General features: G+C 40.8%; 3 protein-coding genes across 5 annotated transcripts; 2 read left to right on the forward strand and 1 right to left on the reverse strand.

The window, feature by feature from the left end:
- The first annotated feature begins 3558 nt into the window (after nt 1-3558).
- actb2 (actin, beta 2) lies at nt 3559-7882 on the forward strand. The gene is made up of 6 exons (XM_030140320.1): nt 3559-3691; nt 5119-5248; nt 5536-5775; nt 6199-6637; nt 6744-6925; nt 7025-7882. The coding sequence occupies exons 2-6, from the start codon at nt 5126-5128 to the stop codon at nt 7166-7168; spliced, it is 1128 nt and encodes a 375-aa protein (XP_029996180.1). The 5' UTR covers nt 3559-3691; nt 5119-5125; the 3' UTR covers nt 7169-7882.
- Nucleotides 7883-15748: 7866 nt separating this feature from the next.
- Nucleotides 15749-69684, forward strand: tnrc18 (trinucleotide repeat containing 18). Of its 2 annotated transcripts, none has more exons than XM_030142300.1 (30): nt 15749-15929; nt 17603-17946; nt 30553-30693; nt 35245-35349; nt 35813-37642; nt 40516-40603; nt 43024-43253; nt 44543-44689; nt 45001-45200; nt 46876-47290; nt 47577-48563; nt 49139-49284; nt 49382-49515; nt 49686-49799; nt 49899-50082; nt 50166-50481; nt 51743-51955; nt 54760-54936; nt 55393-55889; nt 56341-56478; nt 57241-57382; nt 57470-57587; nt 58992-59067; nt 59738-59846; nt 60229-60345; nt 60795-60947; nt 61978-63731; nt 63815-64051; nt 64145-64219; nt 65747-69684. In XM_030142300.1, exons 2-30 carry the CDS (start codon nt 17739-17741, stop codon nt 65951-65953), a joined length of 9258 nt encoding a protein of 3085 aa, XP_029998160.1. In that variant the 5' UTR covers nt 15749-15929; nt 17603-17738; the 3' UTR covers nt 65954-69684. The 2 variants fall into 2 exon arrangements, with proteins under 2 accessions (XP_029998160.1, XP_029998161.1); XM_030142301.1 differs by having other exon boundaries at nt 54763-54936; nt 65747-65953.
- A 12534-nt stretch (nt 69685-82218) lies between these two features.
- slc29a4a (solute carrier family 29 member 4a) lies at nt 82219-107339 on the reverse strand. 2 transcript variants are annotated; one of them, XM_030142303.1, is made up of 12 exons: nt 107128-107339; nt 104447-104464; nt 104053-104311; nt 101681-101812; nt 101410-101523; nt 100565-100693; nt 97544-97618; nt 97135-97403; nt 90914-91034; nt 90628-90815; nt 89692-89932; nt 82219-85698 (listed from the first exon to the last, which is right to left on the reverse strand). In XM_030142303.1, exons 3-12 carry the CDS (start codon nt 104285-104287, stop codon nt 85553-85555), a joined length of 1650 nt encoding a protein of 549 aa, XP_029998163.1. In that variant the 5' UTR covers nt 104288-104311; nt 104447-104464; nt 107128-107339; the 3' UTR covers nt 82219-85552. The 2 variants fall into 2 exon arrangements, with proteins under 2 accessions (XP_029998163.1, XP_029998162.1); XM_030142302.1 differs by having other exon boundaries at nt 97144-97403; nt 104053-104464; nt 107128-107227.
- Nucleotides 107340-120985: the final 13646 nt, after the last annotated feature.

A 120985-nucleotide genomic window follows, 5' to 3' on the forward strand; every position in this document is an offset into this window, starting at 1 on the left:
TCTCGATTCATCTTCAAGTTTCATTGGGGCAGCTGTGGATCAGGAAGTACATGTCCATAAACTGCAAAGTTGGTGGTTCACTCCACAGATCCTCCTGTTAATATATTGAACTGTCTTTGAGAGGTGAATGACAGTAGATGGAACATGGACTCAGCTGTGAAGTGTTTGGCTGCATTTTTCAGTAGGGGATACATTCATGGTTAGATTTATTCAGTGATAATCAGGTCATGTTTGAAGGCCTGGAGACAGTACATGTACTTCTTGAACAAGTACTGTCAAACAAGAAAGAACAAGCTCCATGATTTGAATAAGCTAGTGAATCATTATATTGCTATGGTTGTGTTGTTGTCAAGTACACTTTGTGTACTTACAGTGCTACCAACACCTGTTTGTGCAGTGAGCCTTCAAATGTGAAAGTCACAAAAGAAGCCTCACAGACTGGAATATGAACCACTTTCATTGCATACATTTAACCCATGTCAGTACTATTTTTATTCTGTGATTTTCACCCCATAAATTAAAAAAGTGGGTGGTAACATTTAGTACTAAAAGGCTGATAGCTTAACAATTCAATTGACTAAAACATGTTTGACACCGCAAGTATCCCCTCACTTGAACTACTAAATGTCCTGTCACTGATGTACCCAGTGCACAGATAAAGTGTTTTTGTCAAAGTGGACAGTTTTTTTGTGACTAAATTACAGTCATTTTCAGAAGCTGTAACAGTGACCCTCCCTAATTCTCCCTGACTCTAAATGGCAGGTTTAAACTTCTAGTTTCCACTTGTTGCTCTCCTTAAAGTGTCACTTACTTTGACAAATGGTCTATTTAGACCACCACTACTCATAGTAACAGTCATTATACACAACACCTTAAGTAGCTATGTATAAACTTCTGTCTACATGAAAAATCCTCAGCAAAATTCATGTGGTGGTTTTATTGCTCTAAGGGCCTTGGCAAGAAGGCCGTAGTTCAACTTGCATTGCGCTGGCACCCAGGTTGTAAACACACACACACTGTTATGATACGTGAGAGGAGTCTTCCCAGGACAGTATTCCAAGCACTTGGCTTGTAGAAATTCCTACTACAGAGTGTTGACAACAAACCACTTACCCAGAGACCTCTCACTTTCACTCAGCCATACACATAAACACATGTATATACACAGTCCTGCTAATCTAAGCCACCAACACATTTACACAGTGAGACAAAACAAACCTGACTTCTTTTCCCACTTAGATGTCTTGATTCAAACTTCTTTAAGAGGGAATTAAAGGATGACAGAATGTGTCACACCATTACATTTTTCGTCTTTCGCCCTGAGGTAAAACAATGAATCACTTCCTCACACACGCACTATCAACCTGAACCGTCCAGAGGCACTCCCTCAAAACCAGTTTAAACATTTTCTAACCAATCCCTGTTTACGCCATCAAAGCATCAGTATGAAGAAACAATCCTCTAGTTTCAGTTCAAAACTCATGTCTGGAGTTTACTACCAGTTATAAAAGAATTCAGGCTGATATATGTTGGGGCAGGATAATCTCGGTTTAGGATTTGACCCTGACTGTGATTTAACGCCTGTAAATCAATACGTGGGCCCATTAGACCTTTGATCCACCATCACTCTTCCTTCCCTAAGCAAATGCTGTATGCGTTGACTCGGTAAAAAGCCTTTCACAATGTAGTCCCAGCTCTGACTCAACATGATTAGATGTATGAGTCTTGACTGAATGGTTGGCATGTTATTTTATGGTTTTAGTCACTGAATAATGGTTTGTGTACAAGAGCAAAGCCAGAGAGTTAAAAATGCATGTAACAGAACAAACCCCTTGGAATCTGTAGGGGTTAGGGGGCAGTCACATAAGCCATTGTTATGTTTTCATGTATTAAAGGTTATAATTTTTTCAGAGATAGTACAAATTTAAAGGGATTATATGAGCATGTGACAACACTATTAAAGTCCATTTAAAGTCCACTAGTAGCATGAATAGAGATACGGAAGTGATGAAAATGTGAAAAAACAGATGTGGAGGAGTTGATTCAAGAGAAGGGGGAAAGGAAGTGGCAAAGGAGGAAGAGATGAAGTTGCAGCTTTTCTCACTGAAGAATAGGGCACCACCGCTACCACAGTTCGAGATTTACATGGCTTTAAATGAGATTTAAAAGTAAGCTGGTGTATACACTCATGGTGTAAGAATGCACAAGACTACAACATGTGTTATATATTATGAAGACATTAAAGAGTAGTGGGGGGCAGGAATGAATGGAGTATAGATGAGTAAGATAAAGATGGGGGAAACAGAGAAATGGGAAATAAACAGAGATGGAAAAGGGAAGAAGCTGAAAAGTAGGCATACAAGTCATAGTTCATGATGACACTAGTTAGGTGTCTTATGAATCCTTTATGTGGTTAAAAGAAAAAAATCAACAATAGAAACTTTACTGGCATGCAAGCCCAGACAAATTCTAAAAGATATGTAATTTGGGCTGCATTAAAGATGATGTGAATGACAGTAAAGAACAAACACACCAGAGCATGATTAATAATGAAGAAAAAATAGCAAACCAAAGAATATTTCTCGTTCAAACTGGAGGTCAAAGATGATTATTAGTTTATCTCCAGAAATTATAGTGTTTTATATTTTGCTTGAGAGTGGGACAAAGTTCCGCCTATCTTACACTACTGAAATAGTGTAGGCTGAAACAGGAGTGTAAAGCTTGCAATCTGTTTTCATTGTATATATTTTACTTTTTATCACAATACATTTTCTCTGGTCAAGGCCTGTTTAAGTCTCAGGTTTTAATGTTTCATTGAATGCCAGCTAGTCATCTCCCCTCTAAAACACCACCTGTGTCTAAAGAAAACAAGAGGAAAAAAGTTCAACAACCAGCTAGAGCCCCAGTAGTCAAAAACCACAGTCAGACCAATACTTGGATTATCAGGGAACACTGGGAAGGGGGTGGCCTACATTAAGTGGTCATTCCCCAGCCTGTGGCAGGGCAGCTCCACCACCCTGCTTGTGTTATGTGTGTCATGTGTTTGAACTGGTGATGCAGTGACTGTGACTCCCGCTGAGCTTACAGCTGGTTTTCAACACGGACAGCACAGCAACATGCATAGGCTTGAATCGAAGACAAACGGTCATGACTCTAGACAAATGTGGGCATGAAGTGTATTCGAATGGAAGTCTTGGGCCTAATCTGGGAGGAGTCCTGGCTGGTGCTATGGCCTTCCAGTTACTGAAACATATATGTCCGGTTGCACCGATGAGGCCCACTGAAGGTATAATCAAACATAAAAGTTTATATAAGGCTTTTAACCTGTATATAAAACACTTTGTCAAGGGATTAAGCTTGCTAGCCCTCACAACATCAATCCCTTCCCTTTTATTTTCTCCAATCCTTTGCTATTATCGCCTCCCTCTCTCTCTCTCTCTGTCCCTCAAATCGCGAGCGGTCAGTGCACCACAGCGTGCACGCGACGTGCCCCAGTGTATGACGCTGGACCAATCAGAGGGCGCAATTCCGAAAGTTTACCTTTTATGGCTAGAGCCGGGCAGCTGACGCGGTATAAAAAACAAGCGCCCACAGATAACGGATTCACTCTGAGCGCCGTCACACACAGCCTGTGCGGGATATCATTTGCCTGAAACCGATTCCCTTAAAGCGAAAAGCCCCCCACCCAAAGGTAAGAATGGCTAAATCTTTACTAACAGAAGACTCATATTAGCATAATTTATTAAGTAACAACTAGTATAATTGTTGTTTCTGATTACTGCTTCTGAAATGTATTATATTCAATTCAGTATATGGCATTGACCACGAGGTTCTTTGTCCTGTCATGCCTATGTGCTGCTAAATGAACAAATTTGAATAAACTCGACAAAATGGGCACTGGTATCTGAATCTTGCATGTACTCTTCAAGTGCATATCGTGGTGATGGTGGTTGGAGATCGATAAACCAATCTCACAGGTGCTTTTAGATTCTGTAGCCGGCTTATGGTTAAATATTACCTTTTACGTTAACGATCGTACTCCAACTATGTTTGTCCTTCTCCAGTTGTGTAACAGCATCGGGTTTTCAATCTGGGCTTGCGTCTCTTTACCGGCAAAGTAGGAAAGAGGAGGCTTTTGAGTTGAGGTCGTCTGGACCCGGCTGCTCCCTTTGTGCGCTCGATGCGGCGGGGTGTGACCTACTTTAGCATATTAGCATAGCCACACCATGCTAGCATCCTCTTTAGTTGGGAATAATTTTTAATAATTCTCTTATGGGGGTATTTAGTACCTGCATGGGCGTGCCCACTCTTTAAATTATCTTAGTAACTGCTTTTATTAACGTTACTCTAAATGTAAATGAAAATCAAGAATACCGGGCCTGCTTAAAGCATAAATTGACAAGTGGCTTTCTTTCAGAGGACCTTTCTTTACAGGAAATCGTGGCTTTTCAGCCTGAACGCAGAAAAGTGGTCAAAGGCGAATGAAAAACCAGTCTCAGAAAAGGCGTGGCTTTCAAGAAATGGAACAACTGTCAAGGACTTATGGCCTTTTTCATGAGTCAACATAAGTTCATTATGCAACTACAGATATATATTTTTTGTACTCGCCCAGCAGTCAGACTAAAAGTTGAAAATGGTGGTAATGATGTGAGCAATTGGTGGTGATGCCGGTGTGCAATGAATGAAGTGGCTGAGGCTAACCGTGACGCAGTGACATTAAAGTAAATGTTGGTTAAAAGTATAGTAGAGCGGTTTAATGTGCGCCGCTGGGAGTGTCGGTCGATGGAGGACCTGTAGTGGCCCATAGGGAGTGGTCGCGCGGCACCGGGTCTGATAATGTCGAATGTTCTCCTCTGTGCTCTGGCCGCGCGCCATGGCGCCAGTAGCCGCAAAGCTGCTCAAAACCCAACCATGTCCTTATATGGTAATAACAGAATGCAGCGCACTTCCTTTTGTCTGGCTGGGTCGGAATGTGGGGCGCGAGCTCCACCCAGCGGCTAAGCTTGTAAACTGCTGCAGTGAGTTAACAGGAAGTGAGGTTTTAAGTCGCACGGTCGCTGTTGTACAGATGTGTGCGGATGTGAGACTAATATTAACGCATTTTTCTTTCCTCAATAGTTCAGCCATGGAAGATGAAATCGCCGCACTCGTTGTTGACAACGGATCCGGTATGTGCAAAGCCGGATTCGCCGGAGACGACGCCCCACGTGCTGTCTTCCCCTCCATCGTCGGTCGCCCCAGGCATCAGGTGGGTGATGCCCTTAACTTTCATTAGTCACATTCTTATACTGTACTAATTTAAAAATTTAAACGACTTAAAATTATACCTGAAATTCTTAAATTTAATTTCCAAAATCTGTTACTTGAACCTGCTAAAAGGACATTCAGTTCTATTGAACTATTAAAGTTCTGAAATTTATGGTAACCCTCTATGCAAGGGTTGATGGTTAGGTTTACAGAGCTATGCACTTCTAATATGTAAATTCCATTCTAATGTATGTAGATTAACACTTTTTTTTTGCTATCTTTGTCTAGGGAGTGATGGTGGGTATGGGCCAGAAAGACAGCTACGTTGGTGATGAAGCCCAGAGCAAGAGAGGTATCCTGACTCTGAAGTACCCCATTGAGCACGGTATTGTCACCAACTGGGATGACATGGAGAAGATCTGGCATCACACCTTCTACAATGAGCTGAGAGTTGCCCCTGAGGAGCACCCAGTCCTGCTCACAGAAGCCCCTCTGAACCCTAAAGCCAACAGGGAGAAGATGACCCAGGTACAACCCATTCTAAACATTTTTAGCTGAACTCATAGGTTTAGGCAAACAGTATAAATTGGTATTGATCTAACAATGGTTACCTCATTTCCTCTTGGGTTTCCTTCTCAATTCTATTCTCACATGCTCCTTCCTCCTCCTCTTCTCCAGGACCTCTCTCCTATAAGATGATCTATCATCAACAGGTCTCTTGACTGTGTGCATATCTAAACTTGTGTCTAAATGTTTACAAAGTCAATAGATAAGCATCTAATGACACCTGACATGCACAAGTGTGAAGGAATGTTGACTTTTCTGCACCTTTTTTCTACTAACGTTCCCTCTGAGCCTCACTCTAACGCATGTAGTGAGTGCAGTGACCACAGCTGCTTAATGCCCTTTGATATGAGTGACTATACTAAACTGTTGTTTCGTCTTTTGCAGATCATGTTTGAGACCTTCAACACCCCCGCCATGTACGTTGCCATCCAGGCTGTGCTGTCCCTGTATGCCTCTGGTCGTACCACCGGTATTGTCATGGACTCCGGTGATGGTGTGACCCACACAGTGCCCATCTATGAGGGCTACGCCCTGCCCCACGCCATCCTGCGTCTGGACTTGGCCGGTCGCGACCTCACAGACTACCTCATGAAGATCCTGACAGAGCGTGGCTACTCCTTCACTACCACAGCTGAGAGGGAAATCGTGCGTGACATCAAGGAGAAGCTGTGCTACGTCGCCCTGGACTTCGAGCAGGAGATGGGCACTGCTGCCTCCTCCTCCTCCCTGGAGAAGAGCTATGAGCTGCCCGACGGTCAGGTCATCACCATTGGCAATGAGAGGTTCCGTTGCCCAGAGGCCCTCTTCCAGCCTTCCTTCCTCGGTATGTTTCCCAGCATAGTGTGTGTATATATAGTCTTATCAATCTTGAATACCCTAAACCTCTGTGTGGCCACTTCTCCTGCTAACAAATATGTATCTGTACTCAGGTATGGAGTCCTGCGGAATCCACGAGACCACCTACAACAGCATCATGAAGTGCGACGTCGACATCCGTAAGGATCTGTACGCCAACACTGTGCTTTCTGGAGGTACCACCATGTACCCCGGCATTGCTGACAGGATGCAGAAGGAGATCACAGCCCTGGCCCCATCCACCATGAAGATCAAGGTGAGCTGAGTTGCAGCACATTGGATCCTGTAAAATGTTTAGCATTTGAGCAATTCTTGGTCTCTAAATGCATATTTTTTTTGCCTCTTCTGCCTACAGATCATTGCCCCACCAGAGCGTAAATACTCTGTCTGGATCGGAGGCTCCATCCTGGCCTCTCTTTCCACCTTCCAGCAGATGTGGATCAGCAAGCAGGAGTACGATGAGTCTGGCCCCTCCATCGTCCACCGCAAATGCTTCTAAACAGACTTTTCCTCCTCCCCCTCCCCAACCAAATGCCCAACAACTTCAGCTCTGTGCAAAACAACCACACACCACACATTTCTCATACACACTCAGGCGCAGAGCCTAGATGACCAACTCATTGGCATGGCTTCAGTTATTTTTGGCGCTTGACTCAGGATTTTAAAAACTGGAAGTGAAGGATACAGTAATTGAGAATACAGTAACTGAAGGTAACAGTAATTGAAGGATACAGTAATGTTTTGGCTAGGTTTAAAAATGCACCCCAAGCTACTGCAGTTGCATCTGGGGACTTAAAAAAATGTACATTTTGTGTTATTTTTTTTTCTTTGAGTCATTCCAAATGTTTGTTAACTGCATTGTTCAGACACATGATTCCAAATGTTAACTGCATTGTTCAGACACGTATTCGCCTCTGTGAAGGCTGCCCAGTGGTTGGCGCATACTTAAACATGGTTGTAGTATCGCTTGTATGTAAATTATGTCTGGGTTTTTTGTACTTTCAGCCTTAAAAATATCTTGGTCCTGTTAATTTTTTTGTTTTTGTTATGCAAAACCCAATCGTGACCTCTTCTTCCCCCTATTGGAGGTTTCATCCCCGGGGTGGTGGGGCAGGGGTCTCGAAGTGATGGGATAACATGGGGTGCCAGACCGGTGGGGCCAACCTGTACACTGACTAAACAATCCCAATAAAAGTGCACATGTGTTCCGACATCACTGTTGTTTGTCTTTAATATCAGTGTTTATCAGACTGTACCTTTTGAGGTTATTAAACTCAGAAAATGCAACAGGTTGACTATGGTATGACAACTTAATCAACTGACTTGTCTCATATGGCTTTTCCTCACTTAATATCACTGAGCTACCTGTTGAATTGACTAGATTGAACTCTACAAGAGCTCGGATGAGAATAAAGAGACCAGTTACTGCTAAAATAGTCATGTAAACCACTCAAATTACTGATTTTTGGATGCATAAACTTTCAGTGTTGAGATCAAGTTAAATGCATTTCTCTGCAGCACTAAATGTGACTGCATAGTCTCAGGCCTAGTTTCATTCATGGCAGTTAAGTCTTCTACCATGACTGCCATCTTTTTGCTAAAGGTGGGCTTTTTTTCCTCAAACTGTTCAGAAGTCAGTTCTGAGTGCATGTTTACTACTGCAGGGGTTCTTTTCAAACATGCAGGTCCATTCAGTGAACTGGTTAAAAGGTCTTAATCTACAAATTAAGCAAAATCTGAACCCTGAAGTGTGAGGGTTAAAGTACACTTACAATGTGTTCAATTTGAGGTGAATATGGCAGCCAGAAGATGAGCTCATGAGTTACAGGGGATTATGATAGAACTCGTGACAAACAGCCAAGAAAAGGTTCTGTTTTTACTTGGAACAGACTTGTTATGAGCATACTAAATCTAATCAGAGCTTATTTTTCCTTTATTCACTAACACAGTTCACATACTCTGCATCTTATGATGTGATGATTTCATATTTAGGACAAATTAAACACCATTAATAGAATTTAATAATCTAATCTTCTTTAAGGGCTCCTCATCTAATCTTACAACTGAGGTCTTGAGGTTGTGGGTTATTTTTCTACATATCCTCCTCTGAGGGCCCCTCGAGTCATCTACATTAATCTTCCTCATATAGAGGTTTTCATCTAAAGAGTAGAAATACTCCTTGATGATAGATTATGCCTCATTTCAATATTTCTTTTTAGCCACATGTTTTGTAATGTAGGAGTACCATACCCCGATGTGGAAACCATATCAGCATGAATCTGCTCTGGAGGTAAACCCCTCTTCTGCTACCACCTGGTCTTTTTTTTTGTTTTTTTGTTTTTTTTTTTGTTTTTCAATATTTAAACATCAGCTCGAACCTCAGAATAAAATGAGTTATACAAAGAGTAAATTAAAAGCATAGCTAGATCTGATGTTCAACTGTCATAGCTCATTCAAAGCTTATTCCGATTAAATTGTGCTTCTATGCCTTTTTTAAAAATTTGAACTGGCTTCAAAAGCAATTCACGTACGCTGTGTGCACATGTCTGCTTCCATATGAAACATCTCAGTAAGTCCTATCTGTTTACATTTATCTGTGTCTGTGTGCTTCAGGGTTTATGGTGACCTATTTGCAGCAGTGTTACCTGATTCAGCTGACAGGGTGTAAAATAATGAACTAAAAGGTCAGGAATGTCAAAGGATACAGAAGGAGCTCAGCTCAGGCACTTATTGTAACATTACTACGAAAAGCTTTTTTTTTTGTTTTTTTGGTCTTCGGGTATCTCAGGAACTGCAATCACACTTTCTTGATGGAATCATAAGTTCACAGACTGTTTGTGAAATGGTTGGTGTATGGTGAAATATAACTTAACAAAGAAAAGTCATAAAAATCTTGTGTCTGTGGAGAAAGTTTTTATGTGTATATGAATTCGAGTCCATTCTGTTTGACTCAAACACTCCCAAAAGAACAATAAGACTGTATATAACATATATAAAACAACACACACATTAAAATGTACAAACAGACCAACACATTACAACGCAAAATAAACATTTTGAATAATTACACATAAAGTGTAGTTAGTGGAAGTACTATTAGCCTTCCAAACGTCACTGTAGTATGCCTGCAGTTGTACAGTTTAAACAGCAGATGGAGCTAAAGCTCTATTTCATAACTGAGTGTTATGGCTGCTAAAAACTGAGGTGTGTCTCCTGAATGTTCACATGGCCATCCTTTTTACATGTTCATTTGTATGAACACGGTGCATGCCGGGTATTTATCTTGTGTTACTGAGCTACTTGAAAGATAAACTAGACAGAATGTAGGACATTTAGAAGGATTATGTCTAACTGTAGCAAAAACATACGAATATATATGAAAAACACTGTTGATGTTTCTCTCTCCTAGAATGGTGACAGTGTTCTCTGCCATATCCTGTCCTTTTCAGAAGCTGCATTTGCATATCCAGCAGATGAAAGGGGATAAGATAGATGGCCCAGCCCCACCCTTGACGTCCTATGCAGCCTATCGTGTTTCTGTGTATGACACCACACAACAGATCACGCTAACCAAAGTCATTCCGTGTCCATTAGTCCGACCGCCCCAGTTTCGTGCAACATTCTGGTCTGCACAGTGGCACCTGATGATATATGATGAGCCTGTAGAGCACACAAGGCCTGTGCATACCCAAGCATGCGTTTGCACACCATATGAATTCATATATGCATCCATTAAGCCAGGCTGCATTCTGACAGCCTGCTGCATTCACATACACGCTGAAGATCAAGTGTGTTTGGTATTGGAAATTTATTCCATCTCACTGCAGCTCCCCTGTGATTCTGCTGAGACTGCTTCCCTCTGATATCCTTTTACTGCCACGCCAGCAAAACACTCACTGGCAGGAAAACTGTGTGTGTGTGTGTGTGTGTGTGTGTGTGTGTGTGTGTGTGTGTGTGTGTGTATACAGGGCTGGTAATGTACTGAACCGTGTGTGTGAGTGATCAAGTGTGCATGCAGCGACGTTCATTTTTTCTGTGCTTGTCGAGGTTACCGTGCACTTGAGTGTATGTTGACTGTGCACGCCTGCAGGTGTGAGCACTGCAGGTGTTTGTGAATGAGGCACTCCGACTCCTCCGTCTAAAAATGTCTGTTACAGCACAATGTCTTCCCCTGAGAGACGACGCAGAGGGGGACCAATTTGTCAGAAAATGAGGCTTACAGCGTTCCTCCATTTACTACAGCTGTGCCGCTTTGCAGCAGCTCCATTGCTCAGGTCACTCTGTCGACCCCTGACTGCAGTTCTTATCTTCTTCCAACAGATGGGGCCGCTGGACTAACTGAGTCTTTTTGGCTTCTAAACTAGGTGAAAGGCAAATAGAAGGCTACCACAGCTGACAGAAGGAGGCCAGCAGAAAAGAATAGATCATATTCAAAGATAGTAAGTCCTCTTCTTTGTAGGCCTCACAGGGATTTGCCTCCAACTGAGGGCGACATGTTCAGTGAAGGTAACACAGCCCTTCTGCACAATAGTGAATATTATTTATTTGACTGACCGACACAAGATACAGGCTGATGTTTCTGTCAGTCAATACTGTGAAAGCTGATCTGTTGGGTCATTTTTAATCTGGGTCATGTGTTTCTTGTCAGTCAAATGAAATACACTGCACACCTAAGACTGACAAATAGACTAGAGGAACAGAAGACAACATTGTGAAACACAAGACACAAGGAAGACAAGGATATTCTTTAGATTTTAGTATCACTCTGAGAAGCCAACACACCACTGCATCAAGAGTTGTGTGTTACATCAGTGTTCCCTTACAGCTGTGGCCAGGTCGCACAGCATTTCTTGCAAAAACCTCATGATTTCTCAGAGCTCTTAAACCACGCAACCCAGGCACAGGAACACACACCCAAAATACACATTCATCGCATGCACCGCTTGCTTTCTGGTGCACCCTGCATGCACAGTTGTCAACCCCACACACAGACACACACACACATACCCATCCCCCATCTTGGTCAGAAGAACTGGCAGATGGGAATCACTTTGCTCTGACATGCAGGCGTGTCCTTGTCTTGCTTCCATTCATATAAACATGTTTGTGTTTTATGTATTTGACTCAAAATTATATTCAGTGCCTTTTATTTAGTAGATGTTTCCTCATATCTACCTAATGGTCTCCATGTGGGTGGTTCCTTGCTGTATCACTCACTTACTTTAGCATATGTATGGGAAGCTCTACTTTGACAGCTCATATGTAATTACATATAAATGTCCACACCCTGACACCCACATGCCACAGAGAAATACCCACAAATAAACACCAACATCATCCATGTTTACATTTCCTTTGTGCATCAGTTCTATCTGTCAGCATTGAGCTTGGCGTGTGGCCGCTTGTACCCCCCCTTCCTCTCTCTTTCTGTCTCTCACCCCTCCAGTGGTTCTCCATAAAACCCTGCAAGGCACTGTCTGATGATTGGCAGGTACCCCATGAGAGTATGTGCATGTGCTTCAAAAGGACTGCTGGTGTGTGTGTGTGTGTGTGTGTGTGTGTGTGTGTGTGTGTGTGTGTGTGTGTGTGTGTGTGTGTGTGTGTGTGTGTGGTGAAGTCAGTCAGTCATCTCTTCTCAGATTCTTCCACATTCATGCATGTTTATCTCTGAAAATATGACACTGCAATTAACCTCCTTCACAATCAACTACCTGATTTTGTCTTGGTGCATTGCAGCAGCATTCACTTCAGTAACAGTACAGTACTTGTGTAGAGCATTGAGATAAGGTATGATGGATGATTTAGCCCCGTGGGCATGCAGGGGCTCTGTGAATGTGGGTGTGATTGTGTTGGGAGGAGGAAATGGGGGGGGTGGGTCACATAAAATTTCTGCACTTTTGTTATTTATTGCTGCAGCTCATATATCCTTTTATGGATTATTGTGGAGAATACATGTGTTCATATGTTCACATGTGGCCATACATTGTTATGGTGACACTTTATTAGCACTTCAGCATGTGAGATACAGTGGCTGTTGTAAAAAAGGGTAGATGCTTATGTGGAAGGACGTGTTTCTGTGTTTATTTATTTATGTATGTCTTTCCCAGAGACGAGCGAAGGAGCCCCAGCTGAATTAATCAATGCTGTCTCTGAGCTCTGTCCCCTGTGGGTTAATGCAGCCACACGCACTGAGAAAATCAGATAGTCTGGCCGCCAAATCAGATTATTTATCTGATCCTTCGACTGATAGGACAGAATTAAACCCAAACCCCAACAATACAATGATATTTGGACAGTCACACGACCAGGGGTTAGTTTGAGATATGGTGTTCAGACAAAAACAACAGGGGGAGGAAAGAAAAACACAGTTGATCTAAAACGTCAACGAAAAAAAAAGTTGTCTGTAATTTTTGGACCACACAATAAAAAAAAAACAAGTCCGGGAATGGTGTTATTGTTATGAATAATTGGCTGTGGTATTATATTGACTCAGCAGCATTTTAGGCTATAAATCATGGTTTTCAGTACTTTTCCACTGCAGCCTCATACAGGGGACAAGTCTGGAGCTTTAAATTGGACTCTCTTCAAATAACTGGGTTGGTGTACAGACTATAAAAAACATAATTTACCAAATGGTCCCATCTGCTCCTTCAGTAACACAGCCCTGTGAGAAATCTAAATAGGCAGTAGCTATCCGTGTTATTGCCATCTAAGGTGAGAACCTGGACATAAACCACATATTGTCCTACAAATTACTTTTCCCTGTTATTTGTTTACTTGTTATTAAGGAGTGAATTTAGAAGGGGCACTTACTGGATTATTTGGGTAAACAGTTGATGTGACTGTGGGGCAGGCCAGAGAAAGGCACTGAAATATTAATTTATCATGAGGAGGAATAAAGCTTCAGGACTCTCTGTTGTAAATGACTCCAGCCCAGGCTGTAAAGACATTAAATTCTGCAGTATAGGTGTTTTTACTGGTGCGTAAAGCGTGCGTAAAACCCGATCCATTTGTTGAGACAAGACAGATATCAGAAACGTATAAATTGTAATATTTTATTGAAATATTGATGTATGCCCGTGGTCGGCATGTATATAAATCAGTAGTTGTGTACACAAGGCTCGGACTTGAATATACCCACCTCAAAGTGGAGATAACCCCCCACGAATGCCGCTGTATTTGACAAGAAAAACAACGGGAAGATGAAACCTGCCTCCTGCTTGCGGGGTGAAAAGAGAGCAACAATAGGGGCCTAATCTGAAGGCATTGTCTGAATTCCCAGTCGGAGGGATATGGAGAACAAAAGCCGGCTTGGTCCCCTCGGACGGGACATCACTCTGATCTCTGCCTGGTAATTCCCTCCCCGGGTCCCGTCAGGGTGACAGGCGATGCGAGCACACGGCTCAGCGAACGGACGGCCTCTTCCTCCTTCCAGCTCGGCTCGGAGATAATGTTGATTTCCGATTAAGTAAATATCACACACACGGGGTCGGGACCACAACGTACCGGGCCCGTTTCTCCGCTACTGCTGCTCGGATGTGTCCGTAGCCGGTGCTGTTGTTCGGATGCGCCGCCTCTGTGCTCTGTCTTCTCGGTGAGCGCTCTGCGCGTCGGTCTGGGCTGGAGCGCTTCCTTTCCTCCCATCGGAGGGATGCCTTGAAACCGATGAACTGAGAGGAGGAGGGACTGTGGAGAAGCGGAGGGGAGGGGTGACATGGGTAGCTTGAAACCGCATCAGATTTTTTTAATCAACATTTTTTGCAACTATGTAACACAGAATGGTTTACTTCAAAGAAAACTTATAGATCATAAAAATCCTACTGTACTACGCGTGCGCGGGGGATGTGGAAGTGGGGGGTAGGAAGGTCATGTGAGAGGGCTTTAGAGTTGCAATTCACACCAAAGGTCGACCCCCCCTCCTCTGAATTTTACCATGCCTGTAATTGCACTAAATGAGGACGTTCACTTTTTCCTCCTCTTTTAATGCAGATCTATGCGCTTTTGCGGTCACAGTCTTGCTTTGCTTAAAGTTTGTTGTTCGTTTGGGGGCCGTTTGCATATAATGAAGCATCATTCCTCGATCTGAAATGGTGTGGGGAAATTAACATTTTAGACGTTGTGATAGCGAGGGCAGGTTCTGTGCAAGTAAGATGAACCTGCACACAACTGTTCACACAACTGCAGACTGCAACTCCCATGATTTAAAAGCCATAGGCTACTTCATCTTTTCTGCGTGACTGAAAATCCATTTGTGAGTTCGTGTTCAGGCAACGTTAACTGAAGTGCCAACACTATCTAAGTAGCATTTAATTACTGTCACTGTGTGACTGTATTTCAGCTTTGACAGGCGCATGGTATGACTTGCGAGTTACCAGGTTTGCTTCGGCCAATCATTGTTGTAACAAAGGCCTATTAATTATTAAAAAGAGGATTCTGCTGTAAACCCATGCGTCTACAAAGTAGTCTTATTAGGCTATAGCTTCTCTGAGTCCAGTCTGTGGGGGTGCAGTTATCTAAATGACCTGAATAATGAATTAGTGGAATAGTATTCAGAGATGTTTAGATCTTCTGCCTGTTGGGGAGGTGGAATTTGTTCCTATAAAGAAACAAACTGAGACAGACATTAGCTTCCATTAAAAGTCATATTTCCAAAGCTAACAACGCTCCCACACTTTCCACTTCCCAATCTTTGCGCGTCTTCTTTAATCAGCGTGGAAATGGGTGCGGTGGGGGTGAGTGGGGGGCGGAGGAGAGGGAAGGTCGCCTTGAAACCATGCTCCAAGCTGCCCCCCACCCTCTAAACCCACCGTCACCACCACCCCCTCTAAAAAAAACCTTGTTTTGATCACTCAGTCTTGAAGGGAGAGGGGACCTTGAAACGGCTCAACCTCCTTGCTCCATAATTGGTTTTATAGTGCTGGCGAACGGCCAGAGTGTTTTTTCTCTGCTTTTTTTTCTTAACGCTGTGGACTTTGATTGACACCTTGTGCAGGCAATCAGACATGCGCAGGCTGAGACGTATGGGGCTGGGCTGAGGTTCGGTGGGAGCGAGGCAGTGGGCGGGGCTTCCTGAACAATGCTGTGTTTCATTGCTGAGGAGTTTACGGACGCGTCAGGGGTTTTCTCTCCCCCAGTTATCCCCCAGTTTACCTTCGGACGAGCCTGTAATGGACTACTCTAGTTCTCCCAGCAACCTGGACGTATTTTGAGAAACGTTTGGATTTTTTTTTAGCTCCATCCCCACATTTCCCCCCATTCAAGTAAGCGGGCATGTTTTTTTCCTCTTTTGCTCTTTCTTTTTTCCATCTAAAGTGTCAGAGTCCTCGGTTTTACAATTATATTTTTGGTTTGCAAATGTTAGCGAAAAAGGCGCGGAGGTGCTTACACGCGAGGCTTTGCTTTTGCGTGGATGTCTGTGATAGAAACACACTTTCTCGACGTTTTCAACCGAGAAAGTTTCGTGTGCCGTTAATGGAACCGTGAAAAGTTTGAAACGTGGCTGATACGCCGTGCGCCTCCGCTGCCCGTGCCGCATGGACCTCAACCGGGGAGGATACAGTGTGTGTTTACCCCCATGGTCCGTGTCTAAAGGCTTACAGGCTACATTTACGCCTTGTGTGTTTAAGTTTAGGGTAAAATGGTTTATTGTGGTTTCTGAAGGAGCCATTCTTCAGATCCCGCCCGCCTGGATATCACGAGTCATCGCTGTTATGTGTTTGCTTCCAGCCTTTGAAGGTTAACTCGACTTTCGCTTTGTTTTTAACTAAGATTTCCAACAGTTCAAGTTATAATCTTCACATTTTGGTAAATTTCAGGTGATAGAGTAAATAAAAAAGAACGCCAGAAAAATACCGTTTTTTTAGGAGTGGATTTTTCACCTGCAGTATCTACGAATAAAGTCGCAGAGTTATTCTATCTAAAGTTACTCCAGCTTTAATCCCTCTGGTCATTCATGTTTTCCTTTAGTAGTATTACTCACGGTAATATATGTGAAGATAATATGGATTTTTTTTCGGGTTTTCACGCGCATTTAAATCGACCTTTCGCAGTTTCAAGACGCATTCTTGAGTTGATACAGATTATACTGAATTATTCGCCTAATGATGTAAAACACACTATTGAATGTTAGTTTTAATTTTTAACTGAGGCGTAGATGGTAAACCGTCGATAAGCCGGGCATCAGATAGGCTTTTTAGTTTTCAAACAGCGGGCTGAAGTGTTTACGGGTTAGGTTTTGATTTCTTTCCTTGGGCAGCACCCATGTCCAATTGCGAAGTAGTCCCGGACTAAATTCGCATCTGTGGGCAACAAAACACCGCTAAGTCGCTGATTAACGATGCAGCCTTTTGCACCCTTATTTATTTTTAACCCGTTTGAAATTTATATTTGATGCGCCTTCAGTATTTATGGTGTATTGGTTTACATGACTCGGCTGATAGCCTACATTGCTGGTTTACGGTTTAGGAAAACAGCTGGGTAATCGGAAAAGGTAGAATAGCTTATTAAAATTTGACGGTATGCGTCTCCATCACACGGTGTTTTCATGGCCGGGGCAGAGCGGATGACCGCCCCTCTCCTGCTTGTGTTTCCCCGGGAAGCGAAGCTCCGGAGCGGCTGCCTGTTCGCTGTGCAATGGGGGGTGGAGTGCTGCTAGTCCGCTACGCATTTGATCAGTATTTTGTAGATATAAGTTAAATCTGCACTAAGTCTCGCATTAAGGATACATCGACAGATACCCGGGTAGTCTTACTGGCGACTGGTTAACATTAAGCGTCTAGTTTTTGAAGTGTTTTTCCAAACTGCGTCACTGCACATATGGGCCGCCTGTTCGCTGCAAACAGCAGAAATCCTAAAACTACCACTTCCCAGCAGTTTGTTCAGCCTGCCTTTTAGATTATATGTCAAGCGATTTGTTTCCTCTTGTGTTTTATAGGTCAGCAGCATGGCTGAAAAGGAGCACGTATCGCCTGGAAAACTAAAGACATTATTATAGCCAGCTTTGGCTTTTTCGGAATAGGGGGCCTATCCGAAAGGACAATTTTTTTTCACAACTTTCCCTCCTGTGGATAATGGATGGCAGAGATTTTGGACCTCCCCGATCCGTCCACGTACCACCTCCGTTGTTGGCGGGGCTCGCCATGGAGCCTCACCGACTCGGAGCAGCCGCAGCAGCCGGGAGGATCCCTCCCTCGCCCGGTCACTTGGGCGCGAGTCATCCGCCGCCTCTCCACTCCGGAAAATTCCTGCCATCGGCCATTAACCTACATCCACACCACAGTAAGTATATGCTGTTAGGTTGTAGCAGCTGTAACGTGACTCCCCTGATAAACACAACCCCAAAATGATCAAATATTAACTTGAAATTGTGCTGCGCAGAAATGCGCACAGTTAGTGGTGCGGTCATCGCTGATGTTCGATGGGAAATAAACTCCGATGTAGATTTGATGAGGAGGAGTGGCTGTTATAAAGCGGTGACAAGTTTCAGATGCTAAAGTGCGGTGTAATGTTTTAAGGATTTCCAGTTTTTTGCGATGGGCAGCGCTTTAGCGGAAAATTTCATGGCAGTTTGCAATGCAATACACATATGTATACACCGTCCGGACACAAGGCACGAAACACAGCCGACTGTAGAGGATTGTGATGTAGGTGTTGCAGCAATGTGCAGGTCAGGGTGCAATGGTCTTGGATTGCATGTGGTCCATTACACCGTCGTTGCCGTGAGAGCAGATGCAGTGTGTGCGTGTGTTTGCGAGTGGGGGTGGTAAAGTTGTGACCTTAGAGGGTTGACAGACCACTTCTTACTCTGTTGGTGGAAATTGCTTGAATGACTGTGGTTAAGTCTGTTGTATTTAGAGTAAAAAGCCACTGTTGTCGCGTATTTGGTAAATAAACGATGCTGCATGTACGTGTGTGTGTACACTATTTCTATACATCACCGGCTGCAAAATCATGAAACCTGCAATGGGGATCCATGTGAGGAAAAACAAGAGACACTGTGTGTGTGCTTAAATAAGATCACATGTGAGGTCCCTATTTAGCTGATAAAGAAAAAACAGAGGCCCCTTGTGTTTGTTTACATCTCTACCTGTTCTGTGTGTGAGTGGGTGGGTGTGTGCGAATGTGTTGTGTATTAACTGCATGTAGTCCGCAGATCATCTACAGTATATGTTACTCCCTGCTGAGCTAGTTATTTTCCCTTTACTTTAACTGCCTGTGCAGTGATTTCTGTTTTTGCTATTAGTAATGGAAGCCTTGAAAGCACACTATGCTAAAAAGATAACATTGCGTGTTTGCATACAGTTTTGTGGTCTGTCAAACAGAAAGGCAGAGCGCGGCCATCTAGGCTCAAACCATATGTTGTGTTTAGGAAAGATACGTCTGCTGCTCTGTCTTTTGGAAAATGGAAAGTATGACAAATGCTCTCATCGAGTTACTTACATCCCCCTGAAGTCATGTAGCTGCAGACGCCGATACAATTACAGTTTCTCTGGTTTCTTTACAGAGGTAAACCCCAGAGATAATAATATTCCATTTTTTAGCTGTGCTCCTTGTCCTTATCACTGAGTGTTGGGTTCAGTGCAGCACTTGTCATTTGGAGCACAAGGTACTAGAGGTGTAGTAAAGAGAGGCACTGCTAGCAGGGCATGGCTCTGATGAAGCATTAATGTGACACACCGGTAGAGCCTACACACTCAACTCCACACACAAGCACATGAAAAGCTGTCAAAGATGAAATCAACTCACAGCATGGAGCGTTAGAATGATTGATGGGTGTATCGTGGCAAAGAGATGAGCCAGGGTGCAGTTTATTGCTGGTGATCTGTAGTTGGAGCTGACTTTGAAGCTGTGGAGTAATACAGAAATATTTTCACATGAAAATATCAGACCTGTGGATTTACAGTAAACCGTCCAAATGCCTTTTTGTGGCAGTACTTCATTTCAGAGCATCGGTTGGGATCTTGTGGCTCAGAAACGAGCTGAAAACTGCTTGTGGTGTGTGTGTGCTTGCATGTGCGGAACAACTTGATGTGTAGCCAGGGGGTTTGTGAAGTGGAATTGACCCAACCACTGTTCCAGCCCAGATTGGCAGTTTAAACACTCCTTTAAAACGGGATACATTTTATTCTGCCCACATGCTGGCCTTCGCACTCTCTGACTCTCATCTCCCCTGCACACACTTGCAGCCTCCACCCACTAAAACACACCACTGTACGATGCAGGTCATTTAGCTTTATGGCACTCTTCAATATCAAATCCCCACACATTACATTAACCAAACCCAACTGAGATCTGAATCCCATGCTTGTAATAACACTATGCAGTCTGTTACATGATAATTACCCTGTAATTGCAAATCTTCATAATGTTCCCCTTTAATTGCAATGAGCAGCATGAGTCCGGAGCTCAAGGACCCACTGTGTAATCAGAAGAGCTGAGGCTGCCCCACTACTGTTTTTGTTTACATGTGTTTTATGAAATTCTCAATGTATTTTGCACTCCAGGTAGAATGGTTGACTCTTATAGCTGCCACCTGCAGCTGGCAGTACGGTCAAAAATTACTGGAAAAAAATGTTTGTAGATGTTGATAAATGTCAAAATAAAAGTTAAATCATCATATTTCTTTCAAGTTTTAAGACTGATTTTAGTCCTGAATGGATGCTCTAAAAGCCACATGGTTAGTTGTGGTTTTAAATTATTCATAGAAGATGTAAGAAGATAAAAATGACTTAAGATTATGCAAGAAAAAAAATGACATAACAAGATGAAATAGAGCTAGAAGAAAAAAGCTAAAAGCATTGTAACAAGAATAGTGACATAAAAGATGAAACAAGGAGAAACAAAGGAACAAAATGCAAACTATGTCAAGGACAAAACAAGATGGAAATTATGGAGATGAAACAAGACAAAAACAATGTGATGAGATACAAACTGTTAAAGAAAGAAGCACTGTGAAAATAACACAGAAGATGGATAAAAAGTATAAGACAAAACAAAATCAAAACAACATAACAAGACAAACTATGTAAAAAAGAACTGAGAGGAAAACAGTGTACAAGACAAAACAAGACGTAAACTATGTAAACGGGACAGCAAGAGGAAAGTGGTATATAAGACAAAACAAAAGAAAAAAAGATGGATATTTGGCCTTTATTCCATATTGTTAAAATACTTGCCAAGCAGCAGACCTTTTCAGAAATCTTTAGGTAGAACATTCAAAACTATTACAATGAAAACCTCTAAAATATATGCATAAGTAAAATTCAGTAAAACAGCAGCATCGAAACATAAGCATTTTATCTGTGAATATAAACAAATGCTATATCATTATTACTGTGCAGTAAATATCCTTTTATTTTACCGCCAACACATCCATATTTGCCAGGCATTTCCTTATTTAGTTCATTTTAATAGGATTTGCACCTGACTTAATGAAGTAGAATATTTCCTCGCCTGTGTTTGGCAGGTGTGTGTATACATGTGACACAGAGACAGTTTGCCATTTGTTTTTTTAATGTGCTGTGAAGCTCTACTCATTGCCATTTGTGCTACTTGTGCACTTTGCAGCAGAAGGAGACCCCTGTAATGAGTATACAGACATCGTTTCCCGTCACATTTCTACCCCGCTGCAGCACCTATCCCTGTTTATTCATGCAGGTTATATCAAAACAGGATTAGGTGTTAGTCACTGTTTATAGATGTAAAACGGCTGTAAATGGTCCTCTGTCTACTGGAGGTCTGCCGGAGCCTGCATCACCAGATTGAGGCCATCTGTCCTCTTCCTCCTCCTTTCCCTCCCTCTTTGCATCCGAGAGCAGCGAAGGTAGGACCTGATGACACGGAACCGCAACAAAGAGGAGATGATTTATAGTCATTTGATCAAGATTCGTTAAACCAGGGCTGATCAACAAAACTGTAAAGATTTTAGTATAGTTTTATACCACACTCATTTATGTACATTTTTCTTTAGTATCTCTAGTGTTTGTTTTGTTTATGTTCGCCACTAAAACAACTATATTACTTAATTTTACTCATGTTCTGACCATAAGGAGGCATTTGATAAAAAGTCTGTGTTGTTTTCATCTCTTTGAAGAGGAGCTCAGATTGCAAGCTTTTTCTGTGTTTTCATTTAATGTAAAAAATGACCAAAATATACACTATCATGAAGTCATAGACTACAGGTGTGTTTTTGTATTATACCTTATGTCATTTATGTCTTGGTAGGATTCTTGCATTGTTTTCATCTTGTAAAGTCTTTTATGCCTCCCATCTGCAGCTTTTTCTCAGGATCAAAAATCTTCTTTTAAACTTGAAAGAAACAATTTGACTTTTATGAACATTTTTATCATACAGTCTTTGGCCTTACCGCACTGTGATAAATGCACTTTTGCACTTCATTTCCCAGAGATCACACGTTTGTGGTACCTTTTTCCTATTTTTCTTTTTCTACTTATAAGCAAACAGACATGTTTTTGCAGCTGAGGGAAACATAAAGCACATCACTTTTTGTGCCTGCAGCTTTTTCCGGGCGTTGAGAGCAGAAATTGAAGAAGCACACATAAACTGCGTGTCAGTTGAATCGTTGTTGTGTTATATCAGTCGACTATTGTTGTACATGATTAGTTTAACTGTATAGAATGACCTTACAAGTACAGTTTGGAACAAATGTAAGCTTAATGAGGCGAAAATGCCGTTGAGGGCGGTGTCCCTCCTCTCTGAAGGGTAACTTGTCTGAACCAGCAACTTTTATTTTGTCTCTGCGCACACACCTTGTTTTTTTTGTGTGTGTTCATATGGGAGTGAGATGCAGTGGCAAATGTGGGTGTCGGAGTGCAGAGAAGGAAGGTCAATAGACAGATGAAAACAGCTCAAGACAAATGGGAAAGTAGACCTAAATGGGTGCAATCCCTAAGGTGGGAAGCAGTGTTTTTGTTTTTACGGAGGATAAGAGCTTTGCTGGTTGTTTGGGTGTTTGTGAGAGAAACAAATGAGAGGATTGAGAGCTCTTGTGTATGGGAATAGGAGCATGTGATTGTGCTTAGTGCAGTTAGGACCCGGGGTTTCCCCCTGGGACTCTGTGCAGAGAGAAACGGGGAGATTTATCCTCACCACAACACATTCATACACTGGTAGATAAATGTGTTAGCCCTTCAAATGTTCTCCCCTCTCTCTTATACACACACAGTCACATGTGTAAGTATAATTCATGCGGCTTGCGGGGCAGGCCAGGGTTGTCTCGGTCCGATACCAATTTGTCTTCCACACTGCATGGTTTGTGTGTCTGTTTATGTTAAAATTAATGTGGTGAGCGTGTGTTTATATGTATTCAAGACACAGGCCCCTACAGAGTGTGTGTGTGTGAAAAGATGTTGCTCGGACACGTCCACCTCTCAGATTAATTGAATCCTTCAGGAGAGAAAACAGGCTCCTTAAAAGAAAGCACAAGGCACTGCTGCCCTGCTACAATAAACCTGTCAGAGGCAGACAAACGGCACACACACATGCACACGCACAGATACGACACATACACACACACAGCTGTCAGACATAAGAGTGATAGGTGTGTGTGTGTGTGTGTGTTAGAATCAATCGTGCCGTGGCATGTCGAAATACCCAAAGCATTAGCTAACTCGTTCACTCTGCCAGAACCCTTCCTTTAACTCAAACAACAGCCTCAAGCACACAAAGGTCACACACTGCATTATGTCTGTCTGTTTGACTCTATGTTGAATCTCTGTGTGTCCTATTACATAAGATTGTGCATTTATAATGGGGCTCCCAGGACACTTGAGAAAAAAATGCACTGTGTAGAAGCCTTAAAGAGATGCAGAGAACAAATATGATAGGAGAAAAGTAGACTTGAACTGTTGGTGTCAGTGACTTAAGGGTACAGGTGGGGGTTTTAGGTTCATTTCACAAGGTAATGTTGAGTTTTTCAGTTTAAGATCATATTTATCACATTATTGTGGACTAATATTATTACAGAATCTGCATACAAAATTTGGAAAAGCAAGAATAAATCAATATACAACACCCACAAAGTTTTTAACATGCACCTGGTTACAGGGAACCCAGGTTACAGTTGAGTCATTTGTTTTTAACTGATTTAGATGAAGCTGTATTTAGGCACATGCTAAACACAGAAACTAGAAGATGTTCCCCTTCAAATGAAACCTAATGCATACATACATTTTTACCTTTCACTTGTATTTTAACCCTTGTCCCAAGTGAAGGTTCAGAGAGAAGAGTGGATATTAAAAAGTTCAACTACTATGTCTTTGAAAAATTGTTTGATCAGTTTTCTCTCTACATTGGTTTTACATTAATTTGACTTGGTTGCTGCATCTACTACAACAAAACCTGTGCATACAGGTAGCACCTCTGAGGATGTTTATATGTAAATAAGTAATATCACACCAAACACCATCCAAAACAGCATGACGTGTATAGACAGTAGTTGTCATGTTTTTCTGCATGTTCTTCAATGCATGCATATTACATCTGAGTGAGTGCACAACTGTCGTACAGGCCATTCAGTCTGTATGAGAAACTATGTGTGTGTATGCAATGCATGTGCCTGTTGTGAGCGTGTTCCCATTTGTTGCTGTAAAAGAGTGTGTCAAAACAACACCTGCCATCTTCACAGGAGATTTCAGAGCGCAGCAGCCAGGCAAACGTCGCCAGGCTCCAAATACACATGAGGTGTGTTTCCATCCAACTGTCAGAGCACAAAGTTTTGGTGATGCACGAGAAACAAAACACTATGTCGATGTGTTTTGGTTGAAGGGAATAAATTGGTCTCCTGAGTATGAGACAAAACACATTTGTGGCCAAATGTTCCTCTAATACCTTGGTTTCAGTTCATGTTTTTTTTTTTTATTTGTCAGTTTTTGAAGAGCTGATTAAGAATGTGTAAACCTGTACAGCATTTCAAAGCGACAGAACCACCTTAAACTACTTGGAAAGTCACTCAAAGACAATGATAAAGAAGCAAGTTTAATTCATGCACTGTTATCACAGCTACTGCTACTGTTTGGCAGAGAGCACAAGATATTTAAGATTGGGAAGGAAGCAGTTCAGAACATGTAGGCTGCTACTGTATCATTTCTTTTCTTTTTTCCAAATGAATTGGGTAATTCTCATTTCTCATTAAATAGGGCTACAGAGATCATTATTGCAAGTTAACACTTTTCATTGCAGTTCGCCAAAAAAAAGTTCACAAGTTGTAACCTGAGCATGTTGTAGAACAAAGAGATTTTTAGGTGAAGTTGAGAAACAGTTTGTGTTCAGCCTGAGCTCAAAAACATACAAACAAAAAGCTGCTCCTCCGTGTTTTAACCAGAAAAACCAGACACACATGTACATTTTGAAGTGATTAACACACACAAAACCACATGCTCACAGTCTGAATGAACACACATAAACTGTGTGTGTTGCCAGACGTGCAATTCACGCACACCCCTGGGTTGTGTGTGTGTATGGACCTCCTTTCCGCAGTACTGGGAGGTTTAATGGTTACCAGTGTCAGGGTGCCAGTCTGCTGCACTATCCGTCTCTGCCACAGCTGAGTTTTACTGTTAGAATGTTTTTCTTGCAGGGAATGAAAACCTGAGATCAATAGAGATTCCCCTCCAGCTAACCCTGCTCTGAGTACCACTGATGGATAACAGATGGGTTTACAGAGTGTGTGTGCATTTGTGACCGACATTTATATCAGAGGCTTTTCCTCTGATATTTTTTGTACTTTAGTACAACATCCAGTTTTGTTTTTTGTTTTTTTGTTTTCTCCTGGATTGTGCAGTGCATCGACCTGTGATCAGGATTCTTGTTTCTGAGTTTGATTTCTGATTTTCCATGTAGGTTTGTATGTGACATTTATAGCAGAGTCTCTATCAGTATTAATCTCCAGCAGGCCGTCCCTTCTCTGATGGTAGAGATACTTTTCTTTATGAGGATCTGAAAATGGAGGCTCAGAACATGTTGGGAGTCAGAGAGCATGTTTCTTGGCATCTTGCTTATTCCAATATGGCAAACTAACTGTCTTGTGAAGTGGGAGCCAAATGGTGTGTGTGTGTGTATGTGTCAGGGGTGGGAACGCGGGATGGAGTTGTGAAGAGAGCGAGCGAGGAAGGAAGGAAAGGGCAGCGGGAGAGAGAGCGGGAGGTAATGAAAGAGTAATTCCAAAACATTTAAAGAAACATTTTCCTCTCAGCTACCATTTGGATGTTGTTTCTGGAACGAGGAGTGCAAATGTTTTCCCTCACTCTACCCCTCCCTCTTTTTCCTCCCGTAGACTATTCAGGAAGGGAAAGGGGAATTGGGATTAGATTTTTTTCCCCTTAAACATTGGCACAAAGCGTGAATGTAGATGGTGCGTAGCTGTGTGTGTATGCTGCACAAATGGATAAAGGGCCTGTAGGCGGCTGAGATGCTGAGATTGATCCATACTCCGGAGGGGCATCTGCACCTCTTGATGCATGTGTGTGTATGTGTGTGTTGGAGAGACCCTGGTGTTTAGCCTGAAGGAATGGAAACTGCTGACATGCTACGAGGACCCTCACATCCTTGACAGGTGGTGGTTGTGGAGATATTCTGGTCTGGGAGTGTGTGTTCGAGTGGCTAGGTCTCCTTTTTGTTCTTCACAAACACACCAGGTAACAATTAGAAAGTGGGTTATTGGTGGGAATAATTTGTTAGGTCAACATTTCTGGCACGTATCCTGACACACACCAGAGTGACAGATGAAAAGATGATGGTAAAAAGGTGCTTATATGTCGGGCTGCCCCCTAATAGCCAACTAAATTGTTAGGCCATGAGAAGAGTCTTAGTCGACCGAGAGGGTGAGGAAACGCAGCATAACATTAGCGATTTACATGGCTTCATGTTGTATAGACTAGATAAATATTCTGTGCTTGACACTGATTGTCTGACTGTTAATTCAACTCATTTTTAGCTTACCGGTTGATAAGCAAGGAGCTATTGTCAAGGCGTTGTGTCAGTCTTCATCGTTGCCTTTGTTGGGAATTTCTTCACACATCTTCTCTGACAAAACTGCTGGTCAGATGCATTTCAAATTTTATATGTACCTTCTTTGGGACAATGTCTACAAAGTTTGTTCAGTTTTCAGAAATTTAGATTTTTGAATTTTTTATGAATTTTCTAAATATTAAACATTTGTCTATACTTATAATGGGCCATACTTTGATGGCTTATACCATGGAGGTGCTTACAGATATCAATATAGTTACTATTGAGAACCGATAGGAAGTCATATTTGGACATTAATTTGTTGCGTTATCCTCCACTGAAAGTACCACCCAATTCTGTTGGAGATTGATCTCCTGCATCAAGACCACAGGACTCTAACATAGCGCCAGAACTTGACAACCCCGCAAATTCAACTTGTTATTGATTCTTGATACAACATGCTGGTGCGATAAGGTTGCACCAATCCGATATTAAGATTGGATATCGGCCCCGATACCAACATTTTAGCGAGGAAGCGCTGTTGGGCTAATAAGGGATTCAGTCTGTCCTTATTGTCCTTCCTTCTATCTGTGCATAACCTTTTTTCATAATTCCTCCTTGTTATGTGAAAAAACAAGTTTTGAGCCTGCACTGAATAAGGCAAGCTTTAATGAAGTGTGGTTGTTTTTGTGTGTGTATGGTCATTTTTCTTTTGTGGGGATTTAGCCATTTTAATGACAGGGCTCGCTTCTTCTTGTGTCCTCATGAGTCCCCTCCAACATTATTTTTCAAAGTTACCATTACTGCATCCTGGACTGGATCGACCAACATGATTGTGACTTAAAATTAACTAAAAATAAAATACAATGAGTTTTAGCTGTATTCCAGAATGATAGTGAATGTGGCAGGTAGGGCTGTTGTAACCAGCTGTAATTGCTGTACCCGTCTGTGCAGTTATAGAATTGCAAAAGGCTGTAATTTAATGAGTTTGGAGTGATCATGGTCGGAATTGGATAAACATAACCTCTGTTATGATTATGAATTGAGCTCTGTGACACTTAGCATGGGTCTTAAGTGTTCGTATTTCCTATGCTACTTTAAGTTGTATGTTTAAATTGGAATAAAAGTTCAAAGTGGGTAATGATGCATTTTCCTTGATAACACTGCAAATGCACTCATATCAAAACCACGATATTGCCAACAATAATATCAGTATTTCTTTTTTCACTATATTATGTAGCCCTAGTGTCAGACCTGTCCTCAGCACTGGCACAGTGTTAATGAAATATAGAGATGAGTTTGGATATGTAAAATTATTTTGAATGTTTATTATTCCATTTTTCTGTGTTTCTGTCATTCAATACAGTGTTGGATAAATCTCTTACTCACAACATTTGTCAGCTCTGGAAATCTAACTATTTAAAAGTTTGCAGCAATGTCCACCATGCATATGCTTCTTTTAGACACAAGTAGTGTGAGTTGTCTCTTTCTGAGGGAAAACCTCATTGCTGTGTTCTTCCTCAATGCTTCACAAGATGAGGACTGTGCTTCCACCACAGTTAATGTCCCGAGACTAACAGAGGGTTAATCACAAGCTACATGTGTGATTTGTAGTGGATATGTCTGTTATCACAAGAACTGGTACGCATGTGTAAACCAGTCTATATGCCTACTTGTGTGTTCCTCACTTTTGGCATGGGTGTGTGTACATTATAAGTTCACACGTGTGTGTTTTTGTGTGCAGCTCCCACAGCGTCTTCGACTCAAAGGGCATTCGCTGCAAACCCACGCGGAACTGTTTGCACATGTCAGGGATCACACATCCACTTACTCTGAGTTACGCATGCAGACCTAGGGTACACACATGGAGCACAGACACACATATATACACTGTATATAAACATGCATGCATTGAGAAACTTGAATAAGTATGTGTTAGTAGATCTAGAAGTGGAAGGATTCATAATGTTTTTCAAGATGGAGAATAAAGGCATACTGTATTGCTCCTGTATGTGTGTGCGTACGCCTCTGATTGTGATTAATTGGAAAGCTGCATTTGCTATTGATTTCAAATTCTGCTTTTGTGTGTGTGTGTGTGTGTGTGTGTGTGTGTGTGTGTGTGTGTGTGTGTAGTGGCACTGACGGACTGCGGTTTTAATGTACTGATTTAGATGCAGGAGAAACTCAGAGAGCAAAGCATGTCTCTCAGATTCCCACAGGACTAATACAGAAACACACACACACAGAGAATCCCTTCCCCCCTATCCCATATATAGACAGCACCCTTTCCCCTACACACATGGTTAGTTTTATCAAGGTAATGGCTGTTCAGTGTGTTCAGTAATGGACTGGGTGGTGGGGCGGGGGCCTGCAGCTAAACATGAAACCTTTTCCAGCTCTTTGGAGGCTGTGATTGGAAGAGGCAGTAATGGTTCAAAGGTTCAAAGTTGACTAATGGTTAGATTGCATGTAGGAGTGGAGTCTAATAAAAACAATTGATAAAGGTATCATGTTGAGATGTTTTTCTAAGCATTTACTGCATCAGCATTACTTCAGTGGAACAGGCTTTACTTGTGAAGTGTGCAACGTTTGTCTCAGCATCACACCTAAGCAAACAGGCAAAAAATCTAAACTTTTTTACATATTTACAGATATATTTTATCAGTTCTTAGAAGGTCTAATAAAGAAAGGGTCAGATGTTATTTGCCCTGGGTAAACCAATGTTTAAATTCAATATTTCCACAGAGAAGGGGCTTTTGGCTCTGCTCTTCACTTCTCTTGACGTACAATAAATTTCTGCTAGAGTGATGCCGTCTTTGGAAATATTGGTTTTAGGTATGTGTGTTGAGCGGGCCAAATATTTCATCTTAGGTCATAAATATCTTTAGCATTACAAAAAACGTTTAAAAATACAACTGGCTGCTGAATAATATGGAAAAAGTTCAGACTTTTCCTGCTGGCCCAGGCTTGCTACAGTTCTGTAAAAGTCTTAACTTCAGTAATCTGAATGTTGTGTTTGAAGACTCTCAAAAATGTTGACAAAATGATTGAATTTGATGCCTGATTTGAAGTCTGTGATAAATGTGAAGCGCCTTGTGAAAAAATGTTCAAAATAGGACCTACAGGTATGAAGGCATTAGAGGCACATAAAGCTGTCTTTAAAAACCATAAGACAGCACCAGTGCAACAGGACATGAGATAAGGCTTAAACTGTAATTATAGTGGTCTGAAAAAAAAACAGAAAAACTTGTTGAAACATGCATAAATTCTGAGGTCACAATCAGGCTAGCAGACTTTAACTAAACCTTGCGCATTGGCAGTGTACAGGACTTTGTTTCACTTATGAATTAGTCCACTAGGTGAGATACATACTGACCCCTTTAACCCCTTAACATTTATCAAGTCACATTAATGTTATAAATTCATGTTGTCAAGCTCCAAGGGTAAAAGCCCCACACTGTGACAGATCTGATCATCTGAGATTGAATGCGCCACTTTGATCCGGCAAGAGGTAGAGGCCACTTCCTTAATGCTCTGTCAAATCATTTCATCCCGGGAGACAAAGTGCCCTCAAGATGACACCACATGGTTTCACTCCTGCTGTGACGATTGTGGTTTTGAGTTGGTGGTTACATTAACTGTCCTTTTTTTCCTTCTGAGTGCACTGAGTCTGTGGTCTGCCTTGCTGAAACTGAGTGCACGGTGGCTCAGTAATAATGTGATTACAACAGACTACTTCAGCACAGAAACATCAGCACGTATTGATTGTGCACTCCGACGCACACACACTCACAAACACACACATACTCTGCACAGGAAAGTGACGGCATGTACAGTATGTATTGATCAGCTTTATCAGTTTGGTTCTTGCAGTTGCTATGGTAACTGACAGACCTTCTTTTTTTGTTCTTTTCCTAGGCGATGCCTTCCCGGCAGGCTCCAGTCCCTTCTTGTCGGGTTATCCGGGCCCCTCCCCCTTGACCTCTGACCCCACGTACAGAACGGCCAATCCCAGCAGTCTGCAGATGGCTCAGCTCTGGGCATCTCATGCTCATGAAGGTGAATCATTGTTGGTTTGAGCAAACATTTGCATGTCTGCCTCCCTCTCTATCCTCTTCTGCTCACAGTGCATAATTCAACAGTGTAAAGTGACATCATATTTTAATGACATTTCTCACAGTCCGCTCCCGTCCTGCTGTTCGGTGCCCAGGAGGCTTGTTCCTCTTCTGTTTCTCATTGCTTACACCGGTGGGATCCTGCTCCATTTCTGTCTCGATGCTACTAGCCCCGCTGCTGGCTCTGTCCTATATGCGTCTCGCTTCCTCTGTCCTCCACCAGTTCCTTACTTTCGCCTGTCATACGTACTATAATCTATCTTCTTCCCTCTTGTTCTTTTTTTCTTTTTCTTTTTTGACCTTCATGTCCAACATGCAGTTCTCTGTGCATGCATGTCTCTGACTGTCTCTCTTTCTCTTGTCCTGGCCCACTTTTTCTACAGTATCTTTCCCCAGTCCTTGCTTATGAATTAGGGCTGAGCAATAATGCAGAATATATGTTCAATAATATTATTTCTCCTTGTGATCAATATCAGTATTTGTTACAGTACATTATTTGATAATGTCTAAGGTGTATCCTATCAATTCCTTTCTGTGTAATGCCTGATATAATATCAGTTATAAGTATTTAAATAAATGAAAGAGGTATAAACTTTACCATTTTAAACAATGTTCATGACCATTTTGAGTGTAGATTTATCAATTAATGAGGTTGAATGTAGCATCATGTCTGTCACTCCCTGTGTTGTGTTGGAACAAAATGAAGATTTCAGATTTATGAGGTGCACTGAATGCATCCCATCCCATGTATGTTCCTCTTTGTCAAAGTGACACAGAGAGAACTTGTCTGTAAATTAGACCAAAATGCCGTGCAGACATTGAACAGCTTCTAAACCACATGGCTACTTTACTTAAATATTTACCTGAAAACACACTGAATAGCCATCTGAGATTTACTCGCCAAATCAAAAATCCACCCTGCATTTATTTCTTCTGTATTATAGACTGTCAAATCTACCCATATTGAGTAAAAATGTCAAAAGGTTATCATTATTACCATCAATTGTGAAACCATGTGCATAATTAGGGGGTGGGAGATAAAACAGAATGTTCTTATATATATTCAAGTGTCTGTTTTTTCTAGTCCTCTCCTCAGACCTCTGTGGCCTCTTGAGACCCGTTCAGTTAGTGATAGAATCTGCATTCCCTCATGTCCTTTTGTGTCCTTATCAAATCTCAGTGGATTGCAAGGTCAGATAGGAGGCATCCCACAGTGCATTTCACCAACGTAAAGGAAGAAGGACAAATGGATTCCTTTTAGGACTAATCTAAAATTGACTATCGCTTGTGTGACAGATCTGGTTCTGTGTTGTCTAAACCCAGTAAATCCAATTGTGTTTGATTAGATGGTTCTATCAGTCATAGTTTTTTTTCAACTGAGGGAATGTACTCAGTTAAAATGTCTTCTAATATGAAAACACTGTTTAGGTCAATGAACAACACTGAAATTGTACTTGTACATACTTGGGTTATATCTGTAGGAAGTTTTGATTGTGTGGTAACTATCTCAGGAACAACCATGGGGGTGGTATTATTATTATTATCATTATCATTATTATTATTAACAGTAATAAGCACAGAGTCTTTGAGGGATTTCTGAAAAACTAAATTTTTTACTATGGTCAACAGTCTTAAAGGTGAAAAAACATGCACACATTGCACCTGGTCTTACAGGTGAAAACAGCAGGGGAATATCAATGTTCATATCAATATCAAGTTATTAATGGGAATATGTGTAAAAATCTCTCTTTTTAAAGGAAACTATATATCTTCAATTTTAGCAAAGTTCAAAAGTGGTAATCCGTCTTTTTTTTAACTGAATCAAAATGTGCTGCTTCTTGACCAACAGATGGGAGACAAAAGCCCACAAAAACATTGTTTTCAATACCATCTAACATGTAGATGTACATAGTGTGATGTCAGTTTTACACAGATTGATCAATAACTGTTCAGTGTTAGTGTTAATGTTTAGTTTTTAGTTTAATGCCAGTCAATACAGGAAAGATTAACTTTGAATTCTCCCAAATATAAAGTGAGGAGTAAAGCAGGGATGGACTTTTGACGCTTGACTTAAAGTTTAGCCAGAACTGCGGCTGAAGTATGTGAAGCTAAAGTGGCTAAACCTCCTGCTGCTTAAAGGAGTTTTGGACTTCGCTTGCTCTGATATGAAAAGAATCCTTCACGGCCTAAGAGAGATTCTTAATACCTGGTGGCTGGCTTTAATAGCAGCTACAGTTGCTAAAAGCTGGAAACATTTCCGGGCAGCGGCTAAGAAGCAGACTTTGGATATGCCTGCGATGCACTGTAGCTGCACATGAACGCCGTATCAAAGCTGTTAGAGATCAAGGTTAGCTGGTAGCTGTGGTTAAAGGAAGCTTTGCAAGAAACCTCCTGCATGCTTTGGCACTCTTCACATCATTCCTCTTATATTTCTGTCTCTGTGCCTTTTCCCCATTCGCTGACGCCCCCACCACCACCCGCCACTGTGGGCATCTCCATTTCTGCCACTCGAAACGGAGAGGAGACAGGTTTATACTTGGGCTGTGCTCCCCACCACTTCGTGCTGGAATGGCAACGGCGTCTTTGATTTTTCTTGGAATGAATGGAGTGTGGGAACAGGGAATGTCTCACCCTCTCTGGGTGGCAGTCATTTTTTTTCTTCATTTATTTGTGGCCTAGTGAAACCAGCCTACGTCAGAGTTACAGCCAGCTCAGACCTAACACAGATATCCAAAGAATAACACCAGGCTAAAGACCTCGTCTATATTAAGATCTGGTCTCTGAGAGCAGCAGCTGGCTGTTAGGCAGACTCTTAGCCAACGCCAGCTATAAGCTGACCCCATAAGCAAAAATTGTTCCAGGTGACTTGAGGTTAACTGTCACTGCCTTATTCAAGTTTGACAGTTTTTAAGTGCTCTATCTGGTTTACATGTGCTTAAAGTATTTACAATTCTCAATACTGAGGGATGTGATTGGTCTGTTCTGCTCCAAATGGGGTCAAGAAAAAATGGAAACAATGGAGTTGTGTTTCCAATATAACTGTCAAGTGAATTTGTGGCAAACTTTTGAGACGTCCCAAACAAGAAGAGAATACACATTCAGCTGCACAGTTTCATTAGAAGCTTGTCATTACACATGGCTTTAATAAACAGAACAGAAGAAGTAGAGGTCAAAAATTAGAAAGCAAAACCACTAAAAAACCGCAGTGAAGAAGAGGAAACAAACAAGACCAATCACCTTGGCTCTCTGAGAGCAGACATTTTTGTCCACTAAAAACAAACTGTGGAGACCGTTGATCATGTGAATTAAAGCTTTAAAAAATGTACTCTATTCATCATGTACATTAACCCTTTTTGTAAAAAAAACCAAAAAAACCAAAAAAACACACCATTGCACACTTAAACACTTTTATTACTAAACAGGGATTAAAATAAATAAATAAATACATTTTATATGTGTGTGTGTGTGTGTGTGTGTGTATATATATATATATATATATATATATATATATATATATATATATATATATATATATATATATATATATATAATATATAGTTTCGGTCTTAAATTAAGGTCTCGCATTAAAAAATATGCAGGTGGCCACATGACTAGTATAATACACATTTCAGCAGCACCAAGTTATTCTTCCTCCTTCATCCTTCATCATCTTTCCTCTTCCTTTTTTCTTGTTTTCTAGAAGCGGAAACAACTGCTGGTGTGAGTTACGTGTTCAGTACATCAAACCTTAGAAAAACCATTTCCCTCTTGTGTTAGGCACATTAACTCTCTTTTGCAAAAAAGGCAAAACCACATCAAGCAAGCATAAAAACTAGAGGTAGAAGAACCTTTCTCCCCCTCATTTTTCCACCCATCTTTTCTAATGCAAAACTTCAAAATATGCTTGAAAATATCTCAGTGATAGCGGCGGCTACTCTAACGCTGAGTATGACCCATTTCCTCATTGCTGTCTTCTTCTGTACAAGTGGAAACAACTGATCAGTCATGTGTGTTAAATGTTTGGTACATCAGAAGTTGCTCAGTAAAGGTTTTTCCGACTCCTACCATGTTCATTAAAGGTATTTTCACACCTGTGTAGTTTTAGACCTTTAGCCTTTTCAGTTTGATCTGATCCGTGACAACACCAAACATCTAAAGTAAAACTAAAAAAATTGTTGGGTTCTATTACAGAGTGGAAACACTTTTTTTGATAGTTTGTTGTTTCATAACAGTTACAGAAATTTGCACAAGGTTAAAAATACCAATAAACAAAAGAAGACAAATACTGAACACTGATTTGGGTTAACTTTTAACTAATGCTGCAATTTAAAATATGGATAAAAGTAAGTCTACAGTAACACGGTGAGTCAAAGCATTTCAACAGCGTCAAACAAAGCCACAACAAGAAATCAGACACCCTGACTCTTTCATCAGTCATGTGTGTATTTTATATCAGCAGTTTTTCCTGACCTGCTTTATGTTTCTGCATTTTCAGGCTACCCTCCTTTGTCGAGCAGCCTGTACTCCAACCCCTACCTGTCCCTGGGGCACTTAGATCCACCATCGCTCCCCCAGCACCCGCTCTACGACTCCCATAAAGGTCAGTCACTGACAAGAGCAAGAATTCATTGAGACAAGTAGCTGAATATAGTGTACATACTCTCTCATATCCTGTAATACATCAGTGGAACTGGGTTTTATGTTAAGACTTTATTTTTGTGAAGAGACCTGCAGTAAGTTGTGGAATTGGGCCAGCGCTCTAGCCAGAAATAGGCAACCTTGAGCCGACAGGCAGACAGATTTTGGCCTTGATATTTATTTTTTCTATCATGCTCTCATGTATAGTCATTTTTCTCCTGGATATAGCTGTTGCATATTTAGGTCTTTGTTATTGTTATATTTTCTTGGCCAGTCTGCATTTAAATATTTATTATAGTCACCTCTGCCTGTGTGCTGCCGTTTGCTGTTATGCTCTGAAGCCTCATCATCTGTTTGAACAGTTTGTGTTGTGGGTGTGTGTTTGTGATTTTAGACTCATGTGTTGCTATTTTCTGTGTTTGTAGATGGTTTTTACCTGCCATCCTCCCTGAGCCATTCGTCCCTTCACCCCCCTTCCACCGCCCCCTCGGCCCCGTCCAGCTCCACACCCCCTCAGAGGACATCCCGGGATGGGATTAGAGACCGGCCTTACCGGGGGGAGAGGGGGGACAGAGAGAGGGAGCGGGAGCGGTCCAGAGATGAGCAGCGGCCGCACAGCGTAGTGGACCTGACGCAGGACGGGAGAGGTGAGGACGACCGCCGGGTGAGAAATGGCGACAGGGACCGGGACTCGGAGAGAGACGGCTGGTTGCTTCACCCTCACCCACAAAAGTCACACTCCCAGCCTTCCACGGCCGAGAGCAGACCCAGGCCGTCGCCGCCGCGGCCATCTATTCCTACAGGCGTGGGCAGGTTACACGGACCAGAAACAGACAGAGGGGGTCGAGAGGAAGAGAGCACCTCTCGTCCTCCCCACAACCAAAACTCTAATAACTCAAACTCACTGTCGGCCTCTCTCACAGACAGACAGAGGAGGAATGATTCTGTGGCGACCTCATCTGGGACCCTTCACATCTCCTATGTCATCCCCCCTGCACTTCAGCCTTCTGCGTCTGGTCCGCCCCACCCCTCCACACCCAGAGAGCCTATCAGAGAGCAGCGAGTCAGCGCACCTACATATGTGCCTTCTGTGGAGGTTTACGACGAACGGGTGGGGCCCATCCAGATTGCCTCTCAGGCCCGTGATAACAAACACAATGATAAACATAGAGACAGAGAACGGGATCGCGAAAGAGAACGAGACAGAGAGCGTGAGCGAGAACAGGAGCGAGAACGTGAACGGGAGCGAGACAGGGAGCGGGAGATCTACAAGTTTCCTGAGCGGAGCCTCATAGAGCACCCACGGCTCTGCCAGTTTGGCGAATCAAGCAATCAAAGAGAGGAAGGTTCTGTCATTTGTTCCAATGGTTCTGTTGGTAAACGAAGCCAGGACGCACCTTACTCCTCCAGTCAATCAAGGTTCAGCCCTGAGGTCAGAGACATTCCTAAACACCGACTGGCCACAGAGCGGGCCGGGACGGAGCCAAAGTGGAACACTATCAGCCCACTGGCCAATTATGCCACGAGTCACATGGCTGCTCTGGCCGCCCAGCACGGACACACCCTCCCCTCTCCCCACAGTCAACCCACTCACACGCAAATGTCCCATTCCCCGCACACAGCCCACCGGCCCAACACACATTCAAGCCACAGCCATTCCCCTCAGACCCTCCCCTCTCAACATGGACATGGACGTTCAGGTGAGGAGGGGAGTCAAAGGCGCTACCTGGACCCATCGGCGCTGTACCGACCAGGGGGTGCATTGGTGGGAGGGTCCAGTAGTGGTGAACGAGGGACAGGTGCAGGCTCTGATCCTGCAGAGGTCTCGGCCATGCAGAGTCTAATTAAGTACAGCGGAAATTTTGCAGCTGAAGGCGCCGGGTCCTCCAGACATGCCAACGACAGCCGAGGGCCTTTTGGGGGTCTGGGTAACATCGGGATGGAAGCTGAGCGAGAGAGGGAAAAGGAAAGAGAGCGGGAAAGAGAACGAGAGAGGGAGCGGGACAGAGACCGAGACAGGGTAGCACTTGGTTCAGGTGGTTCTGGGGCATTAAGGGTACCTCCGCAGCTGAAGAGGGAGCAAGAGCGACCGGACAGCGCCCGTTCGTTCGGTCGGGATGGTGAGGGAGAGGTGCGCCACCCTCCAGTGGGCATCGCTGTAGCTGTGGCTAGACAGAGAGACAGTACCAGCACCAGTAAACAGGCCAGTGGACCCTCAGACCCACAGAGACCCCTGCTGCCAACAGGGATTAAAGGTAATGATGAATTTGACTTTTACATTTGTAAAGCCCTCACTGTTACTCATATTGTTACTGATACTGATTGAAAGATGTAACACACATTTAACAATATTCTGAGTTAAAAAGTTAAATTAACATCTTCTTCCCCCTTATTGAAAGATGTGAAGTTTCTAAATATCCATATATTTGTCTTTTGAACACCAATGGTTTCCTGAAGCTACTGAAGTTTTAATAAATTACTTCTAGTTGTATTATAGGCTTTTTAAGCAAACAATCCAAAAGCCTTTCACTGAAATACACTAAAAAAATGACAAGTTTGATAAGTTGAGTTCCTTGAGATAAAGGACACTCAACAAGACAGCGTCATTAAAAAATTTCCACTCAAATCTCAGTGGAGAGTTTCAAACTTGAAATAGTGATTGTAATCACCACAATTATGCAACAGAAATTTGGTTGGCACAAATAATAATGATCAGGTGATTATTTAATTGTTGTTAGAGGTCTCCAAATCATATTTGTAAATGTTTAAATCCTCAGCAGATGAATGTAACAACACCCTCAAAATGATGAATTCAAATGAACTTTATGTGCAGCAAGACTTTAAGACTTATGTGCTGAGCTTATATGCAAAGTGTTAATAAATATGTAATCAGTGTTAATCCTACGTAAATGACAGAGCTGGTAATGTTTAAGAACAATAATGTAAAATCACCTGTTTCATTATTTGGCTAGACTTAGTTCTGAAACACTGGCAGTTGTTTTGAAGTGAAGTTCACTCAGCTGATTACACAAGTCATTTTATACTTTCTTGCTTCTGGCATGTTAAACAAAGTATATGTAATATATTTGAAAGATTTTTCTAATATATTTCTGTCTGCTTCTGCTTTCAACTCGCACGCTCCGCTGTGGCTTCTCTGAGAATCGTACTGCAGGGACTGTAGATCCCCTTAGTTTAATGAACTGAGAGCAAATGATTCCTCATTTTGGTTTCCATGAATAATGGAGGATTCATTTTCTTTCGAATCAAAGTCATATTTCCCCAGCTCTGTTTGACTTTGAGGTGGTCATGCATCTAGCGTGATTGGAATGGTAAAAACAACTTTCCCCCCAAATTACTGATTATGTCATGGGGTGTATTTGGTGAGAAAAGGCTCCTTTTGGCGGATCTGTTGGCTCTCATCACTGCATTGCACTTTCTGCCACAGTGCACTCTATTCTTCAAGGTCATTCAGCTACAGTGCTCTCTCTCTATCTTCCTCCTTGTTTCTGTTTCTCTTCTTTCTCTTTCAGCCAGTTCTCTCACAGTTCAGCCCCTCTTTTCCTTTCTCTTGCTCTTTTCATTTCATTGAATGTCTCTGTCTCTCGCCTGCCCCACCCTTCCTTCCTCTCTGAGAAGGTCTTTGTAGAGGCACTCCCTCCTTGTCCCACCTCAGGCCCCCTACTCTTTTCTCCGCTCTTTTCTTCAGCTCCCAACTCCCCCCACTCCCCCCACTCCACCCTCCCTGCATTAAACATGTCATTACAGAGTGGAGCTAAAAGCTACAAACAAGCCTTGAATTACAATAAGACCATGGGTGCGTTGCTAAGCAATGAATCCGTCTTGAGAGTGACGGACTGTGTGTGTCTGTGTGTGTATGAGGTATTTGCAAGTTACTGTAGGTGTTTGTGTCTTACGGAGTGTGTATTTGCATGCCCATGTATCCCTGTTGGGGGCGTTTATTCATTTCCTTGCTTGAGCAGAGTGATTGGTCTAATAGCATCAGTCTCTCACGCTACGAAGAGCCCTAAATAAATGGTAAGGAGATTTACGCAGAGAACACAAATAGATGAATGAATGTTAGATGGCTGGAGACGGGCTTGATGAGTGGGTAGGTGAAGAAGACAGATGGACAGAGATCGATAGGTTGATAGACGGGAAGGGAGAAGTATAGCAGGAAGTAGAAAAGTGAAAAAGAGTGTGAGATTGAGGAAAGACCAGTGATGGGGAGATGGAAATATGGGGGCGTGCAGCACTAATCGCTGGCGTTCTGATGCAGAGAGGATGGCATGTGGGACAGGCTCCCTGTAACCTTGGTAACAGTCTTGAAACCTTTCCTGCGGAGCATGTCAGGGATTGTTAAAGTCTCTTGTCCCTTTACAGGCTACACACACACACACACATACATACATATATTTCTAGGACTGAAGGGTTCAGCACTCATATTAAACCTTTCTCTCCATCTCTGCTGCTTGGGGACCTTCAGTCAGGCTTGATGAGGTGGAAGAGGGTTAACAGGAAAGAGAGGAAGGAGGAGATCCTCATGTTTATTCTGGATTGCTCCTCGGTTTGAGGAGCACTGCCTGGTTGAGTGCTGTTCCTTCTCTTTCCCTCACTTTTTTCCCCCTCTAAATCAGTTTTTTGCCGCTGGCCTTCATAGTATGCAGGACAGGTTTTAGGCTCTGTGTGTGTACATAGTAAGGCAGTAGTGGTATGTTCACACATCTCCTGTGGCAGTAGACTAATAACTGATAAGAGCTGACACTCAGAGTGAGAGCTGTCAGTCCGTTTGTGTGTATATGTGTGTGCATTTGTACAGTATAAGTTCACACACTTGTGCTCAGGCTGTGGCCCAACATTGTATTTTTAGCCTCTTTGCTTCATTTTGACATGTCACCATTATACAGCCAGTGTCACCTTGTCTTCTTCCCCTCTCTCCTCTGCTGTCACTACTCCTCTCAGCACATACCTACAAAATAGCTTCTTTTTGGTTCTCTAACATCTACTATCTCTTCTCTCATAGCAGTGGTAGGAGGGTTTAAATGTTTGAGGAGGTTGAGGCTCAGCTGCTCAATAACCCTATCTAATCTTCTTTTTCTTTGCCCTTTTTCTGTTGCTGCACCCCTCGTAGATGAGGAGCGAGGAGAGGACCGAACTCGTCACCACGATGACAGACTGCTGGGGGGCAGGTTGGAACGAGAGCAGGAGAAAGTGCTCAGGTGAGGGGTGGCTGACATCGGGATTGGGAAGACTCACAATTATTCCTGTGATTTTGGTACTTGCCAATTAAATGGCAATGTTAAAATGTCACGGGTTTAGAAGAACCCAGTACTTTTCGCCATGGAACTCTAGAGTCAGGAATTATAAGGCTCCAGTATAGTATTGGTTATTGTAAAATTTCCATCATAGCCTAAACGTCCCTGAAAATTTATTTATTTATTTATTTTTTTTTTTAACCAGAGATGTTGGTTTTGGCGCAACTTGATATATATAGTGGCTGCTTGTAGCTGATATTGGCCTTCTCATTGGCAAATATTGGTTTTGAAAGAAAGAGTTCAATAAATAAAAATCATACATTGAGTATCCTTTATTTTTTTGGGTCGTCTCAACTTGTATTTATTTTTACAGTTTTATTATTTTGAGGTAAAGACACAGAAAATATATATTATTTTTCAGTGATTAATCTCAGCCAATTATGTTGCTATCAGCTTTCTCCTGCATCAAACTACCTTTAAAGCTAAAATCTACGATCATTTGACCCCCACTGCTGCTTAAAAAAAAAAAAAAAAAGATTTTTACATAATTTTTATGTGACTCATCCTCATAAATGTTGTACTTGACATAAATGGTGAATCAAGTTTTGATTTATCACATGCTGTCTTCTGTAACTCTATGGCAATGTGCTGAAATACAGTGCAAAACCGTATACAGCTACAACTTGGTTGCAAAAATAAAATGCTGCAAGTCCTGACCAACCGGAAATGTACTGTTGTAAGCCCTACCCCTAAAGTTCCTGAAATAGTAGGTACTACCCCCTGAGCAGGGACTTTTTTTGGTTAGTTCCACCTCTTAGTTCAAAGGTTCCTTCTTCATTCTGCTAAACCACTGTGACATATGATTGAAGAGGGATTAAGTATAGACAAAAAGGTGATGCATTGCATAAAACAGTTTCACTAATGTTTAAAACATAAATTTATCAAAACTGTTAAATATTTTGCTGATGGAGCATTGTGTGTGAGTGCAATGATCAGTGTTAATCCTAAATAATAGTCTTTTATTTAAAACCCTGTTGGAAGTACTTTCTCCACCTGTGAATCCAGCGAGAGCACACAGTAGGTGTAAAGTTTACTCTTTGAGATTCGCATTCAGGAGTTTCATGTAGTATTGGTATTAAAACTTACGCAACTATCAACAGCAGAAAACAGTCATGTACCAGAAGGCACTCAGATCAAAACCCCCACTAAATTAACACTGTCTACACAGACTGTATCACTCCCAGAATAAAGTGTAAAGCTCATTGTTTACACACATCTGTGTTATGGTACTATGAAGATTTCTTCCTCAAACAAAAACTCAGTCATTGTAAAACTAATCATTTCTTGTGTTTTCTGTATAGTTTGTGTTATTTAGCTTCACTGTCATAGTTTAGTCTCAACCGTGGATCAACGAAGAGAACAAATAAGGACATAATATAGCAGCTGTGTACCTTCATGAGTGTCATAATAAAAACTTCAGCATCAGACATCACTCTTACAGTTTAGCGTTGTCTCCAGGGGTGAAAACAGCGGTACTGCTTCTACCTTTTAATCACTTGTCTTTGACTCTGAAAACTGTTTCTTACTGACACACATCCAGAGACTCCTTGGTGTCAGTTTTCAGCACAATGAGACCCTGAGTCTGTTCACTACTCACTCTAGTGGTCACATACATTCACAGTGACACCCCAGCCTGTGTATGGATTCAGTGCATATTTGTGTTACAGTACATTGGTAAATGTGGCATAATGTCATACCCCTTTTGTCTAAACACTGTAATCAGAATTTTAGCCTTTTTGAATATTTTGAAGTAGAAATACTGTTGTTAACCATGGACTCCTGGACCATTCTGCATCAGACTCATGCCATTATTAAATCTACAACTGCAGACCCAAACTGACCTTAGCTGCCAATTTCTGACCTGCAGTGTAATCAAATATATGCATAGCAGGCAGCAAAGAGCTCCAAAAATCATAGTGGTGCACAACAGGAACTAAATTACTTAAAAATGATGAGACAAAAATATCCTTACTTCTACTAGGAGACTTGGCTTAATGTTCATTTGGCACAACATGGACTCCATTAATTAAAATGTATATCCTCCAACATTCAAGTTGAAACATAGCCTACCTGAAGTGAACAGATGTGAATAAGATTTTCTTTAACACTAATGACTCTGTGCTGGAGTCTGTTCTCTAATAAATCACCTGTCCACTGAAGTTAGTAAATTATTTAATATTAGTATATTTAATTTTAATAGTCACCTGTCTGCGATCTCTAGTAGGGCTGACAGAATGATGTGAAGGACGCACACAGTTTTACTCTCTACTATTTCAGCTGAGTTCCAGACATGCAGTATTTTAATGCTTCGTGTCTCCTTCCAGAGAGTCCAAGGAGCTGGCGGAGTTCACTCAGATGCACCCTACCCCACTATCTGGAGGCCTGACCCCCAGTATGATGACACCCACCCTCATGAACCCAAACCTGATGGTGACGGGTGGTGCTGCTCTGTCAGGAGCCGGACGCTGGCCCCCTGACCCCTCAACCCTGACCTCTCACCCTTGGATTCCCCGCCCAGGAGCACCCCCAGTTTGGCTCTCCAGCTCGCCATACAGTATGTAGACATGTACTAAGAACACAGTTTTCATTGAGGCTGCATCCACACCAATGCATTTCATTTCAAAATGAGAGCATTGACATCCACACAATTGTTTAACAGACTTTCAGAATCAATTTCCAAACATTCTAAGATGTCTGAAAGGCCTATCATATAAGACGCACAGCTTACCTGCTGAATGTAGTCAGTAGCATCAGGATAAAGTACAGAAATTAACTGCATAACAGCCAGCAGAAGAGACAACAAGGACACAAAGCTGTAATTCAGTGTCCATGCTGATGGTAATGAAGGCCGATGTCTTGATTACTTCCTGTAAATATCCTAAAAGGACTGTGACTAATCAGGGCACAGTCTCTGTTTATGTCCATCTACATTACAACAGTGTTCCAGAGTTTCTAAATCAAAACAGTGTCAGTAGCATTTACAAAAATCTTAGTTTTGGGATTCAGAAACCCAGAAGTGATGTGGACTCTTGTTGCAAAAGTTATGCCTTTAATAACAAAAATGTGTTAATAGACATAGATTGTGTACATTTGGATAAAAATTATTAGAATGCCTGCACAAAGGTGATCAGTGAGCAGCCAATATGTCAATTTATTATTACTTTTACAATTTTAAGTACTTAGCTGCTATTAATAATTCTTTCAGACTAAAGGCCGGAAGAAGAGCAGCTGTTCACAACATACATACTATACAAAGCATTTCGCACAGTGGTGGGTCATAAGGGCCGGTGGAGCTCGACCTTTTCAGTGGCCATTTACTGTCTCTCACTCTGTCAGCTTCAACTTTAATCAGCTCAACAGCAGTGTGTGTATGCATGCAAAATTCTACATGCATCTGTGTAGCTTTTTCTCATTGGCCGGGCAGAATAGGGGAGGCGTTGGCTGTCTGTCCGCTGACACGTCCAGCAGCAACCCTGCAGGGGTCAAGTGCCACAGACATTCCCGAACTTTGCAGGACATTCCAGAAGTGCTTTTCCAGCAGTCGGCGTCCAGAAATAACAACATCATTACACACATACTGGCATACTTGTGAGCCTGCATGTAGCTGGACACACCAAGCATCTGAAAACACAGATATACACACACTTCCATGCACAGAACTCCCCATGGGGCCAGCACCGTCTAGACACTGAGGACAGGAAAACCAAATTCAGAACATAACAGATGTATCTCCATTAAGTGGGTATAAATACTGGATAAAGAAAGAGGCAGAGTAAATGTTAGTTTTAGCTTAGCTGAGAATGTTTTTTTTCTCTTTTACACTTTTTTATCCCATTCCTTCAGGTCTGGGTCCTTCATCACTCCACCAAACCCTCCCTCCAGGCTACCCTCCATCTCTGCCAGGTTCTATACCTCCTCCGTACCAGTTTGCCAGAGATCCACAGTCTGGACAGCTCCTTGTCATCCCTACTGAACACCTGCCACACTATGGTACAAAAGCCTCTCTGCATGTTTGCATCTATGTTTTGAACAACAAAATAAACTTGTGTTGCTGGTTTCATGTTAATTTTGAGACAGATGTTCATATTAGTAACAACTGTAAACAAGTAAGACCATTGCCAACAATATTGTCAGCCTCCATATGGTATTGTGGACTGACTGCCAGCTTCTTTATAGCACACGCAGAACTGTAAACAACAGTGGGTGCCTTGTGATGCATGATACTAAAGAACATAAAAGCCTCCGGATAAAACAGGATTTGAATTGCGTTGTGTTCCTCCTGCCCTCTCCATTGCCCGCAGGAGGTGACGTACTAGAGCGTGGAGCCCCAGTGTGGTCGAGTGTGTACGGTACAGGCAGCTCACTGCAGCACGCAGCCCAGCTTCAGCTCCTCTCCCAGCAACAGATGCTCCGACAACAGGAGCTGCTCATGATCCAGCAGCACACGGCGCAGGTCCTGGAGCTGCAGAGGAACGCACAGCTTGTCGCAAGTGGCATTCATGTTAGTAGTTCAAACCCCACACTGAAATACATTTGCATATCAACACGCATTGTTTCCTGCAGCCACAAAGCAACACACAGTGGGCAGAATGAGACTTTCTGTGTGTTATTTTAGACTCCTCCAAATACAAACACATGAATCCTGGGTGTGGAAAAGTAGACTAATAAACAAAGTCAATATTTTTTAGCAATTGGCTGTTTATATATATATAGCTTTTTGAATCTACATAACTGCTGCATTTTGTTGCTATACACATTTAAAGTTAACTTACTATTGTGTAGGTTAATCTATCAGGGTTCCTATGCAAGTATGGAAAAGTATGGAATTTGATTTTATAAATTTCCAGGTGTGAAACAGTATGGAAACAAATGTATGGGAAAATATTCATGTTTCCAAGACAGTTACCACTGTTCTATTTTCTAAAACATAAAAATATGAATATCTTAAAAAAAGAAATGGATCGATCTGTTTTTCTAAGATGTTTGCTAGCGCAGCTAAAATTTTATGTGAGAGCACATACAGTAGGCTATGTGTTCCAGAAAACATTTGGGCAGATTGACAAGTTGAATGCCCAGCCTTCTGCTCTTATCCTCCTCCAACCCATTTTAAGGCCTGCCCAGGTGTCGTCAAGTTTCACTGCTGGTTTGACGGACAGGTGATGTCCACACACTGTTCGTGAGCGAGCTATTCAACGTGCCTTGTGTGATCGTTGGCAGAACTCATAGGAGTAGATGTAAATTCTCTGATGCCTGGCTCATAAATCCCAAATATAAAGGCTGGTTGGAATTTTTTTTACCAAGACTTCTGGAAATTAGTGTCTGGAAGAAGTATGGAATTTTGACATTTCAAATGTGTAGGAACCCTGATCTATGGTAATGCATTGTATTATAACAGCTCATCATACGCTTGAAACATCACTTGGCTCAGAAAACAGCCCCATTTTCAACTATTTGACAATGCATTTGCAGCAAATCCAAGAGGGTTTTTAGAGTTTATTTAGCTTGAGTTAATTTAGGGGATTTTTTTTTTCCAACCCATAAAGGAACACTTAATCCTTCAGTTTATTACAAACATTCCAAATCAACACATTTTTAATTAGACAGAAAGGGCATGAAAAAATGTTATCTAGCAAAAATAACTAAAGCTGTCAGACATATTTAGTGTAATAAAAAGTCCAATATTTGCCCCAGAAATGTTGTGCAGTTGCGTAAGATGGGAGTGCACAAGTAAAGTAACCATACCTTAGTTTTACTTAAGTATAGAAGTTGAGTAAAAGTACTTGCACTCCTCCACTGCTGCTAAATAAAATTATGTAAACACACCCTACGACACAGTCAGAACAAATACTTAGAGGATGAGATGCATATCCTGTTGTGTCAACTAAAAATAAACTACAGGACCAGGCTGATGATGATGAAGAATGTGTCAGTCAGTGTAGCAACATAGCTTAAAGATGGGCTTTAATGGATTTTGGGATACATTGTCACATAGATGGTTAGTGTCCGCATTCATTGATATGAAGAAAAGTAGGCAGCTAGTGTCAACAAAATGAGCACATTGAACATGTAGCAGCAGCAGCACATCCTGCAGCTGCAAGAGAATGCAGTCAGAGATGTGGATAGACCTTAAACACAGCTCCATATACAGAATGTGTAACCCCCCCCATGTGTTTCAGGAGCGTTTGAAGGCCAGCGAGCACCGGCCAGAGCTTGAAGACAAAGCAGACAAGCGGAACCCCGACCCCAAACCCCGGCCCTCCTCGATATCCTCCCCGTCTCCTTCGCCCATCCTTCATCCTCGCAAACCTCCTCCTCCCTCTCGCTCACCAACCCCGTCCACATCCTCTCTCACCCCGCTGCCTCCACTCCCCTCCCCGGTGACCACTCTCAAGTCAGAGGAAGGGGGGCAGAGAGCACTGTCTCACCCACCTACACCCCTGCCTCATCCTCCTTCCCCGCGGTCTGCCTCTCCACCCCCTTCTTCGCCACGGCGGCCCAAACAGGAGGCAGCTGAAGACGGGGAGGTGGGAAGGAGGGAGCAGAGAGATGGACAAAAACCACCCACTGCACCTTTTCAGGGCATCTACTCAGGTGAGTCTAGGAAAAACTGATAAGTGTGGGACATGATTGGCTAGCTTTTTGATTTGTGGAATTATTTACTCTTCTTTAGTCACACAGACATTGTAGATTGTCTTACAGTGTATCATGTTTCGCAGAATCACTGTATCATGATGCCATTTTTATTTTGGTAAGATGTTGTGATATTATATTAAGTCCTCTCTGATCCTCACCTTAGTGTTGAACCCTGTCATGAACCCTTTAGTCATGTGCTTATGTAATCTGTCAGTGACCAACTGCTGTGTTTTTGTGCTGACAGATCTTCCAGGTTACTCTTACCAATCTATCACTGCCCCATTTGGCTCACCTTTCCCCACTTATCACATGCCAACACCAACTGCAGCCAAAACAGAAGTCGTCCCACCTCACCGCTCCCACTCTCCCTCCCCAGTGGCCTCTTTGCCTTCAGCTCATCTTCATTTGAGGTCGCTGGACTCTGACATTAAGCCTCAGAAACTAGAGCCTTCGAAGTCAGGTTCTTTCCTCAAACAGGAACCTGGTGTTGAACAGCCTCAGTTGGATGTGACACCAGAACCCCTAGGTCCTCTTCGCCGCAGCCCAGTCCTGCCCACACAGAACAGAGAGGTGGAGGTGGATGGTGAAGCACCAAAACCCCAGCCTCAACCGGTACCATTGCACATCTCTAGCCCTCCACCACAAAAAAGTGAAAGACTTGAAGAAGTCATAGGGGAAGAGCAAGATGGAGGGCAGATCAAAATGGAAGTCCCATCTTACTCGTGTCAGGCAGCATATCCACTGCCTCTTTCACTCAAAGAGGCTGAGGCTAAGCCAGATGTCATTAAAGATCCAGAGCAAACACGATATCCATCATGCATCACTGCAGATTCTGACAGCCAGGAATCCGCTCAAGTGTGTGGGTCATTAGAACAAACCAGCAGCTCTATGTGTGAACCCCAGCAGCTGGATGCTCCAATAAACTTACACACTCCTAGTCAGAGAGAAAGTACCAATGAAACTCCTGTTTATCCACCTGTCATCTCTGACTCCCCATTCCCACTCATCACTGGTCCTGAGGATCCCATGGCAGGGCTGTTGGCCCTGGTTACAGCCAGTGAGATAGCTCAGGCCAGACCCAGCACCCCACCTGCCCCAACGCTCACACCACAGATCGAAAACCCTCACCTAAGTAGTAGTGCAGGGCCTCTAGAGATGGTGGCCCTGGAGGGGATGGCCCTGCTCAGCCAAATGGCACCACAGGAGATGGAGCTCATCAACCACGAGCGAGGTGAGGAGATAAGAGACAGTTGAAGACAGTGTTGCCAACTTACAAGTAAATTAGTAAATTATTCTAATCCACTTCACTTTTTGTCAAATTCATGTAATATCTCCACACTGTTTGCTTGCTGCTCATTCTGTTAATGCTGTGAAAAAGTCCAGTGTTTGGAATCAGCCCTGGCTTGATAAATGGGTAAAAAAGGTGCTGTGGATTGATTCACATCACACTGTTACAGTTCATCAGTGACAGGAGCACTGATTGGACAAGTGTGTTAGTTTGGCTGTTGAAATCTCAGCAATGTTTTTCAGATATCACGTATTTCATCTCAATGGTCCATTTTGGAATTTTCCTTTTGTGCATTTGCTCTATGTCCTCTTTTTTTGCTTCCAAATCAGAGTTTAAAATACGTACTGTATATTTACACACAATCTCTCCATGATTTTAATAACATCTGGCAGTTTACTCATATGTAGTTACTGTCCACTGAGGGTAGTGTTCAACATTGGTTAGAGATACAAGTTGTATGAATTGTGTAAAGGTTTCGTATTCCTCTAATGTTTTAATATCTTCTGTATCCTGCCCAGATGTGACATTAGAGGGTCTTGATTGTCTACTGGAAGCTAGTAGGCAAATTCTGTTGGAGGCCATTGAAAAACAATCCCACATTGATCTGCCCCGAGTTCTGGACCCCACCAAGAAGTACAGCTGGAGGCAGAGGAAGGAGGAGCCAGTAAGAACAACAACAAACCATTGTTTGATTGCAAAATGCCGCCGGATTTGCACCATTTTCCTCCTTCCTATTCAACTTTTGTCTCTCTTCCTTGCAGCTGTACAGTAAAATGTCAGTGGATGTGTTGGACGCGGTGGAAGTGGAATACCGGGTTCGCCTGGCTGAGCTGCAGAAGACATATAAGGAAAAGCAGAGAGAGCTGAGCAAGCTGCAGAGACGCAGAGACAAGCGGTGGGTGTTGTTACACAGACCACATGACTCCAGACACGCTTTTTTTAAACACCACACACAAGATGAATTAATTACCTCGCTGCTATCTTTAGACAGTGAAACACACCTGCAAAAGAAATGCATCTCCACCCCACATGAATAAAAAGACGCCTATAACACAATGTTTTCAGTGAGCGGCAGCAGCAGGAGGATGAGAGGCGGAGTCTGACCAGACGAGGCAGAGGAAGACCCAGGAAGAGGAAACACTTGGCCACGCCTCTCAAACTGGACAGCAGGCCTGGAAAGTGAGTGTCCATTTGAGTATAATATTTTTCTTCCTCTTCATTTTGAATCTTGTAGATGTTTGACAAATGCTTTGTCTCGTGGATTTTTGTGTGTCTTAGGGTTGGTAGGACAGTGCAATACTCTGAAGACTCTGAAGCCGGAGAGGGACAGAAGAAAAAGTTTAGGCCATCCAGAGAAGAAGAGGAAACAGAGGCAGGGAGTGGAGGAGTGAAGGTGAAAAAGAAAAAAAAGAAGAAGAAAAGCTGGAATGAGCAAGAGCCTTCCACTAGTCATGCTCTGGAGGTAGGCCACAGTGTGATTTCAGCAAAAACCTCCCTACTTTGTTATGTTTTTTGACTATTATAAATGTTTTTCGGGGTTCTCAGGTGTTGAAGGCGAAGCGTGGCCATGTATGTGAGCAGGAGCAGCTGGCATCTGACCTCGATAGAGCGCTTTCGCTCTCACAGCTCGGCTCTCTCGGTGCATCTCACAAACTTCCCTCCAATGCAAAAGTAGACCGGTCGAAAGGCAAGTCTGGGGAAGGTCGGGTAAAGGAGCGGAACATCCACTCCTCTGTCAAAGGGCCGAAACACAAAATAGCTGGAAAGACTTGTGCTTCGGAGACAGTCCAGAAGGTGAAGAGTCAGAAGAAGCGCACTTTGTTCTCTCCTGGGAGATCAGAGCTCAGCAGCTGTTCCAACAGTGAGTACCTGAGGACAAAAATGGAAAAAAAACAAACAAAAAAAAAAAACTGGTTTATTTCTCAGATGAGAAGAAACTCTTTACAATCCATGACATTTTTAGATGCCATTATTCATATACATACAGTGTGTATGCTCTCAGGTGAAGCATAACATTTAGATACTCATTTCACCTTTTCAGACATATCTCTTCAGAACATATATTACATCGTATAGCTGTTTGCAGAAATAACAGCACATTTAAAAAAGTACAGTATTTCCTCTAATAGTAACGAGGGCTTTCATTTATGTCTTTATTTCTAATTCCCTCATTTTCATAAGTATATTGGTCATGTTTTGTACAAAGCTCTGTTTTGATCTGATACTATTTGCCCTGTTAAAGTTATGGCGTGACATTGTCGATACAAACATTTAATTATGGGGGTTCCCATGCATTACATGAAACCCTGACACTTGTGATCCTTGGAGGGTACAACAAAATACAGTTTTGCTGAGATATTAATACACTTCAGTAGTGACTGAAATTGGATACTAGCACTTTAAATAAATTATACAGAACAACAAACTTAAATTCAAGCAATAGAAATGTACGTAGAGCTTAACTGGCATGCATTTTACCTCTATCCATGTTCATTTTTTTCCTGGCCTTTATTCATTGTCTGTACCTGCCACGCCCAGACCATACTGGAGACCCAGATTTTAATTGGCTATCGGATTTTATTTGAAGAAATAAAGCACATACCATAATATTGTAGCTTTTACACTTTAGTTAGGAATAAATTGTACTGTGGCTGTGAGCCATGAAGGGAAAAAAAACACTGATACGCACGGTCAGTTTTCATCTCGTCATGGTATTTGTTGATATCTCGCAAAATGATACACATCAGACTTATCCTTTAAGAGGTGACTCATAGGTTAGTGTAGTGATAAAAATATTCCATGTTGGATACTTTGACTTTATTGTATGAAGAATCTATCCTCTTCTAACTTACACTTGTTACCGGTACTACTGATGACTGAGATTGACGAGGCTAAGAAAATCAGCACATGGGGAGATATTCTTATCATTGAAAACTTGGTCAGCTGTTTAGTAGTCCAGTTAGTCATTATAATATTTTTTTTATTCAGCTTAAGCTTGCATAATTGATCATTTTCTTGTTAGATAGTGATGTTAAAAGTGGGCAGAAATCTCCTCACTGTCTGACTCTTTATTGCCTTCCATGTGACCTCATAAATCATTAACCACCCTCTCTCTGCACCAGACTCTGATTCAGAGGAGCACAATTCTGCCCGAGGGGGCTGGCCCCCTCTCTCAGGCACACGTTCCCGTGACAACCTGGCCAGGAAGAGGCGGTCCACGACATCGCCAACATCACTGCTGTCCAGTCAGAAGTCTCAGAAGAAGAAACACAAGCACTTATCCCTGCTGCTGGAGGAGGCAGGCCTCAGCTCTTCTGACGACTCCTTCGACCAAGGTTACTGACCAAATCTTACAGCTCCTCGCCCCTCGTTGTACAGTCACACAAAATGTCTTTGAGCCCTTGTTTGCTCTTTTGCTAAAGCAGCTGTTTCCACACTGTGCTTTAGCTTGTCGATTCCTACCTCTCTTGCTGCTGGCTTCTCTGCGAAGTTGCCTTGTTTTTAAAGAGCATTGCTATGGTGTTTTATTTTAATTGCCTGGATTGCAAACCGTTTTTGTAGCATTTTGTATATTGAAACTGTGTGAACTGTGAGATTTTCATAAAATTGTATTGCAGTTTGGTTACATATAAGCTTTATTAAAGGTGTTGATTTGATTGGTACAGAAAGCAAAGCGCTGTGGTCCTTGTGTCTGCTTCATCTGTCTGTCTGTCTGTCTGTCTCTTGTCAGTCTGTCCAGCTGCCACTGCACCTCACACATCCTTTAGCGTGCTCTGTTCGTCAAATATCCCTTTAGCTTCAAAACATTGTTTACATTTATTCAACTAAACATTGAATGTAGAATATTAGGTCAGAGCACACATTTGAATCTGATTGGATGGATTCCAAGAGCTTATCCTGGTCAGTTGTAATGGTCATAACTGAAAAAAAAAATCTGAATTAAAGGTTGGATTGTGTATTTTTGGAATGGTTAGCTCTATTTATTCCAAGTGTTTGATGTGGTCTGGTTTTTGGTGATGCTGGGGGTATTTAATGCTTCATTGCTCATCTTAAACATTTTCATGGCACAGTCATCTTCTGAGATGTCGGGGATATTTGGATAATAGAGCTTCTCCTCTGTGTCTACTAAACCTTCAAATAACCCTTTTCCCCTTCCGTTACTCTCTCAGACCCCTTGCTCTGTCCTCTCACCTTTCCTGCCTCACCTTTGACCCCTCCTCCTCCTCACCTGTCCTACCCATGATGCTTTGAGTGTCTCTCAGCCTGTTCCATGTGCTTGTGCTGCTGCTGCCGTTGCGACATTACAGAAGCTTGGCAAGGACTAGCGCAGCCTTGAGCCTACGCTGCCTCGCTACGGCTAGTCTACGCTGTGGCTCAAGCTCTGCTTAAGCTAGACTGTGCTAAAGCCAGGCCACGCTACGGCCAGGCTGCGCTCTCGCCGCTGCGCTGCCCCGCCCCGCCCCGCCCTGTCTGAGGCCACACCCCTGTCACCTGCTCTGTAAGTAGGAAGTGCCCCTCCCTCTATTCTTTATTGACCGCTAACATGAATTATGCTGAATTGAACTACATACCTTAATTTGTTTTGGTTGTACTTTTTGTAGTTTTAATCATTCTCACAAATTAAAGCCCTTACTGAGAGCCATGGTTACCTCGTGTCCACTGAAACCTCTTACACCTTTACAGGAAATGCTTCAGGAGTGTGATGAGACAAGGGATGTAACCATGGTTACTCAAACCTCATATGAACATTATACAAAGGGGCCTCACAGGGCTGTCCTCTCAGTGCTTGCCTGTTGTATTGTCTGCTTGCTAAAGTTAACACAGTGGATTCACAGTACGATCTTGAGTCTGTTCATGGCTCTATTTACAAAATGTTTCTTTAAGGCAAGACATCTAAATCAAATTTGTCATTACCATTTGTGTTAAACACGTTAACTCTGCTAAAAATTCTTGTTTTTATTGACCACTGATGGTTTTCTGTACATAGACATGCACATATGCCACTTTGGCTGCTGGAATCGTCAACATGCTGCTGTATTGGGCCAGTGAAGACTGATCAGTAAACATACAAGTAAACTGAGGAGCTGCATTTGTTTTGAATTAAAAGCTCTAACATTTACATTTCCCAACTTATTTCAATGAATCTTGATTGATTCAGTAGTTCATGGTCTGTACGGTAAAAACAAATACAATTTATGTTCAGAAATGTAAATGTTGCTTGGAATTCAGAAAACTACAGCTCCCTCTTTATTTGTGTTTTTACCAGTCCAAAATAGCAGTCACGTGTCACAGTGTTGAACTAACATATGTCATCTTTTACACTGTGATGTCACTGGTAAATGTAGAGACACTATGTGCAGTCTGATGTAAAGTCACTCTCTAACAACCAACAAGCAAAAAGGTGATTATTGTTTATAATAGTGATTGAAATCTGGTGCAATGGATGCTTCAGTTTAGCTTCAAAAATGGTCAGATTTTCATTGTCTGTCACAGTTGAACAGACTTTGTACTGTGTATCCATATTCATTGTTAACACTCTAACCCCTGAGGAGTTGCTCCTCCTGTTTATCTGTTACCATGGACCTAACTGCTACTAGTAACACACAGTTAACCAGCAAAGTACTACACATTTGTGTGTGTTTGTGTGCGCGCACTGCTGTTTCATGCTCTTCCACCCTGTCAGAGTTGGAGGAAGAAGTGGGTCTTTGCAGCTTTTCACTTCTGTTCTTCTGTCACAAACTGACAGGTCCTTCAATAATAAATGATATTTAAGCTCAAATGGTTCCAGTGTGTGTGAATGTGTGTATGTGTGTGTGTTTGGTTCACATGCATGTGGTAAATCCCAGGTCTTTTGCTTACACAGCATTAGTGAAGTGTGAAAGCAGGCTGCAGTGCTTTGGACAGTCTATATTGTTCTTCACTGTTGTCTCTGATCAGCCTACATGATTAGGTGTGTGTGTGTTTTTCTTATGCAGATGAGCTGTAGTTGTATTCAGCAACATATTTTGTTAATTGAATCATATTTTTTCTCTGCCTTCTTTGCCTATGAATCAATAAGAAGTGTTTTGACCTTTGGTCCAGACCGCTGCTGCAGCCACATTCATGTCATCTGAGCTGATCTGAAATCTTTTCTCTGAAGCAGAATCCTCGGAGGACAATGACGACAACGAGGAGGAATCTGATTCAGACGATGGCGGCTGTGAGGAAAGTGGGCTGGGACTTTTGGCGAGGTTTGCAGCCAGTGCGATCCCCGTCAGCTCCCCACCACTGAGCCTTCTCCATGACGGCAAACACCGCAGCAGGCAAAGCACACTGGGTAAAAAGGACAGCAGACAAAATGACATGGGACAAAAAATATTTGGAAGATTTACTGAGATTACTTTATATGGCTTTTCAAAGCAGCGGAAGGAAAGGAGACAGAAACACTTGTGCCTTTGGTTATTCTGTGTATATCAGATCAGGCTTGTTTCTCTGCATAAACTCAGCTTTTACTGAAGGCCTTTCACACTATAATTGCATTTTTTGTGGTTGAGGAGGTTCATTTGTTCAGAATTATGTTATTGATTCATAGTTTAATATTCATCCATTTCTAATTGTCACATCAGGGTGTGTGTAATTATTTACCCCTGAATCCTGTATTGGTTTCAAATTGATCAATAGTCTTATTCACAAGGTTATTGATTTCAGAGAATCTAACACCTTATGTAGGAGTAGACTGTTTGCAGAATCTTTGTAAAGGTTTAACATGAGACCCACTCCTCCTCCCCACTAGGTTCATCCGAGTGTGAATGGTCAGACTCCGGTTCAGACTTGCGGCTGAGGAAGTTCCCCTCTCTGCTGCATGGCAAACGCTCTGCCCCAGAGCTTCCCTTGTTGCCCCCGGCAACCCACCGCATTGACCAGACCAGCCCTACCAAGCGGGAAGAATTGCTGCCTGTCAAACGCAAGCCTCTGCCCAAACCACGCCCTTCACCTCGGTCACCGCGGCGGTTTAGCTTTGACCTGGCCACTGGCTCAGGGTTTGGTGGCTTCAGTGAGGATGAGGGCTGGAACCGACGACGCAGCGAGAGGATTTTCCTCCACGATGCGACCACTACAGCCAATCAGATATCTGCATCTGCCTCTGCCTCTGCCAATCAGAGCAGCTCCTCATCCTCCTCCTCCTCTTCCTCTTCTTCCTCCTCTGGCTCAGCCCCACCGCTCACCCTGAAGCCTGCCTCCAGACCCAAGCCCAGTCCACCGAGCAGAGAGGGAAAAGATGCAGTGAAAGTACGTCAATAATTAATGGGGTTGTTATTCCCCAGCTGAGAGAAGCTGAAAAACACAGTGTCAGTGTTTTGTTCCCCTCCCCTTTTTACTCTTCTTCCCTTTCTTTTCTGTTACTGTTTCACTCCTCAACTCCTCCTTCAAACTTTGATTCTCTTGCATCCCTTTGTCTCTGCTGACACTTCTGTGTGTGTGAGTGTGTGTGTTAAAGTGTGTGTGTCAGAGTGCCAGCAGGGTTTCCCAGTACTTCAGTCACTGCAGCACTCCCCTGCTGTCTGTGTCGTGTTGCTGACAAGAAAGGACAACGGCAGGCTGCCTGGCAGCATCCCACCCTCAGTGTGTGTGTGTGTGTATTTGTATATGTGTGCAATGATGTAAATCTGTCCAGCAGATCTTTAGTGCTGCCATTCATATGCATGTTTTATTTGTGTGTTTTGCAACTTTTGAAATCCAGAAAAAGAAGCTGAAGGACTCTCCTCTGCCTGTGAGCCCATCGTCCACGCTGTGCTCCCCTATCACAGATGGTCCCGTGGCTCTTAGCCTCAGTACAGCACGAAAGAGCCAACCAAAAACCAAGACCAAGGCCAGAGAGGTCAGTGGGATGACGAATCAGGTGCAAAGTCATTATAGATGTAAACTTAATCATTCATGCAAGGACAAAACCAGAGCACCAGGGTATTAGAAGTTCACAAACACACACACACACAAATAATTATAAAATAATTTGGGTTGTGAGCACTCACTTTTGTTGTGTCACTGAAAGAGAAAAGTAAACCTCATTGTATCGTGTGATTTCTGCCAAAGTGGTGCATTGCTCTCCATCTGCCACCGGCCAAATCTTGAGTTTGTTTTGGAAACACATGAGGCAGCTAAAGTGTCTTTGTGGTGGTGGTGGTGGGTAAGATATGCATAACAGCAGAAAAGACTGTATATTCAACAGTGTAATGTTGTAATATGTTACGGTTCCACTTTGAAAACATAATTTGTGGTGCGTCAGTACTGGTGTTTGGGTAGTCTGCCACAAATTTATGTTATAGGTGTCATGTGTATAATATGTATGAAGAGTAACATTTACATGTTCGAAATGTGTTCATTTTATTCCATGCAACAACTTGGTTGCTGCAACCATTTAATTATTATGAACTAACATCATCTGGTTTTAAAGATTACACCACTCTCAATCTCATGTTACTTCACAACTATATTTAATATAACTATTCTAATTGTTTTGTTTGAAAAACCCCCAGTGGCAAAAATGACCCACTGTGCATTGAAGTAGCACAATCATCTTCCAAGGAAAGTCCAGTTGATTTCAGATCACTGGTACTATGAAACTGAAACTTTGTATGTGCAGCCCTCCAGGGGTGCGGTGAGCCGGCTGATGGAGAGCATGGCGGCGGATGAGGACTTCGAACCCAATCAGGACAGCAGCTTCAGTGAAGATGAGCTACTCCCAGCATGCAACAACAGTGTACCAGAGAGGTCCTCTCCACTCGGTCAGTACAGACACACACCATCCACTAATGCCCCCAGACACGCTAAATGGTATGTGTTACTCATCACTTTCATGTGTTACTTTGCAGCTCCAGTGCAGTGTGTGTTGGATAAAGACTCTCTGGTAGATGGACTCAGAGTTTTAATCCCAATGGATGACCAGCTACTGTACGCAGGACATGTGAACACTGTACACTCCCCTGACATGTGAGTACAGATGAAAAAGGACTGGAGCAGTGATTAGTTTGATCATATCCATGTGATTTCTAAAATGCTACTTATTCCCTGGACTGTTACACATCAGATTCAGAATGAACACATGGACAGTTTATAGAAACACTAAATACTGCAGTCTGAACACATATGCACAGCTTTGGAAATAACAAGTTAATGAAAAGGAAGTGATTATCACAAAATGACCTGGTTTTCTTGTTTGTAAATATAGGCAGAGATCTGGCAAAAGACTTATCAGCTTTAGAAACTTCATAAAGAAATAAGCAGTATTTAAATGAAATGAAACACATACTATTAAGAACATCTGATGTTGAAAATAATCAGATCAACAGAAAAAGATCATGTTGAAAGGCCGTTTTATTCCATTTCTGCAGAAAATCACTGGTGGTTTAGTAATTATTTCTATTTATATATTGTATGCTTAATACTACTCCCATAGTGATGTTGTGTGTAAATATAAAATTAATTTTTCTGCACAGTCACATGACCTGAAGTTTATCATTATTGAAACAATAATCTGACAACTCCTGGCAGATAGAATTTTGCATTAACCTATATTTTTACCCTGCCCCCCGAAGAGGTGGCAAGGGGTATTGTTTTTGGTTTGGTTTAGTTTGTTTGTTTGTTTATTTAACACTTTAACAGCAAAACTATTGGTTCAATTAATAGCAAATTGGGTGTATAGATTTCCAGTGACCCAGAATAGATGTCATTACATTTTGGGAAAGGTTGGTCAAAGTTCAAATTTTTTATGATTTTTTAACATCTTCGCATTTACTTATAATGGGTTAAATACATGCAAGGGGTGGGGTTTGTTGTGCCTGGCAGCACTTGTTCAAAAAAGAAATCAAAGTGAAACTGGTAATATCGCTTACCTGTATAAGTTGCTACTAAATGTTAGTCAGTTTACTGCTCATTGCAACGTTTCAAACTGCAAGTGTTTTATTTCTGCCACAGCATTAGCTTAAATGGATTTAGCTAATGTCAGTATGGCTGCAAGTCAAACTTTGTGTAAGCGCTTAAGAATGCACAAATTTTACATATTAACCAGCAGAGAAGATTAGGGGAAATTGCCATTAACAAAGAAAGAGGATGAGCACAATGCATTGTGGAATCTAGAACATTATACAAATAGGTGATATTACACACTGAAAATCTGCACGCTGCAGTTTGTCTTTCATTCGGGTATTTTTTAGTATACTGCAGATTTTACATTCTATTTACTACATGTCAGAATTGACATGTTAGTAAATTCTGCTATTGCATTTGTAAGTCAGTGATTTGGTAAGAATCTACAGATAAAGCAGATGTGAGTGGAACTGTTGTTGAGTGTACCTGCCACACCTTCACACTTTGCTGCATCTTCTGTCCCTGCAGATACAGTGTGGTGGTGGAGGGGGAGAGAGGGAACCGACCACACATCTACTGCTTGGAACAACTACTGCAGGAAGCTGTGAGTAAACTGGACATCTTTGCACTTCTGTAGACCACACTGATCCACCAGACGCATACACAGAAGGCATATGTGTGAGCTCGGTTTGCACATGGGAGAAGTTTGCTTTGAGTACTAGAGGGGCTTTCATCATGTTGTGTGGAAAAGCTGTGTTTTAACCCAAACCACAATCTCCTCCTGATCTTTAACCAAGTAGTTTTGTGCTTAAACCTAAGGGTTAGTCTGTGTTTTGTCACTGAAGACCTCCTAGCTGATCATTTCAACTATTTCAAAGCAGCAATATCTCAAAAGCAAATAAAGATATATATGAAGTTTGGTTTGATGAATGGTGTTCTGAATGTGTGTAGCAAATTGGACATGGTCATTCAGGAGCATTTTTTTTTAAGTCTGGCAATCAGAGATTCATTTACCCCTATGCAAACTGACCGAACACTGAACATAATTATTAAAAGAATAACTGAGAATAATAAGTCAAAGACTAAAGATTGAGACTTAACCCAGGATGTGAACCCAACTCAACACTTAGTTGCGTCTCTTTCTAAAGCTTTTCTGCTGCGAAGTCTTCTAGTTCTTCTAGAAAACCCAGCAGTCTAACTTCTCTCAGCACTGTGTGGTTGATGCTGTGTCATATTGGCTTTCTGGATGAGACATCTTTGCTCTGTGTGTGCAGATCATCGACGTAAAGCCTCCGTCTGTGCGCTACCTCCCAGAGGGCACCCGCATCGCTGCCTACTGGAGCCAACAGTACCGCTGCCTTTACCCCGGCACGGTTGTCAACGGTACAACAACACACTCACATGAGATGATTCATCATACACTTGCATGGACAATTTAATTGTAGCTGGCAGCACAAACAAATGTTAAATGTGTTAAGAGAGCTGCTCCTTTAGTGTTTTACGCTGCACAGAATTTTCTGGAGTCTGATGGTGATAAGAACATAACTGGTCTATATTCTGTTGCTATTGAAAACTCAACTGACTGTACACAACTCTGTAAAACATCACTGTTAGATTGAGTGTATATGGCACATATAAATCAAAAGTGATGTAAAATTTGCAGTTTAGTATTGGTAAAGATTCACAGATTTAACTGCGGACATGTGTTGAATCAGAACCATTTTGTCTCCAAATGGTCACTGTTGAATTGTCTTTGTCCAATCAGGAATTTCAGATATTGACGAAAATGACAATCTTATCACGGTTGAGTTTGATGACGGCGACACGGGCCGGATCCCCCTTTCTCACATCAGACTGCTGCCGCCGGACTACAAGATCCACTGTGAGCACACACCCAGACACACACTCACAGCAACATTAGTGTTGTTAATCATCAGAGTGGTCTTGTAGCTGCTTTCAGTTCTCTGTTGAAACAGGAAAAGTGGAAACTGAAGTCTAGCAGGGAAAATATAGTTTCCAAAAGAATTTAGGGCTTCCAAAAATGAAAGCCTATATTATTAAACACTACCAGAGGAAGAGCCCCATGTTACATCAAGTTTTGTTATTTTATACACACCCAAACTTCATAATAAAAAGTAGATTTTATTAAACCAAACAGTCTTTTTAATTATATTTAAGAGGTTGAAACATTGCAGACAGCAACCGAATGCCTGCTGTTTGCTTTTTCCTGTAAGGAAATGGTAAAAGCTGAAATTTCCTGTAGACATAATGCAAACACAAGAGGCTTGTAAGTCACATTCTTCAAGCCATGAAGTCTTCTGCTTCTTCTAGGTGCTGAGCCATCTCCTGCGCTGCTCGTAGCCAGCTGCAACAGGAGGAGAGTACGCAAATGCAGTAAGGAGGGCAAAGAGGCGACACCGAAACAAGAAGACAGTACTCCGAAGATTAAAGGAAAACCTGGCCGCAAACCTAAACCCAAACCTGGTGAGCTAATCAATCAATCAAGCAATTGGTGGATGGATTGGATGGGTCAATACAAGTTTGCTCCTCTGGGCTTGAAGTTACTGTTCCACTGAGCCATCGCCTATCCTCTGAATAGATCATTTACTCTGAGTCTAATTCTACTTGACTCTAATGTATCAGATGACTTTGCTAAAAACAATGAATTTCATAGAAGTGATGGGTGAAAAGTGTCAAAAGAAAAGGTAACAGTTCCCATAGGAGGTAAAAATAATGGAGGAGGTGCTTTAAATCAAAACATGCATTAAGTGCTGTCATCACTATTGCTATTATTTGAGATATGCTGCCTTTTTTCTTCTTTGAGTAATTCCATGGGACCAGTTAAGGACATCTTCTTGATGCACTGGAGCCAAGTGTGTCTGCATGAAGTCATAAAAGTGGTGGATTTCAGGTTATGTGGCTCAGTGCTCTGTGTTTTTCTCCTTATTTATCTGTATGAGATCTCTGGAAGTTGACTTCATTTGTGTTATGTTGCTATAATAGAAATGAGTTCATGTGTTTTTAACATGCCCATCATAGTGACCATTAAAGAGCTAAAATCAAAAATGTTTCTATCCATTTCATCTTTTGATGCATCTTTTTAAAACCTCAGAACCAACAAAAATAGCTCAAGGCTCCGTAATGACTTTGATCAGACGTCTCATATTTGACCACAGCTGTCATCTCTGATGGCATTTTAATGAATTCATTCTTACAGCTGCTTTGTCAAGGCAGTTACTCTAGCTGTAATATATGGCATGTTGCATGTCTGATTTGCTGACACTGGTCTTGTTTCGTCTGGGTAAGCAGTTCATAAATGCAGTGGTTTCATTTCAGACTTGTTTCCTTGCTGATTTGTCTACCGTTCTCAGCATGTAAGGCAGTACAACAAAACTCATGAAGCCACAAAGTGAAAACGTCAGCACATCCAATGTGAACCCATGTAGAGGCAAATTTGGCCTAAAAATAGAGTTGCTTAACATTTTTAAAAATTGTTTTTCTTTCTTTGTTTCAGAAACTGCCCTGGACCCAGATGGCCGCGAGAAAGCTGATCCCCCATCCTCCTCCTCCTCCTCCTCTGCTCAACCCACCGAAAGGCCCCAGGCTCCCCCCAAGCTGACCCAGGACAGGACTTCCTCTGTGCAGAAAGCAGCTCAGGAGAAGCCCAGGCCTGCATCCCGGCCCACTATGGGAACCCAGGCAAAACCAGGCCGAAAGAGCTCCACCACGACCCCTTCAAGCAGCCCAACCCTTTCCAGCCCAGTGTCCAGGAAGGACAGCACAGCCCAGCCTCCTTCTTCAAAATCAGGCCGGTCTCTGCCTCCGTCCCTCTACCCCTCCACATACGGTAAAGTCCTGACCGTGGACCTGTACAGTGAACCCAACCTCAGCTCTTATAAAAGAGAGAAGGACAGCAGTCCAACCACCAGCAGACCCATTGCAAGACCTAATTTGACATCTAATGCAACGAAACCCAGTACTTCTTCGACCACTCCTAGACCCTCATCAGCCTCCACATCGAAAGCCAAACCTTCCTCAGACCACCACAACAGCTCCCGTCCCAGCCTCGGCCCTGGGCACATATCCAGCTCCATCTCCAGGATGCCAACGAGCAAACCCAGCTCGTCACTAACATCCAGACCTTCATCGTCTTCGTTGTCCTCATCCTCTGCACCCAGACCCAAACTGAAGATGCCATCTGACCAGCTGTCCTCCAGAACTGGCTCCATCTCCAGGCCTAAGCCCAGTTCAGGGCAAAGTGATGTGAGGCGTAAGTCACTATCCGCAGAGCCCCTTGTCAAGCTCGACCACGAAGGTGTCACGTCCCCTAAGACCAAGAAAACCAAGGCTCTGATGTTATTAGAGGAACGTGGTGTAAGGCGAGACCACACCCCTATTACCACAGCCACAGCCAACCAAAAACTGCAAAAAACTGCTAAGCCACGAGCTCCAGAGAGAGACACGGCTGGCCCACTGGAAAAAGATTCCACCTACAAAGCATCGGTGCTGGCAAAGGAGAAGGCAGACGGCTGTGGAAGTTGTAGTAGAGGACAGGAGGTGGAGAAGAGAGAGGAGAAAGTGAAAAAAGAGGAGAGGAGGGAGGTGGAGAAGAGAGAGGAAAGGAAGATGAAAGAGGAATCTCAGAGCAGCAGCAGCTCTGATTCAGAAGAAGAATCCAACAAAGGGAAAATGAAGAAAAAGAAGAAATGCACCTCCAGCTGCTCCTCCTCTTCTTCATCTTGCTCTGGATCCTCTTCATCTTCATCATCGTCATCCTCTTCATCATCCTCGTCATCTACAGATGACTCCTCCTGCAGCTCAGATGAAGAACGGACTCCCACCCCTCCACCAGGCCCTGTGTCTCCACCTGCTACACAGGAGAAACCTAAAGAGGAGACAAAAGAAGAAGAAGAGGAGGAGGTGAAGAAAGAGGTGGAGGTAAAAGTAGAAGAAGAAGAAGAAGAGATGTCTCCTCCTTCGCAGTCCCCATCTCCTTCAGCCTCTCCAACCACCGCCACTCCCACCCCAGCAAAACCTGCTAAACCTGCCACCGGGAAGGGCTCCGGGCAACGGGGGCGTCCTCCAAAACAGAAGACGAGTGGGGGAGAGGGGAAGGTGGGCAGGCCAAAGCGGCGAGAGGGGGTCCACCTCCCCACAACTAAGGAGCTGGCCAAACGTCAGCGGCTCCCCAGTGTGGAGAACAGACCCAAAATTTCTGCTTTCCTTCCCGCCAGACAGCTCTGGAAGTGGTTTGGGAAACCCACTCAGGTAAGGAGAGAAATGGTGTGAAGAACTGTGTGTTGTCACTCCTGTTGGTCTGTGACCCTCCTCTCCTCTTTTGACTCCTCCAGAGACGAGGTATGAAGGGAAAAGCTAAGAAGCTCTTCTATAAGGCCATCGTCCGTGGCAGAGAGATGATCCGTATCGGTGACTGTGCCGTGTTCCTGTCCGCCGGCCGCCCCAACCTGCCCTTCATTGGCCGCATCCAGAGCATGTGGGAGTCCTGGGGAAGCAACATGGTGGTCAGAGTCAACTGGTTCTATCATCCAGAGGAGACGAACCCTGGCAAGAAACTCACTGACAAGAAGGTACGAGCCTGAAAGTATTAAAAACACTTGAACCATTAGAACATTTAACTCAGCAGAAGCCATAATGACATTCCCCTTTATCTCTTTTTTCAGAACTGGGATCAAATGTGTGGTCAGTCTATACCAGCAGCTCTGCACTCCTCTATCCAGAGGAAAGACTTCATGGAGGTTAGAAAATATACTTGATTTTTTAAAAACATGGTTTTCATACTCATTTGTTCATACATCAAAAGCATGTGGGTCTTAGGAGAGTTTGACTCAGGAAATTCCTAGTGACAATATCCTGTTGCATCCCTTTATCTCAAGGAGCTCAACTTAATCAGTATTTGAATAAATAAATAATATCTGTATGTTTCACAAAGATGATTGTGTATGTAAGTTATTTATACCAAATTTTCTCAGTGCAGGTTTTGTTTAAAAAGCATAAGAGGCAAACAGAAATACATCTTATTTCTTTGTTCTATTGCTTGTCATTAAATGGCTCTTATTTTTCTTAACTAGATGTACTGTATGAGTTTAATCAAACTGTTGTTAAGCTTATGCATTACTAGTCACACAAAAGACTATTAAATAGTTAAATGCAATTATTTCTATGACATTTGGTCATTATATGAAGTTTTCTCATCGCGACAGTACTACTTTCCTAATAGGTCTCTGCAGGTCCTTATAATGTCTAAATAATGCCTAAAATAAAACCATCTGAACTTTAGCCTAAAAATGTCTTAAATACGATTTTTAACAAGTCTGAATATTCAAGTGGGTTGTGAGGAATATGTTTTCATAAAGTTGCATCAGCTTTGTTTTTGTGAAAGTTACATCTAATATTGGTAAGTTCAACTGGATTTGATATGCAATTAGTGCTGGTTGAAGCCTTTTGATGGTAATGAATGTGATGTCAGCAGAACACCCACATTAGGAACTTTGAGTATAAAGACATTAGAATCAAATGAAAAATCAGAAAATAAACACAAAGCTATTGTAAAAAACATCCAGGTATCACTCAGTATTGGTCTGTATTTACATCAGGAGCATCACCAGACTCACATTCTTTGTCATTTTTGCCACTGTGGACATGAAATAAGAGACAAATTCAACACATACAGATCTTTAAAAAGGTCTTGAAAGTTTTCTAAGATGTCCCCATGTGCTTTTGTGAAATTTGATGGTTCCAATAAAGAAAAATGAGCATTTAGACATTTTCTGCCTTTTTGTCCTGGTCTCTTCTGAGCTAGGCTCCATGTTGCTTGTGTTGATCCTGGCGTCGTGTGTCACAATAAACATCCATGTGAGACACAACAATGGAACCAATGTTAAGTGGCAGTGAAATTATGGAAACAAAGCTTTTTTTACGGAAAATTGTAATCTAATAATTTTTTTAATAGTTTCAAGTCAATGCATCAATTAATCATTTCAGCTCTACCCAGAACCCTTACAGAGAAATGGTGATACTAGGGGTTTTATTGCGGATGTCAACAGTACCGAAAACCTAATATCAACAACTTCCAACACAAACTTCACATAAGCACACAAGCAAATCCTCCTTAATCAATCTTAAGCATGTCTTGAAGTTAACTTGTTGAAATGTGCTGTAATAAATACAGTAGAAAAGCAGCATCATTCTGGTCATAAAATCTGCAGAATCCTGTTGATGCATACATACAGTCTTAAAATGAAAGGCTCTTGTCTGTGTTGCAGCGTGCTCTGTACCAGTCATCCCACAGTGACGAGAACGACGTGCAGACGGTCAGCCACAAGTGCCTGGTGGTGAGCGTAGAGGAGTACGAGCAGATGACCCACACGCGCCGCTACGCCGACAGCGAGGACCTCTACTACCTGGCTGGCACTTACGAACCCACCACCGGCATGATCTTCAACACTGACGGAGTGCCGGTCATCTGCTAAGAAAAAAAAAAAAAAAAACACACTGAAACTAACGCTATAAGACACTGAAACCAAACTTCACTTGAGGTCAAACCATCTCATGGCCGATCTCCCGTCTCATCGCCGATCCTCACCTTCACGATGGATCGTTCAAGGCCACCACTTGACAAACTGCTGCAACACCATGATACACTTCAAACTGTCATGATCAGCTACTACAAAACAGGAGACACTACAGACAGTATTAAAAGGAACTCGTCTCCTGACTTGTTTGCACACACAAACTCCATTAACACGTACTGGTTTGCTCATTGTGTTCATGGGGAAGCTTCAGAACACACTTGAGCTCTTCAGTCTCCTTTAACATGTAAATATACCTGACACAGACACATTTACACCCACACCTGCACAGACACATGTAAATACTCACCCTCATGTAATACACACAGTAATATAGAGGAAAATATGAGTGTTTTATTTTCATGTAATAGATTTATGTCAGAGTACTTTTTTCTAAAGAGGCGAACAGTCAAGAAGCTTTAATGAACTGTGAATGATGATACAATAGAGAGAGGCCAGTGTCCGTCCGTCTGTCCATTCGCCCTCCCTCACCCCAGGCAGGAAAGACGGACAGACACCAGCACCAAGCGGTGTGACGTTGTGATTATGATGTTGCCGTGGTGATGTTACAGTCATGTTACAGTCAATATAAACGTGTCTACAGAACAGCAGGAGCGACAGACGCAAAGACAGAATGAGACGCACAGAAAGAGAGTTGGAGACTCCTTCCATTTGCTGTCCAACGGAGAGCACTTATAAAAACAACACTTAAAAGTCTATCCTCCTTTAATTTAATCCCCCCTGGACAATCCCAACTCAGGCAGACGAGGCTGCCCGTGTGCGACTAAAACTTCTGACTCCCTCAGAGACCTCAGGCTAAAGAGAGAGGAAGGAACCTTGTAGTATTAAAAGCACTTCCCATTTTCTCCTTTGAGTTTCTGATGTTAAAGGAAAAATCCACCCTGAAAACACTTAAACACTATTAGGGGAAAAAAGCAGCTGCTGTTGTGTTTCATTGGTGGCCCATTTTACACTGCCACATCAGGAGAGAGAGAGATAGTAGGAATCTTACTAGAGACAGCACAGATACAAATTACGGTGCCTTGGGGTGTTGAAAAGCATTCTGGGAAGTGTCGGACATCCCTTTTTGTAAGTAGAAATGGGTAACCAATAAAAATAAACTGCAACACTTCATCACAGAGTAACTCCTGGAACACACTGAACAAGGCGAGCTGGTATATTAACAGTGTAGGAGTCGCAGAGCGGTGGATTTTCCCTTTAAAGTGTTTTCAAGGCTGTAAACACTGCGGTCAGTGCAATAGGCATCAAGGCTCTAATTAAAATCAGCTTGAACAGACGTCGCCCACATTTCAGATGTGCTTAAATCATTCGGCCGCAGTGTTTAGACCCTCTATGTGTCTTGTGTTTGATGTATTTTACTTTTCTTTTGCTTCTGCTGTTTTATGGGTGTCCATCTTTACCCTCTTTGATCACATTTGATTGACCCTCCAAGCAATGAACGTTGACAAGAGTGCACTTTGAATGAGCTCCGCTGCAGAGGAGACTCTGTGACTGGGAGTCTTGTAAGTCTTCCTATAGTATTTCCTAACGCCCAAACCCCGTCACCCTCCTGCTGCTCATACTGCCTCTCCACATGCCCTTTTGACACACACACACACACACCGATACACGGCCCTTTCTCTGTTCATGTTTTTGGCTGTCTTTTAGCTGCTTATGAAGTTGTTTCTATGTGCCTAGTTGAACTGTTTTTAGGGTGAGACTGTTGAATGTCATGCTCAGGGTTGTGAGCATTTTGGGCGGCCTTTTTTGGTTTTCCTCCTCCCAGGCCTTATGATGACGATTCGCCAAATCTCTCTTAGGTCCCGCCCCCATTTTTAGACCCATCATTTTCTTCTGCTGCTTCAGGCGCTGAGGAGAAATCAGATTTTCCCCAGTGTTGTTGACTTGGGGAAATACCTTTTCTTCTATGTGAACCTTCCGTTCTTAAGCTCTTAAGTCACTCAGTTACGCTATTGTGTATAGAGTTTGTATCAGAATCTATATACAGTATTAAGTGTACTGTATATAACAGTGATTTTCATGTTGATTTTCTTGTATGTCTCTTACCACGTTGCCCTATCTCTGTTTTGCTGCAGAGACTGAAGATTGTCTTGTTGATATTCAATAGGTTTTATATTTTCTACTCTCTTGAGATCGTTTGGTTTTGTCTGGACTTGTCTGCGTGATATTATATTGTATTTCGTTCTGGAGATGGCTGCATGACGTCTGGAAAATGACTCAAGGTTTTAATTTTGCAACATTTTCCCGATAAATGACAAAGGACGTCCGCCCGCATAGTAGCATGTACGATCATGGTATAAAATCAGATACGACGGCTACCCTGTATAGGAAAGTTTGATAAAGCGCTGCCCGACTATTAATAAAGCCCGTTTTATGTGCTTTGATCAGGTACAGAGTGTATATCTACAGTCTTCTGACATTAATCAGCCGTTGCTTATTGACTCTTATCTGCTCAAAGCCCCGCCTCATCCTTAAGATGCTGCTCTAACGTCACCTGAGACCATGACCGAAGATCAGTCACACTTTGGCAGAAAGTTCACAAGTTTCGGTCACAAACTGGGATCTCCGGTTGATTATCTCAGGCGTGGGAGCGTCACGGATACACAGGTCAGAGCGGTGTTTGCAGAGTGAACAAGTTAAAAGTGCCCGTTCTGAATGTTTGTTTACCCCTGGAGCTGCTAAAGCACTTTTGTGTGTGTGTGTGAAGGAGACTGATAAGACATCAGACTCTTATCCCCTGGTATTACCACGTACACACATATGCACACACTTACACACCTTTGTAACCCTTTAAGGTGTGTGTTATTGCCTTCCAATCTCTATTTGCCCCCCTATCTCCATCCAAAGCCCAGCCTTAGGCCTTCATACAGGGTCCAACATGCAGACTTATTCCCCACCTCGCCTTCACTTTCATTTGGTGTCATATATTTTAAGAGCTGACTTTGTAAATGTTCTTTTATCACCGTTGACTTGTTTTACTTTGGCTTGTCTTTGACATTTTTTTTTTGTTCTTGCAGTGACTATTTTTTCCCTCCCATCTTTTCACTTTATTTGCATGTTTCTGTCATTTTTTAATTATTATTGTTATTATAATTATTATTATTTCCCTTGCTTCCCCTCTCTGAACAATCGTCCACGCCTCTCACGCAATAACTGCTGACAGGCACTGGGAGCTAGCTGCTAGAGAGAGAGGAATGGGAGAGAGAGCATAAGCGAGAATGGGAGAGAAAGAGAGAGAGAGAGAGGTGGACTGGAGGCTGGTTCTTCGTCTGCTGTTCCTTCAGTATCGTTATCGTCCTGTTACAGAAAAAAAAAGATTATTTTGAAAATAAATAGAAAAAATCATATTAGTTTTGTAAATGATCCTTCACTGTCGAGGGGAGAAAAAGCTATCAGAATATACTTTGTACACATGTCTAATCTTGTAAAAAATACTAAAGAATACATTTTAGAGATAAATCTGAAACCAGATATATTCTGTCGCCCTATACTGTATGTGAACTGTTTTTTTCTCTTTTTTTACAGACAGCAACCATGTTTATCAGTGTTTCTTTTAAATTGTTTTAGTAACTCAATATTTTATAGTTAATCAATAAACAGATGGAACTGTACAGCTGAAGTTTTGTGAGATCTTTAATCTGTCTTTATTCATTGATGGGCTTTTTGATGGGTTTTATGTTGCATTTTAATGGTTACGAGTACAAATACTTAATTACTTAAGCAGAGTTTTCAGGTATGTGTACTGTACATGCAGTGTTATTTTTCTGACAACTTATTGTCAAAACAGTTTTTTTTATTATTTTGTATCATCTTCACAATATCAAAAGTGATTCTAACCTAAATAGATGGAACAATGATGCATAGAAAAGATCCATCATTGCATAGAACTCATGTAACTCGTGGTAAGATGAAAACGGAAAATGATCTCAAAGATGTTAAAGATTTAGTGGTTTGTTCAATGACCGCAAAATGAGTTCATATACAACCAGACTGCTGCACTTGATCTGCCACTAGAAATGTCCTTCAACAGCCTCATTTTTACATTTATACTCTGACTCTGGATCAGAGCTTGTGTTTTTCACTTTTTCTGCAGTGAAGAAGTTGAATCCTTACATCTACTCAAACGCCTCTTGTTAAAATGCTTTAACTTTTTCCCTTGTTTCGACACCAGTCGTAAATTTACAGGGAATGAACCAGAACACCATTTCATTTTGTTAATCCTGATGTGACACCTTCATTCCTTGGTTGATTCCTCTCCTTCATCACCTTGTCTCCTGCAGCTTTCATCACCTAAAGTAGCTGCCCTTGTTTTCCTGATTTCAGTTTGTGTGAACTGCCCCTTTAATCAACAGTGGACTCCATCAGGCCTCCATTTTGGCAGCCCAGTAATGAAGCTGCTGGTCGTGATAAAATGGAGGAAAGTTCAGCTTCCTCTGCTGAGCTGCCGAGCTGACCGCAGGAGACACATTTTCCACCGCTGACCGTTCATGACTGCCCTCAATGAGCTGGCATGGGTGTGGGTGTGTGAGTGTGTGTTTTTAGAATTCCTGTGTGTCCACATGTAATTAAATCTTTGCTGACATGAACGGAGTGTGTGTTCCTGTTTCACAGTGAGAGCAGCAGTCAGGGGTTCGGCCGCCTCCATTTCCCCCATGGGACCCACATCAGCATAACATCAGAACCTGCTGGGAGCTTCCTCTGACACACACAGAAAGGTAGCCCCACATCCCAACTCAAACGTCTCTGCTTCATCTCTACCTCAGCAGCGCCGTACACACCCTCCTGTGGGTGTGTCAGGACGCAGGCATCTGATTGGCCACCATCACATGAACAGATGCTTCCTATTGGCTGAGGCTTCATTGCAGCTCAAGAAGCAGAGGGAGCAGGATGTGTGTGTCTGTGTATGTGTGTGTGTGTGTGTGTGTGTGTGTGTTTGAACTCATTACTGCTGAAACCCCCCACCTCTCTTCCTCCTTTTACTCCTCGGCTCTTCCAGGCAGCCGTGTGTGTGTATGTGTGTGTGTGTGTGTGTGTGTGTGGGTCGCATACACCAGTTTCCCAGGAGACAGGTATCTGAGTGAGGGGGCGTACAAACGCACACTGAGCACAAACAGTTTGAAAGGCTTGTTATTCAGACTGGAGTCTGCACACAGACTTTCACAACTCTATGTTTGTCCTTCAACTCTGTTTTGTCAAAAAGAAAAAACTTTTCTGTGTCTCTTTTTATACCAACTTCCCTCTCTCCTCCTTTGCTCTATCTTTCTCAATGTCTTTCTTGCTCACTTCACTTTTCTTTTGCATTTCCACCTCCTTTCTCCTCCTATTCTATGCAGATCAACACAAACTGGACCACCAATACACAGCCAAGTCTTCAATTTTGATCTGATTTTATTAATGTATTGTAATCATAACTGAAAGTTTTGTTTATGTCAATGCATAAAATGTAAACTCAAATTAACTCACAGGGTGTTCCAAAACCTTTTCGAGCTAAAGACCCAATAGTGACATTTGGAACCTCTCCAGGACTCAAACATAGAGAAACACATTATGAACCGCCATAACATCTCCATTCTTTACTGCCTGTCAAAACACTGCACATAACATCTGAGATGAACAGAGAACTCCTCAATGTGGAGTCAGCAGAGGTGGAAAAGTATCCACTTACCTGAGCACAAAGTAGAAATACCACAGTATACTCCAGTGTACGGAAAAGTCCTGAACTCAACGTGTAACTAAGTATAACTACAGAAGTGTTTTCAGCAAAAATACTTAAAATGCACTTTAAAGTATGTGTCCTCATTTTGCAGATTTTCTTTTTTCAACTTATTTAGTTTTCATCACTAAAACATACATGTCTTAATTATGTAGTTGTTCAATGTGGACTCAATTTTAGATCTTTTGATTGTTACTGGGACGATTAGAAGTATAGGTAGAGTATGTAATTCTGCCTCATATATGAATGTACAGCATGTCTTCATGTACAAAGTAGCTGTAAGGGTCTAATAAATGTAGTAGAGAAAACAATACAATAAATACAGCAATAATTCCATCTGAAATAAAGTAAAGGAAAAGGAATGTAAAGTTGTAAAAATAGAAATACTTTGCAAAATTACCACTATGTCAGATTTGTTGTTTAAGTTGCAGAGAGAGTTGATAGTTTTTTTGGTGTCACTGAACAAAACTTCTATTACATTTCAGGACATTTTAATTCATGTGGCCTGAAAGGAAACAAGTATTCTACCCTTCATTCTGAACTCTGTTTTCAGGCTGTAAAAAATACTACTGAAAATGCTAAAAAGTAATCACAGACAGGTTGGGGGTTAAATATTTGACTGATGGCTGTAAATATGAATCTGTTCAGATTCCATCAGATGTGACTACTGCTCCACACCAAGGCTTTTCTATAGTGTCATGTTCATCTACATTTATTTATTTATTCTTTTTATTTGGACCAAGAAGCTACAGATGGAGGGTGTGTAGCTCCTGTAGCTTTTGTCATTCCATTACTGGAATTAGAAAAATTAATTCTCATACTAGAAATTTTTTTGGCATTTTACACAACCCTTTTTTGAGTCCCAACACTTAGTTTGCAAAAGGCAGGTTTAGGATAAAGAAAACAGCCAGTTTGACCTTTTCTGAGTTTTATGAGTAATATTGTTAATATTTATGATTAAGCTTTAAATGTGATGTTTGCATCTCCTGCCACATGTTTGAGTGATTTTGTGTGAAGCATCTAAGACAGAGGGGTCAAACTCATTGTTGTTCAGGGGCCACATTCAGCCCAATATAATCTGAACTGGGCCTGATGAGTAAAATAATAGCAGTGAAAAAAAGTAAAATTACATTATGAAAATGTTTACATCTACAAAGATTCATTAAAAGTGTGAATAACATGAACCACCTGAAATGCCTTAAGAAACATAAGTGCAATTTTAACAATATTCTGCCTCAGTTTATCATTTACACATGTGCACTACAACTTACAGATCACAGTGGATCTACTAATACACAAAACATTTAGTGACAGGCAGAATATTGGTAAAATTACACCAACTTCTCTTAAGACATTTCAGGTTGTTCAGATTATTCACATTTTTTGTGAAAAGGTAGTTTGTAAATTTAAATATTTTGATGTAAATTTACTTTTTTTACTCTAAAAGAGAAAAATTTGGAGTTGTCATTATTTGTAGATTATTGCGATTGTATTTTACTGGTCTAATGCACTTGAGAGCGAATTGGTCTGTTTGTGGAACCTGAACTAAAATGATTTTGACACCAGTGATTGTTAATATCTTCAGTGTAATTTTTGCATTTTACAAATTCACCCGAAGGTCCGGATTTTGGCCAGCCGGTTTTGGTATATTTGACATCTGTGATCTAAGAGAAAGGAAGTTTAGCTACAGTATAAATTAAGTACCAGCTTTGCGGAAACAGAAGAGCTTCCTATTCATGGAGGATTACTTAAAATGCTGTTTTCTTTGTTAGAAAATATCTTCAGGCTGCATTGTGAAGCCCTGCTAGCCCAGCCTGTCTCTCTGCCCCCCATAGCTGGGTTTTCTTTAGGATAGCTGTATTTAATTTGCATCTGAAAGCCATCAGAAATACATGTGCCCAATTAAAGGACCAAATATTCTCTAAATTATACAAGAAACAAAGTCGTGTAAACTAAGTTTCGTGCTTATCCATAAGTAGGTTGACGAATTACTAGAGATGCATGTTTAAGGTAAAGTTCTGTTACAATGAAAAACAACAAGTTACAGAGACAGAAGAACGTGTCATTAATTTCCACAGTCTACATGTTTGTATGATGTGTGTGTGTGTGTGTGTGTGCTCTTTGTTTTCTCAGGCTTTTGATCACCGTCTCTATTCGCCCCTCACTGTGCCTCTTGTTCTTTTGCCTCTTGTGATAAATCTAAATGTGAAATGACAACTGAGCCTCACAAATATTAGTTCAGAGTGCGATCCCACATGCAAGAGTGTGTGCGTGTTTGTGTGTGAGGTGTGTGTATGTGTGTGTGATGTACTGCATATCAATTAGCTATCTATTATTCATGCTGACAACGTAATGAATGAAACATCACAGTCTTTGTATTTCAGGCATGTTTACTTCTCTCTCTCTCTCTCACACACATACACACACAGCTGCCGTCGTGGATATTTAGACAGGAGTGACAGTGTGAACGAAATCCCATTGTAGCTGTGAAGACGAGGTGATGCCCACTGAATACCTGACAGCTGAATCCAGCTCCTCCTAATGAAGGAGCAAGGGAGGAATTTTCCACTGGTGAAGGGGACACGTTTCCACTTGGATTTAGAGAAGTGAATGACCAGCTGCCGAAGTCCTGATAACACAAGAGAAGAAGCTGATACCAACTTATCAGGAAGCTTTTCTTCTTGTATTCTCTTTTAGGAGCAGAAGCAAGTGTTTGGTGAACTTCTTTTCCTTGGGTTTTGCATTGTAGGCCACATAGAGGCGGCTTTAACCCTGTTGATATGTCACCTCATATGAACACACACTCTTACATCATCTACAAAGGTCCAATTTTACAGACATGTACTACAAACTACTGTAAACTGATGGAAATTCATAATTCATAGTATTAGTGATATTATTTTAGCAGGTATGAACCAGTAAAATATTGGAAAAATGGGAATCTCTTGATAGTATTAGATGAGTTTTGGTGAGGACAGTATACCATATAGAGTTGGCTCAGCTGCACTGAACAAAAACATAAATGCGACACTTTTGTTTTTGCTCCCATTTTTTCATGAGCGGAACTCAAAGACCTCAAACTTTTTCTATGTACACAAAAGGTCTATTTCTCTCAAATATTGTTCAGAAATCTGTCTAAATCTGTGTTAGTGAGCACTTCTACTTTGCCGAGATAATCCATCCACCTCACAGGTGTGGCATATCAAGTTGCTGATTAGACAGCATGATTAATACACAGGTGTGCCTTGGGCTGGCCACAATAAAAGGCCACCCTAAAATGTGCAGTTTTACTGTAGTGGGGGGATCCGGGGGGTTCAGAAAACCCATCAGTATCTGGTGTGACCACCATTTGCCTCACGCAGTGCAACACCTCTCCTTCACATAGAATTGATCAGGCTGTTGATTGTGGCCTGTGGAATGTTGGTCCATTCCTCTTCAATGGCTGTGTGAAGTTGCTGGATATTGGCAGGAACTGGAACACACTGTCATATACGCCGATCCAGAGCATCCCAAACATGCCCAATGGGTGACATGTCCGGTGAGTCTGCTGGCCATGCAAGAACTGGGATGTTTTCAGTGTCCAGGGATTGTGTCCAGATCCTTGCACCATGGGGCAGTCCATTATCCTGCTGCAACATGAGGTGATGGTTGTGGGTGAATGGCACAACAATGGGCCTCAGCATCTCATCATGGTATCTCTGTGCATTCAAAATGCCATCAATAAAATGCACCTGTGTTCGTTGTCCATAACATAGGCCTGCCCATACCATAACCCTACTGCCACCATCGGCCATTCAATTCACAACGTTGACATCAGCAAACCACTCACCCACATGACGCCATACATGCCATCTACCCTGTGCAGTGAAAACCAAGATTCATCTGTGAAGAGAACACCTCTCCAAAGTGCCAGACACCATCAAATGTGAGCATTTGCCCACTCAAGTCGGTTACGATGATGAACTGCAGTCAGATCAAGACCCCAGTGAGGATGACGAGCATGCAGATGAGCTTACCTGAGATGGCTTCTGACAGTTTGTGCAGAAATTCTTTGGTTATGCAAACCAACTGTTGCAGCAGCTGTCCAGATGGCTGGTCTCAGACAATCTTGGAGGTGAAGATGCTGGATGTGGAGGTCCTGGGCTGTTTTGGTTACACGTGGTTTGCGGTTGTGAGGCCAGTTGGATGTACTGCCAAATTCTATGAAATGCCTTTGATGCCCACTTAGGGTGGAGAAATGAACATTTAATTCATGTCCAACAGCTCTGGTGGACATTCCTGCAGTCAGCATGACCCCTGCACACTCCCTCAAAACTTGCAACATCTGTGGCATTGTGCTGTGATAAAACTGCACATTTTAGAGTGGCCTTTTATTGTGGCCAGCCCAAGGCACACCTGTGTATTAATCATGCTGTCTAATCAGCATCTTGATATGCCACACCTGTAAGGTGGATGGATTATCTCGGCAAAGTAGAAGTGCTCACTAACACAGATTTAGACAGATTTCTGAACAATATTTGAGAGAAATAGACCTTTTGTGTACATAGAAAAAGTTTTAGATCTTTGAGTTAAGCTCATGAAAAAATGGGAGCAAAAACAAAAGTGTCGTGTTAATTTTTGTTCAGTGTATGTTTGTTATTAGACTGGAGATACAGAGTCAAACTGGGTCCCATTGGACCTTATATCAGAACAAATTGTAAGTCAAGAGCAAAAGACAAGTAATGTTTTGGCCCATTTGAATTATGCATCAGTTACACATATGATGTTTGTCAATATAATAGACAGTCAAGAACGTCTCAGTTTGTGGAAAAACTGTCAGATTGTGAAAATATGTAAATACAAACTGCACACCCAAAAATCGTGGAGCTGATGTAATCACAACTGTATCTGTCCATGATGTGTTCAGTCACTGAAGATGTCTCTGCAACTGCAACATGACCAGATTTATTATGATTATCACATGTTTTAATACTTTATCATCCTACTCTTGAAGCATTAGGTAACATGTTCCAGGTCAGTGGTCATTTTGGTGTTGATGACATCCATTAAATGTGATGAGAGATGCAGTCCACTGAGCTGTTAAACACAGAACTAGATGTTTCCTTACTCTGTTCCACAAACTGCAACTTTCTTGGCTTATAAATGATCTTTTAAACTGACAAACATCATATGTCTAAATGGTGACACTATGCAAACAGGATCAAAAACTGACCACCTTCATATTTTAAGTTTCCAGTTTGGCACAGTGGAAGGAATGGGACTTCAGCTCTCTAGTATATGATTAAGATACATTAATCACTGATGTTCATAGACTTTTTCTTATAAATCCATTACGAACAATACATTAATTTGTGTTTTGACTTGCTCATATTTCTATTCATGCTTTCATAGAGCGTGGCTTTCCATATCTTATAATTAAAGGGTCAAGATAAAACAAATAGCTTCCTCTGTAAATAGTGTGAGGCAGCATTTTACTAGTAAGTTCTGGACATGGTAAATAACTGATCTACACCGAGGAGAAAGTAGGGCTTCAAAGTGAAGCCAGTGTGGAAGTACTTTAAAATGTATTACCACTCAGCATTGGCTCCAAAAAAGCCTGTCTTAAATGAACTTACACTAAAGTTTTCATCAATAAACTGATATTCTGTAAATTATTCCCCCATACTAAAATTTTAGGCCTAAAAGAGATTGTTAATGTCCGCCATGATGAGCGTTGATTGACAGCTCACTCTCTTACCATGTTGGACAAGCTTCTGTTTACTGAATCAAAGTTATTGTTTGATGAAATGTACTGTTTTGTTAATGGGTTTGTATTGACCATTAGCTTAATAATGACCTCTCACATTCCCCAAGCCCTGCGATTTTGTCCAAATATGATCACTTCTGGCTCCAAGAAGCCAAGATGGCAATAGCCAAAATTCCAGCTTATGATCTCAATGGCACGACGAACAGCTACATTAGCAAACAAATAAACATCAGCATAAATACAGCATATTAGATTAGTGTTTTGGGTTTTTTTTAATGATGATGGTCATAAATACCATTTAGCAAAATGATCAACCATATTTGCCACTACCTGCCCTTCTACATTATATACAATAAGTTAAAATAAGTCCTTTTTTATTGTCTGATGTTGGACTGAGGGCAGATGGGACACAATACTAGCTGTGTTTCCCTTAAAAATCAGGTGAATTTAAAGTGACCTTCTGAAAAGTAGCAAAAATGAAAATATGACTTACACTTGTTTCCGTAAAATGGTTTGGAGAAAATAATGTGTGCTGCATTGTGTCACAGGCAGGTGGCGCTGTAGGTTATGTTAAACTTAGCTCTGATAAACAGAGTAGAAGTAGATTTGGAGAAGGCATTCCCAGTGATACCCTGACCCTCGGCTGGACTCTGCCAGTTCATCATGTTTGTGGGCAGATTTTTTAGGTGCAGTCAGGGGGAGGAGGGGGTCCGGTTTGGCCGCCTCAGGCTTGCATCTCTGCTTTTGGCAGATGATGTGGTCTTGTTGGCTTCATCAAGCTGTGACTTCCAGCTTACACTCAGACAGTTCACAGCCGGGATGAAGATTAGCACGTCCAAGTCTGAGGCCACGGCTCTCAGTTGGAAAAGGATGGATTGTCTCCTCTGGGTTGGGGAAGAGTTGCTGACCCAAGAGGAGGAGTTTAAGTATCTCTGGGTCTTCTTCACAAGTGAGGGAATGATGGGGCATGAGATCGACAGGTGGATTGGGGCAGCATCGGTAGTAATGCAAACACTGTAACAGTCTGTTGTGAAGAAGCTGAGCCAAAGGCAAAGCTCTCAATTTACTGGTCGATCTAAAAACCTACCCTCACTCATGGTCACGACCTGTGGGTAGTGACTGAAAGAATAGGATTGCCAATACAAGTGGTGGAAATGAGTTTCCTCTTCAGCATGGTTGGACTCTCCCTTAGAGATAGTGTGAGAGGTTTGGCCATCAGGGAGGGGCTTGGAGTAGAACCACTGCTCCTCCACATCAAGAGGAGCCAGCTGAGGTGGTTCAGGCATCTGGTTGGATGCCTCCTGGACACCTCCCTGATGAGGTGTTTCGAGCATGTAACATAAAAATAGGTTTATTTTCTCACACTGTTGTTAATTTTATTTAAATGCCAACACTAAAAATATGACAAATTACCCCTTTAAAGTAGAACTGAAAGATAGAGGATGAAGAGGAGGAGGAAGGACATCACACTGGGATTCCTGAATCTAGGTACATATCCCCCAATTAAATATCCACAGAGTAAACGTGCAGCCAGGTGGTATTTAACACAGACACTGTAAACACAGTGACAGGTTCTGTCTTAACACAGTCCCTGTAGCTCCTTGTTGGCCCTTAACAGGTTTATCTGACTGTGACTGTGACTGCTGTTCATATAAAACCAGTAAGTGCTCTCTTCCAGTGTTATATTATGCAAAAAATACAGCAAAAACCTATTATAATAATAACAAAAAAGGCAATTTATCAATCAGTTCCTTTTAATATGATAAGAATATTGATCAGAAAGCTGATCGTTTTGTAAGTCAGAGTAAACTGTGACCATTCTGAGACTGAGACTGAGCAGCATTTAGCTCAACACTGCCACCTGTAGGAGAGGGCACAGGAACTTTAATGTCATATTTCATTTTTATATCTTGTTATACACAGGCAGACTGTTTTTATTGTCCTCTATCCATCCCACTTATGAGACACATGTGTACATTGTGTCACTTATCAAGATGCCTCCCTCTGTCCTTTCGTTCCCATCTCATTCTTAAGTTTTCCCTTTTTTCCCTCATCCATCATCGCTCACTTGTCTCTCTCTCCTCATCCCCCCTCAGTCTTGTTCATCTCTTCTGTACCTCTTCCACCTTGGTTATGCTCTCATTCCATCACTGCATATTAAAAGCTAGCCAGAAAAGACATCTACCAAAACTGGTTCCATTTGTCATTTTCATGTGCATGTCTGTGATTACAAAAGTGTCTTTTCATGATCAGTCCTTCCATCCATCCTTCTTCAGTACAGTTTGATCTGTGTCAAAAATGACAGTTTCATTCATGTGAAACACTATAAGTGGTACTATTTTCACATTAATAAAACATATCACAAAGGAATACTTCCTTTATATTTTTGAGATTTTCAGTGCACGCAGTATTCAAACATTAGCAATGAGGATCATCATTCTAAAATAAATCAAAAAAATAATTATGTGGAAATGCTGGATATTAATTTGACTTGACTTGACTTAAATGAATTCAGGAGTGTGCAAAAAATAATTTGGTAGGGTTTTTCACTGATTGAAGGAAATAAGATCCATGTTGCTTACCAGTTACTGTTTTTCTAGTTTTATGCTAAGTTAAGATAACCAGCTGCTGACTGTTAAAATATGTAGAAAACAAATTAAGTGATTAAGTAAAGTTAAATTGTACTACCTTTACTTGTTACAAATATGTTGTATAGGGAAATTCAACCTCTGTATTTAACCAGCCCAGTACATATAGAAGGTCCAACTCCAGATCTATGCCAGTACCTCAGTCAAGGAGAATTAACCTAGCATACCATACATGTTTGTGAAATGGGCAAAAGCACCTGGAGGAAATCAACACAGGATAGGAGAACAGCTTCAGTCCAAACAGGAGGAAGAAGAAGAAGAAGAAGAAGAAGAAGAATTTATTTTTCAGTGTATAGTGGACATGTAACACACACTTGAACTGACCCTCTCCTTTTAACCCATCACTAGCTGAACATTCAGGAACACACCACATACTTCATATTAGTTGTGCAGTGCAGTTAAGTGCCTTGCTCAAGGGCAGATCAGCCAACAATTTTTGTCCCCTAACTCTGAAGATTCCTGACATTTGATATTCTTCAACAAAGTAAAAATCATATCTATTGATTTATTATTTGTATTAATAAAGTGGTGCTTGAAAATATAACTAAAGATGAAACAATCAGACTTCCCTAATATCTAACATCTACTGAAACAAGTGTCACTGTGCTGATAAATAACAGAGTAGAAAACCAATTTTTGAACATTATCATAAATCGAATTCATTTGAAGATTTTGCAAAACCATTAAAATTCACTAAGAGCCCACGATCAGATCTGTTTTTCTCTCTCAGCCTCTTTCCACCTCCTCCTATCTCCTCCATCTTGCTCCTCTTTCCCTCTTCCTCCCCACTGTATGTGGAGCAGAATGACTAATGATCAGATGCTCTGTCTCACGCCAGAGACTTTCTTTCCCTGCAGCCATATCCAAAATTAGCACTAACACACACAGACACACACATGAACACATGCACCTGCATAGGAGGCCGCTCCAGCAGAACACGCTGACCTCCATAACACTATAAATACATGATCGATGATATAAAGGCTCTAAATGCTTGGCTCATCATGTGTGAATGTGAGCAGATACACTGTCCTACAACAGACAGGTCAAAGGTAGAAATGAAGAACTTCCTTTTACAAGAGACTTCTTTTCTAACACCCTGTGACACAGATATGAAGTTGGATGAACACACACCCTCTGCTCTACATCAGCGTCTCCAGAAAGCAGCTCCACAATGTTTTTCTCTGAGCTGCAGCGCCCTCTGCTGGTTATAATTGGTTAATACAGGTTTCTCTCATGCACCAACTTCATTTCATTTATTGATCCCTGGAGCCATAAAGTAAGCAAAGTTAATGTCCTCTGCCTGGAGGGGTTTCAAAGTTTGCTCAAGGACACTTTGAGCAGGCCAGACAGTTACTGCCATCAGCCTGCGGATGAGAAATGACGTTACAGTTCTTGGCTCATGGTTTCCTTGGCTCAGTGTCTGCAGACTCACAGGAAATATAGCTGCTACAGCGTAACACCTTAGGGAGTGAAAACCATAGATCAAACCTTCATCTGATGTTTCATGTTTTATTTAAGCTCAAAAGTAAAGAGTAAAAACTAATACTTCCGATTCTGTGATCTGAGGTTTTGCAGTGCTCACAGCTGTCTCAACAGGAAGAGAAATCACACTGAATGTGCTGTCTTGTTTTGACAGATACAAAGAAGCTCTGATCCAAACCAAAAGATAATTTATTTTTAAAAAATACAAAAACACATTAATATGAGAGTAGCAGGTAATGATGGAAATGTGTTTTTCATTACAGCTCTTTTGCAATTGTGAACTGTTTTTGGATCAATCACAGATTATCTTTTCTTTCTTTCTTTTCTTTTTTTTTTTTACACCTAATCTCACAAAGTATCATGTTTTTTATTATGATATCAATGCTGTTTCATAAAAATGTTAAAAGCAAAAAGAGACTGGAGAGAGACATGAATTGTGCATCAATGGTTGAATATGTTACCCCACCTTTGTACAATGACAGCACCAGCATAAAGGCTTGATTACTTTCAGTGTAATCATAAACTGTAAAAAGAAACACATCTTCACCAATAATCTCGTCTCAGCAAAATATTTTATTTTACAGAAGATAAATATACATGTGTAAAGAATCTGTATGTAATCATTTTCTTTTTTATTTCTTACACCTTCCTGTTATTTCACAGTGTGCAGTCACATGAGAGTTCAGTCTAAAATAGTCAGTATCACATGATTTCTGATGAATTTCAGTGCTGTTTGTGGTGAGAAACTTATCATTGCAGAGAAGAAAAAACAGAAACAGGAAGTTAAATGGCAGGTTAAGGCTGAGGTAAAATAAAAAATATGTCAAATAACTCCAGTTACTTTGTATCAGGAGGAGAAACCCTGTAAAAGTTTATCACTCTCCATTTACTCTGTTTTCTTGACACTTGTCTTTTGCAGGATTGTCCTGCTGTTACTGGGACTTTCATCTGCCCTTTGCACTCCCAAAGCTTAGCTGTCTGTAATCTGTGATGATCTCATTCAACTGAGGTCTATTTTTCTCTTGAACTCATCTTAAGTCACTCTGAATAAAAGTGTCAGCTGAAGCCAAAAACATGTCAGGAAATGATAAAAGATTCATCAGCATTAAAACAAATCTCCCAACTCTTCCCAGAGTTTCATACAGCAAGGAATTAATAAGACATACAATATATGGAGGGAGGGGTTATAAAGTGTCATTAAATCCTGATTTGGTGGGACTTCTTCACAGTGCAGTTAAAAATGCTATTGCACTAATACACCACTGGGCTGCCTTTACAATGATGGTGAATTTATACGTCTCAAGGCAATTTAACCTCAAGCACTGGTTACGGATGCAGTTCTTTGGAAGGTGGGATCTCTTAGCTCTCAGAATAACCCTGTAGTACCTACAGAGAAAGAGGAGGGAAAGAGACTTTTCATGTCCTTTAATGACACATTTGACCAAAAATAACTTAAAACACCTTCAAACTGAGCAACTCAAGAGAGACACAGAGAGGAGAGGCTCCAGGCGATATGGCAGCATCAGCACAGTGGGACATACATACAGTAATGAGGTTAGCTCCCGAACGACACCCTGGCATTCTTCAAACACCACCGACGTTAGGCTCTGTTCAAGGCGTCACCTACATAATGTAGTGCTCTTCACAGATTCTAGCACAGAGGCCTGTTTTCTGTTTTCATTATGTATAAACTGTGGACGGGGCTGTGGCCCTGCGGTTCCACAAAGTCTGAAAAATTCATCCAATAGGAAACACAGAGTGCCTAGGAAGGCAGAGAAACCAACTGATGCTGTATTTGTACAAAAAAATAAAATAAATAAATATTCACATTTACAGCTTTCCTCCTGCCATAGGTTTTACTACATTCACTCTTTTCTCAGATGCTCCAATACAGACTTTTTGGCACTAACTCTGTTCAGAGGTCATGGGGTAGGTCTTCATCCTATCACTACACCGACACACAGATAAGAAAAAACTACCCTATCGCTGCTGGTGAATTTACAAAATATCACCAATATTTTTGTTCTTTTTTCAGCCATCAGGGAGCAGACAGAAAAACAGCTTATTCTCAGGCAGTGCTGGGGAATAACTAGTTCCATGTAATAATAATAACATTATGTTATTAAATGGCAAAATAAATGGCATTGTAATAAGTTACTTAGAAAAAAATGGTAATAAATTATATTTACTAATCAAAATGTTATACACTATATATCCAATAATTTTTTTCTTCTAAAAAAAGTTTATATAACATTTATTCTGGTATTTTGTTTCATTTGGCATGTTTCAGTCAATGTATGTAAGCAAATCTATTGGGAAATTCCACTGCAACGCCACCAAAAATAGGATGGTCTACATGGATCTACTGTCTGTACATACAGACAGGATCCATTCCTTCATTTGGCAAAATGAACTAAAATGATGAGCACTGATTAAATTAATTTCGATTGGCACACACCTCAAATCAACTGTCTTCTTAAAAACATCTGTTAGAAAAGTAATCACGAAGTAATCACATGTATATACTGGCATTATTTCATGAAGCATTTAAAGCAGCTACATTACTCATTATATTCTTCTTTTTCATTATATTCTTCTGATGCAGCAGCTCCATGAAGGTTGTTTAACATTATTAAATATTCTTTGTGACTGAAAAACAAACACCTGAAACACACTGGAAAAGTGCTTCTCTGTTCAGACAAGTGAGTGAAATGAAGTCAAAATAATAAAAATTGTTAGTGTAATGGCAATTAATTATTCTCAAACAACTTAAAGGTTCATTGTGTGATATTTAGTTATATCTAGTGGTGAAGTTGCAGAATACAACCAAACTAATAACCCCCTCACCTTCACGTGGCTGAAAAGAAATGTGGGATTTTGTCAAAACTTTCTGTACTAGCTTTTGTAGTTAGTATTGTACTCACAGTAATGTACCTTAAGTCTGGATGCCACCCATTATTAAACTGAAAAAAAGAAGTAGAGCAGGTCCACTCACAGCCACTGTAGATATGAACAGCTCATTCTAATGCCACCAAAAATGACGATCATTTTTATGTGATTATATACTAATAAAAACATAATAAGGATTGTTATACTCAATCTCTGCAACTAGATCGTCCTAAACCTCACACACTGAACTTTTACAGAAATAGTTTCCATTGAACATCATGAATCATGTTCCTCTCAGCAGTTTACTGGACTTCAGTGCATCAAGATGAAAAGAAAAAAACAGAAGACAAAAAGTACAATATTCAGGGGCTACAGCTTGCTCATCATCCAAAGATTTCACTCCTATTTTCATATTGAGGATAAATCCAGGCCAAACTGTCCTCACATACATCATGTTTTGTCTTGATATCTGTACAATGGTTCTCATGACATCGGTAAAATATGTGACCTATGACACAAGGTCTCTTTTTTTTTTTTCACTCCCTGCCGCTTCAGCATGCAGGCAAAGTGAAATATCACTCAACTTTACACTGTACAAATGTCAGCCGATGTGTTTGCACACGCAGGCAGACAATAGTAAGACTGTGAAACACACAAAAGGCCACTGAGGACCCCGCTGACAGATGCACAGCTGCTCCACCTCTTCAAATCCACCAAAAAAAGTTCATGGAGAAAGGAGAGAGTGGATCATTTTGCTACTTTTTTGACTGTTGCACACAATTTCCACCACAAATAAACCAGTTTACATTTCCACATCTTCTACATACTGAGCCTTTTTAAGATGTGTCTGCCATTGTCCTCACGTCCTCTGATGGACAGTCTCACGTTTGACTCCAGTCTGCCTCCCCTTGCTCGTAATTTTTGGGTGTAAATGCTGTTTGAGTGTGAATATATGTGTGTTAACCTCCCTTTATGTGTGTGTCTAATAATGTGTACATTCAATACCCTGTAGCGTTGGCAGATGAGTGTATGCTGAGTGTGGAGAGGTGTGCTCCTGATCCTGGAGCAGTGAAGCTGTATGCTGCATACGCCACAGCAGACCCCAGCATCAGGCCTGTCATGTAGGAGACCGTCATGGTGTTCCCTGTAAAGACAAAGAGAATACTGAGCGACAGTGTAGACCAGGGGTGTCAAACTCATTGTAGTTCAGGGGCCACATTCAGCCTAATATGATATGAAGTGGGCCGGACCAGTAAAATAATAGAAATAACAGAATAAGAACTTAGAAATAATGTCATCTCCAAAGTTTTCTCTATGTTTTTGAGTGAAAAAAGTACAATTCCATAATGAAAATGTTTATATCTACAAACTGTACTTGAAATGCAAATATGAACAACCTGAAAATTCTTAAGAAAAATAAGTACAATTTTAACAATATTACACCTCAGTTTATCATTTATACATGTGCATCACAACTTACAGATCACAGTGGATCTACAAAAACACAAAACATTTAATAACAGGTAGAATATTGATAAAATTCCACATACTTCTCTTAAGACATTTCAGGTTGTTCATATTTGTTCAGGTTATTCACATTTTTTGTAAAAGGCTAGTCTGTAAATGTAAACATTTTTGTGTAATTTTACTTTTTTTTTTACACTAAACCAAAAAGGAAAATTTTCCGGTTTTCATTATTTACAGGTTCTTATGATAGTATTTTATTGGTCTGACCCACTTCAGATTGAACTGACCTAAAATTATTTTAACATCTTTGACTGTTAATTTCTTCAGTGTAAATTTTGCATTTTACAAATTCATCCCAGGGGCCAGATTGGACCCTTTGGCGGGCCGATTTTGGCCCCCGGGCTGCATGTTTGACGCCTGTGATGTAGACAGTCTGGAGTCTGAAGTCATAAATCCTGAAGGATGGTTAAAACTGGACAACATGCTTGAGTTTCTAATTTCTATGAAATCCTTCAGTTCAACCTTTCTGAATTTCAGAAAAATTTAGAAAGATGCAGTAGGCAGGAAAATCCCACAATAACCTTTGTGATTCAAATAGTGTGAAAGGAAAGGAAATGATACTTCTGCCTCTTGAATCTGTTTTTAGACTTTAGAAAATCTGACAGAAGATTCTGACCATTCATGAATCTTTTTTAGCAAAGTGGACCCACCATGGCACCTTTTACAGAAAAAATATGTACAGTAGTCAAAGATGAGAAACAACTCATTTTTTCAACTTGTGCGAGTCATAGCATCAGACATATTCGTCAATTTAAGAGATTATTTTACAGATCAAGAACAATGTAGTTTGATGTCGAACTGCTGAAGTACAAGACTGTAGTGTAAGACTACACACTGCAGAGATACTGAAGATGTCTCTTTTAATACTTTCCCTCTCTCTGAAGAATGAGGTGAAATGTGTCTAGGTGACACCCAACTGGTGCTGGTGGTGTGTATCACATGAGCTAGGAAATGAACGCAAAAATGAAATGGCACTTTACTATTTTGACAAACTGTGAATTTCTAAACTTGCAAAATTATCTTTTAACCTGTTCCACCCTGAGCCTCTTTCTCAGCCTTAGTATAAGTATAATACCAGTGTTTATGAAATATAAATATATTTCATGTGATTTAATTTCATTTTACATTGCAACATTAAATAGTGTCACGTCATCTATCTTTACTTCTGTTCATGCTTTGGATAGTGAGGACAAAACTGTGTGTATGTTTTCATTTTGGCAATTTTTCCTGATTTCTGCCAAGTGTAGCTTTAAATTATGAGCGGTGTTAAAATGTTCATATAACATATGGTGCAATGAAACTAAGAACACAACAACAGACACTGAGTTGACTGTTGATGATTAAAATGTATGTTTTATGTAAATATTTGATTTCTTTCTGAATATGAATTTAAATGTAGGGATATTCGTCTCATATGTAAACTGTACTTCTGCAGTTTTTCTTGGACACGTTGATAAGACTTCCTTTGGCTGGGACTGACTGTGCTGTACCATAAGCTGCGTTCTGTCCATCAGCTGACCTCTAGCTTTCATCCTGAGTAGTGTGAGATGTGCCAAGGAAGTTGGATAGATAAAATATAAAAGATTGCCTCAGCGTGAGGGTTTAGTGGGCAGGTTTCTCCTTCTCTCTAATGTGATGAGAAACTTCACTCTCAAATGAGCACTAAAACTCCTGACGTTATAATTGTGCAAGACAAAATTTTGATTACACAGAGATCTAATATAGATTTTGTAATGATATACACGGAAAAGAGATGGAAATATTTATATTGAAGTGGCTGAACAGTCAAAGCACGATATTTTTGTGAAACAAATGATAACAAAAATATGGTTGACTGAATGGTCTGACCTGGAATCCCTCTCAAATGGAATTTAGAACTAATAAATCAACATCACAAACAGCTGGAACACCTCCTGGGGCGCTGGTAAGGGGGGGTAAACATGACAAATTCATGGGACCCAGCATTTATGGGGGGCCCATAGAGCAGTGGAGGGGGTCCAGTGGATACAGGTTGGAAGTAGTGAAAAGTTTGTGCAAGATCCTCTGTATAAGAGAGGCATTGGAGTTGGGAGTTGGACGTTGAAAGCATGTTAAGTTTAAATTTTTTGTGCAGTTTCAGGGAAGGGTCCACAACGTTTATCTTTCATGGGGCCCACAATTGTCAGCGGCGCCCCTGAACACCTCTATGTGTGAAAATGCACAAAAATGTGATATACTAACGGTAAACCATACCCTATGTCTCAGGAAAGCAGTGTATTGATTTTACTCATGTCTGTCTGTAACTAAATGAATCTTTAAAGACCTACAACTATTTTCATGGTAATGTCCAAATAAATTTTCTCTTCATTAACCTTTCCTAATCACCTTTTTTTTTTTTTTTTGAATAAAATTATTCATTAGTCATTTTCCTACATTTAACTTTACTGACCATGTAAACACTCATAATAGCTCAGAGTAAATTCAAAGGTTATTATATCAAAAGAGTGAAAAGTGAGGAAAAACAGACTTTTTCAGTAAATTTATTACCAACTGAAAGCAAAAACAAGTGTCTCCAACCACTGTCCTTAGTCAAACTTTATTTTACTGGTGAATCAGTGATGCAGATAATGGCAGTGTTTCTATGGAGTCTCTAAACGTCCTAATAAGACACATCTGATGCTGCTAAAAAGCTGAGAAACTGCATTTTATCTGAATTATTTCAATGTACTGATAAGATAGTAGATCAAAACTTATTAAACATTTTAGATCTGTAGATGCTTGTGGTCACTGGCAGCTGTCTAGGTCTTTGAAGGTTAACTCAGAAACATATGGGCAGAAATCAGCTTTTTAATTTTGTCTCTCTTCAAAAACTACTGTTTTTGCAGTTTGTTGCTTTCAGGATGTTTTAATTTTCAGCTGCTGAAAGTGAAAAGTCTGAGGTGGAGGTGTGAACCGAGCACCAGTATCACCGGTATGTTTCTGTATCAATCTGGATGAAACATGCAAAACTGCATATTGTAAAAGTGGAATTTGAAAACTTGAAGCTATTATCACAGTATTTCCCAGAAAATATATTTTGATTTTCATGTATTTTCTCATGAGGTTAAAAAATGCATTTTGGGAAACCAGCGTTACCAACATCAGGTGGACAAAATGTTTTGATACCCCATCACCCTGCAATTTAACGAATAGTCATGGCATTGTCTGGAGTGCTTGAAGAACATGTTTATGTGAGTGTATATGAGGGTGTTGGTGTGTGTGTGTGTGTGTGTGTGTGTGTGTGTGTGTGTGTGTGTGTGTGTGTGTGTGTGTGTGTGACTCCCGGTGGAAATTTGTAAATTAGCCTGTAGCTAAATCTGATGCAACACATTTTCTCCCTAAGATTAATGATTTTTGTTCATGGTCCCTATTAACTGAATAAAAAAAAATAATTTGAAGCAACGTAATTTTATTTTGTGTTGTAACCTGTCTGGTGTTGATTTATTTGGTGTGTAAATTCACTGACTAAATATGTGAAGTGATTAAAGTCTGGTTCATATACCAACAGTGTGAGAGATGGGTATTTTTTTCTCTATTCAGTTTTTTTTTTTTTTTTGCTCTTATGTTGCTATGATGATGCGTTTTCTCTCACCTGCCAGCTCCCTCTGCTCAGGCGGCACTTTGCCAGCGGCCTGAATCATCGGCACTGACCCAAAGTATCCGTTGGTGACACCCATGAGGAGTGAGAAGAGACAGGGCCAGGCGGGGTGGGGCAGGGTGGGCGCGTTGGCCGGGTACACGCACATGACGAACAGAGGGATGAAGACCACCCTGAGGCAGGAGAAGAAGAGCAGGCGGCCCCCGGACCACTCGTATGGCACTGCAGCCAAAATCTGAGGGAACGGCAGATGGATATGAGTTATGAAAGTTATATTTTCTTCTGTGTTGTTTCCAGGAATTTTGTGAAACAAGCAAAGTCTTGAAAATAAATCCCAGAGTCTTTAAGCACAAAAGGACCGTGTGTATGACAAGAGGAAAATGCATTTTCCATTCTATAACCTGCTCTTTCTTATCTTTTTTTTTTTTTTAATCTCCATCTACCTTCATTTTCCTTTCCTTTGCCATTTTCTATTGAATTTCTCCTCTACCACCTTTTCTCTCATTGCAACAAACGTTAAAGTTGTCGTTACGACAAAGTCAAAGAATAAAATCCAAACAACTTTCACTCAATCATCATTTTTCTCCGTCAAAGTCAAACTTTAGCCACCGGACTAAGATAAGGTTTAATTTCTGCATATCCACATAAAGCCTTTGAGCTAATTGAACAATTTCTTTTTCATCCCTACTCTCAGGTTTAATAAATGAAGTGAGTCCTTTATCTCTTTTCCACATTTTCCTGGATTGTCAGGCACTGCAGGGGGAAAAAAAACATTGGTGTGAAAGCTGCAGTAGATCATTATTACCATGTAAAGAACATTTATTTATAGAACTGGATACTTTTGTGGGGGCTGCGGATCCATCTGGTGGTTCAGTGATGTAGCTTTTCAGCAATAAAAGCATATTTAGGTCTTCTTTACTGGGGCCTCACCTTGCCAACAAAGTCCGACATATTAAAGGTGGCCATGATGAGGATGGGGAGCCACTCTCCTAGAGTGGGGTTACGTATTTCTGACTCCAGCCCAGGGAACAGGCACAGGGTGATGCTGTAGGTCACTGCTATGGACAGCATGTACGCCCAGATCACACGGGCCACAACGTAACGGTGCAAAATCATGTCTGTTTGGAGAAGAGAGAGCGTTAGAGAGGCTCTGATTTACTCAGTTAAACCATGTGAAATGAAAGAACATGAAAAAAAGAAAGGGGAAGGTAAGTACCACGAAACCCAGGCCAACTCTTCCTTATCTTGGCTTTTGGGGCGTCGAATCGTACATATGTTCCACCTACAAAATCCTCAACACTGTCTTCTGTCGAGGACGGTCCTGTCCCGCCATTTCCCTGCAGAGACACAGATGAAGACACTTTCCATCACTAAAAACAAAAAACAAAGAAAGGAACCGTCATCTACATTACATCAACATGACTTCTAATATTTTCCTAATACAGTCGACATCCTCGACTCCTACAAACTGGCTCATGAGAAGCTTTTTTTCTACAATTGCATTTATAGCATTTCAATAAACCTTCAACAGGAAACATGTTTTTGTTAGCACTGAATGTTCATATTGTTCAGATGTGTGTACTTAAAACACTGCACCCAGCATGAAAAGCACATCCTGTTTGTTTGACTGATTAGGTGAAATCCAAGAGCCTGTTACCACTGCCTAAATGATAAGGCCTCATTTATTAGTATTTAATTTTGTTGTTCAAATGTGTCACACTTCTCATGATTTATAGATAAGGTCTGTTATTGCAACCAAAAAAAGAAAAAAAACTATTTGTTCCTGTATGTCATTGATTTATTTGCTAGCTTTTCCCAGTTACTTGAACTATACAATTAACCAAGGCATCATTTTTACAAGGATCTACAAATCAGAAGTCAGTGAGTCAGAGGATTACAACTGATTCATTCCATGTATTCCCTAATCTACTACTACTTTTGACTGCTCCCTTTAGGGGTCACCACAGCAAATCACCTGCTTCCATCTGACCCTGTCTCCTACATCTTCTTCTTGTACACCAACTACCTGTATGTCCTCCTTCACCACATCCATAAATCTCCTCTTTGGTCTGAAAAGTATCCCCTAATATGTCTGAGAAATCCCCATTAGAAACTTGAGTTTTTAATACTAGTAACACAACTACAAAAGGCCTGATATCTTACTATATAACTTTATGAATAGTCTTATGTCAACAAGACACCTTCAGTCAAACAAAAATTGGAATCAGATCTGGACTGGTGTGCTCTCCTAGAAAAGCTTTACTGATCTCTACCAAACAAGATACATTCAGTTTTACATTTCACACAGAGCATACTACTCTCCTTACACATTTAACCATCTCAAAGGTGGGGTTTCTGACATGTGTCAAAGGTGTAAAACACTAGTCTACAAGTAAAATGCTTCCAGAATAAAAGTAGTCAAATTTTTACCACATGTGAGTCACTGATAAAAATCAAGTCAAAAATGCTGGTCGGGTGAAGTTTCCAAGACACAAGTCTTGGGTCAAAATGTGAAATTCAAGAATTAATGAGAGAATGGGTTTTACTCAAAAGGAATATTTGTCTCAGAACTACCAGATCTACTTCAAAACACTGTTTGCACATTACAATACTTTCACTTTACAGGTTCTTTCTAGTGGAAGATTTATAAATCTATTGTTTAAATGTACATAAACCAATACATATGTGTAATATCAATTTATCATAAACCTTGAAAACATCAGCAAACTAGCACTTTTTAAAATTTCTTTTCCAATTAATCTTAATAAAATGCATAACATTTATCATATTTAATCTCTGAAGCAGATAATTTCTAAAAAGAAAAAAAAAATTGTAGACCAGTGAAATTTCTAAAAAAAAAAAAAAAAAAAAAATTCTACACATCCAGTCCTGGAGGACTTCTGGAAATGTGTTATCACATGGTCTAAAATGTGAGTAACTGACTTTCGTCCTACAGTTTGCATGCTTGATGATGTGAGATCCTTGAAATGACACATCATAGCAGCTAAATAAATAAATAAATAAATAAAAATCAGTTCTTAAGATCTGGAAATTTGAGAAATCCTCTACACCAGGGGTTCCCAAAGTGGGGTACATGTACCCCCAGGGGTACTTGGAAGAAGCCCAGGGGGTACTTAAATTAAAAAAAAAAAACAAAAAACAAAAAACATTAAATAAGTCAAGTGTCCATTTTGGTTCTTGACATACAAGTCAATTTCCAGCCACTGATCTGGACGTTCGCATTAAACCAGTTCCTACTGACAACTTCCTTACTTGCGCCAAATAAACCATTGTCAAATATTTTTTCATCACAACACCGATGTTACCAAGATACACCACTGGAGTTTGTGGGGGGGGGTCATATTGTGAAGGGTAGTGTTATTTTTATTGATAATTGTGAAAATGAGAATGTACTGGTTCTGTGCATGATAAAAAAAAAAACAGGCTCTACAGACAACAGAAATACTGTATGAACTCATCCAGTGAATAATCATATTTGGACCACATTAGAGGTTGACAAATAGTAGATTTTAGTACATCAATATTATAAGGAAAGTTTGGAGCAGAAAAAAACTGAATAGTTGATATCTCCACCTAATCACATTTAAGTCAAAGTATATGTATGTGAATGAATAAATGAATAAATCAGGATCAGGAATGTCAGATTATGGCTATCATTCATTATGAACTGCCATATTTCTTCCTTATGTTTTAATTTCATAAAACCCTGATGCATTAGCCTGCATTATTTTTAGTACATTAAAATAAAACTGAAGCACTCTAAAACTTATTGCTCATGACATAAACATTTCTAACCTTTTCAAGGGCTTTTTGAAGGACGTGTTCAATTCATAAAGACGACACTAGAGGTAGCCATTATACAGTAAATAAACAAATTTGCTTTTTGAGCTTTTTATCTTTTTGCTTTTTTAATTAATAATGGCTTCCTGGCAGCATGACATCAGCTTTTTATGGCAGCAGCTATTAGAGAGGAGCGCTGTGAGTGGCTGCAGGGCAACATAATGATTTAAGAGTCTGCAGATCAAACTGGAACACACACACACACACACACACCCACACACACACACACACACACAAGAGTCAAGCGCATCCACCTTTTTAACCCAAATATACTATATGTGTGCACGCCCCTATTCGTGTTTCTTTCAAAATAGACACTTTTTCATAAGGGCGACGCACCGATACACAGGTCTGCAAAAGCAATAAAGCACTACCTAAAACACACACACACACACACATAGATCCATTAGTTGATTAGAGGGGACTTGCAGGCCAGAAGGCACCACTTTTCTTGATTATCCCATAATGTAGAGCGCTGCTTTGGTTTCCCCCGGCAACGAGAACAAAGAGCAGCCTGAATCAGCCCCCCAGATGCACAAAGCAACACACATATCCTCTCATGCACACGCACACTTCTGTCAATCACAGGGAGACACAGCTCACACATTTGTCTTGTGTGTAATGGTGAACACACACACACACACACACATAAAAGGGGAAACAGCCTGAGGCGCTGTGTTCTCCTCTGAAGGCTCTCAACACACACATGTTGAGATGTGAAATATTAGCAGTGTGTCTTTGGGCTACTGCGTGCTGCCTCTGGGTTACTGTGTGTAGTTAAGTGTAATTTTTGTATGACTTGGTGATTTTTCTTCTTGACTGGTCTCCTGATCTCTGCCCTCACTCCTCTGCCTCCTTGCTCGGTTTCATTTATTTCAGTTTCATGTTCTTGATACTTTTTGTGATGATCCCTTGCTCTTCCTCCCTTTGGCAGGCAGCCTCTGCTCTGTCTCCCTCCCCCTCCCTCTCACCTCTCCGCTTCTACAAATCTCTTGCAATTTTTTTCTCCTTTCAGCATCATGACTTTCATTTTCTCCTGTTCGTAGGAGGCCTCAGCCTCTCCCTTTCCCTCTAAAACTCCATCTGTCTTCCAACTGCATCACCCTCATGCTGTACCCACATACTTCACCTCTAACAACCCCCCCATCTTGTTCCCCCACTCTCTCAAAGTTCCTCTTTTTGACTCAGAGCCAAAATACAACCCGTAGCTTAAATAAATTATTCAAAAAGTCTGCCTTCAATGTGCATGCATCCACACCAACAAAAATGTACCAACTTGCATGGTAAGACAGTTTAACGGACTGACATTTCCCCCCTGTCTGGGTTTAGAAACAGTTTGTAGTTGCAACATTTAGGTTTTAATAAATGAAACATGTACCAGAGGCTTTAGTCTGTGCTTTTCCATGAAGAGTTTAAGAATTAATTTTTCAATATGACCAGAAAAAGAGGACAAAATATTAAAGATACTAAATTTCATCTGCAAGTCTAGTTGATATTTGAAAATTATGTTCACTTTTTCATAAAAGCATGAAACTTAGTACACTTGCTCTTAAGCCATTATAACCGATTTTGCATTTTTTTTTATTTTTTTTTTACCATATCTCCAGAGCTCAACGCAGTATTGAGGAAAATATGATGTTTTACCCTATTTTTGATGGCCATGGATATAATAATAAACTTCACAGGTGACTAGTTCAAGGCTCACTGTAACATCCTCATGTATTTTTGTTCTTAAATGGAGTTTGTTGGTATCTATGCTGTGCTTGGATCCAGCCATTTGTCAATGTTACCTGACTCAGTTTCTATGCTAACAGCGGCAAGTGCTGCATACTGTTGCTACTTTACAGAAACAGAGCAGAGGTACTGATGAACGGGGCAATGACCAGAAGAATTTTTGCAGGAAAAACAGACTTCAAACATCTACATAACTCCTGACGATTCCCGGCCAATAACTGCCATTTTGTTAAAACTGCAGGACCAAGACATTAGAAAAAAACCACAGACCCTCCTTCTGCAGCTTTCTCCTCTCAGTCCAAATCACAACATAGATGACCTGTTGCTGTTCTACACAACTACAGAAAAATGAACCCAAAATGGGATGCTGTCAAGCCATAGAGTCGCATCTTACAGAATCTTAACAGTGATCAGTAATTAAAATTGTCAATCACATATTTAACCCTCGTACCTCTCTGAAAAGACCTATGATTATCCAAAATCATGTACTACAAAGTACCTTTTGAACAACATGCAAACAAAGTCAAGAGGAGGTGCAAAAGTCACATGTCTTCTTTGACCACTTGAATTATAATATACTGAAATTTACAATAATTACTGTGTTTTAGGCATGAAGCAAAGGATTCCTCCAGTCTAGTTCTGAAGCATTGGTTATTTGTCTCGAACCACCACAGAGAAACTATAATCGATGCTTATATCACCTGCAGGATCAATTGATATTTAATTTAAAAAAAAAAAAGAAAAGCACTCAAGTCTAAGGTACAGTCAGTCAGACTCTCTGGCTGTACCACAAAGGAAATATTTCACTGCAAAAATCAAAGTCTTACCAAGTGTATTTTTCTCAGTTCTAGTCAAAATATGTCATCACACTTAAAATAAGACATAATCACCTAAAGAGTAAATTTTCAGTGAGATATAAGAAGTTATTTTTAGACAATAGATCTTGAAAATCCTATTTCAAGAAATCTTACCAAGATAATTTTCAAATCTTATTTCAAGAAATCTTACCAAGATAATTTATCTTGGTAAGATTTCTTGAAATAAGATTTTCAAGATCTATTGTCTAAAAATAAGTTCTTATATCTCACTGAAAAGTTACTCTTTAGGTGATTATGTCTTATTTTATGTGTGATGAGATTTTTGACTAGAAATGGGAAAAATACACTTGGTAAGATTTTATTTTTCAAGTGAATGAGCTTGTGAGAACAGAGATCGATCAATAGGAGTCACTGATGAATCCAGCTCTGAATAGTGTAAATACATGTATAACCAGATTGCACTCCAAACTTAAGGAAAACATACTGAATGACATAAATATGTACGTTCCTAAAGGTTTCAGAGGGATATTACGCTAACCTTGGTTTGGAAGTGTTATGTATTTTAGGTATAAAGGAGAGAGCACATACTGTAGTCTCAAACCACCTAAGAATGATTAAGGCCAAAAACTGTCCACCATCAGCTATTCTAAAGCTTTACTGTCTGGACTCTCTAAAAGAACACAACTCATCCTCAAATATTTGCAAATCTGTTGACCAAAAATTATTAAATTTCCAATTGACTATTCACCAAAACAGTTTATGATGTCAAATACGTCATCATTGTAATCCTTGAGCAAAACATAAGGACAGATATCACGTTTCATCATGTCTGGTTCTAGATATATGATACAAAGAATATAATTCACAGTTGTAAAATGAAATGGCCATTACAGGAAATAAAAATGCACAAATGAAAAAGTAAACATATCAGCTTACATTTGACACACATCACCTGAACCATGCACAATGTTACGTATGAATCATCACGACTCCCAGTTTAAGGGTCACATGTTCACAAACTTACAAATCTTACTTCCTCTGCGGTGACGTCGTGATGAACCCTGTATCCAGTCCCGTTGTCCCGTGGATCATGACCTTTACCCTGCCCTTTTCCCTGGCCATGGCTGGTGTAGTAGCGAACGAACCTCGAGCGGCGTACGAGCAGGTGAAGCAGGAAGCAGAGCATCTCCATGCTGATTGAAACCAGGAAAAAGATGAGCGTGTTCCTCCTGTCGTCGTGGATCAGGAGCTTAGTAAAGATGCGAGACAGGGAGATGATTACGCCGGCCGTACCTGAGAGGGATGGAGAGGAAGTACGGAGGTGGAAAAACACAGGAAGAAGATCAGTATAGATTAACAGGAAAGGAGACTGTGGAAAACACAAGTGAGATTGGAAAGATACTGTGGGTATTGATGTGTGTGAGTGTACTTACTCTCCCCAGTCATCACCCCCTGTGTGTACCTCTTGGGAAGCATCCCCATGTAACCATAGAAACTAGACTGCTGCACTGGAGAGAGAAGGGGAAGTGGTTATGTGTGCAGACAGGGGGCTAACAGTGTCAATACTGGACCAACACAATTTATTTAGACACACAATTTCCCAAGTTTCCTCTGGCCACGAGAGAGGAGACACTGTGACCTCCGCTAATTAAAAACTACTGCTGACCGAAAGACTCAGTGTTCGCACTCGACGGTGTAAGGAAGTTATTAGCAGCAGAGGAGGAGACACCTGAAGGACTGAGGGGTCTTTGTTTGTCCTCCCACTGTTGCCTCTTCATTATAATGACAGCTACTATATATATTACCACAATAATTATACATAATACACCATAGATAGAATGTTATAATTTGAGTGAAATGTAGTCGTACAACAAACATGACCTTTCAGCTAGTTATATTTCAATCAGTCAATCAATCAATCAAATTTTATTTATATAGCGTCACGTCATAACAAAATTTATCTCATGACACTTTACTTTTAGAGCTGGTCTAGACCAGACTCTGAGGCCAATTTACAGAAACTCAACAGAATTCTCCAGGAGCAAACACTTGGTGACAGTGGTGATGAAAAACATGGTCATCTGCCTTGACCAGTTGGAGTTAAAGAGAGAGGGTTAAAGGAAGAGAAAGAGAGATTGGGGGAGGGGGGAAGAATGGAGAAATAGGGGGAAGACACATGAATGCACTGCAAACTGAACTGCAACTGTTAAAAACTAGAACTGCTATTGCTAGTATAATTACCAATAACTAGAACAAATATCCAATTTGATTGCAGGAACCTCAGAAAGGATTGAAATTTACTCTATGGGACTGAGTCTGTAATGTTTATTATCTATATAAACACTGATGATGATGATGATGATGAGTAACACTACCCATATTATTCCAATAAATCCTACTGCATCAAAATCAACACTATCTGTTAATTCTGTATATATTTTTTTTCCAAGTAAAAAGTGGATTGAAAGTTAAAGGAGTTACAGAAGGGCTGGTTTGTCTGTCAGGATCATGCAAACACTATTATAGCTGCACTGACTTTCATGAAACTTGTGGGCAGACTGGAGGATGAGCCAAGGGCAAAACAGTTACATTTTGGAGCCGATCCACAAAAAGGGGCAGGCACTCAAATTCCTTTATGACTTCTTCTACAAGAGATGACTTTTTGCTCCTTGGCAGGGGTTTGTACTAACGCACTCATGCATGACTTCACCAAGGACATGTAGTCCTGTGTTTCAGTCAAATGTTTTAGATATGCAACAAAGATATCAAACACATCAAAAATACTCTAAATGTGTGAATATTGCTCACAGCTGGATACACATTTTAAGTGCTCTCCTAAAAGTCTGTTTTCAGTGTGTACTACAGCAGAGGCAAATCATCTCTTTGTTTCAGAGTGAGGTATATGGGACCTAAATATAAACTGTCTCTGATACTGATAAAAGTCAAAGTAAACCTGATCCTGTTAAAGACCTAGAACGGTGTTTTGTGGTGATTTCCAAATGAATTTTTCTCTACACTTAACCATTCCTAAGTGATGGACTGCTGACAAAAAGTTGGATTAATTTTTTTCAACTCTTCTCATGTAACGATTGTCACATTATTTGTTCTTGAGAAATAAAGTGTAACTGGGACTGAGTATGTAATCATTGCACCTGGTCAAAGGTATGTGTATAAATAGATGTGTATAATAGGATTGATTGATTGATTGATGTATATAAAAAGGAATAAAATCAGGAATATGCCTGAAAACTAAATTATTCCAACATTATGGGCAACAGTGTATTTCACTATTTACTATGATGTTATCCTCTTTACCTATATTTAATATGCAGATAATCTAGATGTTTATTAAAGCTCAGAATAAATTTAAAGGTTATTTTATCAAAACAGAGAAAATTGAGGGAAGGTTGACCTTTCAGCAAAATATATCATTAACTGAACATAAAAACAAATGCCTACAGCCATTGTTATTTGTTAAACTACATGGGATTTATTGGTGAATCTATGTTGTAGAAGATGATGTTTCCACATTCACTCTGAGTGTCCAAAAAAGACACATCTGATCGCACTAAAAGGCTGAGAAACTACATTTCACCTAATTTATTTAAATGTATTGATAAGATTAGTGGCTCAAAATGAATTAAACGTTTTAGATCTGTGAATGGTTTTGGTCGCTGGTGGTTGTTTAGGTCTATGAGGGTTATTTACACTGGAAACATCAGACACAACATATGTATTGATGTCAACATACCAGCAATATCTTTCCCATAGTCTGTACTGCTAAAAAAAAATTAATTTGGACTTTCTGATCGAAGAACAAAGATAAGGGAAGACTTAATATTGAAATGTAAGCCTCTAAAAAACAGATACAGTTCAATAAGATCTAGTCACGCCTCATCTGTTTCCCACTAGACAACCCTTAGTGAACACTCATTGTGTTCACCTTTAGTCTTGTTTGCATTATTTTCCATTACAGCAACCTTTATTGTTCAGCTCCAACAGACCAGAAGGGGAGGGACAGTGAATGTGTTAAGAGCCCTTTATATGTGTGTGTGTTTGTTGGTTAGTATGTACACTGTCTCATTTTGCATAGAAGGGGGGATTTTATCAATGCAGCAATTAAAACACTGGCAGTACAACAAGCTACAAATATTAACATAATTAGCTTATTAAGATAATGTGGCAGATGAGTTAGTGAGCAGCTACAAACAGCGTACACAAAGCAGCCTCATCCTTTTAGCTTTGTATTGTTCTCCACAATAGGTTGTGTGTTGCATTTTTTTTTTTTAACACTTATTGTCTAAAAGAAGGTATTCAGTGAAAGCATGTATTTTGTAAAACACTTCAGGAGCACCAGTAAAGCAAAACAGTGGGTTGATGGAAGTTAAATGGAAGTTAAATGGAAGTTAAAGTAGCTCTGTCTGATAATGTATAGGAAAATGTTTTAGTAGTACCTGTACATCCAAAAGCCACCACCCCCACCGACACAAGATTGACGATGTAAGCCTGACTAGTGGTGAACTTCGCCAGCCAGACATCAAACACGCTGACAAAGACCAGCGGCCCCAGCGCTAAGATGTAACCTGTAGAGGATGAGACAGACAGACAGATAGACGGTGAGGAGATGGCGCCAAACCAGGTTATGTTGTGACTCCTGCTCGGCTGAATACCAATGTGACGTGGCTGACATGTGAGCAGCATCGCTTTAATCTGAAGCCCACTCTCAATCCTGGGTTTATTATCTCCAGAGACAAGCTCTCGAGCAGACAACACACTTCAAAAAGCATCTCCTCAAGGATGCAAGTGGAGCTATTTTAAGGGTGCTGTGGTGAAACACTGATCGTACAAGTGTAGAGATATCAAACATTTCCATGCCTCAAAAATTTTTCTTTTGACTAGGCTGATCATCTTTAATATTTATGTATCGCAGAGAGCTTTTTGTAACTTGTAGATAGTTCAGCTTATAAATTAATGATTTTTTAGGGAAGCATTAAAATATGTAAAGCTTTAGAAAACAAACTGAGGATTTGTAAAAGCGCAAAAACAGAAAAGTACCTGAAATTGTAAAAGACAGCCTCTGGTGAATTCAGTCTTTTAAACATTGCACAAATAAACAAACACAACAGAGCAGAGTGAATGTTTCTTTTTCTCTTCATACCGTCTTCCCATGTTTGCTCTGTGCATTCTGCTCTGATAAGCCCTGAGCTTCTCAGAGGCCCTGTAATAAATGAGTAACAGCAGACTTGCAAATTTTTCTCAATTAGCAGTCTGTCTGTGTGCAGGTTCCCATGTGACGTACCCACAGTTATTCTGGTGTGCATGCTGAGTCTCTCCACGAGGACGTTGTTGAGGATGACGGCCAAAAGAGCCACCAAGATGTACGTCAGACTCATGTCAAACACAATGGATGTCCCTGAAACACAAGAATCATGACGTGTGGGAGTTGGATTGAAATAATGTGTTTTCTCTTTGTGCATAGAAGTACTGAGTATGAATGTACCTGTTCTGTATAACTCATGAATCCTCTATAGGTACCTGTTGTATAAGCACCTGCTCATGGATATTTATACCTTCAAACTTGTGGTGCAGGTAGTCCACATCAGTGATGAAACTATTGTAGGGCAGCAGGAAACCCACTCCAGCCAATAGCATTGCAAAGTAGATGCCATGGTAACGGTCGTCAGGGATCGGCTCCTCAAAGTCTGAGCGGGAAGAGAAGGAGTCAGGGGTTAGAGAATTAAACGGGTATGAAATCACACTGGAACAGTGGGAAAAATGACTTTAAAACATCTTAATTAGGTGTGAACTCAGAGCATTGGGTTGTCATTAATGCTAACCAGGATGAATGACGCAGCATTAGCGGCAGCAGCCCTGTGCAGTGGAGGACCTCGATGCTTGTTTCTCTAAAGATTGATCCATGGAATTGCTGATCGTGGACAAACTGATTAGTTGGAAGCTTGTGTAAAAGCTGGATGTTTGAGTTTTACACCTAACTCAGTTTCACAGCTAAAGTCTGATGTGCAGGTGTTTTATATAACTGTTCATAATCCTTCCTTAATCCTGTGAGTCTGCTATTAATGGCTTTAAATGATTTATTCAGATTTTTTTTTTAGCTTCAGTCATTAAAGTCTTTACTGGATAAACCAAGATTGGTTACAACAGTGTCTTCTTTTAAAAGCAGACTTAAAACATCTTTTTGCAAGCTTTTGGTTGGGTTCAAAGTGTACGATTAGCAGGTAAAAAATTACTTTATAGAGTATATTATTGCCATTTTCTGCATTTTTAAAGTAATACTTTCATACCTTAAATATTATTTTATGTTATTTGGTTTAATATATGTAGATTTCTTTATCTTGCATGATTTTGTCATGATATTTCTTTTTATGGTGTTTTTTTTTTTCTTTTAATCACACTGGTTGTATGTACACTTGTATGAAATGTTCAAATAAATAAAGTTGACTTTAGCTCTCTTTTCGTTCTGGGGATTTTATTTAACTGGTGATCCCATTCTGTACTCTATAACATAAATTATTCCTTCCATTGAAGTTTACAAAGCACAAAACTATCAGTTATCCCCTGGTTTGGTATTTTAGCTTCGTAGACAACTTTATTCCAACTCATTACTGTAACTGTAACTGCAACATTTCTTTAGGTAATGGCCAGTACTGCCTCATTTATGATAAATTATAACATGATTTACACTTGTGGGAAAAAAGGCAGAAATGATCTTTTATTTCAACAGACATATCAGAAATGTAGGCCACTTCAACTTATGGAGACAACAGTATTCTGACTCATCTTTGACATAAGCCACTCTGTGATAATCCAGCAACGTCCAGTCCTCTAAAACAACTGGTATCATTTCATTTTAATGAGGTCAGCCGAGCATGAATTCCAAATGAAGTGTCAAAATTCTGGTGAGTATAAGTTGGGATGAAGTTGACTAAAAGATGTAACACAAATGGGTGAAAATTTACATTTGATGTTTTAAACTGTATTTAGTTCAGTTTAACCCACAAAGATGTAAGGTGCACAGTCTTTGCATAGTTTTATGAGCACTTCACTTGTAAATATTGGTAGCAATTTGTTATTATGCAAACTTGCAAACCTAAACCGTACATTCTGATAGAAAACTTGCACTCTTATTCCGAAAACTCTCTAACCATACAACATCCTGGGACCATTTTTACTCTACTTCTGTTGCCTATATCTTTGGGTTAGAAACACAGGCAGTAATGAACACACTGCAAAGCAGTGTAGGTTGCAAACAGCACATTGTCTAGTTAACATTAGCAGAAAGAGTCATCGTGGCTGCACAGACAGATGAAAACCTCACTGCCTGCAGAAACTCAAAACTAATTAGCAGAAAATCCAATAAAGAAGACACCGCCGCACCTCCCACCCTGTGTGACTGACATTTTGGTGATATTGTAGCACCGTTTTGGGGCAGATTTTCCCTTTTTCACACTCATGTTTAGTAGATTCTCAAACTGTGCTGACGGTACAGGATTGCATAACTAGAAAGGACTAATTTAGCTTTTTGAGTCTGCCTTCCTTTATGTGTTTCTTTAAGAGAAAAGGCCATCTCTGTGGATATTGCACAGTCTTTCTATTATGTTGCTTGTACACTGAGGTATGGAGACTGACAGCTACAGGAAAAGAGGGGGAGGAGGAAAAAGAGACAGAGGCGGAAAGCAGATGATGAGACTTGGGTTTCTTGCTGTGAGTTGTGGGTCAATTCTGATCTGATTAACGTGGCCTTTGTGTAGTAACCAGGCAACAAAGCAATTTTCTCTTAACAGGGCTGCCTCCTGTGTTTTACATATACTTTCTTTACTCCTCTTGCTCTCACTGTTTCAATTCTGTCCTGCCTCCAACAACACTTTTATTTGCAAAGGTGTCTATCTATATCTCGTGCACAGGTACTGAAAAAGTCCCTCACCCGGCTCGGACAGAGCTAACACTCCTCGCTCCGGGGCGTCCTTACTGATCTCCTCCTCCTCCAGCTGGTACGAGTCGAAGCTGTAGCTCTGCACCACGCCACTCTCCCTTCCCTCCCTCCAGCCTTCCCTGCCTACATCCCTCCATCCGATCCTTCCGCCATCCCTCCACACATCCCTCTCCTCGGGCGTCTGGACTGGAGTGGGCCTGCGGCGCTCCGCTCCAACAGAACCCATTTCTGAACTTGAGGTATATACACACTACACAAAACAGAAGGACAGACACTCAAACCTGGTCTTGACTCTAACAGGCTGTTTTAAGAACCTGCATGTTAAACACAAATCCTCAAGACACGCCCTGTTGAGGCAGCAAGCGAGGAAAAGGAGGCAGGAGACCTTCAGATGATGGAGGATCTGCAGGGGGGAAACAACAGGAAACAGAAGCAGAAATGGAATTAAAATGTAAAGTAAGCAGGGGCGAAAAAAAGAAATCTGTCAGTGACTTACTGAAAGCAAGCGTGACGAAGAGTCAAGGTTAGACACCTTAAAGAAACTGTGTGGCTGTGTGTGAGAGGCATACTGGATGAGAGCAACTGAGTGACAAAGGATGCATGACTGGGTGTCAGACAAGGTGAGGGAGACGTGAGCGAAAACACAGCTCTGCACTCAATAAACAGACAGCGAAAATATACCACTGTAGAAGGGAGGTGCAAAGAGGAGACGTAAAGCAAAAAACATCCAACATCTACTGGTTTAAGAATCTTAAATATGAGGATCTGCTATTTTTATCTGTTTTCTACCTTTGCATGTGGAGCACTCTCACATTTTGGACAGTCAGCCAGAGAAAACAAGCTCCCTGCAGACATAACAGTGGGCTTTGAAGAAACTGAGATATTTATTCTACAGAATGAACAATCTCTATATAATACTGTGGACTACTACTGTAACTTTAGCACATTTTAATTGCAAAAGGATAAAAAATGAACTTGTACATAATATGGTGGGTAATGAAATGAAAAGTATAACAAAGATAAGATAAGATATGTTTTATTCATCACAACCAGCTATGCATAATACAGTACACAGTGAAATGTATATATATATATATTTTTTTACCTCCAGCCAATAGTAAAATAGAAATTACACATGCAATTATTCTGATATAATATTTTATTGTGATAATTGTCATTATGATGATTTTTCTTTATATCTTCAGCTAAGATTCATACAAACCATTTAAACATAACTTTTTTTTTTTTTTTTACTCCATTTACCTTTTAGCATTGTAACTGTTTTGAATGATGCTCGTTGTGTTCTGACCATAAAGAATAGTTTAAATCAACAACAACACAAAAACCACAATCTAATTATTCACCTTTCAATGAGTACCAAAAATCAATATTTAAGCTGCAAAGAAATAAGGATTTTACATTTATTAATTAATGTTGATAATATATGAACAGATATACACATTTTAGCCATATGACCCAGCCCCATATTTGACAGAATAAATTTTGAGGGTAAATGTATGTCTACAAGCAGATATTTGAAAATGCTATTACCTTACAAAGTACTGGTTAAGTTAAGCATGCTAAAACCAGTAAAAGATGAAAATATTGGTTTCATTTGTATTGAAGTTACATACAAACAAGACCATTGTGTTTTGTTCCAAAGGCTCACTAATTGTATGAAAATTACACAGAAAACAAGCACATAATACTGAAAAATAACTATGTTATGGTCACCACCAAGATACTGAAAGCAGATAAATTTAATGAAATGAGAGGGGTGCTGTTATTTATTATATTTACCATCTTGTATCACGTTCACCTGGTAGTAAACATGAAGTGGCCTTCAGCCCCTTCATGTTTAAATTTAGACCTTCCTCATCTCGTCTCTGTTGTTACTGCCACTGAAAAGTGGCTCTGTAACCAGCTTTCAGTCACCAAAGTAGTAATTACATGGTAGATCAGTATATGTCCATTTATGAATGGATATTGACTTTGCTTCCTATGTAAACACACTTACAAAATGAACAGAAGCTCATCTGTCGTAGCCTACACACCTGCTGTGTGACAACACAAACACAGTCCAGCCACGCAGATCTTGCTCTGTCATCATTACAGTTAATCTAGACCCTGAACACATCATCACAGTGTGTCCTGGGTGCCTCATGTTCACCTCTTGTACCCCTCTGAAGCCTTGCAGACATTCAGTGTCTGGCCTTTAAATTTAGCCATTTGTTTAGGAGAATGGCTGGTTTTGTCAATGCTATTTTCAGATGTGATTCTATATTCTGGTTTTGTGGAAACTGGTTGGATCAGATGATGTAAGAAGGTTATCTTTGGTGTAATTTAGGCTCTTCCTGACCTTCAGGATGCAGAAAGGAAGAGGAAGAAAGTGATTAAATCGTGGCTCCCTACCAGGATCATTAACCAGAGAAAGGAAGTGACTGTGTAAAGACTCATGATTGTTTTAAATCTAATTCTTTTTTCTTTTTGCAGTTGGATGGCTTTCCCATTACATACTTAAGGCGGCGCTCTCAACCTCCATCCTTTAAATGAAACGGCTCCAGCCAACGACCATAATTGATTTGCGGTCTAATATTACGCTGCAGCTCCTATTGTTTCAACGCACAGCATTAAAATGGGAGAAAACGATCTGAAAACTGCAAAAGCGCCTGATCCACATCCACATCCAGCAGAAACCTGATGGAAGAACACATCCTTGGCTCATTTTGTGCCGTGCGTAAAGTCCCAAATCAATTAACCTCACGTGTTTTCATGTTGTACAAACGCGTGTGAATATTTTATATTGCAAAATGATCAAACGCATGAAAAAAAAAAAAAAAACGACGGATGAGGAGCCGGAGGATGCACGGAGCCCCCTTTTCAATTATTCCGCTTCTTCTTTTCTAAATCATGATTAAAAGTCCAAATCCTGCAAGGCTTAGGTGCCATTATATTTCATCTTTTCTTGCATTTGTCGCTGTGGATAAAAGCGACCACCGCCGGTTTTCACTTGGATCAAAAAACAAAAACACACAAACAACAGGTTATTATTAATGGCCCCCCTACCTCCGCGTCTTCCCCCTGGTCTCCAGCTCTTCCTGTCTCGTGTCTTTTCCCTTTAACAGCCGAGGTGTCCTTCCTCCCGGGATACTCAAGGTGGTCTCTGTCCCTGCTGCTGGACCTGGACTGGACCCTCCTCAGCCGGTCTCCATCAGAAAGGGGGGGAAAGTCCCGGTGCCGCCGCGGTCCTGCGCTCCGAACGCACCATCCAGCAGCAGATAGAGAGAGAGGGGGGGGGGGGGGGGGGGGGGTGGGGGGGGCAGCGTGGATGGATGGATGAGAGAGAGCGAGGAGGGGGGAGGAGAGAGAGAAGAGGGGAGGATGAAGGAGGAGGAGGAGGAGGATGGGGGGGCGGGGGGGGGGGGGGTTGCCCCTGGCTGTTCATCTTTTGCAATCAGTCTTTTCAAACGCACCATTAGAGCCGAAGATGAAACCAGCAAATGCATGTTTTATTTAACAACTTTCCCACAGTTTTAGGCATTAAGTCATTACTGGTGTGAAATACATTTGTACACATCAAAGTTACTGCCATAAGACACAGATTAGGAAGCGGAAAGAGGCAAAACTGCAGGAAATGTTAGGATTCAGAACCTGTGGTCAGCAGACAGACCAGACTCCTCCACTGTCTAAAGCCCTGAGCAATGAGTCAGTAAATAATGGGGACTAAAATGATCAAAAGTGGCACATAAGTCTACTAAGATTAATGTTTAATTCATTGCATTTACTGTTGAGAGCATAAATCCCCCGGTGGTCCTACATGAATATTATAAAAATGTTGTTTTAATTAGGGATTCTCTTTTGCAGCTGTTCCTTAATTTTGTCGGTTTTTACTTGGGTTACATTGGCCAAAATATGCAAATTGCATGTGTGCCACCAAGGCATACAGATAAGAAAAGGAGTGGGAAGGAAAAGGAAGAAGAAAATGCCTCATCTTTTGCATCTCTGTTTTTTCTTTTTGTTTTTTAACACACACACACACACACACACACACACACACACACGCACACACACACACACACACACACAGAATCTCAGTTTGTCTCATTACACACACAAACATAAAGCTGGCACCGGAGCCTCTATGTGACTGACATTTTTATCAGCTCTGTTCAATATGCTAATGCTTTACTGTTGGCTGGAGCTCCTTCATATTGCACATCTACCGTTGCCACAGAGGAGCAAGGCTATATGGGAATAAGCTAAACAGTATAGTTGTCTTTTTATGTGTACTAGTGTGCCACAGTAAACTCAGTACTTGCTGTTTGCTTCTACTGCTGCTGCATTGCAGGTTGAGGGTTTGAATCCCATTGTTAACAAAGTCATCCAGCCCCAAAAAATGCAGAGCTGAGTGGCTTACTGGTTGCTACATTAATAATAATCATACTTCTAGTGTCTTTTATACTTCTAGTGACACTTTTTTATGCTGCTTTTTTTTTTTTTTTTTTTTAAGATATTTATGGTGTCAGGGTTTTTCTTTTATATTTTAGTTTTTATACTCTTTTATATACATTATTTATACTTTTTATGGCACCTAGGATAATTGCACTTTTTAATTTCGTCATACCTGTACAATGACAATAAAGACATTCTATTCTATTCTATTCTATTCTATTCTATTCTATTCTATTCTATTCTATTCTATTCTATTCTAATAAGGTTTTAACATTATTTACAGATTCCATGTTCCTCAAAATTTTGGATTTCTTTCATTAATTTAGATGCAAATTTTGCATAGTGGCACAAAATTAAATGCATGTAGTGGCATTTATTCAACTAAACCTAGTGAACTGAACACTGAACTTGCAATTTCAAAACCAATGTTTCCTCAGGTCAAACCAGGCCAAAATAAAGTTGAGCATATTTTCTTTTTCTTTATCCAAAGAAATAAGACAGTGGCATTAAGGTACAAAAGCCTACTTAGAAATGGCAAGACAATAAAAACAAAACAAAAAGACATATCAACCAAACTATTCTGTATCATGTGATTATGCTGTGGTTGCAAAGGAGCTGTTTTGATGCCAATCCAGAAACACGTTCTTGAGATGAATTTAATCTGCGTTAAATCCTCTGGATCAGGAGGGTGATGTTTTCTGGTTGTCTGCTTGCTTATCTCCTTGGCTGGCTGTTTGTTTACCTGTCTGCCTCTCACTTTACCTGTCTGTCCTAGTTATACCTGACTTGCCAGATTTCTGTCTCTTCCTGTCTGTCTGTCTGCCTGTCATCCTGACTGTCTAGCTCTCTGTTTGGTTGTGTGTGTGACTTTCCATCTCTATCTGTCTCAGTCTTTTCTGGGGTATTTCCTTCTCTTTGCTCAGGCTTACAGCTCTGGATTGGAATTATGCTGCATTGTGAATAGTAATAGATTGTCACATTGTTTCACCCTACAGCAATCTGTCCAGGAAAGAATGAGTTACTGTCTTTTTGTGTGTGTTTGAGATTGAGTGTGTCCCATAAATATTTTTGTCGGCAGATCACTGTTATGAATGTGTAAAAAGGTCAGACCATGCTATGCCTCCTTTACTCAAATGGAATTATTTTTCTCTCCAACCAGTACCCTGTGGGACTGAACTGTCTGGAGTGTCTTTAAGTGTGTCTGTGTGTATTTGCATTTATCCTTCATGTTCATGTGTTGTGCAGTGGACTCCTGCTGTGTGTACGGCTACATTTAATGTTTAACACTACACATCACAGCTGTGACTGTGTGTTTTTCTGCGTCTATCCCTCCATCCATCCCTCCATCCCTCCTTCCAGCCTGGTAAAGATGCTGAGCCTCGACAGTGTCTATATTTAGCTGCTGGTTCAATCAATGACGGCAGAGCCACAGCGCCATGACTCTGCATACTGATAGTACTACCGCCTATCACCACCTCCACTCAATTCTGGAGCAAGAGATAAAGACAGACAGGGAGAAATAGGAAAAGAGAGTAAGTGAAATGGGCAAATTAAAGAAATAATGACAAGAAAATGAGAGCAAAGCTGTGAGAAACATAAAAGATTCAAAGACAGAAAGACAGATGGGGCCTTAATCCTGTCACATGGTGAAAGAAAGACAGGAAAAAGAGTGAGAACCAGGCTCCAGGAGGAAGAAAAGGAGGAGGTAATGAGGTGCGAGGCAGGCAGGTGAAGAAGGGGGATGAAAGGATGGAGACAGGTGGAACTGCAGAGGCAGAGGGGCTGAGGGATGGAGACAGATGGAGCCAGAGTGAGTGGGGAAACAGGAAGTATGAAGACGAAAGATATGCAGGAGGTGGAGTTCACAGGAGTACAGATGAAGATACAGCAGTGTCCGAAGGCTGGATGAAGACAGAAGAGAGCTGCAGTGTCTGAGAAAATGGAAGCATATATATATATATATATATATATATATATATATATATATATATATATATATATATATATATATATACACACACACACACACACACACACACACACACACACACACACACACACACACTACCGGTCAAAAGTTTTAGCACACCCCGATTTTTCCAGTTTTGTATTGAAATTCAAGCAGTTCTAGTCCAATGAACAGCTTGAAATGGTACAAAGGTAAGTGGTGAACTACCAGAGGTAAAAAAAAAAAAAAAAAAAAAAAAGGTAAGGTTAAACAAAACTGAAAATAATGTACATTTTAGAATTATACAAAAAGGCGACCAAGAAATGGGTTAACAACTTAAAGCAGTTCTGCAACAATGGAGGTTGATCAAGCCTTGAAAGTTGGTGCTACCAATTCCTACAGGTGTCCCAACATTTCTTAATTCCTTCCAACCCCCTCTGTCATAAAAGCAGTATTGGAACACACTTTGGTACCATAACGTTGTGAGTATTATTTCAACAGTATTGTACTGCAGACAGTAGTGTGTTACTATAAAAATGGCGAGGAAAAGGCAATTAACGATAGAAGAGAGACGGACCATCATAACACTTAAAAATGTAAGTCTGTCCTACAGAGAAATTGCCAAGAAAGTCAAGGTGTCAGTAAGTCCAGTTTCCTTCACCATCAAAAGGCACTCAGAAACTGGGGGAAATGCTGACAGGAAGAGGTCTGGCAGACCCAAAGACACAACAGAATCAGAAGACAAGTTTCTGAAAGCTTGTGTGATAGGAGACTCACAGGACAACAGCTTCAAGCACAGCTCAATAGTGGTCGTAGTAAGCAAGTCTCAGTTTCAGCTGTGAAGAGAAGACTTCTAGTTGCAGGTTTGATCAGTCCATAACACCTTCTTCCAGTCTTCAGTAGTCCACTGGCGGTGTTTCATGGCCCAGGTAAGCCTCTTTTTCTTATTCTGAAGTCTCAGCAATGGCTTTCTTGCTGCAACTCGACCCATCCTCCATGGCTGGAGGAGATGTCTGGGGAGAGGGAGGTCTGGGCGTCCCTGCTTAGAGTGTTACCCCCGCGACCCGGCCCCGGGTAAAGCGGAAGATAATGTATGGATATATGGATGTATGGAATGGATATATATATATATATATATATATATATATATATATATATATATATATATATATATATATATATATATACACACACACACACACACACACACACACACACACACACACACACACACACATATAAAGAGAAGGCTCCTTGGAATAGGAAAAACCCAGGATGATAGAGATACCAGGGGAGGAAAAAGAAAAAGACAGTTCACACAAGAGCAAGTACAGAAAGCTGCAACAGACTGCGGGCTTTTCTACCAAAAAAAGAGCAGAGTGTACTGTATTGGTATGTGCTGTAGCCAAGTGAATTTGGAGGGAAATGAAAGTTGAGAGGCGTAAAGAGGAGGCGGGAACAGGTTGAGGGAAGAAAGAGTGAGAGAAAGCCTTTTGAATCTACTGGGACTCTATTGAAACGTGGCAATACAGAGGGAAAGAAAAAGCCGACAGAGAAATAGAGATTTTTCACTGACATACAGTGAGTTGGAGAGAGAGGTCTGGACTGAGTCAACTCTAGCGGGTGTTACAGACATTTTTGTGATGGATCAGATTCTGTAACAAGCTTTAGTTTACAGGGTTCTTTTTTCATTTAAGCTTAAACTTTATTTTGGTTGCTGTTACACTCATCTCTTAATTGCATTTTGCTAAAGTAAATGACAGACAAGCCTTACATATCATATTTAATATGAACCTGGAGTCAGCAGTAATCTTAGCTTAGCATAAAAAATGCAAAAAGGAGGAAACAATGGCTAGTTTTACATTTTCATTAAATGGGTTAAAGAAACAATGCTACATGACTAGTGTTTACAACTACATTTTGAGCCATAATGAGTTAGGTTTTCCTGTGTTTCCAGCCTTTATGCTAACCCAAGCTAACTTATGCCTGGTGGTAGGTTCCTATTTATTTCATAGACACAATGTAATTTCAGGTGATAAAATGACCCTAGCCATACCTGTGATGGTGTAGGCTTATTATAGGCAGAACAGCCAGAGGTCAGAGGTCAATACACAGCCTGGAAAAAAATCTCCACCTGGTTTTACCTTAGTTAACAGGCAAGATCCTTCTATTGGATAAGTAGATGACTGCAGTGAATAATATGTTTCAATTCTTCAATCCTAACTGATGCAACAAGTGGCTTCTCATTTCTTAAACAACCATCTGTTTGACAGAGAACATAAATGCTGGACTGGGTTTTAATGGGAAAAGGTCATGTGGTCTGATGAGTCCAGACTGACCCTGTTCCAGAGTGATGGACGCATCATGGTGAGAAGCAAGGCAGATGAAGTGGTTACCCATCATGTCTAGTGCCTCCAGTACCACCCTGAGGGGGGGGGCAGCATTATGATCTGGGGTTACTTCATTTGGTCAGGTCTACGTTCAGCAACATTATTTGTCCATAAATTGAGGTCAACTGAAGCAGAATATACTGAATGACCAGGTCTGAACATCAGTGGATTTATTCTTTGCTACGACACAGATATATTCCAAGATGACAATAATAGGATTTATCAGGATCAGTTTGTGAAAGGGTGGTTCAGGGAGCATGAGACACCATTTTAAACACATGGATTGACCTCCACAAAGTCCAGACCTGAACCCTATTGAGAATGTTTGGGATAGATAATAATAGATAATGTAAATGCTACAGTCCTTTATAGATTAATGTATGTTTGTAAATTTGAGTTGTAGGCAAACACTAAATTTTGCTCCTGGGTTTCAGCCTGAATAGTTTGTGAACCCTTGGGCTTCATTTTCATCTAACACCACTAAAAAATCTAAATGGGGTTCATTTTTTATTTACAGAAGTAAAATGTGTAGCTATATATTGACAGAAGGTGTTAGTAACTACTATAGTATGGTGAACATGCATTAAAAAAAATTATGGGATCACTGATCATGGTGGATCACAGATTTTGTCACCTGAAATGTTTTTGTTTTTGATCATACAGGGTTACTCAGGGGATCTGTTGTAGTTAATTATTATGCTATTATAGGGCTACAATAACAGGAATTTTCTGGAATTTCAGCCACACACAGACAGGAAAATATAATATTTATCACATAAGCGCCCGTTACATTTTTTCCAAATGTATTTATCCTAACCATAACCCAATACCAGTTCTTCAAAAGCATGGTTTTAATATTTGAGGAACTGCTTTTGCCCCAATTATGCCACCTTGAGGACAATTCTACAAATCCCACGTTTTGGGGAATAAAAGTATACACACATATAGACACATGCACTCAGTTGTGTCTTTCTATTTCTGGATACCACACGAGCATGAGCACAGACAAATTCTCATAGACACATAAAACCTCCCGATGCTCTCATGCACCAAGTATCTCTGTATCTTTCCTCTCATGGGACTTCTCTGCGAAAAAATGTGAATACACTTGAATTGGGTGCACACACGCTTTTAAACACATGCACACTAAGGCGCTCTAAAAACTGGAATGCGCCTGGAGCACTTGGAAAGCACTTGCTGTAAATCCACACTATTGTTATGTTTGGCTATGATCAGCTCTGGGCTGGAATTACATGACAGCACAGGCGTTGCACAGCTCTGTCATTTCATCTGTTTGTGATATAAACATAATGTACTGACATTCATAGACATGTTCTTTTATACAGAAAACATCTATAAAGTAGATAGATAGATAGATAGATAGATAGATAGATAGATAGATAGATAGATAGATAGATAGATAGATAGATAGATAGATAGATAGATAGATAGATAGATAGATAGATAGATAGATAGATAGATAGATAGATAGATAGATAGATAGATAGATAGATAGATAGATAGATAGATAGATAGATAGATAGATAGATAGATAGAGGGGAAGACAAATCTTCTTTCATGGCTGACTATAATACTATTCATAGTTCTGCTGCTCTGTTCGCTGTTTCCTTTTCAGATGTGATCCATTTTCTCTGGAGAGGTCTGTCTCTATGCATGTGAGTGTGTGTCAGTTTGAGTTTTTCAGTGCTTTGTTAAACACCCTCCTCTACACTTGCACACACATCCATTACAAATCCCTGCTCTGAAATCATGTAACCAAAGCTCAGAGACACTGAGAGAGGCCAGGGTTCAGTTCGTGTGTCTCATTATCTTCACCTCCATCTTGCAGCAGTTGTTTATTAAAGGTTCCTCTGTAACAACCAGCCCCTTTATCACTTCAGTTACACAGCTCGGTATGTGTGCAAGTGAGTGTGCATTTGTGTCTCATCCTCTGTTTTTGTGCATGTGTGTGTACTGTAATTTCATTTCACTCTGTCCTCAGCTATAGTATATCACAGCAAAGCAACAACACCAATCTATGTCTAATCTGCTGAAGAGCCTTAAGGCCAGTTTGACTTCACCTTCTCCGGCCACACAGACAACACTAGGGTCATCCAGTTCACTTTGTCCTGCAGTGGTCAGTTTATAAATAGATCTTCATGTTAGAATGGTCAAACTTTGAGACACAGCACTTTTTTTTTTTGCCAAGAAACTCACTTAGATGTTACAATCATATACTATGTGAGTTAGACTCAAATACAAAGACTTTACGTTTTACATCCTACATCACTGGAGGGTTGACTAACTGGGATGGATGTAAATGATCCGAAGTGTCCATTTCATCTAAGTACTTCACTGAAAAACATGGTAGACAGGTTAAACAGTTTAGAATAAAATTAACAGTTTAAGGTGACCAAAACTCACAATTAGTTGAAAATTATTTGCTGTCTATATAAATGAAAGGCCATTATATAACTAACTGTTTTAATATTTTGGGTTGAAATTAGTGTGACTACTAAGCAACAAATTAAAGGTTCAAAATAGTAGCTTTACATGTGCTCTTAAGCTTGTGTGAGCTTATACTGAAATATATAGACTACTATGCGGGGCGGGCACCAAGCATTGGTGTTGGCTAATATAGATAATCTTTACTGCTGTAGACGAACAGAAAACAGCCATCTTCCTTGACTCACTTCAGTCAGTTCAGATTAATACTCATCTACCCAAAGCTCAGCTCTCTCTAAGGATTTTATTGTATAAATGACGTTTTTCATCCCTGCTGGTGGCGAGGGTTGGCTGTTGGAGGTTTTACTTCTCTGTATTGTTGCCTAACTGTATTGTATTTTTATGCCCTTGAGCTGAATTTGTAAAGTGCCTTGAGATAATCATGAATTATGATCACCACTACATAAATAAAACAGAACTGAATGGAACTGAATTGAACCAAATTGAAGAGAAGTACTGAAGAACTTGAGAATGTGAGCGAGCATAATAATTTCTTCTACTTAGAGATCAGTGCACATGCTGTGATCTCAGATAGACTGTATGCTTATGTATCCTAGAAATTCAGTCAGCTTGCATCAACAAATATCAAAGCACACTGCAACACAAACTTCACAAAAACACTTCAGCACCCAGGAATCTTACATATTGAACTTAGAGAAACTGCTACTTTGAGTGATGTAACTGAAATTACTATATCTAGAATACAATGAATACTAAGTGAAAGATAGTCTTTACCTATTCTTTCCTGACAGCATAAGTTGTTTTACTGTCACTCCAACTTTATGCACAAAATTTGCAGGCACTGTGGACACAGTATATATTGTACTGATTGATAATTGAGCAATAACAGTTTGATCACAAGCATGTGAAGTAGTAATAACGTTGAGCGTCTCCTTACAATCATATCCTTCAGTCAGTGGGATAAATTAAGCAGTAAGTGAACCTGAAATCCCTAAAGTTGATGTGGTGGAAGGAAAAATGGGCAGCATAAGGATCTGAGTAACTTTGAAAGGGCTATAATGTGACAGACAGATGACAGGGTCAGAGCATCTTCAAGAGTGTTAGTACCAAAACTGGTCTGCTGGATGCTGTGCTCAGATAAGGTTAGTCCTTTATTAGACCACTTTTGGTCAGGTGCAAACATCTGCAGACGTCAAACATCCAACAAGAAGTAATGTTTTGGCGATGCTATAACTCACTCATCTAGGCATCCTTATGCTTGCCCATTTTGCTGTTTCCAAGATGTCAACTTTGAGAACTAAATATTTGCCTGCTTTTTAATTTAGCCACCTCCTGCCAACATAAAAAAATACATAATGTGCTGCACACTTTTAATACCACTCAGCCAACTATAGTGTAAGATTCTGTTGAAAGTTACTGCCCTATAATTCAGATTACATTGTAAAAGTTGTTACATGCATATTTATATTTGAAAGTACTCAGATATTATAACTGCACAAGGCCATTTGACCTTAAAAAACTAGGTCAAAGTCACCTATTTTCAATAGGCTTCTGCTCCATGCCAAGATGCATCCACAGTATAAATTTGGTGCAGATATCTCAGTGCATTCTCCTGATAATGCAATTATGTCATTGAGTGGACGGACAGACGGACAGATGACAAAACGATTACAAACCCCTTTGGCCAGAAGTTGGCTGAGGGTTAAAAACCAAAATTAACTAATAATAAACTGTTACCATTTCACCTTTCAGTGGTCATGATGTCAGGGTTGATAGGTGTATATAATTGTTGGATTAGACTGATAGTACCGTGGTTGTGTTTTGGCACAAAACCAACTTTATTCATATTGAATCACCTTGAGGACACCAAATGATCACAACATGTACATAAACACTGGTCATTTTAAGCCCTTTAACCCATATTGTCATGTTTTATGGTGAGGTTGGGCTGTAGCATGCTACCCCTCCTGTCAGCTCAATAGACACCACGATATCACCACAGCACTTTTCTGTTTGGTCAAACTGACAACTTACAACACTACCTGGTCTGCCATAATGCTACATAATAAAAAGGAATAGTGTTTTATTCTTTGAAAAGTAGTGTATAATAAAAGGAGTGTGTAACAGCTGTTTACTTTCAGCAAACCCAAATAAATTAAGCTGTAATGGTCACAATTTAACAATGTATTTAAAGTAAATACCACTTCTAAGCTTGTCGGCATGTTCTAGCTTTAGTATTGATTGCATAAATGTTATATAGATGTAAGGTTTGATATCATCTTTCAGCCCATTTTCCATTGTGCAGTTTAATAGTCTACAGAAGTGCAACATTGATTAGTCGGTGGGCTATTAGTGCCCATTACATTCAAGTGTGTGAGTGAAAGTGAAAGGGAATGTTTGATTTAGTGGCTAACACCATTATCGCTGTAAGGAATGAAATTGTCCCTGCGGAGTGTTTCTACACATGTATCCTCCCTCTCTTTTGCTCTCCCTCCTTCTCTCTCTAACTATCCCTATCTTACACAGCACAGAGGTTTCCTGTGAGACCCTCATCAGGGCCAGAGAATTTCTTTGAGCTGCTCCCCAATGATCTTCACATCTCTGAGGAGATTATTGAAATCATAGGAGAGTTGATAAACCTATTACCCACAACCGCAAATTCTGTCTGTTTGGGTGACTTTAGTTGGTCTTAGTACGGAAGAAGACAAAAGTGACATGGAAACATATACATGAAAGGAAGGAGAAGTGGAATACAAAACATGCAGCTGTCAGAGTGGAAAGAGGGTAAGAGAGCAAAAATTGAAAGGAGGAAGATCAATACAAGGGAGGGGAAAGAGCAAAAATAAGAGAGATCTGGATGAGAAAAAAGAGAAATCAATGATTAAAGTAGTGGAAAAAGCAGCAGTTATATGGAAAACACATGGGTATAGGTTTAAATGAGATGAAAGATGTAGGCCATGAAGGATGGATGAACAGGGAGGGATGGTAGAGTGGTTGTTTAAAGGTCATGTGTATTAGAGAGCTGTGTGCAGAGACATGGGCTCTGCTCTCAGACCAACAGCCTCCTCCTTCCTCTCCTTTATCCTTCATTCCTTCCATCTCCTGCTCCCTTTCTGCTGCCTGTTTCTCCTTTTTGTACTTACAGTCTCCTCTCTCCCCCTTCATCCTCTTTCATCCCTGTGTCCTTTTCTCTCCAAAGCACAAACCAACTCCCTCTCCCTCTCCCTCGCCCTCATCAGTCCTTCCCTTCCCTCCTCCTCTTGCTTTCCCTTCCCATCTCTCATCCCATCTCCCTCTATCTCCCTCCATCAGCTTCAAAGAGCTGTCTCTGTGGCAGACCTCGGGGGCACCTGCCTCTTGAGGTGGAATAAAATCATCTGTCCCCTTGTGCTTTGTCTGTGAGAGTGAGCGAGAGGCTGGTGTGGACTCGTCTGAAGTGCACCAAGGCCCTAGGCAGCGCTATCACAAACAAACAAAACACAAAACCAATAAACAAGCAGGTGAACCTGGACCAGTGGGTCATTTCTGCTTATAGGCTGACGCTAGACATTAGATTATGTTACTGTGTTGCTGGTAACCTTTACAGGCCAAATGAAATTTGTGTGCATGCATGTGTGTCAGACTGCTGCTGTGCTCACGTGTGTGTGTTCGTGTGTGTGTGTGCGTGCGTGCGTGCGTGTGTGTGTGTGTGTTGAGGTTTGATGATGCATTTGGGAATTTGCCACCTCTGGAGGCGTGTGCTGGCTTCTCAGCAGTACGGAGTAAGATTGGATTAGATGTTCTGGTCTGTGTTGTGTGTAAATCAGACAAACGGAAGATGTTGGTTCAACAGAGTGGGTGACGACTGAGTCTGACCTTTGAGAGGAGAAGTGAAGACAGGAAACAAGAGGGGAAGGGGTGTTTTGTTTGGTCTGTTTGAGCTAGTTTTCCCTTTAACGGCTGGGTAAATTTGACTTCCATCAGTTTGTGATGATTTAGGGTAGCTTTACTGAAGCTGCCAGTGACTGCTTACAAATGAGTACGCCAGCGAGACTCTCAGTGGTCAACTTTAGAGGAGCTGTAATCAATATTCTCAACAGTGGATTCCAAGACTACTCAAATGTGAAGGGGATCGATCAAAATAGTGAATGTACAAAGTATTACAAGCCAGCTTTGCATTTCCCCTCGGCTCTCTGAAACTTTGTAGATTCTGTAAGCTCAGAGGTTTGGTTTTATTGTTTTAATTCACTTTCACTACTGTCATAGTAGCAACAGCAGGCAGATATTTTCTGTAAAACTCCTCTAAAATAAGCGGAGCCCCTGTATCTCAGTAGTGCAAACCATAAAATACCCTTTGCTTTATGTCATTTCTACCAATTCTATATATTTTAACCTATAACAAGATACTATTTGAACATTTTCCCCTTCTTGAGCCATTACATTTTCCTGTACCACATAAATGAATGTCCCCACAGTCACATAGAGATTAGATGCTGTATTTTGAAACCAAAAATATGTTTTGGGGCCTTACGTTTTCAGAAATTTCCTCTTTTATCTCATGATTTCATAGAAGCTGTTTTATTCCACCGGAATGTTAAATAAAAACAGGATTCAAATTGATTAAGTGACATAATTTTAGAGGATTCATTGCAAAAGGCTGGATTTGAACCTACTGGTAGGTCAGAGGAGATTCTATTCGGGTCACTAGAAGCTTGTTTTACTAGTGTTCAGATAGAATTTAGTATTAAAGGCTAGTGTACATTCTGTTTTGAATGATGAAGGAGAAATAAACAAGAGATTTTGTTTTGTCAATAACATGTACATAAAACAAAGTTGTGATTTGTCAAATGTACAGTCATGGACACTTTATTAGATACGAGGGCCGTTCAATAAGTTCATGGCCTCACCCAGAACAGAACAACACAGACTGATAATTTATATTTTATTTTTCAACATAATCTCCATTTACAGCAATGCACTTAGTCTATCGATGTTCAAGCATCACTATCCCATCACGAAAGAATGTAACATCCTGTATTATAACAACCAGTATTTCTGGGTGAGGCCATGAACTTATTGAACAGCCCTCGTACACCTTGTTAGTACCATGTGGGACCTAATTTTCCCTTCAGAACTGGTTAAATTCTTTGTGCCACAGATTCAGCAAGCTACTGAAAACATTATTCAGAGATTTTGATATGTGAATTTGTACATTCACAATGAAAATCTCCCATGCCACCACATCACAGCTGTGCTCTGTTGGTTTGAGATCTGGTGACTGTAGGCCATGTGAGAACACTGAACTCATTGTTATGTCCAAAAAAAACAGTTTGAGATGATATGCACTTTGTGGCATGCAGTTGTGATGCGTTATCCTGATGTAAGCAGCCATCAGAAGTTATAGTATGTACACTACGGTCATAATGAGACAGTACCAAGGTAGGCTGTGACGGTTAAACATTGTACAGTTGTTCCTAAGGGGCTCAAAGTGTGCCAAGAAAGTTCTTAGTTGTAATAAGTGGTTATTTGAGAGCCTCTCTCCTCTGACCTCTGGCATCAACAAGAGATTTCCTACCAGAGAACAGCTGCTTACTGGATATTTTCTCATTTTGGGATAATTCTCTGTGAACCCTAGAGATGGTTTTGTGTGAGAATCCCAGTAGATCAGCAGTTTCTCAAATACTCACAC

Source organism: Sphaeramia orbicularis, chromosome 8 (assembly GCF_902148855.1).
Source record: "Sphaeramia orbicularis chromosome 8, fSphaOr1.1, whole genome shotgun sequence".
In the NCBI taxonomy this organism is placed as follows: Eukaryota; Metazoa; Chordata; class Actinopteri; order Kurtiformes; family Apogonidae; genus Sphaeramia; species Sphaeramia orbicularis.

Excerpts from the sequence above, each read along its gene's own strand:
- tnrc18 (XM_030142300.1), top strand. The coding sequence starts at position 17,739 with ATGGATGGCAGAGATTTTGGACCTCCCCGATCCGTCCACGTACCACCT. Across the intron at positions 50,083-50,165 it reads CCACTAGTCATGCTCTGGAG|GTGTTGAAGGCGAAGCGTGG; the intron begins GTAGGCCACAGT and ends CGGGGTTCTCAG. Across the intron at positions 63,732-63,814 it reads GGTTTGGGAAACCCACTCAG|AGACGAGGTATGAAGGGAAA; the intron begins GTAAGGAGAGAA and ends TGACTCCTCCAG.
- actb2 (XM_030140320.1), top strand. The coding sequence starts at position 5,126 with ATGGAAGATGAAATCGCCGCACTCGTTGTTGACAACGGATCCGGTATG. Across the intron at positions 5,249-5,535 it reads TCGGTCGCCCCAGGCATCAG|GGAGTGATGGTGGGTATGGG; the intron begins GTGGGTGATGCC and ends ATCTTTGTCTAG. Across the intron at positions 5,776-6,198 it reads ACAGGGAGAAGATGACCCAG|ATCATGTTTGAGACCTTCAA; the intron begins GTACAACCCATT and ends CGTCTTTTGCAG.
- slc29a4a (XM_030142303.1), bottom strand. The coding sequence starts at position 104,287 with ATGGGTTCTGTTGGAGCGGAGCGCCGCAGGCCCACTCCAGTCCAGACG. Across the intron at positions 91,035-97,134 it reads CCGCAGAGGAAGTAAGATTT|GGAAATGGCGGGACAGGACC; the intron begins GTAAGTTTGTGA and ends GTGTCTCTGCAG. Across the intron at positions 90,816-90,913 it reads GAGTTGGCCTGGGTTTCGTG|ACATGATTTTGCACCGTTAC; the intron begins GTACTTACCTTC and ends TTCTCCAAACAG.